This window comes from Lethenteron reissneri, chromosome 28, assembly GCF_015708825.2.
Source record: "Lethenteron reissneri isolate LAM-NWPU_2019-01 chromosome 28, ASM1570882v1, whole genome shotgun sequence".
NCBI classification, from domain to species: Eukaryota; Metazoa; Chordata; class Hyperoartia; order Petromyzontiformes; family Petromyzontidae; genus Lethenteron; species Lethenteron reissneri.
The window spans coordinates 3905502-4047077 of record NC_083806.1 but is presented as its reverse complement, the minus strand read 5'-3'; the positions used below and the strand labels follow the sequence as shown (position 1 = coordinate 4047077).

At 51.9% G+C, this 141576-nt stretch overlaps 7 protein-coding genes across 9 annotated transcripts in view; 1 reads left to right on the top strand and 6 right to left on the bottom strand.

Annotated features, from left to right (window-relative positions):
• The window catches only part of LOC133348851 (uncharacterized), a 17784-nt gene extending 12308 nt beyond the window's left edge, over window positions 1-5476 (bottom strand). The window contains exon 1 of one of the 2 annotated variants that reach the window (XM_061561914.1): window positions 5161-5476. In XM_061561914.1, the coding sequence (XP_061417898.1) occupies window positions 5161-5185 (25 nt within the window). In that variant the 5' untranslated portion in view covers window positions 5186-5476. The remainder of the gene's footprint in view (window positions 1-5160) is intronic. The other variant, XM_061561915.1, reaches the window with a different exon arrangement.
• Window positions 5477-14526: 9050 nt separating this feature from the next.
• C28H22orf39 (chromosome 28 C22orf39 homolog) lies at window positions 14527-26523 on the top strand. 2 transcript variants are annotated; one of them, XM_061561920.1, is made up of 5 exons: window positions 14527-14597; window positions 20351-20432; window positions 22170-22337; window positions 24028-24176; window positions 25519-26523. In XM_061561920.1, the coding sequence occupies exons 2-4, from the start codon at window positions 20382-20384 to the stop codon at window positions 24154-24156; spliced, it is 348 nt and encodes a 115-aa protein (XP_061417904.1). In that variant the 5' UTR covers window positions 14527-14597; window positions 20351-20381; the 3' UTR covers window positions 24157-24176; window positions 25519-26523. The 2 variants fall into 2 exon arrangements, with proteins under 2 accessions (XP_061417904.1, XP_061417903.1); XM_061561919.1 differs by lacking the exon at window positions 14527-14597 and adding an exon at window positions 14680-15040.
• On the bottom strand, window positions 26170-37562 carry LOC133348712 (voltage-gated hydrogen channel 1-like). Its single transcript, XM_061561650.1, has 5 exons — window positions 37180-37562; window positions 36527-36631; window positions 30862-31096; window positions 26978-27113; window positions 26170-26227 (listed from the first exon to the last, which is right to left on the bottom strand). The coding sequence occupies exons 1-5, from the start codon at window positions 37342-37344 to the stop codon at window positions 26170-26172; spliced, it is 699 nt and encodes a 232-aa protein (XP_061417634.1). The 5' UTR covers window positions 37345-37562.
• Window positions 37563-39838: 2276 nt separating this feature from the next.
• Window positions 39839-54928, bottom strand: LOC133348838 (protein spinster homolog 1-like). The gene is made up of 12 exons (XM_061561885.1): window positions 53485-54928; window positions 50728-50793; window positions 50313-50449; window positions 49477-49628; window positions 49214-49280; window positions 48396-48553; window positions 47081-47233; window positions 46135-46330; window positions 45377-45442; window positions 44704-44802; window positions 44244-44410; window positions 39839-42903 (listed from the first exon to the last, which is right to left on the bottom strand). The coding sequence occupies exons 1-12, from the start codon at window positions 53870-53872 to the stop codon at window positions 42894-42896; spliced, it is 1659 nt and encodes a 552-aa protein (XP_061417869.1). The 5' UTR covers window positions 53873-54928; the 3' UTR covers window positions 39839-42893.
• Window positions 54929-61919: 6991 nt separating this feature from the next.
• Window positions 61920-85430, bottom strand: CUX1 (cut like homeobox 1). The gene is made up of 23 exons (XM_061561878.1): window positions 85303-85430; window positions 83264-83374; window positions 82535-82582; window positions 77483-77561; window positions 76454-76591; window positions 75473-75596; window positions 74441-74517; window positions 72575-72641; window positions 72052-72100; window positions 71387-71482; window positions 71035-71223; window positions 69287-69345; window positions 68737-68788; window positions 68540-68633; window positions 67923-68059; window positions 67674-67746; window positions 67439-67569; window positions 67192-67308; window positions 66126-66209; window positions 65935-65991; window positions 65116-65196; window positions 64423-64487; window positions 61920-62762 (listed from the first exon to the last, which is right to left on the bottom strand). Exons 1-23 carry the CDS (start codon window positions 85363-85365, stop codon window positions 62711-62713), a joined length of 2043 nt encoding a protein of 680 aa, XP_061417862.1. The 5' UTR covers window positions 85366-85430; the 3' UTR covers window positions 61920-62710.
• Window positions 85431-89374: 3944 nt separating this feature from the next.
• On the bottom strand, window positions 89375-95468 carry LOC133348854 (myosin regulatory light chain 2, ventricular/cardiac muscle isoform-like). The gene is made up of 7 exons (XM_061561918.1): window positions 95317-95468; window positions 94142-94225; window positions 91763-91838; window positions 91180-91284; window positions 90790-90868; window positions 90353-90401; window positions 89375-89812 (listed from the first exon to the last, which is right to left on the bottom strand). Exons 1-7 carry the CDS (start codon window positions 95317-95319, stop codon window positions 89708-89710), a joined length of 501 nt encoding a protein of 166 aa, XP_061417902.1. The 5' UTR covers window positions 95320-95468; the 3' UTR covers window positions 89375-89707.
• Window positions 95469-99818: 4350 nt separating this feature from the next.
• LOC133348824 (sarcoplasmic/endoplasmic reticulum calcium ATPase 1-like) lies at window positions 99819-140630 on the bottom strand. Its single transcript, XM_061561854.1, is given in 23 exon segments — window positions 99819-100028; window positions 101045-101162; window positions 102607-102724; window positions 105535-105671; window positions 106403-106488; window positions 108510-108712; window positions 109317-109399; window positions 109401-109538; window positions 110363-110698; window positions 111665-111883; window positions 113072-113197; window positions 113891-114022; window positions 115164-115266; window positions 115696-115784; window positions 115966-116274; window positions 116630-116785; window positions 117152-117237; window positions 119731-119811; window positions 124735-124873; window positions 125360-125464; window positions 130665-130747; window positions 132191-132208; window positions 140266-140630. Coding segments are annotated over 23 exon segments (3015 nt in total). The 5' UTR covers window positions 140384-140630; the 3' UTR covers window positions 99819-99996.
• Window positions 140631-141576: the final 946 nt, after the last annotated feature.

The window sequence follows — 141576 nt, the reverse complement described above, 5'->3', positions numbered from 1 at the left end:
GTTGTCTTTCGCCCGCACCTTCGATTAGCACGGTTAGCCACGTACGGTGCGAAAGAAGTTCAACACACAGGTAAAGGAGATGGGGGGTAGAGTTCATTAATCCGCCAATAAAACTCCACAGCGGAGTCCGAAACCGCGTTGGTTTCGTTACCGTGAGACCGGAATGTGTCTGCGGTGGAGGTCTGTCTGGCCGCCGCTCGATTGCTTTCGAGCTGTTGTTGCAGGCGTGGAGTTCAGACGTTTCGCTCCCGTGAGCTACCCTCCACCCCCACCCCAGCCCATCACTTCTCCATCCCAGCCACCCAACAACTCCTGCACGCGGTTGGGAACGTCGCAAATCAACGCCGCAACCACATCGCACGGCTCGAAAGTGACTTGAACGCATTTCGGCAAAAATATACGTGAGAGTAAACACATTAATATTTTTATTTCAAGCTTTCGTGACTGCAGGAATCCGTGCTCTTTGGTTCTTTCGGTAAAGTCACGTCGGGTAGAAAATTAAATAATTCACGACCTTTCGATCGCGATTTATTTTATATTATACCTACGTGATTTTACCGAAAGAACCAAAGAGTAAACACATTTCTATTTCTTGACTTAAAGCTTTCGCGGCTGCAGGAATTCATATTCTTTGGGGGGTCTTTCGGTCAAGCGACGTAGATTGGTTCAAAGAAATTAAACAAAAAATCTACGAAGTTTCGATCGCAACACAAGCAATTGCGTACGGTTCACCCACGTATGACTTTGAACCTCTATGCCAGCGGTCGGGAACCTATGGCTCGCGAGCCATATATGGCTCTTCCGGTGACGGCATATGGCTCCCAGACAATTTTGAGTTGAAAAAAATAATAATCATAAAATAATAATAAAATCAGTTTGGAACTGATTTTAAAATACTTGTGATATTGCTTAATAATACTGTGCCATTTTAAAGTAAACAGAAATTAGTTTTGAAGATAAAATTTCTCGGGTCACGGGTCCCGTGACCAGAAGTCGCATTAAAAGTAAGACATTTAATTTACTATACGTTAAAATACTATATGGCTGTCAATGAAATATATTTAGAAATATTTGGCTTTTATGGCTCTCCCAGTCAAAAAGGTTCCCGACCCCTGTTCTATGCCTGACACATATAGTACGATGATACATACTACAGGATTACAATAGTATTTGACCATACTTCCCCACGCTGGTAAATGGGCGTGGGGTAGCGAGCAAGACGGTTCCTGTGAGGCGATGACGTAACATCAACCTCGGGTTGTCCCGGGACCATTGCGTTCGAGCGCTAACCACTGCGCCACCGCTCCCCCTCACCTATACACGAAACTACAAAGACAAAGACCCCCCCCCCATCTGTATAACCTCAACAGACTGTTGGGGCAAGTGCTGTTGGCGAGCAGCTACGAAGGCCGGCACGGCACACGCAGGGGTTGGGTGGTCAACGGCACGTCCCAGCCGCCTTTGTCTCCCTATTGGCGATGTGCACACATCGACGCCGGCACTCATACGAGGCTGAGTCGAATGTCCCCACAAACTTTCGCCCTCGGGTTGCTGCGCTCTTGACGCAGCGCGCTAACCACTGCGCCACCGCTCCTCGACCGACACAAACGACACGCCCTTGGACGCTTCATGTGAACCGTGCGATCATTGTGACCGTGCGCGTGGTCGTTAACACGCGCGCGCGTGCACACACGCCGCGTTAGATGACCGCTTATGCGCCAATGGGCACAACATTAAAGGTTCAATTTCGCTCGGCGGAGACGAGACTTCGAGAGCGGACCTCATCCAGCAGTGGAGTCGCCATGCGCACGATGCGCGGAATGGAGAGAGAGATCGTGACGAGGGGGACCGCGCGTCAAACGGGAAGAGACGAAGGCATCAATCACCCCTCTTCTTGGTTCTTTCGGTAAAGTCACGTAGAAGGGAAGCAGTCACGAAAGCTTTAAATCGAAATCAATCACCTCCTTAGGGGGCCGTCCATAAATGACGTCACGCGATTTTGGACGATTTTTTAGCCCCCCCCCCCCCTCGTCACACGGAGTTACGAAAAGTCAGACCCCCCCTCATATATGACGTCACAAAGCTCTGCCCCCCCCCCAAAAATAAAACATGCTTCAAATCGCTTTAAACTATTGTCATTGTAGTACGTATTTAATGTGGCGCTGCACTCTGATGTTGTAGGAGAAAACATTTTTTTAAAAGTCTATTTAATTAACTAGAACGTGTTGCCTATATTTATTTAAAGTTGCGCATTTTGATGTGACGTCACATTTCTCACCCCCCCCCCCCCTCGTCACACATCGTCACAAATGTCTAACCCCCCCCCAGGTGCGTGACGTCATTTATGGACGGCCCCTTGATCGAAAGTGCCCCCCCACCCATCCTCCTTCAGGTGGTGGGGGGAGGTGGTGGGGCGAGCCCAGGTGAGGTCAATTAGTCAATTAACGCATCGTGCCCCAAAAGAGTCAGCTAAGAAATCCCCCAAACCCCTCCCCTACCACCACCCCGTCAGTGGAAAGCACAGTTAGCGAGCACCTATTGAGGGTCAACAAGGTGCACGAGAGGGTGGTGTGATCGCTGATGTTGTACACACCTGCGCCAGGCAGTGTGCTCGTTCGAGGCTGGGTCAACCTAAGAAGGAAAGCCAGCAACAAGGACCGGCTGGAGACTGCAAGCACCACCGTTGATTTGGCCGTGAGCGGGAATCGAACTCGCATTTCCGGGGCTTTGCAAGTGTCCGCGAGTTGGGTTGAGCAGAGAAGCAGGCGAGAGTTCTCGAGTCCGCGAAATGTCGGAATTATGATTCTCAAAAGTGGCTCGGGTTTTCATTTAACTTCATTTATTAGGTGTAACCCTGTGAGCCGTGCGGCTCTTGACTCGGGTGCAACCGCAACAAAACAAAAGCGTGAACAAGAAACGTCTTAAAGTGACTAACACGCAACAGAAAAATCCTCGAAAGAACAGCAAAGCCTTCCAGAAAAAACACCGCATTTCAACGCTGTGTGCAAAAATCCCAGTGGGATGCAAGTCAAACAATAACAACGACCGCAACAACAAACGCAAATGCGATCGAATGCAATTACTGCACGGCATCAACGAATTAAATAGAAAGCAGAACGAAAAAAAACCGATTGCGTCACATGGCGAAATGGAAGAAATGTTGCGAAACCATAAATTAGTGTTCATTCATAAATGAACGTAAAGTAAAGACAAAGATGCCAAGTACGGCCTTGACAGACTGCAGGGACAAGTGCTGTTAGCGGGCACCTACGAAGGCCGAAACGGCACCCGAGGCTGCCCAACACCACGCCCGGCCGCCTTTGTCTTCCCAGTGGAATGTTTACAGAGCGCACCAAATACTCAGAACAGGTTCAGATGTAATCGTCGCTGGTGTTGGCCGTGAGCGAGAATCGAACTCGGGTCGCCGGGATCGGAGCGCAGCGTGCTAACCACGACACCCACACAAGACAAAGATCCCCCGTATAGCCTGAACAGACTGGAAGGGCAAGTCCTGTTAGCGAGCACCTATAAAGGCCGGCAAGGCACATGCGGGGGCGGGTGGCCAATACCACGCCCGCCCGCCTTTGTTTCCCCAGTGGCGATGTTTACACACCGCACCAAGTACTTAATTTGAGGCTGAGTCGACGTACACCCATACACTCCTACAAACACAGACCCACACAAACACGCTTCTACACATAAGCACACTTACATACACCTATACTTATTAACACGTATAGGCTTTCGCGACCAATATCCATAATCGAGGTTTTGTGTTAGATCGCGTAAATATAAATGTTTTGTTAAACCCGCCACTACCCGACACAGCCAACTAGTAAGGGTTGTCACGTAAACAGAACGTGGCAATTCGTTGCTAGTACAGCTCTAACCGGTGTGTTGGAGAGTAAAATACAGGCGGACAGCCAGGAGGATGTCTCAACAACTTTGGGCTGTCCGTCTGATGATGCTGGTTGTAATTACTGGCGAAACGTCGTACTCGAATTGTAAATGTTAGTTTTACTATCCAACACGCCGGTGTGCTGAGCTCGTAACGAATTGGCTTGGCTTACGTGTGACAACCTTCACTAATTGGCCGTGTCGGGTGGTGGCGGGTTTTACGACACATTTATATTTACGCGATATAACCCAACAACCTCTATTATGAACCTATACTATACTTATAAAGACACGTACTTTCACACCCGCCCAGAAAAACTTGTACGTACAAAAGGACCCCCCCCCCCCCACCATGTATAAAGACAAAGATCCCCCTCGTAGCGCTAGTAGACTGTTGGGGCAAGTGTTGTGAGAGAGCACCTACGAAGGACGGCACGGCACACGAGGGAGTGATGTGGCCAATACCACGCCCGGCCGCCTTTGTCTCCCCAGTGCTGATATTTACACACCACGCCAGGTACTCATTGAAAGCTGGAGAGGCACGGTGCCGGTTCAATAATAATGATCCGTCTCTGATGTTGACCGTGATCGGGTTGCCGGGTTCGTGGCGGAGTGAGCTGACCACTGCACCACCGCTCCCCACATGCAAACAAATACTGTCTGCACATACACACTGAAAGCACACGAGTACACTTCCACACACAAAAGACAGAGACATACACACAAAGACCCCCCGTATATCCTTGCCATACGTTTGGGGCAAGTGCTGTTAGCGAGTAGCGCCTTTGAAGGCACGGCACGTGCCAGCACACGACACGAGGGGTGGGTGGTCAACACCACGCCCGGCCGCCTTTGTCTCCCCAGTGGCGATGTTTATAACAGCACACATACACCTACACACACGTGTCGGCTTGTAGTCATACTTTCGCATACATAGGCGCAAAGACACATACACCTACACAGCCACTTTCCATACCCACACAAAGACACACGCATACACATATTTGCACTTACAAACAGCACGGCAAACAGCGACACACACACACTTTGTAGAAACACGTACCCCGCACCCACACACAACCTACAACTTTACACTTACGCACACTTGCGCGAACCACCACAACACTCGCAGCCACACACACACACGCCCACACGCGCACACACACGCACACACTTTACACATTTTGGCAAGTGTTGTCAGCGAGCACCTATCGAGTCCGGCAGGGCACACGAGGGGGTGGTACACACTTTGTAAACACTTACACTGTACAGCACGCCGCCGTGACATCTGTGACCCCGAGGCGCGCTTCCCGTACCTGTGCCGCCAGGTGCGTGCGTCTCGCCGGGGTGTCCCTGGGGAGTCGAGTGGATGAGCCGCCGGTGAGCCGTGTCTGGGCCTCCCCGAAGCAGCTGCAGCGGCAGCAGCAGCAGCAGCAACGACGCCACAGTCATCTCACGTCGAGATCTTCTCACGCCGAGACGACCAACATCTCACGGCGAGTTCATCATCGTCGTCGTCGCCGTCGCTTGACGCCGGGGCCGTGCACGCCGCGTCACCGCGGAGCGGAAACGCGGGAGGAACCGCGCCCCAGAAGAGTGAAAATGGTACCGGTTCGCACCTGAACAGGTGTCGCGTTCACGAGCCCACGGGCGTGAGACTGGGGACCCCGCCATGCTATCGTGGAGTTTACGTGATCCTTATCGCTATCGGCACCACCACCACCACGACCGTGGGGGGAGGGGGAGATGCGCTCGTGCCGGCGTGGGGAGCGGTGGCACAGTGGTTAGCGCGCTGCACTACGAGCCCTGCGACTCGAGTTTGATTCACCGCTCGCGTCTGCAAACAGTGACGAATATTCGAACACGTCCTGGGCGGCTCATAAGCCGACTCAGCCTCAAATGAGTCATTGGTGCAGTGCATAAACATCAGCAACGAGGGAGACAAAGGCGGCCGGGCGTGGTGCTGACCACCCACCCCCTCGTGTGCCGTGCCAGCCTTCATAGGTGCTACTCGCTAACAGCACTTGCCCCGGCAGCCTATTAAAGGCTACACGGGGTGTCTTTGTATTTGTGTACCCCTCCACGCGCTGAACTTCTCTCGGTCTCGTGGCACACAGTGACGTCTCGCAGACAGCAATGGACTACCGCGAGGTTGACATCAGAACCAACTCTTCGAGTCGCTTCAATTGGCGCCGCACGCTCCCACGTGGCCTGGTGCAGGGGAGGTGTCACCTCTAATATCGATCGAATCCGAGCTGGACTTCTGCCCACTTAGACGAGAGAACAAACTTAACGCAGACTCGCAAACCTGCCAACCCATACGGTTTACCGCGTATTCTTGTACAGGGAAATGTAGTTATCGGGCCCATACGCCGTACAGCCGTTTCAATACGGGCAATGTTTTGTGTCTATGTGTTTGTGTTTCTCCTTTGTGATGGGACTTTGAAGGATAAACGTTGAGATTTATAAGGGACACGGGGTGACCAATACGGTCTGAATTGGTCTGTAGTAAGGTCGTGCACGGTGTTAATAACAGACCTGGTGCTCACTGAGATATGTGTCCAAGGTTTGGTCGACAGTGGGGAAAAAAAGGTGGAACGCATACTTACAGATGAACCCTAACCCTAACCATGACCTGAACGGGCTAACCCGCCATCAGCACGTGGTCTGGGCGCACACGCAACCCCCACCCACCACGCGCCCTCAACCGCATTCCAACTTAGACTTGCGTCATCGGAGGCGGTATCATCAAAGCGAACCCGCGCCGCACAGGGGCGTTTATTTTGGGAGGGTACAGGGGGAGCCCCTTGAATTTCTTGCAGCAGCAGCCGCCGCAGCAGTCGTAGTAGCAACAGCACTCAGCATCGGTGCCAGTACTTGCATCAGAAAAGCGCAGTTGCATCGGCAGTAACGGCAGCAGAAGCATCAGCAACACAAGTTTATCAGAAGCAGCAATATCAGCAGCAGTACTTGCATCATAAACATCAGTTGCATCGGCAGCAACAGCAGCAACACGAGTTGAATCAAAAGCAGCAGCAGATAAAACAGAAGCAGCAAAAGCAACAACAGCACTAGTATCAGCACTTGCATCAGAAGCAGCAGTTCCGTCTGCACTGACAGCCGCTTCAGAGGTATCATCAGCAGCAATAGTTGAATCAGAAGCAGAAAGAGCATCGGCAGGAGAAGCAGTAGCATCAGCAACAGCAGTCGCATAGTAGTAAGAGCAGCCACATCAGCAGCATCAAAAGTAGTTTAATCAGAGGCAGCAATAGCGGCAGTAGCATCAGCAGTAGTATCATCAGCAGCAGCAGCAAGTGCCTGGCTGTTGTGCAAAGAATGCAGGAGTGATTTATGCAAATTATAGAGGAAGAAATGGCTTGATATGGGCGTGAGAAATATCTGCTGACACTGACCTGGCAAAGTCGAAATAATTTTGTGGGGGTTTTTTTCATATTTTATTTTGACCTTAGGTCCACCCGAGCATCCGAGGAATGAGCGCGTGGGAGGCGTGGGATGTTGGCTCGGCACCGTTCAGAGAGATTGAGTCGGTGCCACTGATATCGAACCAGGTTCTAAGTGGGGTTCGTCATTGCCATGTGAGAAACCACCTGCCGGATTGTTGGGGATCTTGGGTCTAAGCCCTGGGTATGGCAGACCATGATTCAGCATTGTTGAGATTCTGAGTCTCTCTCCCTGTCTCAGGGAGATTCATAATGGCCGTGTTGGAGACCTCGAGTCCAGAGTTAAAATCCGAATTCAACCGCCCATGGTTAGATCGGGTTCTCAAGCGTAGCGAGTTTGTGGTCTCAGTCGGGTTGCCAATGACTGCACTCAAAAACACATGACGTAATGTTTATATTTCCCCAATAATTCGGCAGCACAATAATTCGATGTTACGCGTTTCTGAGAATGAACATGATTGTTGGGGTTGACTGCGACCCATGGGACACGTGTCCGGCACGAGCTAATGAGAAGATTCGCTAATAAAAAAATAATAGAGATAGAAAAATGAGCAGATAATCTTTCTCCATATATATAAACTTTATTTTACACTTTCCCTCCACCCACACAGCCTTCGGGGAGTGCAACAACTCTGGACCGGTTATTTGGTGTCTTGCGGATATACCGGTCCGCTTGAACGGATCTCAGAATTTAGTTCTGGGAATTCTCCATCCGCGGGCCGTTGCCTAACAATGAATGATTCGCTGCTGACTACTGGGAAAGTCTCCAATGGAATCTCTCCAAGTGGGGCTCATGGCACGACTCCGGTAGCACAGTCAGAGCAGAACTTGCGAAGAGGAAAAACGGACACACAGCTGGGTTGTTGTGTTTAGTTTCAACCACCATACCAATTGTGGATGTGTTGTCATGGATTAACGGGTCCCAGCCGTAGAAATGTGGAATTTGCACAACTGGATTAGGACCCGCCTGCGGCGAATTGTGCCAAATAAGCAATTTTTTTTTTATCATGGCGACACATTGTCATAATCATCATTATCGACTATGCTCAATCCTCTGCTGGATGACTGCCTCCCTCCACTCCGTGTCGATAACGGCGGTTGTTTGACCATACCTCACCACGCTGGTCAGTGCGTGTTGGTGCAGTGACGACCTGTGCACCTATCACTGGCCACGGATTTTAGCCGTGGCCGGAATAGAACAAACACACACCGTGATCCATGTATAGATACCCCACCGCGTTAACAGGGAGAATTGTTGAAGACATCTACGCGTCTGGATCACCCTGTATATTTAAACAAATTATTTGGAGATACTGCTGCTGCCTTGGCAGAGGTGAACAACCACGATTAACACAACTGAATGGCCCATCCAATCAGTTTATGTGCCATAAAGAAGGCCCATTGCCCGAAACGTTATCGAAGGGTGTTTTTCTCTCTCTTTTTTTAAAGGCAGTGTTGTTGAGTGTGTTGAGTTTCCTGCATTTAATTCGTACACGGGGATAAGTGTACAGTTACAAGAACCTGCGTGTGTCCTTGGGTGACCTTTAATCCACCACCCCCCCCCCCCAATCGCCACCTCTCTACCCCCACCGCGATCCGAAATCTTCTGGTAACGCCCACGACTCGAGGCAGTGGAATTAACGATGTCAAAGTGTGAAAGGTGAACACAATTTACTCGAGATGTATTGCAACAGACCTTCCATCGTGTGTGTGTATACGTGGGGTTTTTCTTATAAACACACACACACACACATATATAAATAACGTGAAACGAAGTTTGACATCTTTTGCTTATTACCACGGTGGAAAGGGATTTTTTCTATAATTTTGGTGACAGAATGTTACCAATGTACAGTGGTTTGGTTTCATGAGCTCGTGTGGACCAGTTCAGTGTTTTGTGTATAAAAAAATAGCTAAATCTTTTCGTGATTTTTTTTTACAACTTGATTACAAAATATCGCTTTTATGTGTATACGATAACAAGTGTCATTAATATCCCTGGCATCTCAATCACAAGCTCCGATGCAGCTCAACCATGCCACTTCTGAGCAGTGGTTGAATCTATTGACATTGGGGGGGGGGGAGCTGATGGCAGCTGTCCTACAGGCACACGCAGCCTACTCTTTAGAATAGCATCACGGGCACTTGAACCTCCACTGTGATGCAGACCCTGCCAATGTATGGTAACCACTTAGCAACCCAAACTAAGGACCACATAGTAAACCCACTGTGGCCTGCGCTCTTTCAGCGGAGGAGGTACAGAAAACGACACCTCTCGTCGCAGCGATCAGCAAACCTCGACATTGGCATTACGTTCCTGAACATACTGCTGCCATTCGCAAGAATACAAGTGTCCCCACGGAGTGTATCTATGTGTACCCGTACCTACACCGCAGGCCCTGCAGCGCCAACAACCAACTCCATCGGAACCACGACCACAACTTTCGTCACTATCACCAGCAATACCACAACCCTCCATCACAACTACCACCACCACCACCGCACAACCCCCATCACAACTACCACCACACAACCCCCACCTCGCCAACCACTCTCGGAAACTTTGGGGCCGTCCATAAATGACGTCACGCACCTGGGGGGGGGGAGTAGTCAGACATTTGTGACGATGTGTGACGAGGGGGGGTGGGTGAGAAATGTGACGTCACATCAAAATGCGCAACTTTAAATAAATATAGACAACACGTTCTACTTAATTAAACAGACTTTGTAATAAATGTTTTCTCCTACAACATCATCAAAGCGAACCCACTACAATGACAATAGTTTAAAACGATGTGAAGCATGTTTTATTTTTGGGGGGAGGGGGCAGAGCTTTGTGACGTCATATTTGAGGGGGGGGGCTGACTTTTTGTGACGCCGTGTAACGAGGGGGGGGGGGTCAAAATCGTCCATTATCGCGTGACGTCATTTATGGACGGTCCCTTGTTTTCTATCAGTCCTCCCGTGTCCCCCATCTCTCGCGCCACGTGGCACCTGGGGGATAGGGGGGGGGCTGTTGCCGGTGCCCGCGGGGGTCTCGCGCCACGAGGAGTCCGCGGGACCCGGAGCCCATCGGGGGTCGCTCATTCGTGTGACAACAGCGCCACCTACAGCGCCACCAGGCGACAAGCAGCACACACAGCAAGCCGCACGCAGCCTCGCAGAGCTCTACAGCACACACAGCCCTGTGTCACACACAGTTCCGTGTCACACACAGCCCTGTGTCACACACAGCCCTTGTGTCACACACAGCCCTTGTGTCACACACAGCCTGTGTCACACACAGTTCCGTGTCACACACAACCCCTGTCACACAGCCTGTGTCACACACAGCCCTGCAGCACACAGCCCCGGGTCACACACAGCCTTGTGTCACACACAGCTCCGTGTCACACACCGCCTGTGTCACACACAGCCCTGTCACACACATAGCCTTGTGACACACACAGCCCGTGTCACACACAGCCCCTGTCACACACAGCCCCCGTGTCACACACAGCCCTGTGTCACCCACAGCCCTGTGTCACACACAGCCCTGCAGCACACAGCCCCGGGTCACACACAGCCTTGTGTCACACACAGCTCCGTGTCACACACCGCCTGTGTCACACACAGCCCTGTCACACACATAGCCCTGTGACACACACAGCCCGTGTCACACACAGCCCCTGTCACACACAGCCCCCGTGTCACACACAGCCCTGTGTCACACACAGCCCTGTGTCACACACAGCCCTGTGTCACACACAGCCCCGTGTCACACACAGCCCCGTGTCACACACAGCCCTGTGTCACACACAGCCCCGTGTCACACACAGCCCTGTGTCACACACAGCCCTGTGTCACACACAGCCCTGTGTCACACACAGCCCTGTGTCACACACAGCCTGTGTCACACACAGCCTGTGTCACACACAGCCCTGTGACACACACAGCCCCGTGTCACACACAGCCTGTGTCACACACAGCCCCGTGTCACACACAGCCCCGTGTCACACACAGCCCGTGTCACACACAGCCCCGTGTCACACACAGCCCCGTGTCACACACAGCCCTGTGTCACACACAGCCCTGTGACACACACAGCCCCGTGTCACACACAGCCCCGTGTCACACACAGCCCCGTGTCACACACAGCCCTGTGTCACACACAGCCCTGTGACACACACAGCCCCGTGTCACACACAGCCTGTGTCACACACAGCCTGTGTCACACACAGCCCTGTGACACACACAGCCCCGTGTCATACACAGCCTGTGTCACACACAGCCCCGTGTCACACACAGCCCCGTGTCACACACAGCCCGTGTCACACACAGCCCCGTGTCACACACAGCCCCGTGACACACACAGCCCCGTGTCACACACAGCCCTTGTGTCACACACAGCCCCGTGACACACACAGCCCTGTGTCACACACAGCCCCGTGTCACACACAGCCCCGTGTCACACACAGCCCCGTGTCACACACAGCCCCGTGTCACACACAGCCCTGTGTCACACACAGCCCCCGTGTCACACACAGCCCCGTGTCACACACAGCCCCGTGTCACACACAGCCCCGTGTCACACACAGCCCTGTGTCACACACAGCCCCGTGTCACACACAGCCCTTGTGTCACACACAGCCCCGTGTCACACACAGCCCTTGTGTCACACACAGCCCCGTGTCACACACAGCCCTGCGTCACACACAGCCTGTGTCACACACAGCCCCGTGTCACACACAGCCCCGTGTCACACACAGCCCTGTGTCACACACAGCCCCCGTGTCACATACAACCCTGTGTCACACACAGCCCCGTGTCACACACAGCCCCGTGTCACACACAGCCCTGTGTCACACACAGCCCCGTGTCACACACAGCCCCGTGTCACACACAGCCCCCGTGTCACACACAGCCCTGTGTCACACACAGCCCCGTGTCACACACAGCCTGTGTCATACACAGCCCCGTGTCACACACAGCCCCGTGTCACACACAGCCCTGTGTCACACACAGCCCTGTGTCACACACAGCCCTGTGTCACACACAGCCCCGTGTCACACACAGCCCCCGTGTCACACACAGCCCTGTGTCACACACAGCCCCTGCAGCACACAGCCCCGTGTCACACACAGCCTGTGTCACACACAGCCCCTGCAGCACACAGCCCCTGCAGCACACAACCCCGTGTCACACACAGCCCCGTGCAGGGAAACTCTCCGAGCCGGCAGGGAGAGAGCGAGTGGAGAGTTGATCCGGCGGAGCGGCTGGGATCGCTCACCGCAGGAGTGGCATGGGGGGCTCCCATCCACTGATAAACGCGCAACGTTGGGTCAACGTTGGAGAAAGTTGCGTCAACTTGGAGCAACGACAATCCGACGAGTTATGAGCCGAAGGTAAAAAAAAAAGATCTTTGTGAATTGTTAACTTTGATTTAACTCTGCCGTTCGTGTATCACGTAAAGTAAATTAACACAATTCGAACTGAATTACAAAGCAGGGTGTGACTATAACAATGGAGATGTTTGGCATCAGGTAATGAGGGACCCCCCCCCCCCCACCCCTAAAGAAAAAATAAACCATTAATAGCCCCCCGAGACGACTCCCAATGAACACATTCCTGCGGAGGGAGCTGGTAGGAACGTTGGGTTGCTCGGTCAATGGCCTGCAGGGTCAACGGCGGCGTGGTGTATTCCGCAAATATGCCCGACTGTGAGGGCGGGCACAAGCCGGCGTGAGTAGGTTAAACGTTGAGTCTTATAAGGGCACCACGGGGTGACCAGCCCCTCCCCACCCAGCCCCACCCCTCCCACCCCCCACCCAGCCCCTTCCCACCCAGCCCCTCCCCACCTAGCCCCTCCCCACCCTCCCCACCCTCCCCACCCTCCTCACCCAGCCCCACCCTTCCCACCCAGCCCCTCCCCACCCAGCCCCTCCCCACCCTCCCCACCCAGCCCCTCCCCACCCTCTCCACCCTCCTCACCCAGCCCCACCCCACCCTCTCCACCCAGCCTCTCCCCACCCTCCCAGCCCAGCCCCTCCCCACCCTCCTCTCTCCACCCAGCCCCACCCCTCCCATTTTTGGATTCACGACGGACGGACGGACACAATAATCCCCTGTGGGCTGGTGGAACCAGGTGGTTCCTACCAACAACATGCCAACGTCGTCCTAACGTTAGCGCAACGTTGGATCCCGACGTTAGAATTTTTTAGAAAGTTGATTCCCTGAGCTTGTGGCCAATTGGCGAATGAGACGGCTCTATTGATGATGATTTTGTTTTGACGGTGGTGCTGATATTTCTATTGATTATAATAGTTATTTTAAGAATAATCATTGCTTATATATTCTAATATTATAGAATTGTATATAAAAAGTGAAATATACAATTATGTAATAATATATTATTTTTGATCATGCATTATAATTAAATATTAATATATATGAATAATATGTTGTTATATTGTGATATTCTAATATAATAGTATTATATTATATTAATATCGTATCATATATTTTAATAACAATATATTAATTTAGTATAATTACATATAATTTCATCTTCTTGGTTCTTTCGGTAAAGTCACGTAGAAGGGAAGTAATAAAATAATAAAAATAAAACACAACAAAATAATTCTCACGACGTTTCGGCCACAACGCAAGCAGCCGTCCTCAAGTGAAAACCAGGTCCGTCGAGGCGACAGAGTCTGGTCGAAACGTCGTGAGAATTATTTTATTGTGTTTTATTTTTATTATTTTATTACTTCCCTTCTACGTGACTTTACCGAAAGAACCAAGAAGATGAATCCCTGCAGTCACGAAAGCTTTAAATCGAAAAATATAATTTCATGTTATTATAACATTATCTAACCTATATAATTCATTTTTTGTCTGTCTGTCTGTCTATCTGTCTGTCTGTCTGTTTGTCCGTCTGCGTACGCTCTCTTCCGGGGGATTTAGCTCTCGGACCGTGGGGTTCGCCGAGATTAAATTTTGCAGGTGGGCATGCCCCCGGCCCGCGGTAAACTTAGGCATTTCCGATTTTTCGTCTCTAAACTTTAAATCGGACCGATTATCGATTTAGTGCGATTGCTCTTTATTTAGTTATATAAATATTTATTTATTTAATATTGCCGGCCGGCGCGGACCACGGCGGTTGCCCCTGGCAACGGGTAGCAACAACTTCGCTGCGGGGTGGACGCCATTTTGAATTCCCGTTACAAATATGCGCACGCATTAACACGCGATTCTGAGGTAAATTCATCAAAGTTTCACGTCCTCTTCACTCCCCTTCCAACCCAATGTGTGCAATTACTATTATAGGGTCGGTAGATAATAAAATTATAGCGATTAGACAGTATTATTGTACATACACTCCACTCTCACACTCTCAGACTCACCCACATACACTCACTCTCACACACATACACTCACACTCACACACAAACTCACTCTCACACTCAGACTCACACACACAGACTCACTCTAACACTCAGACTCACACACACAGACTCACTCTAACACTCAGACTCACACATACACTCGCTCTCACACTTTCAGACTCGCACACACTCGCGGCGTTGCTCCGTGTTCGGTGGGGGGGGGATGTCACGAGTGGGCGTGTTTACCTTCCCCCCACCCTCCCCGATATCTTCAAACAATCGCGGAGATTCTTATTCCCGTCGAAAAGCTACGAGGTTAGTCACGCAACTTCAAAGCTCAGTTAAAACATTTAAACATTTATGTTTACTATTCTGTATCACTCTTATATATTAAAAGATGTTAGGGATTAAGTTATGTTTGATGATAGTAAATATACACTATGCACCACGATTTTTCCCTGGGTAAAAAGTGTTATTTTTATATTGCTTAAGCCTCCTAAGTATATAAGATGGCTATTATTCCCCATACATGTTGCTTTTGTGACCAGAACTTTATATAAAGGAAAGAATTACACAAATGCACAGGTTTTTCCTAGCAAAATAGCTCCATTTGTAAATATCACTGTCCGTGTCAAAAAAAATTAAGTTTGAGGGGAATTTTCTCCCATTTGTAACTTTTGAGATGTCAGCGTATAGAAAATAATACTTACTACCCAGAGACTAACACATGTGTAGTTTTTGGTAAAAAAAAATATATTTTTACAATTAAAATTTTGGTCACTGTCTGTATCTCAAAAACTAAGTTTGAGGGGAATTTTCTCCAACTTGTAACTTTTGAGATGTCAGCGTATAGAAAATAACACTTACTACCCAGGGACTAACACATGTGTCGTTTTTGGTAAAAAATGTTCTTTGAATCGCGCAAAGGAATCATCGAAGGTTGTAGATTCCTTTAGGATCGCCCTTAACATTTCCGACACACACATTCACACATTTAGCTTTTACATTTAACATACAAAACGTCAGCATGTACTGCTGTCATCATAGGCAAAAAATGTATACACCCTCAACCCTCTCCCTCACCACTCTCCCTCACTCATCATCACCACTCACCCTCTCCACTCACTATCACTCACTATCACTCACCACTCACTATCACTGACCACTCACCATTCACCCTCACCACTTACCCTCACAATTCACCCTCACCACTATTCCTCACTACTTACCCTCACCACTCTCCCTCACCAATCACCAATCACCCTCAAGCATACTTGGCGACACGTAAGTAAGTTTGTAAAACGGGAATAGGGTGAGTGGTGGTGGTGAGGGTGAGTGTTGAGGGTGAGTGGTTAGGGTGAGTAGTGAGGGTGAGTGGTGAGCGTGAGTGGTGAGGGATAGTGGTGAGGGAGAGTGGTGAGGGAGAGTGGTGAGGGAGAGTAGTGAGTGGTGAGGGTGAGTGGTAAGTGGTGAGGGTGAGTGGTAATTGGTGAGGGTGAGTGGTGAGGGTGAGTGTTGAGGGTGAGTGGCGGTTGTTAGTGGTGATTAGTGAGGGGTGAGTGGTGAGGGTGAGCGTGAGTGGTGAGGGTGAGGTTGAGTGGTGAGCAGTGAGGGTGAGTGGTGATTGGTGAGGGTGTGATTGGTGAGGATGAGTGGTGAGGGTGAGTAGTGAGGGTGAGTGGTTGTTGTGAGGGTGAGTGGTTGTTGTGAGGGTGAGTGGTGAGGGTGAGTGGTAAGAGTGAGTGGTGAGGGTGAGTGACGGTTGTGAGAGGTGATTAGTAAGTGGTGAGGGTGAGTGGTGAGGGTTAGTGGTGAGCATGAGTGGTGAGGGTGAGTGTTGAGCGTGAGTGGTGAGGGTGAGTGGTGATTGTTGAGGGTGTGATTGGTGAGGATGAGTGGTGAGTAGTGAGGGTGAGTGGTGAGGGTGAGTGGTGAGTGGTGAGGGTGAGTGGCGGTTGTGAGTGGTGATTAGTGAGGGGTGAGTGGTGAGGGTGAGCGTGAGTGGTGAGGGTGAGTGGTGAGGGTGAGCGGTGAGGGTGAGCAGTGAGGGTGAGTGGTGATTGGTGAGGGTGTGATTGGTGAGGATGAGTGGTGAGTGGTCAGGGTGAGTGGTGAGGGTGAGTGGTGAGTGGTTAGGGTGAGTAGTGAGGGTGAGTGGTGAGCGTGAGTGGTGAGTGGTGAGCGTGACTGGTGAGGGTGAGTGGTGAGGGAGAGTGGTGAGGGAGAGTGGTGAGGGAGAGTGGTGAGGGAGAGTGGTGAGGGTGAGTAGTGAGTGGTGAGGGTGAGTGGTAAGTGGTGAGGGTGAGTGGTGATTGGTGAGGGTGAGTGGTGAGGGTGAGTGGGGAGGGTGAGTGGCGGTTGTTAGTGGTGATAAGTGAGGGGTGAGTGGTGAGGGTGAGCGTGAGTGGTGAGCAGTGAGGGTGAGTGGTGATTGGTGAGGGTGTGATTGGTGAGGATGAGTGGTGAGTGGTCAGGGTGAGTGGTGAGGGTGAGTGGTGAGCGGTGAGGGTGAGCGGTGAGGGTGAGTGTTGAGGGTGAGTGGTGAGCGGTGAGGGTGAGCGTTGAGGGTGAGTAGTGAGGGTGAGTGGTGAGCGTGACTGGTGAGTGGTGAGGGTGAGTGGTGTGGGAGAGTGGTGAGGGAGAGTGGTGAGGGAAAGTGGTGATGGTGAATGGTGAGGGTGAGTGGTGAGGGTGAATGGTGAGGGTGAGTGGGGAGGGTGAGTGGTGAGGGTGAGTGGGGAGGGTGAGTGGCAGTTGTGAGTGGTGATTAGTGAGGGGTGAGTGGTGAGGATGAGCGTGAGTGGTGAGGGTGAGGTTGAGTGGTGATTGGTGAGGGTGCGATTGGTGAGGATGAGTAGTGAGGGTGAGTGGTTGTTGTGAGGGTGAGTGGTGAGGGTGAGTGATGAGGGTGAGAGGTAAGAGTGAGTGGTGAGGGTGAGTGACGGTTGTGAGAGGTGATTAGTGAGTGGTGAGGGTTAGTGGTGAGCATGAGTGGTGAGGGTGAGTGTTGAGCGTGAGTGGTGAGGGTGAGTGGTGATTGTTGAGGGTGTGATTGGTGAGGATGAGTGGTGAGTAGTGAGGGTGAGGGTGAGTGGCGGTTGTGAGTGGTGATTAGTGAGGGGTGAGTGGTGAGGGTGAGCGTGAGTGGTGAGTGGTGAGGGTGAGTGGTGAGGGTGAGCAATGAGGGTGAGCAGTGAGGGTGAGTGGTGATTGGTGAGGGTGTGATTGGTGAGGATGAGTGGTGAGTGGTCAGGGTGAGTGGTGAGGGTGAGTGGTGAGGGTGAGTGGTGAGAGGTGAGGGTGAGTGTTGAGGGTGAGTGGTGAGTAGTGAGGGTGAGTGGTGAGCGTGACTGGTGAGTGGTGAGGGAGAGTGGTGAGGGAGAGTGGGGAGGGTGAATGGTGAGGGTGAGTGGTTGAGTGGTGAGGGTGAGTGGCAAGTGGTGAGGGTGAGTGGTGATTGGTGAGGGTGTGATTGGTGAGGATGAGTGGTGAGTGGTGAGGGTGAGTAGTGAGGGTGAGTGCCGAGCGGTGAGGGTGAGTGGTTGTTGTGAGGGTGAGTGGTGAGAGTGAGTGGTGAGGGTGAGTGGTGAGGGTGAGTGATGATTGTTGAGGGTGTGATTGGTGAGGATGAGTGGTGAGTAGTGAGGGTGAGTGGTGAGGGTGAGTGGTGAGGGTGAGTGTTGAGGGTGAGTGGTGAGGGTGAGTGGCGGTTATGAGTGGTGATTAGTGAGGGGTGAGTGGTGAGGGTGAGCGTGAGTGGTGAGGGTGAGCAGTGCGGGTGAGTGGTGATTGGTGATTGGTGAGGGTGTGATTGGTGAGGATGAGTGGTGAGTGGTCAGGGTGAGTGGTGAGGGTGAGTGGTGAGCGGTGAGGGTGAGTGGTTGTTGTGAGGGTGATTGGTGAGGATGAGTGGTGAGGGTGAGTGGCGGATGTGAGTGGTGATGGGTGAGTGGTGAGCGGTGAGGGGTGAGTGGTGAGGGTGAGTGGTGAGGGTGAGTGGTGAGGGTGAGTGCTGAGTGGTGAGGGTGAGTGGTGAGAGAGTGGTTAGTTTTGAGGGTGAGTGGTGAGGTTGAGTGGTGAGGGTTAGTGGAGAGTGGTGAGTGATGATTGGTCAGTGGTGATTGGTGAGGATGAATGGTGAGTAGTGAGGGTGAAGTTGAGTGGTGCGGGTGAGTGGTGGTTGTGACGGTGAGTCGTGAGGGTGAGTGGTGAGGGTGAGTGGTGAGGCTGAATGGTGAGGGTGAATGGTGAGAGTGAGTGGTGAGTGGTGAGGGAGAGTGGTGAGTGAGAGTGGTGAGGGTTAGTGGTGAGGGTTAGTGGTGAGAGTGAGTGGTGAGGGTGAGTGGTGATTGGTGAGTGGTGAGGGTGAGTGGTGAGGGTGAGTGGTGAGGGAGATTGGTGAGGGAGGTTGGTGAGTGGTGAGTTGTGAGGGTGAATGGTGAATAGTGAGTGGGAGTGGTGAGTGGTGAGGATGAGTGGTAAGGGTGAGTTGTGAGTGGTGAATGGTGAGGGTGAATGATGAGTACAGTCAATATGCACTGCTGTTATCATACCAGGTACCACCACCACAATATGTACTCCTCTCATCATCGCAGATACCACCACAGCAGTATGCACTGCTGTAATCATAGCAGGTACCAACACAGCAGTATGCACTGCTGTAATCATAGCAGGTACCAACACAGCAGTACACTGCTGTAGTGATAGCAGGTACGACCTCAGTCGGTATACACTGCTGTAGTGATAGTAGATACTGCTATCGAGTTGGTAGATACCGCTATAGTAAATACTAAAACAGTCAGTATATACCACTACAGTCAGTCAATACTGCTACAGTCAGTATATACTACTATACAGTCAGTACATACTGCTACGGTGAGTTGCTACTAGAGTCAGTAGATACTATTATAGAGTGAGTAGATACTGCTATAGATTTTGTAGTCACTACTATAGTCAGTGGATACAACTATAGAGTCAGCAGATACTATACAGTTAGTCGTTACGAGTATATAGTCGGTAGATACTACTGTAGGCCCAGTAAATACTACTATGGTCAGTAGTTATTACAGTCACTAAATACTACTACACAGTCAGTAGCTACTACTGGCTCAGTAGATACTACGGTACAGTCAGTAGATACTACTACAGAGTCAATAGATACCACTTCCTCTGTTGTATGTAAGGTGTTGTTAGTATATATACCTACGAGGGGTAAAGATATTTTTTGAGGGGGGGGGGGGAGACCACAATTTTCAGAAACATTTTGACATCAACTATTTACCCCACACTTTCTACAACTTTTTGGACTTGTGAAAGCCTCTTATATATTTGTTGGTGGAGAAATGTACAAACAGCCCACCGGGCTTTGACAATACCTTAGTATCCTGTGTATATATATGTAAGGTTTTTAAGAAATATATTTTTCACCCGGGCAAAGCCGGGTACTTCCGCTAGTACTATATATTATAACATATTACACAACATATTAATTTAGCATAAACATTACAATAACACGAAAATACTATAATATGTTATTATACTATGTTATTATAACATTATAATCTGTAATAACAAATAATAATAATAATAATTTAAAAATTCGCGTCTCTTATTTCCCTGGGGGAGGGAGGGGCCACGTGACCGTGACGAGGCGGCAATGGCGGCGGGCAGCAGCAGCAGTGGAGACGTCGCGGCGTCGTCCTGGAGGGTGAGCTGCCCCCCTCGGCGCCTCTCGACCTCGACTCAAGGTCGCGGGGTCACCGCTAAGACGTCGTCATTAACCAGCAGAGCCACGAATGTCCCCCGGCACGACGCAGCGAGGTTTAAAACGCTCCCGAGTTGCGACGCCGGCGATCGGAGGGCGTCTCGGCCTAGCGGTTGCGGTGCCAGGGACGGTGCCCCTCGGGGTCGTGAAACACACGAAACACACAAACAGCAGCAGCGGTGGTGGCAGTGGCAGCAGCAGTGGTGGCAGTGGTGGTGGCAGTGGCAGCAGCAGTGGCAGCAGCGGTGGTGGCAGTGGCAGCAGCGGTGGTGGCAGTGGCAGCAGCGGTGGCAGCAGCGGTGGTGGCAGTGGCAACAGCAGTGGTGGCAGTGGCAGCAGCGGTGGTGGCAGTGGCAGCAGCGGTGGCAGCAGCGGTGGTGGCAGTGGCAGCAGCGGTGGTGGCAGTGGCAGCAGCGGTGGTGGCAGTGGCAGCAGCGGTGGTGGCAGTGGCAACAGCGGTGGTGGCAGTGGCAGCAGCGGTGGTGGCAGTGGCAGCAGCGGTGGTGGCAGTGGCAGCAGCGGTGGCAGCAGCGGTGGCGGCAGTGGCAGCAGCGGTGGTGGCAGTGGCAGCAGCGGTGGTGGCAGTGGCAGCAGCGGTGGTGGCAGTGGCAGCAGCGGTGGCAGCAGCGGTGGTGGCAGTGGCAGCAGCGGTGGTGGCAGTGGCAGCAGCGGTGGTGGCAGTGGCAGCAGCGGTGGCAGCAGCGGTGGTGGCAGTGGCAGCAGCGGTGGTGGCAGTGGCAGCAGCAGCAGTAGTGCGGGGTGTGAAGTTGTCTCGCTGTTTGGTGTGTGAATGTGGAGGCTTGAGGTGGTGAGCGGCTCCAACCCGAGACCCGGCCCGGGCTCAACGAACGCGGCTCTAACACGAGACGCGATTCTGGTCTAACACGACACCTAACTCAGCTTTAACTTGGGTCTAATACTATCACTAACCCAGCTCTAACGCGCGTCTAATACTACCCCTAAGCCAGCTCTAAGTCGGGTCTAATACTATCCCTAACTCGGGTCTAATACTATCCCTAACCCAGCTCTAACGCGGGTCTAATACTACCCCTAAGCCAGCTCTAAGTCGGGTCTAACACTATACTCTTAGGTTTTTTCGGTAAAGTCACGTAGGTAAAAAATAAAAAATAATAGAAATAAAATAAATCACGACGTTTCGGAGGCAACACAAACTTCCGTCTTCTAATACTATCCTGGTCTAATACTATCTAATACTACCCCTATCTCAGCTCTAACTTGGGTCTAATACGATCCCTAACCCAGCTCTAAGTCGGGTCTAATACAAGACCTACCCCAGCTCTAACTCGGGTCTAATACTATCCCTAACCCAGCTCTAAGTCGGGTCTAATACAAGACCTACCCCAGCTCTATCTCGGGTCTAACTCGAGACCTAACCCAGCTCTAACTGCACTTAACCAGGTCTGACTTTGGACGTAACCTGGTTTGTAACCAGGCCCCTAACACCGTGACCTGAACCCAGCCTTAACCGTCGTCTCTAACCCAGCCTTTAATTGAAACCTCAGACCGCGGACTTAACTCAGACCAAACCCCGTTTACTTATAAACGTAAAAACCAAAGCCAGACATATAATCCCTGCAACTTAACACTGCCCCCCTAACGACGTCTTAATCAAAGTCGCACTCGTGACCCCCCCTTCCCTTCCCACGTCTTCGTTCGCAGCCGCCGCGCAGCTGCGATGTGTACCGGGCCGAGCTGAGACTCTGCAGGAGCCTGAGCAACAGGTTCCACCACGTGTACACGTACGGGGAGAAGCCGGACTGCAGTCCCTGGGGACGAGACCTGGACCTGTGTCACGAGTGGGAGAGGACGGGCAACGAGCTGGCCAAGGCAGGGCCGCATTGTGTGTGTCCTGTGTTTGACCTTTGTGTGTGTGTGTGTGTGTCTCATTAGTTAGTGGTCAGTGTGCGTGTGACCCATGTGTGTGTCTCCTGTGTGTTCTTTTCCGTGGGTGTTTTGTTTGTTCCTATGGCCTGCATGTGTGTGCTATGTTTGTGTGGCCCGTTTGTGTCCTGTATGTGTGTGTCTCCTGTGTTTGCCCCGTGTGTCTCAATTCCAAGTGTATGTTCCGTGTGAATGTGTCCTATTCTAGATTTGAAGCTTTCGTGACTGCAAGGATTCATATTCTTGGGTTTTTTCGGTAAAGTCACCTACGTGACTTTACCGAAAAAACCCAAGAAAATGTGTCCTATGTTTGTGTGCGTCTTGTGTCTGTGTCCCGTGTGTGGGTTTGGAGCGTGTGTGACCATGGGAGACCTTCAGCTCGTAGTAAATAGATCCCGGCTGATGATAAAGAAATACAACAGACAGTAACATTTTTCACAATGCAGCAGGTACCCAGCGTTTACAAAATAATCAATGAATCATAATGTCTCGTCTCATTTAGAAAAAGTATAGTCAACCCTTCTCAGCCACATCTGAATCGTGGTCATGCTTGTTGGGGTTGTGTATGTGACGTTTGTTAAAACCAGCCTAAGCATGCGGTCAGCTTGCACTAGAACTGTAAATTGCGCGAGTTTAGTTAATAATTTCCAGAAGGTTTCTGCAAGGAATACACCCCCGGTTTTTTGTAAACCATCCGTGTAGTTGGGTTAGTTTTATTGTGAAAATAACACCTGTGCTGAAAATAAGCAGTATTGTTTTTATGGGAGTGGGTTTCGTAGGTAGTGGGGTCTCCTCAGATGGTTACTCATTCGTAATTTGTCATCTCGAAAGTTGCCAATCAGGTGACACGCACATCCGCCATCAGTTGTTCAGACTCCACAATCACAGCTTTCGTTCATTATGCGGCCGTAATGTAACAAACATGTCGGAGCACAGAAATCCAAAGGAGGAAAATGTGATGACTTGAATCGGTTACCTGAGCCAGAGAAGAAGAGATGGGAAGCAATGAAGGGGTTCTAAAGGCATTGGGTGGAAGAGGAATGTTTTGAGGAGTGACTTAAAAGCAAACAGAGAGAGGGGACAAGTAGGCAGATTTGCCTGGGTAGGGAGTTTCAGATGGTTGAGGGGCAGCGTAGTAACTAAACGAATGGCCACCACCAACATAATTCACCGCGACAGAGGGTGAGATGTTTGAATTGTGTGCCACCCTGCGAGAGTGAGGTACGTGTGGTGATGTCATCCCTCCTGGTGTCAACATCCCATCGTTAACTTTATTTGCAAGCAGACACAAAAGCCTTTTTGAAAGGGGGGGAGTGGCGTGCAAAGTTCGATACAAAATATCTCGCTGTGTAAAATTTAACTCTCCCACCATAAAATCGAAGGAAATGAAAAAAAAGCATGGTTTATTAGAAACGTAAAATGTATGAGGGAAAAAAGACACACTTCAAGATAAATAGCAAAATTGAGTGCTCTATAGGTATGTAATGATTAACTGCCCTTACCCCAGCGATTCGATGAATTGTAACAATTTGGAGGTGTGGATTGTCTCAAGAATCAATTTTGTGTTTTCGTGCCAGTGTGCTCTAACCGAGCTGTTTGCGGTTGTGTGGTGTCCCCTGTGCCGTCGCGTCATTAGGAGGCGTTGCGGGCAAATGAACGGAACCGCGTTGCCGAGCAGCACAAACACCCGCCTGTGTGGAAGCTGCGGAGCAGACCTCCCGAGGATTGGCATCTCCCGCTGGCCGATGAGGCTGCCGGCAAGTAGACCAGCAGTGGCAGACCACGGTAAGCTGTGGGACTCAAGTTCAAATGTATTTGGTTTAACCACCTAGGAATTCAAGAGACATGGATCGCCTAATGTGCAAGAGCTGCCTGGGTCACTAAATTTACAAACAGGGGCGGACTGGTCACAATTGCCCATTGTGGCATTTGGGTCTTGACTTGGTACAAATACCCAGCTTGCCATGGACTATAATGTCAAATCAACTTGAGTTGGAAATTAGATACAATTCAACTTGAGTTAACCGTCTCATGGAAACAAGGTAACGTGAAATATATTACGACAGGGCTTGAAATTTGACTTGAGTTGACTGTCCCATGAAAACCAGATTTGAATAAAATGGGTTCCGTATGAAGGTAGTCTCAAGCCAAGTTTAGTTTTTCAGTTGTTTATTCTCATTTTACATATTACTTGGTTTGAAATAACTTTTTACTGATAGTGTTGTTGCCCCATGGTCTGTGTGGGTTTTCTCCGGGTGCTCCGGCTCTTCCCACGTACAATAAACACACTCAGTAATTGCCTAAAAAACGTCTTCAAATAAAAATCCAATGCAGCGGCAGGACCCTTCTGAAAAAGAGTAAATGCAACTCAAGCGTGGCTCTCCCGGGTAAATAAATAACGTTTTATTTTTGCAGTAGGTGTTTCCAACGCACACTTTCGTTAACCACACAAAGACTGCCACCTGCAGGACCTGTCGAGGATTGGCAGAATCAGAATAAAAATCTCTATTTAGACTGGAGGAATCTGGTGAGCTATGCAGCTCTTTTTCACAGATGTCCAGTGAATACATTGCTCCAGCAGAACACTTTGCTCGCCTGCTGGGCGCGTAACAATTCATCCCCGCCACAACTCGATGACTGGTCATGATTTTGAGTTGCCGTTTTGATTTAAGAAGCCTTCGTTTCCATTATTTTTTCCGTCCTTATTTGTACCGCTCTAATCTTTAATAGTAATTTCAAAACATTACGCAAGCATATAATATTCATACAATTTGCATAAATCATATGAAATTCCTGCACGTGTGGTTCTATGCGTGATTTATAAATTGTGATTTGGTTCAAGAATCTTTTAAAAATATATTTGTGCTGCCGTTTGTATTATTCATTATTTGTATTTGGTCTCATTCATTCATACATCCCTCGTTCACTTCAGTAGCTTAATTTTAAGATAAACATATAGTTAGAATATAATTTGCATATCTCGTAAATAATCGATTCTTACACACACGATTCGATGTGGACATCGTACGCATAAAAAACAACGTTAATGATTCGTCGCATGCCTAGAACGTACGTTTCAGCGTTTTGGTCTTTGGTTTTGTAAATGTTGTGGGGTTTGGTTTTGTAGATGCTGCATGGCCGGGGTGTACGTGCCAAGGACTTGGGAGGTTGCGCGTCTCCACTGCTGGTCTCCCCGCTGCTGTGCATTGTACGTCCCTGTACATTGTAACAAAACTCCGGTTGTACAGCTGTGACAGTGGCACTTAAGTCTACAGAACATGCACTTTCGGCAGTGTTTCCCGTGATGGCTACCTCTCGCGCGTCATCAATGTTGCCGTCCGGTGTTGGGTGGTTGAAACGCCCGTTGTCCACTTTTCCATTTTGGTGTCACCAAATTTTCACAGTAAGGGAAATCTATTGCAGCATTGCCCAGAGTCTGTCTGCCTATGAACATGCAATCGCCTCCATAAAAGTTTTATACGGTGAAATATTCTACTGCCGGATGGGTGGCCTGGATCAACAGGGTGCTTACGTAGCTGAGGAGGAGGTCGAAGCCCCGTGTGTGGATAACCGGCTGGGTACTCGTGCATCTGTGTGATTAGTCGGCTGATTCATTGGTCTGGTCGGCTGGTTCATTGGTCTGGTCGGCTGTTGGAGTGAGTGGCTGGGTGACTTGGCTGATTTAGTGAGTGGCTCGTCCCTCTTTTGAGAGGGTGCTTCTCCGCGTGGGTGTGCACGGGCACTGGCGAGTCCACGCTCTCCACGCTCGCGTGATGGTTCACACTCTCCGCCGCCTGTTGATGCTGTTGCGTCTTGAGCCGGGCCAGCTCCTCCTCCTAAACACAGCGGGGGCAGAGCGAGAACCACATGGTGGCTAGAGGAGTGGCGTAGCTGTCGACCATCGAGTGTGTGGACAATGCAACTGCACAAAAGACCCACGGGGCGAAACAGCAGAGGCGCCGGGCTCGGAAGAAATGGGGGTGAAAATGGGCTGGGACACCACATTTCGTTTCTTGTACCAGGACCCTTGCCAATGACGCTACGCCAGTGCTGGCATGACGCACACAAATTGCGTCTGGGAGTTTGTCGGTAAAATGTTTCGAATGTGAGCTCAATAAATGATCAAAACTGATATGCTCTCTTGAGTAATGTTGTAGTTTGTTGCATTTAGACCTGTTACTGTATACACAGGGTGGAATGTAACCTACTTGTTCCACATGGTACCGATCTTAGTTTTAATGACAGAAGTTATTTTATGCTTGAATGGGCATTTAACTGATGCTCAATGCTCATTCAAGCAGGTAGACTGTGGCCGTGGAGATTCACACATTTCCTAATTGGGAAATGCACAGCAATCTTCGATCCCCAACTGGGAAAACTTCGGAATAAAGAGTGTTGCCACTCAGTGAGGCTTTTCTGGGTCAAACAGCCCAAATAAAATAATATTTACCAGAGAGGAAGGAGTTTAAGACGTTTATCCATCCTCGTCGTAAGCCGCCAAGTGACGACTGATAGAAAAGAAAACCACCGAGTTTATTATAGTCTTGATTATTGATAGGTCCCTGTAATCTGTGGTAATAATGAACTGCCAGTGTGATCCGCGACTTGCCTGCTTGGCGCACTGCTCCTTGAGCTGCGTCACCTTGTCCTCCAGCGCCGCGTTCTCCTTCTTGAGCTTGCGCACTTTCCGTTGCGCCTGGATCTTCACCGACATCACGATGCCTGTCACCCCGGCACGTCGCGCACAAACACACACGCACGCGCGCGTGTTTTAGGGAATTTAGGTCCCGCTCGCACCCTGCTCGATTTGGCCAGCGGTTGGCAGGCATTAGCAGTAGACGTGGACGTGTTTGTGCGCAAGTCCCTGTTGGTGCGCACCTCCTGCACCTCGTGCTCTCTATTAGCCCCCCCCCCCTCCCGATACGTTCCATTCATTAGGCTACCACATTCTGATAAGCTCCCCCCCCGCTCTCCTCCCCCTTAACTTGTATTTAAGAACGTGCATCTTGGAATCCCTGCCTCACTTGATACAGCAAATCTGGCTGTGACGGTCCCACCTGATGACGGAGACTTGTGTTGCCTCCGAAACGTCGTGATTTTTAATTATTTTATTAATTTTATTTGATTTTTTACCTACGTGACTTTACCGAAAAAACTAAGGTGTATGAATCCTTGCAGTCACGAAAGCTTCAAATCTAGAATTAGGCGTTAGCAGTGTAACGGTGCGATTCAAGAAGTGTTTTTTCTCTCTCTCATATTGTTCCGTGAGTTTGGTTTTGTACTTAATTGACAAATGGATTTGTTGGTGGCGGTGACACTGTGGAATTTAATTTGGTCTCTGCTAAAGCATGCGAGTCGACAGGGCTTCATAATACAGACATGCCAATTGAATTCCTCTAATTGGAAATAAATGGAACAGCTGGACCTTTGCCAGCTACTTTGGAGAACAATCAGCAGGGTGAATGCACAGTGGTCGAAATGAGAATGTAGATGTTCTGGTATGAAACCTATTCGTCCTGCAGTTCATGTTTACTCCCATTTCCGGCTCTGCAGAAATATCGTAGCATGGTGGGGGCATTGAAACCGTTCTGAACAGAGCCGGTACTGGTACGCGTGTTTGGTGTTCCCTGAGAAGTGCCTGGATGGCGTATCATCGTACACCGGCCGATTTCTACTGCGCGTGCATGTAATGTTCGATTCAAACGACATGGATCAGATACCAGATGTATATTTACTATACAATGTGTATGGATGAGCGGTGGTGCAGCAGTTAGCATGCTGTGTTATGAACTCTTCGTCCTGAGTTCAATTCCAGGCTGCAGCTAACATCGGTGGTGGTCCTGAACCCCCGACCCACCTTCACCATACCAACACGGTGGTAAAAACTAGGCAACTAATGATACACCGATTCCTTAATTCGATATATGCATAGGGTCATGCTTGTCAGAATCCATTACTTTTGATTGGCATCTGTTGTATGTAATGGGTTCTGATGACCCCTGTGGGCACTGCACGCTCGCCACTCCGCCGCAAATAGGAATCGATCCTCGAATCGTGAACCTCGAAACGTGACCCCAAATCGGACAATTAATAAAAATAATCATGCTCGCATTTAGAAAGCACTCATAGAATAATTAAATGTCTCGGAGCGCAGTTTTTTTAGCCTAGAGGACCCTCTATTGGCAGCTTGCCTCTGGGTGGGGAGGGGGTTTTGATGGAGGGTGACTTCTAAACACACATCAGTGTTCCATGTTGCGTGCACGTGGTGTCTGTGTGAATGGCGTAGTGGTTGACGCACCATGCTTGTATTTTATATATCTCATCGGTCGCACAGCTTTCTCGGTGTGCATATTCTCAGCAGTGCAGGCAGTCCCCGGGCTACGGAAGGGTTAGATTCCCGAGAACGATCCGTAACCCGAATTTTCCGTATGTCAGAAACTGAACAAATTTCCCCCAAAATGAAGATAAAATCCCATAGGAAATAATTGTCCCTCCCTATCCTTTTCTCTCAGTACTATATCGCTTTGTCGTCTGTTTTCAACCACGACCTGTACCGTATCGCTGTACATACGCTCTGCACTTCCTATGCTTCTTTCATTTCATCGAATATCTACCCTAACACTACCCATATTTACTACCCAGAACATATACTGTATCTGATTGTTTATGAATACCAATAAACATTTTAACAATAATTGTTAACAGAAAGTCGTCACTTCCGAATGTTCGTTTACCGTGCATTCGGCTAGGCCAGGGGTCGGCAACCTACGGCTCCGGAGCCGCATGCGGCTCTTTACGGGCTGCTTCTTGACGATATGTACGTATGTACAGTATGTACTCAGATGCATTGCGGCTCTTGAAATACTGAATTTTGTACCGAATTGGAAAGAAATGGCTCTTCTTGTTATTTTGGTTGCCGACCCCTGGGCTAGGCCTAGACTTCTCCGATCGCTGTTGGTTGAGACCATACGCAATCGAAGCGTAATTGTGTTAAATAAAGTACATATGTAGTGACGTAAATGGTGTCACCAGGGTGTTCGCGCCAGCTACTGTTACAGGAGTGCGTCTGGAGCCTCTCTCTAGCACCAGAGTAAGTACGGCATGTCGGCCAGCCCTCGGGGGCATAGTCCTGGTGATGGCCTGAGAGAGAGAGGGCAAGTGAGCACGTGGTAGCCTGAGTGGGGCACGTGATGCTCGGTCGGGATCGTTCGGGAAAGGTCTTGAAGGGGGCGTGGCCAAAGGCGGGGCAAGGCCACGCCCAGGAGCATCAAGGGGCGGTCCCGAGAGTGTTCTTGGCTCGTCTGTGGAATCAAGCCTGGGTCCCACGTCTCGCTTTAACTCGCTACTCACATAGCCACATCGCCTAGCTATAGAACCCGAGTTACCTTCAGTGTTACCCGCTCGGGAAGTTGTTAAATAAAAGTGTTGCCTCCCAGTCCAGAGTCTTGAACACTAAACATACAGTAACTCGTGGAATAAACTTAAAGTTAAGAAAACTAGCAATAGAAACATGGGATAAAAGATAGTTCTAAGCGTAGAAGACAAACAATTATGTAATGCTACAAAAGGAAAAGAATTAACTTAACGCTTCGTGAAGCTCCGGTTCGGTCAAAGTGGCGCTTTGTTGGAGTGAGGCGTGAGGTGTGACGCTTACGCCTCGCTCCGCGGTATTCATCCACAACCTCAGTGCGCTGCACTATTTGCGCTTATGTAACGAACGCGAACATTTACGCATATTTAAAATGATATATATATTTATGGGAGCATTTCCATTAGTCAGGTCTTCCTGCAACCCGGGGACTGTAATGGTTTAATACAAGAACGCTCTGGACTGTTTCGACATTCAGTATCTCATCAGAGTTAGGCTTACTTAAGAGCTTTTACAGGTAGGAACAACAGTTCCACACTACCCACCAGGGATTATTTGTCTGTCGTGCATAGCCCTTCCCAAACATGTAGTACGCTCCCGCATTGGTTGAAGTGCGTCACGTGACCGCGAGCTTTCTGTCGTGCACGAATGCGCTGTCCAACCAAGTTCCTACCTGCCCACTCCGAAGGAACGTGCTTTATAGATTCACTGAAGCAGAAACTTTATACACAGTCATATTTGTAGTTACATGTGTTTTTATGGAGCAGAGGTGTGGAGAGTCGTGGTTTGTGCACTTAACTATGAACCTGTCTACCGGAGTTCAATTCCCAGCCACTACTAACATCAGGGGGCGAATGATATCTGAACTTGCTGTGGGCCTCCTCTATGTCACCTGGGCCTTAAACAAGCACCTGGCGTGGTGCGTAAACAGCACTTGGGGACACAAAAGTCGGCCGGGTGCATCTTGCGCCGTGCCACAGCCTTGATATCTGCTCGCCAACAGCACTCGCCACAGACAGCCTGCTAAGGCTATGGGTGGTGTCTGCTCTTGCAGTTATCTCCGGCGACCACGACGGGCCCGCGACGCAACTCGGCGCTCACCGTTGAGCACTCGGGCGAGGCGCCACAGCCGCAGCAGCACCAGTAGGCCCGCAGCGTCGAAGGCGTCCCGGCGCGACGCGTAGGCGATGTCGAGCACGAAGGAGAGGCACACGACGAAGGTGTCGAACACCTCGAGGCGCGAGCGCGTGAACGCCACGATGCCGAACGCAAAGACGTGTGCCAGCCGCTCCAGCACGAAGAACGTCAGCACGGCCAGCGACAGGAAGTTGAAGACCTGGTGTGAGGCGGGTTGCGCACGGAGGGACAGGAATTGAATATGGATCGGAGGAGAGGGGTCTCACCCGAGGCGATTTGGGGCGACTGCAGAAGATCACAATCAGAATCTTATTTAGACTGGAGGAATCCAATGAGGTGTAAAGCTCTTTTTTTCTCAGATGTCCAGTATGGGTGCGTCAGATACTTCGGTGAAGGTGGTGTTAACCATCTCGCGTTCGCTTGAGATGTCGTTATAACGACCGTTTGCAAATTAACCACAGGAATTGATTACAAACCTGAATGGAGGCTGCAAAATTGGGCTGAAAATAAATATTCAAGACAACACGTGATGCTCATTGATTTTTCTAAATATTTCTTTCCCCCTCTGGAATTAAACAACACATGCGTTACTGTTTTCCCAAACATCTTGATTTCCCCTGATCACATTGACACTGGTACTTCTTGGTTATTAACAAGCGATTCTCGTCCTTTTTGCACACACATGAAATCATAACGGGTGGAAAGATAATTGCAAGACTCATTTTCAGCTTTAATTGAATTCTCATTGAAAAACCTAATTACAGTCGCTGTTGTTTTTCCGATAAAAGCTGGAGCAGGAATGTTTCCCTGAAGTCGGTGACCTGCAGGCCGTTGCACCCATCATCGCCGCGCGAATTAGCGGGCGCCAATCACGAGTCCCGCGATCGTAACGAGCCCAGGGGACGACAGACGGCGGCGCGTTTCCGAGAGGTCGAATGGAGAAGGTCACGGGCGCGAGCGAACACCGGCCCTGTGTTCTCTTGTCGCAAACTCCTCATTCACTGGGCCACCGTTCAAGACTGATGTTGGTGTGAACAGTGCCTTGTAAAATGTTCCTTCCCTGAATAATTCAATTGTCTTCCCAAAAACACAATTGCAATGGGCAAATTTCGCACTAAAAAAAAACCCAATAACCATGACCACCACTGTTCAGGTGTGGCAGAGAAGTGTTGACTATAAGTGTGCTGAATTTGGCGAGACAACCTTATGATTGTCATTGTTGCGAACGCTGGGTAACTGCTGCAGAGTGAGAAACTTCACCGCGATCTTCGCTTGGCCATCACCCACCGTGATCTATCCACCGCTGCACGAGGGCCTCCCCAATTCGTCGCCATCCTTCACGGTCACGCGATGCAACAGTCGATCTCGTGTGAGATGATTTTGCAATGCCGTCACCCTCCACGGACGTCCTCTCGGGCGCGTCCCCTCCCCTTTGGTTGACCCTGGTCATCATCTCTTCTGTCAATGAGCCCTAATACAACTAGTATAGTAACTGTTGCACATATCTATTAATAATAAGAATGCATCCCTCTTATTGTGAGCCTACTCCACCGTCCACAGATATTTCTAGACTCTTGTTCTCTTCCCCCAGTCTGACAGTCGTAGAGTGGATTGATACCCCCCCCCTCTGCTCCCAGGAGGACCACAGAGCCACCAGCAAGGGGGCCCGAGGGGACAGGGGGCCCGGGTAGGCCGGGTTTGGGTGCGTGCGTGGCCGCACGATACCGGGTCACCTATTGATCGACCTCCACACTGAATGGAGTGAGCGAGCCCAGCGTCGATTCAATCGACCTCTCCCCGCCCCCCCCCCCCCCCCACTTTACCGCATATGCATGGCACTGTTCAGAGAAAAATCAGTACAATGTAAGTGTCAATCCACTGCTGGATGAGACCTTGCCACGTGGGTTGTTTGACTACTTGAGCATGTGGACCATTGTGAGTTGGTGAAGGCGTGGAGCATAGATAATATCGATGGAGCGTAGTAGAACACAACAATTGATTTTCAACATTGTCCTGCTTGCAACCTAGGCCCGTGTTATGCGTGGTGATGCCATGCATGTGCAGGTAAAGTGGGTGAGTGAGTGAGTGTGTGAGTGTTGTTTTGACCTGCAGTATGGTGAGTGAGTGGTTGAGTGAGTGTTGTTTTGACCTGCAGTGTGGTGAGTGAATGAGTTGTGTTGTTTTGACCTACAGTGTCGTGAGTGGTTGTGTTGTTTTGACCTACAATGTGGCGAGTGAGTGGTTGAGTGAGTGTTGTTTTGACCTGCAGTGTGGTGAGTGAGTGAGTGTGTCAATGAGTGTTGTTTTGACCTGCAGTGTGGCGAGTGAGTGGTTGAGTGAGTGTTGTTTTGACCTGCAGTGTGGCGAGTTAGTGAGTGGTTGAGTGAGTGTTGTTTCGACCTGCAGCGTGGTGAATGAGTGAGTGTGTCAGTGAGTGTTGTTTTGACCTGCAGTGTGGCGAGTGAGTGAGTGGTTGAGTGAGTGTTTTGACCTACAGTGTGGTGAGTGAGTGGTTGAGTGAGTGTTGTTATGACCTGCAGTGTGGCGAGTGAGTGAGTGGTTGAGTGAGTGTTGTTTTGACCTGCAGCGTGGTGAATGAGTGAGTGTGTCAGTGAGTGTTGTTTTGACCTGCAGTGTGGCGAGTGAGTGAGTGGTTGAGTGAGTGTTTTGACCTGCAGTGTGGTGAGTGAGTGGTTGAGTGAGTGTTGTTTTAACCTGGAGTGTGGCGAGTGAGTGAGTGGTTGAGTGAGTGTTGTTTTGACCTACAGTGTGGTGAGTGAGTGAGTGGTTGAGTGAGTGTTGTTTCGACCTGCAGTGTAGTGAGTGAGTGGTTGAGTTGTTTTGACTTACAGTGTCGTGAGTGAGCGAGTGGTTGAGTGAGTGTTGTTTTGACCTGCAGTGTAGTGAGTGAGTGTGTGAGTATTGTTTTGACCTGCAGTGTAGTGAGTGAGTGGTTGAGTGTTGTTTAGACCTGCAGTGTGGTGAGTGAGTGGTTGAGTGAGTGTTGTTTTGACCTGCAGTGTGGTGGTGGTGAACACAGTATGGTTGAGACTAAACAGTCCAAGTCCTCAACATGGATGGAGTAATCATTGAGTGAATGATAATTGTTTTTTTACCCTTCTATCTGGCAACAAAACTGACACCTTTTTTACAAGGAGTCATGTTTGCATAGACCGCAATACCTGCAGTCATAATACAAACAAAAGAACATAACTCTGATAATGTGCACTGTCCTTGAAGTTGATTGGTCCACACCCGAAACAGCTTTCCTTAGAGCCTAGTCTCACATGGTGTTGGACCAGATGACGCCAAAAGGCGCACAACTCAAAGACAATGGCACCATCAGAGTATGAGAGCTCGGGGTAAGCATCTACACTATGGGAACCTCATTTGCCAGTAAAAATATGATAATTGTTTTTTTTACCCTTCTATCTTCTTTTTTACCCTTCTGTCAGTTTTGTTGCCAGATAGAAGGGTAAAAAACCAATTATCATATTTTTACTGGCAAATGAGGTTCCCATAGAATCATTGAGTGAAGTTCACGGGCAAAGTAACCGTGGTCGTAGCGACAGGATGAAGGTTAGTTCAAACGTCGAGGTCTGAGTGGTTAAAAAACATAATACTACAGTATTGCTAATTGATATTTTAAGTCACTATCGTGTCGGCATGTATTGTGATTGGTGTGCAGTACATTACATGCAGATATTAATGTAATAATGCCAATGAATTACCCAGAAAAGCATCGCTGAGGAGGGACTTCCTACACTGGGATGTTTGAACAATTCCATTAATGAGCGTTTGGCTCTCAAACACAAATATTCCTCTTATAGCCTTTAACAGACTGTTGGGGCAAGTGCTGTGAGCGAGCATCTGATACGTACTGACTGACACAAAGACAAAGATCACCTATAGCCTTTACAGACTGTAGGGTCAAGTGCTGTTAGCGAGCACCTGTAAAGGCCGGAACGGTACACGAGGGGGTGGGTGGCCAGCACCACGCCCGACCCCCTTTGTCTCCCCAGTGGCGATGTTTACATATTGCACCAGGTACTCATTTGAGGCTGAGTCGACCTAGGGGAGGCCCAAGACCGCTTCAGATAATCATCACTGGTGGTGCCCATGAGCTGGAATCGAACCCGGGTTGCTGGGTTCGTGGCGCAGCGTAGCGCTCACTGCTACACCACCGCTCACCCTCTCACACACGTACACAACAACCGCCATTCGCCACTAGGTGGCAGTGACGTCACCACGACGCTTGTGCCAGGCTATGTGCACGTTGAGGCCACGTGAAGTTTCGAACGCCCGCTGGCAGGAGGTCACGGGGCAAACCCAGGTGCCACGGGTCGACTGAGATGACCGAGATTACTGTGTCCCCTAGTGTGACAACTTGCTGTGCTTTAGCCACCCGTCGCTCCGCTCATTGTTGTGAGCATCGCTCCTCCGCCCTCTGTTGTTGGAGGGCGACTGCCTCCAACTGCCCAGTAGCATCTTTCACGAGCCTCCTCCACAGAGGCCGATCTTGACACCGCTGGTACCAGTCATCGGCAAGTCCACTCAGCTCCATATCCTCCTGTACCACATCACTCAATCTCTTCTCTAGCCTGTGCCGTGCCCGTTTAACCCCCTCGATTCGGCCGAACAAAAGCTGTTTGGGCATGCGGTGAATGGGCATGCAGTGAATGGGCATGCGGGCTACATGGCCCAGGCAACGCAGCCTTGCCTGTCGAAGGTGCTCACCGATGGGACTTTGTCCAGATCTTTCGAGGATTTGTGAGCTCACACAATCCAGCCTGGTTAAACCCAGGATTGATCGTAGGCAGGCCAGCCTAAATGTTTCTAACCGGCGAAGATGTTCCATTAGGGGGGTCCACGTTTCGCAAGTGTAGAGAAGGGAGGAGGAAATGACTGTGGTCGAGAAGACCCGAAGCTTCGTGCATAGCGACAGACCAGGTAGCTTCCACACAGCGTTACGCAACCGATGAAAAGATGACACACAGACGCACACACTACTATAAACTAACACCCTCCTCGCACGCAGCGACACGCATCGACGCACACTGCCACAAATGGCACATACCCACCGACACAACGACACACGCACACGAGGACACGCAAGGGTGCCCCAATCGTGGGCGAACGGAAAAATCGAACCCTGTACTCTGCATAGACATTGACGCAGAGCTCCATGGGGAACGGGGGGGGGGGGGGGATGTGATGGGTGCAGCATAGGTGATGAGTGGAGTGGAGGTGATGGAGATCACACGTGCACACTGACACTCGAACGCAAACGGTCCACATTGACACACCGACACATCACACAACTGTCACACGCGCATCGCATACACTGACACGTCACACTGACACACCGATAGTGCCTTATTTTGTCAGGGAGCAGCAGAGGTGATGGTGGGCTATGATGTGTGATGGCGTGGAGGTGATGCAAGGTTGATGGAGAGTGGGGTGTAAGTAATGAGGCTGAAGGGAGTGATGTGGCTATTGGTTGAGGGGGTAGATAGAGAAAAGAGTATGGATGTAATCGGCTGCAGTGTGGATGGTGGGTGATAATCATGAGTGGTGATGGTGGTGACGTGGCTGATGATGATGATGAAGGATGTTCGCGTGTGCTGACCTCGTGCACGACGTCGGCCTGCGGGAAGGTGATGATGGAGAGGTCGAGGAGCAACTCTGCCAGCACGAAGAGCGCTTCCAGCAACACCAGGATGACCACCAGCACCTACATGGGGACACGGGGACAGAGGGGGGGGGGGGGCACGCGGATTAGGGCATCAGGACACGGGACATTGGAGAGCGGGAAGCATCTATGGAGGGGCACGGAAGTGGGGAAGGTTTGTATAGGGGTGCAGAATTAGGGTTTAGGTGGTAGTGGCAAGGTTAGAGATCGTGTTCGAGTTATAGGTAGGGGTATGGCGAGGTTTTTAGCTTCATAGGGATAGGGTTGGTGTTACGGGGTTAGAGGTTCGGGTGAGGGTTTCAGAGTGAAGGTTACATGATTTGGGGTTAACATGAGGATTATAGGTATGGTTATCGATGGGATTTGGGCTCGGGGCTCTAAGTTTGGTGAGGGTTATAGAGTTATGGGTGAGGGTTTTAGGTGGGATTAGGGTTATGTTTACAGGGGTTAGGGTGAACGTTACAGAGGAATTGTTGCAGCAAAGCGGAGTCATGCAGCCAGGTGAGAGCCCTCGTGTCAACCAGCATCCACATCGCCTTGGGCCTCCATCGATATGGTCATCAACATTCATTATCATCACCTGAGCTCACCTGAAAAGTGCTGGTGCTGAGCAGGGACTTGAGGGAGTCTCGGTATCCCGGGGGCCCCTGAAGTTCATCCCCTTTGGCGGGGCTCAGCACCTGGATCACATCTTCGTCCTCATCCTCCGTCTTCATCTCCAACTCTTCCACCGAGGCGATCTGGAAAATATGCATCTCCCACTCCTCCCTCTCTCCTCTTTCTCTCTCTCTCGCCTCTTCCTCTCCCTTGCGTTCCGTCTCTCTCTCTCTCTCTCCGTGTCTCTTGCTCTGCCGTCTCTCTCTTGTCCGTCTCTGGATGATCTCCCGACTCCTCGTGTGCCCCCTCTCTCTCTCTGGAGTCAGCGATGCTGTCTCAGTGCGCCACACGCAGCGAAGTGGATTGAATCCGAATAGAGACGCGGGCAGTTTTGTATTTTGACGCCACCCACACCCTCCCACCCCCCTCTCTCCCCTTGCTACCACTCTTACCTCTCCCTCGCTTTCACGCTGCCTGATCTCTCTTTCTCTACCCTCTCCCTTTCTCCACTCTCCCTGCTCCCACCCTTCCTGCTCCCACCCTTCCTCTCTCTGCTCCCACCCTCCCTGCTCCCACCCTTCCTCTCTCCCACTCTTCCTGCTCCCACTCTCCCTCTCTCTGCTCCCACTCTCCCTCTCTCTGCTCCCACCCTCCCTGCCTGCTCCCACTCTCCCTGCCTGCTCCCACCCTCCCTGCTCCCACCCTTCCTCTCTCCCACTCTTCCTGCTCCCACTCTCCCTCTCTCTGCTCCCACTCTCCCTCTCTCTGCTCCCACCCTCCCTGCCTGCTCCCACCCTTCTTATCTCCCACTCCCTGCCTGCTTCCACCCTCCCTGCTCCCCACCCTCCCTCTCTTCCAATTTCCCTGCTCCCACCCTTCCTCTCTACCACTCTCCCTCCCTGCTCCCACCCTTCCTCTCTCCCACTCTCCCTCTCTGCTCCCACCCTCCCTCTCTTCCACTTTCCCTGCTCCCACCCTTCCTCTCTCCCACTCTCCCTGCTCCCACCCTTCCTCTCTGCCACCACTCTACCATGGGGGTCTGCGTGTCAGGGCGAGAGGGACGGGGTGAGTGGGAGCGACGAAGAGGGGAAGGAGCTGCAGTGAGGGGAATGGCCGATTGGCCGCTGATTAATGATGGCAAATCGACGGCTGTGAACGAAACAAATTGACACCACCGCTGTCCACAACCAAAACCGCCGTAATCACCACCAAGCAAAGACAACGTTCCCCCGTATAGCCTTAGACTGTTGGGGCAATCGCCACCACTAAAACTCACAAACATGACCTACATCGTCACCATCTCCACAACCACCTCCGCCAACACCGTAACCACCATCACCGTAATCTCTACTACCACCACCACAACTTCTATCAAATCACCACCACAACCACCCCATTTCCAACATCACTTCACGCGGCCACGGGACTCACCAGAGAACCCCCCGAGCGAGGAGGAGAGTGTTTCTGTGGGAGAGTGTTTCTGTGGGAGAGTGTTTCAAGGGATAAGAGGTGAGGGAGGGGGGAGCGTGGGGAGCGGTTGTACCGCTGACCTCAAGTGACCCAGGTTCGCCCCCGGGTCTCTTGCCACGTGGCGACCACCCGAGTCTCCATGGCGACACGAGGTCAACAACTTCTCTGTGGTCGAGTGGGGAGTGCGCGGGGCTGCGAGTCGCGAGCTCGCGGGTTCAAATCCCCCCCACGGCTCGATCGTTTAATATTTTTTAACGTAATTTTATTTACAACGATCAAACGCAAAACATTCATGGACAAGGAGTAGTTTGTGTTATTTCTTCATCTCTCCAAGCTTTTATTGTATACAACAAATACAAACAAAGAATTGTCATTCGCGTCGATGATTTTAATAAGGGGCTGTCCATAAATGACGTCACGCGATTTTTGACCCCCCCCCCCCACCCCGTTGTCACACGGCGTCACAAAAAGTCAGACCCCCCCCCTCAAATATGACGTCACAAAGCTCTGCCCCCACCCCCCCAAAAACATGATTTAAATCGCTTTAAACTATTGTCATTGTAGTGCGTATTTAATGTGGCGCTGCACTCTGATGTTGTAGGAGAAAACATTTATTAAAACGTATATTTAATTAAGTGGAACGTTTGCCTATATTTAAAGTTGTGCATTTTGATGTGACGTCACATTTCTCACCCCCCCCCCCCCCCCATCGTCACACATAGTCACAAATGTCTGACCCCCCCCCCCCTAGGTGCGTGACGTCATTTATGGAACGGCCCCTAAAGCAGAGCCATCACCAACTTTCACAGCGCTTCCATAGCGCAGCGGGCAGCGTCGGCCTCCCTTCTGGCGGCGTGAGGAGGGACGGCCCCGGAGTTTGTAGGTGGGGTGGGGTGGGTGGGATGGGTGAGGTGGGTGGGGTGGGGTAGGTGGGGTGGGTGGGGTGGGGTAGGTGAGGTGGTGGGTGGGGTGAGGTGGGTGGGGTGGGTGGAGGTGGGGTGGGTGGGGTGGGGTAGGGGTGGGTGGGGTGGGGTAGGTGGGGTGGGGTAGGTGGGGTGGGGTGGGTGGGGTGGGTGGGGTGAGGTGGGTGGGGTGGGGTGGGTGGGGTGAGGTAGGTGGGGTGGTTGGGGTGGGGTGGGTGGGGTGGGGTAGGTGGGGGTGGGCTGGGGTGGGGTGGGAAGAGTTCGAATTCCCGGTCAGCGACGGCAAATGAACGGATAAACTCTGAATATGCGATATGATGGAGCGAAGGTGGAGAACGGGACAAGGGGGCCACGGCGCCTACCGAAGACAGAGGAAAGACCTGCAAAGTTGAGAAGAAACCCGAGATAGATGGAGAGACGGTGCCATGATATGAAGAGAATTGACCCTGCAACACAGAGACACGGGGCAAGAAAAGACCGGGAAGGATGATAAGTGGGGGAGGTCGGGAGGAAGTCACGTGGGTAGAATTAGAGACTCGACCACGTGAGCCTTCTTGTCTCGTAGTCTATTGCTTTTTATTTATTTATTTGGTATAGCCCTGTGAGCCATTCGGCTCTTGAATTGGGTGCAACCGCAATAAACAGAAAACAAATCCTAGATTTGAAGCTTTCGTGACTGCAAGGATTCATACTCTTAGGTTTTTTCGGTAAATTCACGTAAGTAATTTTTAATTCATAGAAGTAATTAATAGAAGTAATTATGTTTTACCTACGTGACTTTACCGAAAAAACCTAAGAACAGAAAACAAAAACATGAACACGAAAACATCTCTAAGTGAGTATGCGCCAACAGAAAAATCCAGGAAAAAACTGCAGAACAAGTTAACCCGTAAAACAAAGTTTTTTACTATAAATCCTTTATATGCGTGGCATCGGGGCGGCTAGAGTCCTCTCGTCCTCTGGCTTGAGATGGCTGCCACCTATGGGTCAGATGATTGTCTGGCAGCATTAAACAATTGGTAATTAAATATTTAACATTTTTCCCCTAAACAGTGTAAAATTTTTGAGTTTTTTTTTCAAAAATGTATTGTCACGCACAACGAGTCTGTGTGCAAAATATCAGCTCGATTGGATCACGGGAAGTGGGTTAAAAAACGACCGAAAGATTTGCACGGTTCAAAGCAAGCAAGCGAACTTAATATATAGGATTTATAAAGGATTTTAAAAAGCACCGTACACCAACGCTGTGCAAAAATCCCAGTGGGATGCAAGTCAAACAACAACAACAACCACAAGACAACTTAGATTAAAGCCATCATTCTAACTCCGTACTACAACAAACAAACATGGCCTAAACCAAAACAACTTTTCGAAATCACAAATCTCTAACAGATGTGTGGGAACCCTCACCGTCGACGTGGTTCAATCTTGATTTGAAGCTTTCGTGACTGCAGGAATAGACAAGAAGGCTCACATGATCCAGTCTCTATTTTCTACCTACGTCACTTTACCGAAAGAGTCACGTAGGTAAAAATAATAAAATATAAATAAAATAATAAAATAAATATCAATAAATCGTCAGCTAAATTTACAGTAAATTTAGCTGTGACGGTCCCACATGAAGACGGAGACTTGTGTTGCCTCCGAAACGTCGTGATTCATTATTTTATTTATTACCTACGTGACTTTACTGAAAAAACCTAAGAGTATGAATCCCTGCAGTCACGAAAGCTTCAAATCTAGAATTTACCAAAAGAACCAAAGAGTATCGGGAGGAAAGTTTAAAATATGTTTTTCAAATTCTTGGTTCTTTCGGTAAAGTCACGTAGAAGGAAAATAATAAAATAATGAAAATAAAACAATAAAGATAGTTGTATTGTTAATAAAAATAAAACAAGGAAGATAATTTTATTGTTTTATTTTTATTTATTTTCATTTTATTTTATTATTTCCCTTCTACGTGACTTAACCGAAAGAACCAAGAATATGAATCCCTGCAGTCACGAAAGCTTTAAATCGAAATGTATTTTTTTCAAGTTTCAAATCTTCGCCACCAGTGGGCGCTGTGGTACAATAAAATCGGACTGCGATGGAATCACCGAACTTGCTGACGGTATTATGGGGCCGCCCATAAATGACGTCGCGCGATTTTGGACGATTTTTGACCCCCCCCTCGTCACGGCGTCACAAAAAAGTCAGACCGCCCCCTCAAATACGACGTCACAAAGCTCTGCCCCCCCCCCCAAATAAAACATGCTTCAAATCGCTTTAGACTATTGTCATTGTAGTGCGTATTTAATGTGGCGCTGCACGCTGATGTTGTAGGAGAATACATTTATTAAAACGTATATTTAATTAAGTGGAACGTTTGCCTATATTTATTTAAAGTTGTGCATTTTGATGTGACGTCACGCATCGTCACAAATGTCTAACACCCCACCCCCCCAGGTGCGTGACGTCATTTATGGACAGCCCCTTAGGTCTTCTCTTCCCCTCGATCGCCAGACCCCAAGCCTGCACACACGTCCCACTCAGCTCCACGACACGTGCCAGCCGTGTTCTCGATTCCAAGACTCTCCTGAAAAGGAGTCACGAGACTCGGTGACGCTTTCCTGCTGAAAAGAACTTGACGTCAGCGTTGGTTGCAGTGTTAAGAACACTTTTCAACTTTAATTTAAAACATTCTTAAGTATTTCAACAGCGTCTGCTACAATTAATTAGTATATATATGGGCAGTGTTTTGCCTCTGGTGCCATGCAAGGGGACAACAATAAACGACACATCCTTACGAAGCGGTCTTAAATCTCGGCCGCGGTGCCAGCTTACCCATCCCCGCGTGCGCGGTGACCTCACGGAGTGCAGCGGGTGGCGCCGTGCAAGGCAGACGACTCCACAAACTAGCCACAAAATTCGCTTTTATTCCCAAATTCAAGGAGGCACAAACCACAAGTTGGGCATTGGCTGCCGTGTAAAATACATTCACCATCGACGACACGGAGTGACCCTCCCAACCTCTAAATACTAACGGCGTGGATGATGGTGACGTTGACATTGTGGTGGTGATGATGATTTATTTATATACAGTGTGACAATACTGAGAATAAGTGATGCTATTGCAGTTAATTCTGCTACTGCCGACGATGATGATAACGACAATGAGATGGTGGTGATGATCATGATGAATACGGTGATGCTGCTGCTGCTGATGATGATAAAGACGACGATGTATGCTTCTCTAGGAGAGCACGTCTTCAATGCGCACGGTGGCAGCGCGACCACCGGGCATCGGCACGAGGAGGTCGTGACCGGGATCTTCAGCAGCAGCTGCACGCAGCATGCCACACACGGCACACCACACCAGACCACACCACATCAAACACCATACCACCACACCACACACCACACCACACACCACACCACACCACACCACACACCAAACAACACCACACCACACACCAAACCAAACCACACCACACACCACACCAAACACCACATCAAACCACACACCACACACCACACCACACCACACACCACACCACAACACACCACACAACACACCACAACACAACACACAACACACCACACACCACACCACACCAAACCAGCGATCCACTCAGATCACCCGCACCCCCAACAACACCACCAACACTCACCCCCTACTCCACCACCACCACTCACCCCAAACTCCACCACCACTCACCCCCCTACTCCACCACTCACCCTCAACTCCATCACTCACTCCCAACACCACCACCACTCACCCCCTACTCCACCACTCACCCCCAAAGCAACCACCACCACTACTCACCCTCAACTCCACCCATGCCAAGTGAGTGGTGAGTGTATAAAGTGAACAGGATGGCTGAGTGAGTGGTCTTGTGAGTGCGAGTGAGGAGATTGCTTGTTGGCCGAGTGAGTGCGAGGGTTCGGAAAGTGAGTGCGAGTGAGATTGAGTGTGAGTGAGTGACTAAGTGAACAGCTGAGTAAGTGTGCACGAGTGATCGGCTCACGTTCCCAATGTACGAGTGATCTGGATTGTTGAGTGACTAAGTGAACAGCTGAGTGAGTGTGCACGAGTGATTGGCTCACGTTCCCAATGTACGAGTGATCTGGATTATTGAGTGACTAAGTGAACAGATTGAGTGAGTGTGCACGAGTGATCCGCTCACGTTCCCAATGTACGAGTGATCTGGATTGTTGAGTGACTAAGTGAACAGCTGAGTGAGTGTGCACGAGTGATCCGCTCACGTTCCCAATGTACGAGTGATCTGGATTGTTGAGTGATTAAGTGAACAGCTGAGTGAGTGTGCATGAGTGATCGGCTCACGTTCCCAATGTACGAGTGATCTGGATTGTTGAGTGAAGCGAGTCAGCTATTTAGTGGGCGAATGAAACGTGTCTCTGAATGAGTTGAGCGAGTGACTTTGCTTAAACTAGATTCGCGAGTAAGTGACAACTTAAGTGACATGGCTTTGCGAGTCCGCGTGATCTGGCAAGGTTGAGCGAGTGAACGTGCGTGCGTGTGACCTAGGTGAGTAAGTGAACATCGTATAAGCGAGCTAGCTTGGTGAGCGAGTGAGCGATCGATCGAGCGAGTGAGCCAACGATCCGTCTGTCTGACTAATGGCACAGGTGGTGCCGCGTGCAGGACCCGCGCTCGTTACCGCTCATCTCGGCGCGGTAGCGCACTGCAGTCGCGCGGGAGGACCAGCGCCGTGGCCAGGAAGCAGGCGGCACCCAGCACGCACACTAAGGGGCAGCACAGCTGCGCCGTGAGCAACGCCTCGAGCCGGCCCAGCCACGAGTCCGAGCGCTGCACCAAGTCCGCGATCTGCCGGCGACAAACGCGAACGCAGGGCGCACGCCGCCCCCCCCCCCCCCCGACCAGGGATCAGTTGGGATAATCGTCACCGACGTCGGCTGGAGCCGCGAATGGAGGTCGGGTCGTCGGATACATAGCACGGTGCACTGTCTGCTGACAGAACGTCCGCCCTTCCCCCCTGCCCCACCACCTTCGCCGTGCCGACAGTAATGGGTGCTCGCTAACGCCGCTTCCCCCGCAGTCTGGTCAAGGCCGCGAGGGGAATGTGTGTGGGTGTGTGTACGCGCGTGTTGGTGACGCACCTTTCCAATGAGGAACGGGCTGCCCGCATCACCCAGCAGGTGGCACAGCAGCATCTGTAGTGAGTTGGCGGTGGAGCGGCGAGTGGGAACAACCACGAACTACAAAGGGAAGGCAACAGCAGTCATGAGCTGCAACAAATTCATAACGATAATAACCATCAGCAGCACTAGCAACATTAACCAGCAGCAGCAACATTAATAATCATCAGCAACAATATTAATAAGCAGCAGCAGCAGCACAATAATCAACCTCTGCAGCATCTTTGTCATCAACCTCAACGTCATCATCACCACCAGCACCAAGCTTCACAACCGACGTCATCATCATTGCAGCAGCAGCGAGTGTAATCTACATCGTCTTTATCGTCATCATTGTCATCATCGTCGTGGTTATTCTCGTGGTCATCATCGTCCATATCGCAGTGGTCATCGCCGTAGTAATCGTCGTCATGGTTATAGTCGTAGTCATCGTCGTGGTCATCGCCGTGGTCATCGTCGTTGTCATCATCGTCGTTATCGCCGTGGTCATCGCCGTGGTGGTTATCGTCGTCATGGTTATCGTCGTCGTGGTTATCATCATCGTCATCACCGTGGTCATCCTCGGACGCGGCGTGTATCGCGGACATGCGCTGTGAAACGGCGGAGGTGCCGCCGTCATCATCGTCGTGCTCACCAGCATAATGTCGGCGATGAGGGCCCAGTTCAAGAAGAGGAGCACCTCTCCGATAAAGATGAACACCTGAAACGACGACGAGGTGGATGAGGTGGATGAGGGAGGGGGAGCAGAGGGCAGAGACAGGCCACCTCTCCCTGTGGCCCATCGCCAGCCTTGGCACCTGATTAATAACAATTAGTGTGAGGGCAGCCTCATTGCCATTTAGCTCCTGAACATATTGCCATACGCAATTTGAATATTATAGAATATTTGATAAGAATTGATTTTAGGTTTTTTTTCTTGTTCCAATAGCTAGTTACCTCATGGCTGTACTTTATTCAGTTTGTTTAGATTTCGTCAATGTGGTGGCCCAAGTCACTCTAGTAAATCAGACTCCTCGATATCTGCCCTCTTGAGTTCTCAGCTGATTAAACAAATCAACTTCAAACCACGAGGTGCGAAATGGCAGTACAGCAAATGTATTCTCGAATAAACCTGCCTGCTCACACCCTGCCCCCCCCAAATTCACAAAAGTGGTCATGGGGGAGCTCTTCCTCGGTCCCTCGCGGCGACATTGTCTTTGATGGATTCCTGTTTGGTGGCATTCTCCTGTCACGGGCATCTGGCCACTTTACTGCAGGCTGCATTCCTCCACTCCTTCTCATCTTACGAAAGATGACCTCCCTCTACAAATCGTCGCCGCGCCCACCAGACCTCCTGCTCTCCCTGTCACCCACCTGACCCCCACCACCACACGCTCCCCCCCCCACGCTCACGTAGGTGGTGACGGGGGAGCTCTTGGCCAGCAGCAGGGCAGCGTAGAGGAAGGGCCCGGAGGCGAGGAGGCCCAGGCCGCACACCAGGGGCTCGGCGCTCGGCTCGTGCCGCCGCCAGCGCCGCGCGGCCTCGCTGCCCAGCGCCACGCCGGCCAGCCCGGCGCAGCACGTGAGCGCCCCAAACACCACGCTCACGCTGCCGGCGGCGGGGGGCGAGAGGGGCGAGAGGGGCGAGAGAGGCGAGAGAGGCGAGAGAGGCGAGAGAGGCGAGAGAGGCGAGAGAGGCGAGAGAGGCGAGAGAGGCGAGAGAGGCGAGAGAGGCGAGAGAGGCGAGAGAGGCGAGAAGAGGGGTATGAGGGGTGAGAGCAAATGTTAGGTGCCCAGTATCATCGCCACCAGGGCTTCATTTTGTACGAACAAATATTTTTTCACAGGTCGCTGGAAATTTATTTCACAGGGGTGAGAGGGGGTGAGTGGGTGGTGAGTGAAGTTATAGGGGGTGAGAGGATCGAGAGAGATGGTGAGAGGGCGGTGGCAGGGTGGTGAGAGGGATGAGGCAGGTGAGCATATGTGAGTAGAGCTTACTTTCTCACTGAATATTTCCCGGGTCACTGGTCGGCAAGAATAGGTGTCGCATGACTAGCAGCCATAGCGAGAGGTTAGCGAGAGGTGCGCTGGATGTGGTGGGGCAAGTGAAACGAAGACCTGCATGCTGAATCCAGTATCACCGCCGCATGTGGATGCTTCGTCTTGAGTGGCTGATGATCATCATCGTGATGATGATGGTGGTGGTGGCGATGATGATGGTAACAAAACCCAGGGCTTTTGTCATCCCATGGGAGACTGACTTATGGGACAGCTACCTAACACAGAGGACGATCCCGGGGAAAACCAGGACAGGGGACAACCCGAGGCCGGAGCAGAGCCGTGAGTCGGCGAGCGTCACCTGCTGAAGCCGGGGCAGGGCTGGTGCTCGCACGGCTGCAGGGAGCCGCGCACGACGCCCGCCAGCTCCAGGTAGAGCGGCGACCACAGCGCGAGCGCTCCCGACACGAACGACACGCACGTGAAGCCCAGGCTGGACAACACGAGGCTGCGGCTGAGGGCACAGAGTCGTCGACATCGATGTCGTCATCATCGTTGTCGTGGTGGGGTCATCATAATTATCATTGTAGTCTTCATTTCTAGCAGTCATTATCGTCGTCATGATCGTAATCTTCATAGCCATCGTCATCATAATTGTCATCCTCATCGTTATTTATACCGCGCACCCCATGCATTACACCTCAAGGCGCCAGACAAAGGGAGAATTTGAGATGTCAATAACAACAGAGACAGCAGAGGAGGACGGGGTGAGACAGGGCGCATGAGGCACAGGTGTGCTCTTGACACACAGGGTGGTGTTCTGACGCAGGTGTGTGGTGGGGGTGCAGGTGTGTGGTGGGGGTGCAGGTGTGTGATGGGGGTGCAGGTGTGTGGTGGGGGTGCAGGTGTGTGATGGGGGTGCACGTGTGTGATGGGGGTGCAGGTGTGTGGTGGGGGTGCAGGTGTGTGGTGGGGGTGCAGGTGTGTGGTGGGGGTGCAGGTGTGTGATGGGGGTGCAGGTGTGTGGTGGGGTGCAGGTGTGTGGTGGGGGTGCGGGTGTGTGAATGGGGGTGCAGGTGTGTGAGTGGGGGTGCAGGTGTGGTGGGGGTGCAGGTGTGTGTGGGGGTGCAGGTGTGTGGTGGGGGTGCAGGTGTGTGGATGGGGGTGCAGGTGTGTGATGGGGGTGCAGGTGTGTGGTGGGGTGCAGGTGGTGTGGTGGGGGTGCAGGTGTGTGGTGGGGGTGCATGGTGTGTGGTGGGGGTGCAGGTGTGTGGTGGGGGTGCAGGTGTGTGATGGGGGTGCAGGTGTGTGGATGGGGGTGCAGGTGTGTGGTGGGGGTGCAGGTGTGTGGTGGGGTGCAGGTGTGTGGTGGGGGTGCAGGTGTGTGGTGGGGGTGCAGGTGTGTGGTGGGGGTGCAGGTGTGTGATGGGGGTGCAGGTGTGTGATGGGGGTGCAGGTGTGTGATGGGGGTGCAGGTGTGTGATGGGGGTGCAGGTGTGTGATGGGGGTGCAGGTGTGTGATGGGGGTGCAGGTGTGTGATGGGGGTGCAGGTGTGTGGTGGGGGTGCATGGTTGTGATGGGGGTGCAGGTGTGTGGTGGGGGTGCATGGTTGTGATGGGGGTGCATGGTTGTGGATGGGGGTGCAGGTGCGGCACAGCTGCTGCAAGCGTCGCACTTGGAGCACAGCGTGCGCACGTCCGTGAACCATGTGGTGCGGGGCCTGGCTGCCGGGCCGCCTCCCGCTGAGCTGTGCCGCTCCACCGCCCCCCGCTCCGGCTCCACCACCACGAGCACCACGAGCACGCAGGCCAGGAGCCCCAGCCCAGGGGTCACCTACCGGGGGTCACGGTCACCATCCAAACCACAGTCAGGGGTCAGGGGCGTCACGGTCAAGGTACACCCTGGATTCATACTCTTAGTTCTTTCGGTAAAGTCACGTAGGTAAAAAATGAAATTAAAATTAATAAAAAATAAAACAATAAAATCACGACGTTTCGGAAACGTCGTGATTTTATTGTTTTTATTTTTGTATTAATTTTATTTCATTTTTTACCTACGTGACTTTACCGAAAGAACTAAGAGTATGAATCCTTGCAGTCACGAAAGCTTCAAATCTATAAGTACACCCTGGGGTCATGGATAAAATTGGAGGGTCATGGCCAAGGTAGAACCCGGGTCATGGTTAAGATACGGGGGTCATGGCCAACGGTCATGGATCACAGGGTCACGAGGGCCGTGAAAGTCAGTGGTACATGACAAATACGGTTAACGAACAAATATATTCAGTGTTATCAATACCGCTGGATGAAGGCCTTCCCATGCCATGTCAGTACTGGGGGTTGTTTGACCATACTTCACCACGCTGGTCACAAGCACGGTTAAACAGCAATATGGATAAACAGCAGTTAACTGTATTCCTAGCCCTTAACCTGGTTGTTTTGTAGCCCTAATCCTAACCAAGACTGTGCTGTGTGTGTGCACGAGCCTCCTCACCCTGAGAGCATTTCTCCAGTCTCCCGTCACCTCGGCGATCTTTGACCCCACGATGTAGCCGAGGCCACTGGTAAGCGGCAGGATGGTGGTGGTGGTGGGGGGGGGAGGTGCAAGGGGGGGGGCAAGAGGCAAGAGTAAATATATATCGCGAGCGCTGTAATTACCATTAATTAGCCGCAGTTAACGATTTGCCTGTCACCCAACCACACGCACGCGCTCGCACTCGCACGGCCACCCACCAACTCGCCCACCCGCTCGCTCACCTGCCGATGGGGATGGCGCTGTAGTAGAGCGCGAGGACGCGCGTGCGAGTCGAGCCCACGAAGAGGTCTCCCAGGATCGTTGCTGCCACGGTCGAGTAGCCGGCCTCACCCACCCCAACCAGGGCGCGCGACACCAGGAACCCCGCAAACTCCTGACAACCCCACGGGGGGCGGGGGGGGGGCAGGGGGGTGCAGGGCAGGGCAGGCCAAGGGAACCAGGGGAGGAGGCAGTGAGACCTGGAGCGAGGTGATAGGTCCATCATTTTTAAATCCACAACCGTGCAGGTCACGCGGCTAGTTTGACAAAACGTCACCACCTGGTCAGTGCGCATTGATGAGGAGCAAGGAGCCTAGACGTGGGAGTTTTATACGGTACAACAATACCGTATGGCGTTGGGAAACCCTCAGCCAGCAGTGGATTGATACATGCACACTGCTTACTCAATGCTGGGGACTCTTTAACGGTTGACTGCCGGATGATGGTGGCGGGGCGGGGGGGGTGGAATTTTCACGATGGCTTCCCAAGGGGAGCCAAATTCTCCATTATATAATTTTTTGTCCTTTCCAAGAATTGTATCCTGATGATGCTGCCAGCGTCTTGTGCCACGGCATGAGAGCAGTGCAACCCTTCCTGTCAAGAGAACGACCCACGGAAGCGGACACCACAGAGCTACCCCTGAGATCGCTTACAGTGACGTTTGGTTCCGGACAGGAGGGGGCCTGGCTTTCTCAGGGGATTCAGAGTGAATTAGGGAAGGGACCCGCAGAAACACACGTTATGTGATGAGAAGTAGGGGCAGCTGGAGTTTGTTTGGTGGGGGGGAGGGGATGCTCACCGTTTCCTGGACGAAGGAGCCCCCCAGAGTGGTGCCGCTCCACACGAGGATGCTGGCGGCCATTATGAACTTGCGTGGGTAGCGGTCGCCCAGGAATCCGAAGAGCGGAGCAAGAATCATGTAGCTGCACAGGAACACTGCACACGCACGAACACACACACGCACACGGCGCACACCAGGAGCAGGTGAGAACACGTGGAAGGCAGCGGTTAGCGCCACACGTCAGCATCACCGTCGTCACATCATCATCGTTACCATCATCACGGGGCACCTGCCATCAAGTTACGAGGTTCGTTTATTGAACCTCATTTGCGTGAGACAAAAGCACCACGTCCACCCCCTCACCACCACCGCACTCACACCCACCCCCTCACCACCTTCACAAATCCGGAAAATCATGCGGTGAGTGGCTCACCAGCCGGTATAAGCCCGGAGAGGCTGTTGTCGATGTTGAAGAAGGTCTGGATTTCAGCGAGCACTCCTGTGATGGCATGAGAGAGACGGGGGAGGAGACACCACGGACATTATCACCACCATCACCGGCATCATTTTCGCCATCATCACCGCCATCATCAACTTTACATGTATCAACATCATCAACATCATCAACATTATCAACACCATCACAGCCATCACTATAATTACCACCATCATAATCACCACCAGCATCACCATTATCAACATCATGACCATGACCACAACTACCATCATCATCGCCACCACCATCATCACATGGGGCTCGCATTCATTAGTCAAAAGATGCAGGGTCTCATTGACATGTACAATGGACATATCGATTAGGCCCTGCCATTTAATGTGGCCAATTTGTCAAGATAAGGCCATGGCTCCCCGTGATCGCTACTGCTCGAGTATCCGCAGTTGTGCCGCGTTACTCTGCAATGCCCTTTCGGGTTGTGCCACGCGTCATTCCGTGCGATGCGGACATCACTCTTCTTCATGAAGTGGAGGGTGAAGGCAGAGTGAGACGCTTCTCTTCTTCAGGAACTAAAACTCCCAGCACGACGTCAGGACAATCCCCTATTGGTCCATGAGTCCGAAGACTCTTTTTTTTCCCAGGAGGGTTCAGCTTTGGGATGATTAACCAACGCCAGCTATGAGAGGGAATTCCATGCAGAGAGGGAACCCATCCACACACAAAGGCGCCCGAGTCTGGAATCGAACCCAGGTCATTGTTGTTGTGAGGAACACGTGTTACCACTGCGCCACCCTGCCACCCAACTGGGGCGCGAGACGTCGGACATCGTGCCGAACAACACGCGGTATCACCCGAGAACATCTCGGCGATGATGGCAGGTGATGTAAAGGAACATTCTGCACGAGTAACATCAACCGGGCCCAGTGCCGGAAGAGTCCAAACGACAAGGCCATGGGTCAAGCGTCGCGTTGCCATGCAACTTTCAACCCCACGCCTCCAATTAAAAAGACACTTCTGGTCTCTATGGACTAACTTAGGAACTCATATCTCACAGTAAGGGAGGGTCTTTGCCTACAAACCTATAAACATCGAGCAATATAGGTTTAAGTGCACCTTACTCTGCCGACGAGCCGATGAATGTCCAAACCCTGTGCAGAATTTTGCTTGCATTGAGCCAATACTACCCAAAAGGAGGGTGTGTGACCGATGGGTCGTGGCAAAATACTGGTATCTCGCATGTGGAGACGCACAAATACGGGAAGGAGGCGTATAGTAGTCGGCTTACACGTTTTTAAGGCCACCGTGTATGAACACTAATTAATGGAGGCGGCCAAACATCCCAATATAGGATCGCAGAGCTTGGGAAATTGTCGAGAGCGCCGATTGTAGCCGCCTTCCCAGCTCGCCACTTGTTACCCTCCGCACTCCCACGCGCGAAAACTGCGTGTTACAGATTCTAATGAAATATACGATACAAATACACAACATTAGTATCCATGAACACGATACAAAGACAAATATCCCCCATATAGCCTAAACAGACTGTTAGTGCAAGTGCTGTTTTTGAATGGCAGCACGGCACACGAGGGTGCGTGGTCAGCACCACGCCCGGCCGCCTTTGTCTTCCTAGTGGCGATGTTTACACACCGCACCAGGTACTCATTTGAGGCTGAGTCGACCCAGGACCAGTTCAGATAGTCGTCACTGGCGTTGGCCGTGAGCGGGAATCGAACTCGAGTCAGCCGGGTTCGTAGGGCAATGCCCTAACCGCTGCACCACCGCTCCCCACAAAATACGCACACAGAGACAAACAGGGACAAGCACCCCTATCTAAGTAAATCCTGGTATCTTGCACAAAGCACTACCGGTCTCAACCTGTTCACCTTACCTGCGTGCAGTCTAAATGTCACATATACTGTACCTCCCCATATATAGACCAGCGCGGTGAAGTATGGTCAAATAACCGCTCCACGACCCGCAACACGGCTTCGGGATGCCGTCATCCAGCAGTGGATTTGGCAAATCGGTCGTAAGGCTGCAGACACAGCCGCTAAATGTGTGGTAACAGTGCGGAAAGCTGCTGTTGGTCTTTGTTTTGGCCACGCCACAACCCATCTCAACCCTTGTTGTCACCCACGTGGTGCTGTGGTGGCGGCGGTGTGTGACGATGTACAATGGGATCACTGTGTAACACACAGCCTGGCACAATGATAAGAGGACCATGAGAAACGTGAGTAGTTTTGTGAGTGTCTCACGCCGATGGGTCTCTACTTACGACCACCACAAGCCGGCCGCCTTGCTGGGATTCTGAAAAAAATTAACCCGTAAAAACAACGTTTTTCACTATAAATCCTTTATATGCGTGGCGGCTAGAGTCCTCTCGTCCTCTGGCTTGAGATGGCTGCCACCTATGGGTCAGATGATTGTCTGCCAGTATTAAGCAATTGGTAATTAAATATTTAATTTGTTTTCCCTTTACAGTGTAAAATTTTGGAAAAACATTTTCACGAACATTAATTGTTTCGCACAACCAGTCTGTGTGCAAAATGTCAGCTCGATTGGATCACGGGAAGTGGGTTAAAAAACGACCGAAAGATTTGCACGGTCGTAAGCGCGCAAGCAAGCAAGCAAGTGAACTTAATATAAAGGATTTAAAAACATCGGAGCGAGACGTTAAATCGTGCGTGTCCGAGTGACTAGCAGCGGTGTCCACGAGCTTCGGGTGCCACGTCTCACCGGACACGGTGAACCTGTCCATGTAGTTGAGGAGGTTGATGAAGAAGACGACCCCCACGGTGGCCCAGGCGCGGGTCCCGGGCGAATCCCCCCGGGGTTCGGTGAAGTCCACGGGGTCTTCCGTGTACCCCAGGGACCCCGTGTCCTCTGGGTCCACGTCGGTGGCGCTTTGCAAGCGGCAGAGCGCACGGCCAAACCCACCATCACCATCACCTCCTCCATCTCCCCCCGCGCCTCCTCCATGGTCACCTCCCGGGGCCCCGCGGTCGTCGGGGTCGAGTAGAGCCGCCTCGTCGTCACACTCGGGGTCCCAATCGTCGCCCTCGTTGGCGAGGAGCGGTGCGGGAGAGGCGGGCGACGTTGGTGAAGCGATGCCACGTGCTGACATCGTGTCCTCAGCACCTGCACCACCAGCTCCACCACCAGCTCCACCACCAGCTCCACCACCAGCTCCACCACCAGCTCCACCACCAGCTCCACCACCAGCTCCACCACCACCACCTCCACCACCAGCTCTACCACCAGCTCCACCTCCACCAGCTCCACCACCAGCTCCACCACCAGCAGCTCCACCACCAGCTCCACCTCTCACTGAGAGGGCACGCGGGGAGTGAGGCGAGGGGTGAGGTGGCGAGCACGAAGCATCTCTTCTCGGGCGGGAGACAAGAGCCGAGACGCGGAGGAGGAAGTGGTGGTGGTGGTGGCGGTGTCGCACGTGGGTGAGAGAGAGGGTAAGCGTGTGAATGTGAGGGTGAGCGTTTGGGTGTGAGTGAGTGTTTGCGTGAGCGGAGAGAGAGTGTGAGTGTTTGGGTGAGTGTGAGTGAGTGTTTGCGTGAGCTAGAGAGAGGGTGAGTGTGAGTGTTTGGGTGAGTGTGAGTGTTTTGGTGAGTGTGAGTGAGTGTTTGCGTGAGCTAGAGAGAAGGGTGAGTGTCTGGGTGAGTGTGAGTGTTTGCGTGAGCTAGAGAGAAGGGTGAGTGTCTGGGTGAGTGTGAGTGAGTGTTTGCGTGAGCTAGAGAGAAGGGTGAGTGTGAGTGAGTGTTTGCGTGAGCTAGAGAGAAGGGTGAGTGTTTGTGTGAGTGTTTGCGTGAGCAAGAGAGAAGGGTGAGTGGGTGAGTGTGAGTGTTTGCGTGAGCTAGAGAGAGGGTGAGTGTTTGGGTGAGTGTGAGTGTTTGGGTGAGTGAGTGTTTGCATGAGCTAGAGAGAGGGTGAGTGTGAGTGTTTGGGTGAGTGTGAGTGTTTGCGTGAGATAGAGAGAAGGGTGAGTGTGAAACGGTGAATGGTAAAGTGAGTGAGTTGTCTTAGTCAGTAACGGTGCAGTGGGTGACGGGTGTGTGGGTGAAATAATCCGTGTTTTGAGTGTGAGGAGTTCGTCATGGGCGAGATAAGAAGAAGTCGAAATAAAAGTGCGCCAGGTGGAGCGGAGTGAGCGGGGCGGGAACGAGGCTCGGGGCAGGTGCGGGAGTGGGCGGGGCCTGTGGGAAGTGGGCGGGGCCTGTGGGGGAGTGGGTGGGGCCTGTGTAGGGTGGGCGGGGCCTGTGGGGGAGTGGGCGGGGCCTGTGGGGGAGTGGGCGGGTCCATGTGCGGGAGTGGGCGGGGCCTGTAGGGGAGTGGGCGGGGCCTGTGGGGGAGTGGGCGGGTCCATGTGCGGGAGTGGGCGGGGCCTGTGGGGGAGTGGGCGGGTCCATGTGCGGGAGTGGGCGGGGCCAGTGCTGGAGTGGGCGGGGCCATGCGGGGAAGTGGGCGGGGCCTGTGGGGGGTGGGCGGGCCATGTGCGGGAGTGGGCGGGGCCTGTGGGGGAGTGGGCGGGGCCTGTGGGGGAGTGGGCGGGCCCGTGTGCGGGAGTGGGCGGGGCCATGCGGGGAAGTGGGCGGGGCCTGTGGGGGAGTGGGCGGGCCATGTGCCGGAGTGGGCGGGGCCTGTGGCGGGAGCCAAGTGCAGGAGTGGTTGGGGTCATATCTGTGAATGGGCGGGGTCAAATACAGGAGTGGGCAGGGCCACGTGTGGAAGTGGGCGGGGCCATGTGCAGGGGTGGGCGGGGTCTGTGCGGGAGTGGGCGGGGCCTGTGGGAGAGTGGGCGGGGCCACGTGCAGGAGTGGGCGGGGCCTGTGGGGGAGTGGGCGGAGCCTTGTGTAGGGGGGCGGAGCTTTGTGTAGAAGTGGGCGGGATATAAGCTAATCTTGATTTGAAGCTTTCGTGACTGCAGGAATCCCTACTCTTTAGTTATTTTGGTAAAGTGACGTGGGTAGAAAATAAAATAAATCACGACGTTTCGATCGCAACACAAGCGGTCGTCCTCAAGTCACCTACGTGACTTTACCGAAAGAACCAAAGAGTAGGGATATATTCTTATATATTATTATGAATATGGATATATTCTGTTTGGGGGGGGGGGCACAGGCGCCATGGTGACGTCACCGTCACTTTGTGGCGAACAGCGGAGTTATTGGTATTGGTGGAGGTGAGGAGTAGATGGGGTGGTGGGAGGTGTAGTCTGTGTGGCAGGTGGTGAGGCTGCACAAGCAGGTGAAGGTTGTGAGGTCCGTGTGGGAGGTGCAGGTGGCGAGGTTGACAAGGCAGGTGAAGAATGTGAGGTCCATGTGGGAGGTGCAGGTGGCGAGGTTGACGAGGCAGGTGAAGGAGGCGAGCTCTGTGTGGGAGGTGCAGGTAGTGAGGTGTGCGTGGCAGGTGAAGGATGTGAGGTCCGTGTGGGAGGTGCAGGTGGTGATGTTGACAAGGCAGGTGAAGGAAGTGAGGTCCGTGTGGGAGGTGCAGGTGGAGGTGTGCGTGGCAGGTGCAGGAGGCGAGCTCTGCGTGGGATGTGCAGGTGGTGAGGTGTGCGTGGCAGGTTCAGTGGTGAGGTCCGTGTGGGAGGTGCAGGTGGCGAGGTGTGCGTGGCAGGTGAAGGAGGTGAGCTCTGCGTAGGGAGGTACAGGTGGTGAGGTGTGCGTGGCAGGTGCAGGAGGCGAGCTCTGTGTGGGAGGTTCAGGTGGTGAGGTTGACAAGGCAGGTTCAGGTGGTGAGGTCCGTGTGGGAGGTGCAGGTGGTGAGGTGTGCGTGGCAGGTGAAGGAGGCGAGCTCTGCGTGGGAGGTGCAGATGGTTAGGTGTGCGTGGCAGGTGCAGGAGGCGAGCTCTGCGTGGGAGGTGCAGGTGGTGAGGTGTGCGTGGCAGGTGAAGGAGGCGAGCTCTGCGTGGGAGGTGCAGATGGTTAGGTGTGCGTGGCAGGTGCAGGAGGCGAGCTCTACGTGGGAGGTGCAGGTGGTGAGGTTGACAAGGCAGGTTCAGGTGGTGAGGTCCGTGTGGGAGGTGCAGGTGGTGAGGTGTGCGTGGCAGGTGAAGGAGGCGAGCTCTGCGTGGGAGGTGCAGATGGTTAGGTGTGCGTGGCAGGTGCAGGAGGCGAGCTCTACGTGGGAGGTGCAGGTGGTGAGGTTGACAAGGTATGTGAAGGAGGCGAGCTCTGCGTAGGGAGGTGCAGGAGGTGAGCTCTGCGTAGGGAGGTACAGGTGGTGAGGTGTGCGTGGCAGGTGCAGGAGGCGAGCTCTGCGTGGGAGGGCGTCCGTGCCGAGTAGAGACCTCGCGAGTCGCCTCCCTTAAACCGCGACCCTCGCCCTCCCAAGCCACTCACCTGTGCACCTGCTGAAAGCCGAGTCAACATGCGGGGGGTCGCGTCGAACACATCCTCGTTAACCATTAATCTCCTCGACGTTTGAGTTAAAAGAGTCAAATATCTGCATGGACCCAAACGCATTGGTCAACGCTGCACAACTTATAATTGCAGAACTTCGCGGATTTATCCCAGGACCTCCCACGGCCTACTGCCTAGGCGTCACAAAACGTCAGACCCCCCTCAAATATGACGTCACAAAGCTCTGCCCCCCCCCCCCAAAACTATATTTCCATTTTGAAAAAAAAACATGCTTCAAATCGCTTTAAACTATTGGCATTGTAGTGCGTATTTAATGTGGCGCTGCACTCTGTTGTAGGAGAAAACATTTATTAAAAAGTATATTTCATTAAGTAGAACGTATTGTCTATATTTATTTAAAGTTGCGCATTTTGATGTGACGTCACATTTCTCAAACCCCCCCCCCCCCTCGTCACACATCGTCACAAATGTCTGACCCCCCCCCCCCCCCCAGGTGCTTGACGTCATTTATGGACGGCCCCCTATTAGACAAAGGCCCCGTGCCTTTCACACCTCGTAACACAGACCACTGGCTTTGACGGGGCCTATCTCTGCTCTTGAAACCCAGTAGATCGAAACCGGCCCATAGTTTTGACTCGGGACAATGGGGATGACGATGTTTCGCAGCCCATTGCCAATCCACTGCTGGATGAAGTCCCCCCACGCCGCGTGGGTCGTTGATTGACCATACTTCACCACGTTGGTCAAGTAGCGTGAGTTCGTGGACAGAGTGAATGTTGGTGGTAATCACCTTCACTGCGCGTCCAGGAGATTTTATCCATGACCCGGTCTGCTCTGACGAATAGGTCTCCATCGCTTGACATTGTTAAAACAATGAAGGCACATCTACCGTGTTCCTTTACCAACCCGGGCTGACCAGCGTGGTGAAGTATGGTCTAAGAATCCTCACGATCGACGCCGCACCATGGGTGGGAAAAAAACGATTTTTCCAGCGGCAGGCATCGGGTTTTTTCTTTAATACAATTAAACCCGATTTCGGGGAATTAAAACCTGGTTTAATCAATACAAAACTCTGATCCAAGGCTTAGGCTGCTTCCTCGTCGGTGCTGCTATCATCGTACTCGGGGGGCCGTCGGGCACGGGGTAGTCGTAGAATGCGGCGGGCAGGTTGGTCTTGATGACAACGAGCTTCTCCACAATCGTGGGCGCCAGTGAGTTCCTTAGCTTGAAATGAATGAAGCCCATCGTTGAGAAGTTCCGCTCGGATGCCGCAATTAGAACCAATTAAACCGGATTTCTCCCAATCTCAGATGATCGGGTTTAATATAAAAAGGCAATTAAACCCGATTGTAAAAAACCCGACTGTGCCACCCTTGCGCCGCACCCGGTGGGGAAGCCCCAGAACCGGCCCTAGACCTTTGGGGGCCCTAAGCAAAATTTGGTTGGAGGCCCCTTTGATGTATGATTTTTTTCACCCACTAGCTAGCAGTGACTCTAGGGAGCCCTCTGCTGGCCACGGGGCCTTTTGCAATTGCAAGGGTCGCTTAGTGGCTGGGCCGGCTCTGGAAAGCTCTCATCCAGCAGTGGATCGACACGTCTGCAAATTAATGGGACGGTCCTTTAAATGGCATCAGTCGAGAGGATGTAACGAATCGTGATTGGGTGATGCGAGTCCATTTCAAGAATCGAATATTTGTGTTTTAAAAATCATTGCTGAATACTGCACAGCGAAATCTCGTGGCTGCAGAGGGGATCACGCGAACCCACGACGCATCCTGTAGTGTATTGCGTATATACAAATCGACGAACAAAAACCACGTGCATATTTAACCAAACGATGCCATTCACGCGTGTTGTTGTCTTAAAGGGATCTATATTATTCGAATCGATGGTTACTGAATCCCAACTAGGCCTCGGCAAGGGAAGGTAAAAGTGTAAAAACAACGAGCCTACCTTTACCCTACCGTTTACCTTACCACAATACAATCACTCTACCCTACCTTTTACCCTTTAGCAGCTAAAGTCAAATGTAAAAAAATTAACCCGTAAAAACAAAGTTTTTCACTATAAATCCTTTATATGCGTGGCGGCTAGAGTCCTCTCGTCCTCTGGCTTGAGATGGCTGCCACCTATGGGTCAGATGATTGTCTGCCACCATTAAGCAATTGGTAATTAAATATAATTATTTTTTTCCTAAAAAGTGTAACATTTTTGAAAAAAAATTTCACGAAAATAAATTGTCACGCACAACGAGTCTGTGTGCAAAATGTCAGCTCGATTGGATCACGGGAAGTGGGTTAAAAAACGACCGAAATATTTGCACGGTCGTAAGCGCGCAAGCAAGCGAGTGAACTTAATATAAAGGATTTAAAAAGCAACGAGCCTACCTTTTACCCTACCTTTTACCCTACCCTTTACCCTTACCCCTTGGCATGTCGACACCTTTATCCTTTACCTTTACCATTTTACCCGGTAAAAAGGGTACAATTACCCTACCTTGCCGAGGCCTAATCCAACCCCCGCCGTGACTACCGAGTTATCCGGATTATAAGACGCTCCGGCAAGCATGACGCACCCCCCCAAACGCGTGCCCGGTGTCAATAAACTTAAACCTGTTCAACACGTAGGCTTTGGAAACCAAAATCATCCATAAGAAGTTGTTTTTTGGTTAGATCGCGTAAATTCTAGATTTGAAGCTTTCGTGACTGCAATAATTCATACTCTTAGGTTTTTTCGGTAAAGTCACGTAGGTAAAACATATTAATAATAAAATAAAATAAATGAAAATATACAAATTTACTGTATCATACAGTAAATTTGGCTGTGACGGTCCCACCTGAAGACGGAGACTTGTGTTGCCTCCGAAACGTCGTGATTTAAGATAGTTATTTTCATTTATTATTTTTTTTACCTACGTGACTTTACCGAAAAACCTTAGAACATCTATTAAACAAACCTCTTGCCGTACTACACGCACACCCACCATCCCGAGTTGTACATTAATCCGGAGTACACGCCCGAGTTGCCTGTAGTCTCCTTATCAGCGCCGCCGCGTGCTTCCTGCGCGGTCAGCATTCGGCCGGATTGCAACTTCGGTTCTGGGTTCTGTAGACGCGCGCGTTCCCCAACCGCGGTTGCGTTATCGGCCGAGATCGTTCCACTGCTGGATGAAGGCTTCCCTCCCCCAAGCAAGTCTCCGTCCTCCCCAGTCAGTGTCCGCAATTAAAGCGGCGCAGACCCAATAATCACACGGAGAACGTTTGCCCAACGTTAGTTGTCACGTTCCCACTGGGTATACCGGTCACGTGGGTTCGTGGTGGAATGAGCTATGGAGGATTGCGAGTGAAAATTCTAGTTTGGGTTCTAATCGGTCCTTCATCCACCAGTAGCACTTTGTAGGGAAACCAACAGAGGTTGGTCTCTGGCAAAACCATTCCCACTATAAGAACGTGGGATTATCACCACTGGCTCTGCAGAGGTGTAAACAGGAGATGAACACCCCCACCTCAATGCTCGTTGAAGCAGGAACTCACTTTGACATGAGCACCTCCACACCAGCTGATCGCTTTACCAAGCCACATTACAGTACATCTATCGTCTATTCAGATACAAGTTGGGTGTCAAGACGCATCCATTAGTTTGGCCACGGTGCAAGAATGGCAGACACTCCTCTGAACCCCGTGCTCTACTTTGATCGATAGAGGCCCATCGCGGCACCATCAAGTTGGCCGTCCAAGGGGACTTGTGGGTGTCGTCAGATCTGGCGCGAGCACGGTCGAGCTCCAGGTGAAACATGGACATTGGTTGTTGAAACGGGTAATTCGTCGCGATTCTGATGTTGGGGTTGTTACGCGCTCACTCCACGCGCCTGATAATTGCTGTGTCCCAAGTTACCAACGTACCATATGATGTAGAGCTAATCTTGAATACAGAAGAGGTCCTCAAAACAGGACTGGTTTATTTTTTTTTATTTCACAAGGGATCCCCACACCATGGCATTCTACCCCGGTCTCAAGGAACCTCTGGGCAGCCCTGCCACCATGCACACACTTGACCCACAAGAGTTAATACATTTAATGTAAGTGCACCAAATCTGCAATATACAATTTGTATGGCAAAGACCATATCGTATGATGCAAACAGGAGTGGTCAACATAACCAGCTAAAATTACACCGCCCACTAAACGATGCATGATGGAACAGCGCAATGGGAGTCGCCCTCGGAACCGACCACAAATCTCCAAACACAATCACCTCGGCCAACACTTCTGGTGAAGCGCTCAGAAGCAGCAAAGAAGCATCGCAGTCAGCAAAACTTGGGAGTGACTCGCTAACAGCCTGGAGTCTGACATTTGGTTCACTTCTACGATCGGAGCCAAATAACCGTGATCCACTATACAACTGAGCTGCACCCGGAGCCGTGCTGAGTAAGTCTCGCACAGCTCAGGATGCGGAAGGTTGTTCTTCCGCCCCAGAAGCCGAACCAGGCCCGGCCGCACCACGAACATCGCATGCAATGGTAAGTCGAATCACAACGTATGCCGAAAATTATTCACCCCGCCCCTAGCCCTGCTTTGCCCCGAGCCAGATTCAGATTTTGTTTTGCTTAATTCCGCTGTTGATATGTAAACTCCTTTGTCTAGGTGCTCTCCTCCCCCCGACCCAGCTTAAATATACGCTGCCAAGCTTGGCGGTGTTCATTGGGACGCTGTCTTTCCGACAGCTCTGTTTTTTCACCTGAGGACGGCTGCTTGTGTTGTGGCCGAAACGTCATGATAATTTTAATTTAATTGGTTTATCTTTATTATTTTATTATTTCCCTTCTACGTGACTTTACCGAAAGAACCAAGAAGACCAGATTCAGATGTTCAGATATTCAGCGAGGCCAGAGTTTCATGATTCGGTTCTGGCTCAGCGTGGCAAATAGTCAAGCTGAGGTCCTCGTGTTGGCGTGGCTCGGACGTGCCAGTGGACATGGTGTGTAACTGGGGAGTGGTTCATGCTCGCTTACTGGCGCTACACCAGATAATTTTCATGATTAAAAACTTGCGAATTGTAATGACTTGATATTTTGTACCTAATGTTCGTGTCCATTTCTCCAAAATTATCCCAAATGTGCTGTCGGTGGCATATCACGAGATGAAGAACCCATTCGTATCTCTGGCAGAGCAGAAATGACTTGATCTTAACTATGTAATGGTAGAAAACACTGGATGAAAAGTAGTAGGAGATGCTTATTTAAGTGCGAGGATTGAAGTTCAAGAAACCCTGAACTCTCACGTGATTGGTACGATTAAGGGAGATTTTAAGTCGATGTGAACTGACTCTACCCCGACTGAAGGACCAGCTGTCCTCTTCAACAATTTCACAGAATGTGTTCTGAAACAAGAAGACAAGTGATGTGAGGAGTAATTAATGAGTGGGAGAGTGAGACGAGTGGTGAAACATATCAAGTGCGGCGGACAGGAGCCAAAAACCACAGTCAGGAGCAACCACAGCTCCGTGTAGCCCCAGACGAAATGCTGAACAGCCGTGCCTCTCCCTTGACTTTGGACCTCTGGGCTCCAACTCCCAGGCACACACTAAATTCCTTCAGCATCTTTCTCGTGGAACTTGTGGAGGTGGTCGGAGTACCTGCAATAAATACAACACAAGCACAGTGAAGGGTGTTTTTTTCCAGGCCTGCGTGTGCATGTGACGTCAATGGCTGCATGAAGCCGCCTCATGGTTGATGGTTGCAAGTCTGTGGGGACTCAATACTTCACGAGGACGTTGTGAACACCAAAAATTAAAAGTGGCCATATCATTATACAAAGGCTGCTAAATGGAATGGGAAATCGAGGCAAGCAGTTTAAGGGCACGAGCCAACCAACACTAACCCTACTTCTAAACAACTAGACCAATAAGCCACAAGTAGCAATCCTACCCGTAACCAAGGCCGTAGCCATGGAGTCAACATTGGGGGGGACCAAATCTTCCAGGGGGTCCCAACCCAGAAAAATATCTAAATTTGAAAACTCATTTCCTGCCTAAAAATATTGATAAAATCACTAGCACATGGGATGGACTTTTTTTTTAATTTTTTACAATAATGTCTAATAGTGTATTGTATTACATTGCTCTGTTTTTACTTTTTTACCATTTCTTGTTTCATTGTATGTAATTTTTGAGATTGGGGATTAATAAAGTACAACCATAATCATATAAACAGAAATCTATGCATTGATTGATATGAAGACAAGTCCAGATATTGTGGCCAAGGTTTAGCACATTGTTTTTATTTACATAGCATAGCAATTTTTATTACTTTTTTATATTTTTAATAGCAATATATTGCAGGGGGGACATTTTGAGCATATATGAATATTGGGGTGGATGTGCCCTCCCCAATATATATTATAATTACGGCCTTGCCCCGAACCAACCAGCCACTAAAACTACCACCACTACACACAACCCTAAACCCACCTCTAGCATTTCTCCAAGGTCCCTTTTGACTTGTTGGGATAGCTTACAATTTTGGTGTTCACAATGGTGGTAGTACCATGGTTGGCATGGGCCCTGGGTGCAAGAAGAAGGAAATGGGCCAGCCGCTGTCTAATTCACCACCTCCCACCCACCTCCCACGTAGGCCAGAGCATGGGCCCCCTCCTCCAGCCCATGGGCCCCCAGTCCGGCTAGCTGCAGTGTCTGTGTCTATGTAACGGGTTCCGGAGACACTTGTAGAGGTAACTTCTTTATTACAATACAACACTCCAACAGTCCTGATACTCTGTTACAGCCTAGGTACACAGCCTAGATACTCTACTCTGGCTACGCTCTGGACTCGCCCTCACAAGGTCGTAGAGTCGGGAGTTCCAGAGTCCCACCACTGGCTCTCACAGCATCCCAGGGTCTTCAGATGGCTGGTCGTGGGTCTTGGGTCTTGAGTTACAACTGGGCCCTGATCGTCCAGGGAGCTCTCCTTTTATGCCTGGTCCAACGAGGGGTGGGGCCGTGTGCGCCACCAGACATCCCACAGAGCACACACAGCCCCCCCCCGTTGGCGGCGCCAAAAAGGCTTAAGCGCCTGGGAACCCTTCGCCTGGCGCCCAGAGGCTTAAGCGTCTGGACCCCCTGGGAACCCAGCGCCTGGTGCCCAGAGGCTTAAGCGTCTGGACTCGCCTGGGATCCCCGAGCCCCCAGCAGCCCCTCCCTTCTTATGTCACTACATCTGCACACTCGATAGCTATGCCCCAGGTTCACAGCGCCAGGCACAACTGTGCCACGTGTCTCGTGCCGTCTGGACGCTCACCTCTTGGCGCAGTATGCGGCGCAGTCCCTGCCCACGCTCTCGCTCCATGCCGTCTTGTACAGCACCTGACGACACACGGGGACGGGGATGTGGGGAGGGGGTCAACCGCGATGAGCTTTACTACCGAGGATGGTTGTGCATTTCCGGCCTGTGCCGGTTGTTTGGCAGATGTGGACGTACACTCTTTCAGTGACTCAACCTTGAAAACAATGCACCACATTACTACTCTGCAGGGCGATCGCTGTTGTGCTGTACGGCTCGCAGATGTGTTTTTCGGTTGTACCAAGTGTTGTTCGGCATCAGGTCTGACATTTCCCTCCACGTGCTGCGAGATTCTTCAGAATAGGAGTGAAATGTTAGATGTGATACCAAACAACGTATGGTACAACCCGAAAACACATCAGACAGCTGATGGTCCACATTCATTCGAAACTGCATGTTTCACGGCAGAACCGTTCACACCGAATTTCACAAGCGGAACCTCACAGTCCACCTTGCAAGTGCAAAAACACCGACCAGTCCATTGACCACATAACAGTATAGCACAGTGAACTCTGGAAATTCAACTGAGGCATTGACGCAATGCAATCCGCCACTCATCAACTGAAGCAATTTCCTGCCAAACTAATCTGCGCATAGACATACGAGTCGCTAGTCACGCGGCTATAAGCAAGAAGACCCCCGAAGCCTCACCAGAAACACGAGGCAGTGCAAGAGCACCGTGTAGAAGAAGGCAAAGGTTCGTGCCACCTTGTTGGACAAAATGAACCGGCCCTGCAGGGGAGAGAGAAACAAAATACAACCGTGGGGTGCCCCTTTAAAAGCATTGCACAAACACAAGACCTCAGCCTGTGTAAACAACGCAGTGATGCAACTTTATTGTGGCCCACAGCACATGCACACATAGCATGGCCATAACACACAGCACACCACTAATTAAAACGGCACACCGCCCCATGATGACACAGCACATGACACACAGCACATCCTAATAATACGCAGCATAATAAGAATAGGCTTTACTCCTTCTGGCAATTAAACAGATGTTAAAATGTTCAAACACCAAATAGATATATTTTGCAATGAATGAAGTCTGCATTAACCATAAGTACTTGTGGTGAACATGCAAACAAAACATGCTCTGATAATATATGGCATTGTCTTTGCAACTGATTGGCCTACACCAGAGACAGCCTTCTTTATGGCGTAGTCTCACAAGTGTCAGGCCAGAGAACGCCAGAAGGCGAACAATACAAAGACAATGCACGTGCGAGAGCATTCATAGCTCGGGGTGAGCAGCTATATCATTGGACCTTTTTTGCCAGTACTGACAGTACTGGCAAAAAGGTCCCATGATAATACGCAGCATATCACCAATACATGCAGCATAGCACTGATTATACACACGGCATTGCAAGGTGACTCACAGCACGCCCCCGATGAACACATGAAAACCCGGACCCCACGTGAAACTGTTCCGAAGCTCCACCCTGCCGGCCTGCTGATGCTTACCATGCTGAGTGTTGCTTTGTCCCAGGGGCTCAGGCTCATGTACTTCCTCTGGCGCTCCTGTAGACGAGAGAGGTTAGCGGTGAGCCACTTACCTCTTAATTCATCTCTACAGTGGGGATACCCCAAAAACATTCCACATGGTTTATTTTTTTTGAGCCACTCAAGGCAGAGAGAGAATCCTGCGGACGCACCCTGCGGCCAAAGGAGGCGAAGGGGTCGAGCCGCTCCTCGTACTGCGTCGAGTAGCGCTGCTCCGTGTCGTCCTCCCGCGCGCCCTGCAACAGCGCGACACGACCCCGCGTCACACAGCAGCGCTACGCCACACGCTTTGCGATCGTTACAAAAATCCCGTCGTGCTCGCCATGTCCGGCTAGCCCCTTTGCTGGCGACTGTAATTACACAACACTCCCGGCAACATCCGTCAGACACGGGATCAATCGCAATGACAAACCAATAGCAATGCCACCTGAAATGAAATTAACAAATGCACTGTGATTGCACATTCATTAGGAATTGCAAAATAACATTTGTAATTGAGCTCGGGTTTGCCAATCTTAATCGTTTTGGGATTTACAGGGTGTGGTATTGGGTAGGTTCGTGGCCGTGACATAACCGTGTATGGGGAAAAAAGGGATAAATATGGTTTGCGTAGGACAGGGGTGGGGAACCTTTTTTCTGCCAAGGGCCATTTGGATATTTATAACATCATTCGCGGGCCATACAAAATTATCAACTTAAAAATTTGCCTGTTATATTTGGTCAAACATTTAATTAACTCACACCCCTAATGTGATGCTGAAACTGCTTCTCTTTGGTGAGGCGTGTGAGGTTAGCTGGTATTGATGATGTTGCTACTCGCAACTGCTTTTCCAGGTTTGCTACTAGATTGATTTAATTTCGAGTCCCGCCTGCGGTTGCCTTGGCAAGGCCACATTAAATGATTTTGCAGGCCTTATACGGCCCGCGGGCCGGACGTTCTCCACCCCTGGCGTAGGGGCTAGAGGTACCCAGAGCATAATTTATCACCGAATATTTTCTGGGTCGATGGTCGATTGGAGATGGCAGGTGACTAGTAGTCGGTCATACCAACAGGTATACAGGATGTGGAGTGATGGGTGAAGAAATATTTTTTCCGAGTCAACAAACAAGACAGATCTGGCTGAAATTATGCCCAAGAAAAAACTTACTGGGATGTACTAATTTGTGCTACAGTGGCTGGGAAGAGGAATGAGATGGGGGGGGGGGGGGCAAACTCACACGCCCGGGGTAGCTCTGGAGGAACTTGATCTTCTCGTAAAGCTTCACGTTGTCGGCGCGGAGATTATCCAGCTCTGCGTGCAACGCCTGTACCGTCTGCTGGTGCATCCGCGCCTCCTGCACAAGCATGCGCACAAGTAGATGCACGGGCACGCACATGTGGGTGCCGGCGATTGCCTGCGCGCGGCAGGTGCTGGGGTGGTCGCTCTCTCATTGCTACGGCCATCGGTACCGTAGGCGATCGTACCGACTCGAGCTCCTGGTTCCTCAGGCGGAAGCGCTCGCGCTGACTGGAGATGATTGAGAGCAGTGAGTCCACCTGCCCCGGGGGCAGCTCCACGGACGGCGACGACGGCGCCTCCCCCCTTGCGGCCGGCGCTGCCGGAGTAACACAGGGCCCAGCAAGGTCAGCAAGGGTCAGCCGCGGGCTATGCTTACTCAGTGCGCTGCACCGGACGACAACGCATACTATCACTTCTCACCAAAAAACCTAGAGCTGGCTTCGCGGACTGGATCTGACACGTTCTCCTGGGGTGGACTGGTGTACTCGGTGCCCTGCAAGAGACGATGCACACATGGAGGACAAGAACGGTGAGTGGAGGCATCGCCAGCCACGGACACAATGCACGTGTATCTGGGTGACCACAGCTGACCAGAGAGAGGTGATGGCAAACATCTGCACCGTTCGAATCGTTGTGAGAGACGCGACGAGCTCGTCTGTTGAAGGTCACCTCAGCGTCAGGCCGGGTGATGGACCCCATGCTGTGCAGGGTTGAAAGGTCGTGCTCCAGTTGGATAATCAGCTGCTTCTGTTCCGCCCCCACTTTAACCGCCTCGCTGTGTTGCTCCTGTAGCTCCGAGAAGCGCACTGACAAGGACAAGAATCTCCGTGACCACCTAGCAGGCCACGAGGGGGCGCTTGACCCCAAAGGCCCTGGCCCGTCATGAAGTCGGGATGCTGAATCAAACAGGATCCAGCGCAATTTGTGTTCGTGATTTAGGGCATCTGTTTACGGACTTGGTAGCCGGTGGTCAGGAATCATACTCAAGTCGCCGGGTTCATAGCGCATTGCGCTAACTACCACGCCACCACTCTACTCCACCGCCGTTCACTGCGAGGAGGCAAACATCCTCCCACGTCTCCCCAGAGAATCGCCACCATGCTCACTGTTCAGCTCGTTATTAGCGAGGCAAACGGTGGATCGATTAACGTATCACCTGCCACTGATGTTACTGTGACCAAGGAGTTATTCAGGTCGCCGGGTTCTTAGCGCAGTGCGCTAACTACTGCACCACCACATCACCCCTCTGCTCTGCTGTCGCTGCTGCAGGTATCCACCATGCTCACCGTTGAGCTCGGTGTTCCCGATGCGCAGGGTGGTGTTTTCCGACTGAAGGGCGCGGTTCTTCTCCAGCAGCAACACCTCCAGAGGTTTGGATTCCTGCGGGAAACGATCGTGCACCAGTCTGTCACGGCCGCAGCCTCACTGAGCAGAGCTTCCGCAGGTTGAGAATGATCACGGGGAGCAAAGCTTAGGATCTCACCTGGGCTTCAGATTTATCCAGCGAAGAAGAGAATTCCATCGACTTGAGGATGCTTCAAAAAAGAAAGACAGAACCCAATGGACAATGACATTAAAAAGAACATGATAAAAAATAATAACAAATCGCTCTCATACAAAGGTGGCCAGGTTTGACATGTGTCAAGGTATTTTTAAAAGCTTCGTGGGTGCAAGTGAAGTTATTTGCTGACAGGCTGTGACTCAAGACTATGGGACTAACTGTTGACGAACCATGCAGATTTGTGAAACTCTTAAAAGTTGGCCGGGCTGAAAGGAAACCAATACAGCAACTGGGTGTGTGAACCAATGTGCGTCACCCCCTGTATGCATGAGGTTGGTCCGCGTACTGCAGTTTCATCATTACCGCTCCCACACTCATACACACAAGCACGAGTGTTCGGCGACATAAGTGATCATACAATGTGACGCTGATGTCCTTCATGATCGTTTTAAATATACGATCTGGACGCCAATATAAAAGTTGTGTGGTCACTTTATGTCGTGCAACACTAGAGGACCGAGCGGGGCCTCACTTGAGCTCAGACTTGATCACGCTGTAGTCAGCCTGGGCCTTGAGCTGCTCCTCCAGTTTCTGCAAAAGAACCACATGGAGCATCGTTCGCTGGTGCCTCGTCGTCGAGAGCCAGACGAGGGCGCCTCGCCCACCCACACGCCCATCACCCACACGCCCGCCACCCAGACGCCCGCCACCCACACGCTCACCACCCACTCGCCCATCACCCACACGCCCGCCACCCACACGCCCATCACCCACACGCCCGCCACCCAGACGCCCGCCACTCGCACGCCCGCCACCCACTCGCCCACCACCCACACGCCCGCCACCCACTCGCCCGCCACCACTCGCCCGCCACCTACCGCCCGCACCCACACGCCCGCCACCCACACGCCCGCCACCCACACGCCCGCCACCCACTCGCCCACCACCCACACGCCCGCCACCCACACGCCCGCCACCCACTCGCCCACCACCCACACGCCCGCCACCCACACGCCCATCACCCACACGCCCGCCACCCACACGCCCGCCACCCACACGCCCATCACCCACACGCCCGCCACCCACTCGCCCACCACCCACACGCCCGCCACCCACACGCCCGCCACCCACTCGCCCACCACCCACACGCCCGCCACCCACACGCCCGCCACCCACTCGCCCACCACCCACACGCCCGCCACCCACACGCCCGCCACCCACACGCCCGCCACCCACACGCCCGGCACCCACACGCCCGCCATGTGTAGCTTTACAAGTGACTTCATAGTGTCTGGAGGTGCGGTTGTATTGACACGCTGTGTTGTATTTTATGTTGTATACATTGTATTGTATATAGTATTTTATCCCACATATTCTCACCGTGGTAAATTGACGCATGCCAATGCGTAGTTACATTGCTCAGTCAAGAATGTATGTTTCACCGTACTCGTTATATGCAGCTCATGGGAAGGAGATAACATGTTACATTATCAACTGATAGGCCTTCTGGACCAATGCACATGTACAGCCCTTTGTCAGTCCACTATTGGATGAGGGTCTGCCCACACTTTGTGGGTTGTGGGGGTAATTTATCCATCCTTCACCAGACTGGTCACAGGCTAGGTATACTTGAAGAGATCTCACCTGTGAGTGGTGAAGCTCTACCGATGCGTATTGAGAGTGTGCGTGAAGTGTTATACTTGTAGTGCACTGCACTACGAACCAGGTGACCTGGGTTCATAGCCCAGTACGCTGTGTTCAGTTCCAGAAGTAAACTTAGTAAACAAGAACCTAGTCCGGTCTGTAAATCGTAATCACTGGGGAGACAAATGGGGGCAGACATAATTTGGCCACACCATCCCCTCATGTGCCGGGCCAACCTTCCAAAGTGCTCGCGAACAGCACTGACCCCAACAGCCTGTTGCTTCTTCTTGGTTCTTTCGGTAAAGTCACGTATAAGGGAAATAATAAAATAGTAAAAATAAAACATAATAAAATCATTCTCACGACGTTTCGGCCATAACGCAAGCAGCCGTCCTCAGGTGAAGAACAGGTCTGTCGAGAAGACAGAGTCTGAATGTTTTCTCGACAGACCTGTTCTTCACCTGAGGACGGCTGCTTGCGTTATGGCCGAAACGTCGTGAGAATTGTTTTATTATGTTTTATTTTTATTATTTTATTACTTCCCTTCTACGTGACTTTACCGAAAGAACCAAGAAGATGAATCCCTGCAGTCACGAAAGCTTTAAATTGAAGCCTGTTGCTTGTGCGTGAACCCACCTTGGCCGTGTGGTCACGTGCTGCCAGCTGCTGCTCTAGACGCGCCACGTGGCTGGCGCCGCTCTCTCGCTGCTGCCCGAGTGCCGCCTGCAGGCGCTGCACGTCATCCACCAGCTGCGCCACCTCCCGCTCCTTGGCTGCCAGCTCGTGGTCGAGGGCCAAGCGGGCCTGCGAATCCCCCAGCGGCGCCTGCACAGCGCGGGGGAAAACGCGTCAACGAATATCCGTTTCCCCGGAGAATATTTCGTTTCCGAATATCAGTTCTGAATGTTTACTTGACAATTATTTGTTACCCCGCGAACAAATATTATTCCGGCGCGACCCCAGGGCGAGAAACATTTGAGACGCTTACCGTCGAACCGCCCGCATCCGCCTGTGGGCGGACGCCGCCGCCTGCTGACAGCTGCTCCTTCAGGCTCTCCACCTGCCTCTGAGCCGCCTCTGCCCTCTGTGCGCAGTGAGTGAGAGGAACAAGTCAAGCAACCCGAGCTAGCCTTAGCGATTGGAGCTAACCAGCCTGGGCCAACCAGCCTGGGCCTTCTAACAGCCGAAGCTTAGCCTAAGCTGGACTACATCAGCCAAGGCCAGCTTAAGCTAGCCTACATCAGCTTAAGCCAACCTAAGCTCACCTATATTAGTCTAAACCAAAACCTATAACAACCTAAACCAGCCTAGTGCAGGCGTTTACAGCGAATTCCACCATGAAACAGCCTAAGCAAGCCTAAGCCAACCTACGCAAGCCAATACCCACATAAGCTTGTCTTCAGTCTTTGGCCTACAACAGCCAATGTTGGCAAGATAATCTCAGCAACCCTATGCCTACCTAAGCAACTCTATGCCTACCTAAGACAACATATGCCAGCCTAAGCTGCGTGGGCCAAACTACCAACAAGCATCCCATAATGCACCCACTCCGATAATTGTGCAAGTGGGCACCGCAGCACGCATGCTGTCACAGCCGTACACAGTAAATACAATCCAAACAAGTCGAGAATAATGTCTTGTTAAACCCCTCACCTGATTGGCTCTCTCCAAATCCATCATGATGATCTCTGCCTCGTCTGCCCTGTACACGACGAGACGTTGGGAGATTAAACACGGGTTTTAGAATGTTCATGAAGATAGATTCATGTGAGTGGAGTGGTGGTGCTGTCGTTAAGTGTGCCGGGCTACGATTCCCGACCATGGCTATCATCAGTGGGGAGCGATGCCCATTACCTTAAACAACCCACACTGACGAGCAGATGAAGTATGGTTAAACAACTCTCACAACCAACTTGGGATTGAGTCAATAGACTGACAGCACTTGGTGTAAGTGGTTTGACAAAGATCTGTAAATTACTTATTTTTATGGATATTTATTTACGTGTCGGACTCAGCAGTGTTCACTGCCCATGACGATCAGGCACCCTCTGGGAGGTTGCTGATCTGTTCAAAAATGAAATCGGCAAAAGTGGGACGGTGCAGAAAAAACAACACCAACATAATCATCTTCTCAACAATGTCAATAAAGTGGTTTTTTGACAGAAACGATTCTTACTTAGCGGCAATTTCTTCGTCATATTTGGCTTTCAGGTCGAAGAGTTCCGCCTGCGTCGATTCCATTGCTGCAAGATTCACATTGTTAGGAACACGGTGCAGACCCCTGTGATGACCAATCATGAGGTGCATGCAGTGCATTGGCTTAACCTGCATATGAATGTAAAAAAATGGGTAATCGCAATAATGTGGACTGTGGGGGAGATCGCGATGACTGGAGTTGACAAACATTGCGTTTGATGACACGGAGGCGTCGTCACACAACGAAAACTGCCAGGGACAGCACAGGGGGTCATCAAGCAGGGGCAACATGCTCCCAGCATGAGGAGGGGCGTGGGGAACACGGGAGGCCTTACGACCACATCACCTCATCTCGTGAGATCTCGAAACCTAAGCAGCGTCGAGTCTGGTGGTTTAGTAGACTATCTGGGAATACAAGCTGTTGTAGGCATGGTACTGCGAGGTGGCCAGAAGATGGCAGTACAGCACTATATTCTTGAATCTATATGCGTAGAGACTTGAACTTTAGCACCCTTGAATGTGGGATAATCTTAACTTTGGAGCTTTCGTGACTGCAGGAATTATTCTTTGGTTCTTTCGGTAAAGTCACGTATAAAGATATCTGTCTGCTTATATGTCTGTCTATAATTTTTTCTGGTTAGATTTTATGTCGCTATTTCATTATACCTGATGATGATTGCTTGTGTTGCAATCGAAACGTCGTATGTTATTATTTAATTTATTATTTTTTCTTTATACGTGACTTTACCGAAAGAACCAAAGAATAATTCCTGCAGTCACGAAAGCTCCAAAGTTAAGATTGAACCACTTCTAAGGGGAAGTTCCAAGTTTACCTTTTTTCTCTCTCTCTGGGTTTTTATTCTCTCTCTCTGCCTGTTTATTTAGTGTAATTTTTTCTGTCTACACTCGTTTTTTGTCGTTCTTAGGTTCTGCTTTGTCTCCGTTCCTCTTGTTTTTATGTTTTGTCTTTCTTTGAAATTTTCACACTTAAATTCTAACTTAGCAATGTTTGAAATACGTAATCGACCAGGCTATGCGTTAATTGTGTGTTGACCGACTTTCTGTGTCGTTTTACATAACATTTCGATACTTTGCTAGGTTATTTAATTTTAGTGTGTCTCTTTCTCCCCCTAAGCCTGCCCACTCCTTTTTGTTGCACTCATTGACATGTAAATTTTGTCTCTAACCCCTCCCTCTCGCTGCCTCCACCCCCCTCTGTCTATTTAAGGCCACCCCACAGAAACGATCACCCCTTCCTGTACCTGTGTTGCCCGCTGTGTGTATCTTGGTGATATCTGTCTGCTTATATGTCTGTCTATAATTTTTTCTGGTTAGATTTTATGTCGCTATTTCATTATACCTGATGATGATTGCTTGTGTTGCAATAGAAACGTCGTATGTTATTATTTAATTTATTATTTTTTCTTTATACGTGACTTTACCGAAAGAACCAAAGAATACTTGAATGTGGGGTTTCAATGGGTATAATGCCAAGCACTCTTAGCCTTGCTGGGCAAGAGAACGCCAGGAGATGGCAGTACAGCAAACGTATTCCTGACCCGTGTGAGTGTAGGTACCCCGGTTTCCTCCTGCACGAAGCAAAACGATCGTTTCAAAAAGCATTGCGCAAACATCCCAATATAACAGGACCCTTCTGAGAAAAAAACGCTTGAGATTCAGTGAGGCCTTCGTGGATAAATAGCAAGGACATTTTGTATTTTGCTCCATTCATGTAGCACAAGGGCTATCACGAAGTTACGGTGATTCTTCCTTGTACAGCTTTGCAGAACATTAAGGCCAAAAATTAAGCTGAACCATGATGGCGACCGTTATTGGTGTGACCCACCGCTCTGCAGGATGCTCACGCGCACCTCGGCCTCCCCCAGCTTCTTGCGCAGCGTCTGCTGGTCCTCCTGGAGCAACCTGACACCACGGGAGACAACACGAGAGCCAAATTTCGATTTAAAGCTTTCGTGACTGCAGGGATTCATCTTCTTGGTTCTTTCGGTAAAGTCACGTAGAATGGAAATAATAAAATAATAAAAATAAAACATAATAAAATAATTCTCACGACGTTTCGGCCACAACGCACGCAGCCGTCCTCAGGTGGAGAACAGGTCTGTCGTGAGAATTATTTTATTATGTTAAAATTTTTATTATTTTATTATTTCCATTCTACGTGACTTTACCGAAAGAACCAAGAAGAAAAAACACGAGAGCCAATCGCTGCTCCTGCCCCGTCTGCGCACCACTACTATTGCTGGTGCTTGTACATCTACAGCCCCTTTGTCAATCCACTGCTGGATGAGGGCCTCCCAACACCGTGCGGATTGTTTGACAATACTTCTCCACGCTGGTCAGCGCAGGTTGGTGAAGGCGGGCAGCACGGACGTGGAAGCATAGAACAGTACGACAATGTATATTTCTAAATTTGATGTTTTCGTGACTGCAAGGATTCATACTCTTTGGTTTTTTTCGGTAAAGTCACGTAGGTAAAAAATAAAATAAATGAAAAACAACTAAATTAAATCACGACGTTTCGGGCGCAACACAAGCGTCCTTCTTCAGGTGGGGACAATGTAGCGAAAGGACAACCGCTTAAGTGTGTCTCAGAGATGGCTGTGACGAAGAATTATAATGTACATACTGCTGCACCGTCCATTGCTGACCACCACCTCGCCACGCGGACCCTACGACAACCAGTCTGTGCACAGCAGGTTTCCCGTCTCAGCGATACCTAGTCACAAACCTGTGAGATCTGACGTGATCGCATTCGTTTCCGGGTGATTTTGTGACAGGCAACGCTCATGCAGGTCGTGCAAAATTGTCAACCCGAGTTAAACCTCCATCCCCGGGTGCTCCCTGGTTCGTCACGCACCTCTCCCTCTCATCGTACTCTCCGCGTATCTTCTGCTCGCGCTCCAGGGCGAGGGTCTCGACACGAGCCCCGGCCGTCTGCTCGTACTCACGGATCCGATCCTTTAGCGCCTTAATCGTCACCTCTAGGGGCGCGAGGAGAGTGGGGGGAGAGGACGGGGGAGAAGAGGACAGCGAGGTTTGAGCGCCACGCGCCCAGCGTACACACACGCATCCGGGGTGGGGGGACGCCGAAGCATTGCGCGTGTCTCACAGCGGTGGGAAACACTGACAGTGAATAAGCGGTCAATCGCTGCAAAGGTTCGTACTATGGAATGGGGAAGGAAGGCAGGAAAATTTGCTGCACACAAGCCAACCAATTGGCTAATCCATCAGCCAACCAGCCACTAATGCTAAAATGATAACCCTCTAGCCAACCAAATATGACTACCAGCCCTGCATCTAACCATAACCAACCAGATAACCAAGTACGAGAACCAGCCCTTGTCTCGAACCCAATCTGTCATTGCAAGGGCCTGTTTATACTCAGTCGACAAGCACGTTACTTTTTCGCTTATTATTGAATAGCACCAAGATGGACGTTCATGTGTGGCCCGCTAAAGGTATCTGGAAATTCCAAGTTGGCCACCGGAGTGTGCAGCCAAAGGGAGCAATGGTGTCCAAGAGGACAATCACCATGGAGATGGAGTGATGAGATGAGTTCTTGTCAGAGGTCGCAAACGGGTTTTGATTCCTTACCCGTACATGTACCCAGCTGCACCAGGGTCGCAAACGGCTACCCGTACCCGTACCCGGCCGAGTACGGGTAGCCGGGTATCGGGTAGGGTACGGGTATCGGGTACCCGATTGCGACCTCTGGTTCTTGTGTGGCTAGACAATGGCTGACGTTAATGATGAAGGATATGGTTCTCCACCACTGGTGCGCCTTCTTGGAGAAGAGAGGACGGTGAGCTATGTGGCACGGGTCAACACGCAGGCTCACCCTGGTTCTTGACGTGTGCAAACTCCTTGTTGTACTCCTCCAAAGTCTCACGCAACTTCTGGTTTTCCATCTCAACATCGTTCAGCCGCTGCACCTTCTGCTGCAGCTGCATCGCCACCTCCAGGACCCCCACAGGGTCTCGAATGAAGGGGGTAATTAGGATAGCAGGCAGGGTAGGGAACAGAGACAAGTCAATTTCTTTTCTTAGCTCTGGCAACTTAGGAGCAAATTTAATTGGAAACCCAATACATTGGACAGTGGCATCATGTTTCCTAATTTAAATAGCTCTCACAACGTGAACAGTGACTTTCACATGTCAAAGAGCCACAAAGAAGGTGGCAGCCCAGTGCACAGATCATGTGATGCATGGCAAATGGGAGTTGGTGGAGTGATTTGTCTGGTTCATTCTGAAACTTAACAAGACTCAACAAACTGGTTCCACAATCCCTGTGCATTAGGCCTTTAACAAACAACTTTCAAATTGGGAACCAGAGTTCTATCAGCCGTCTTACACGGGCATATTTGATTCATATTATATGTAATCATATATTTGGTATTTTTAAAATACTGTAAACTGATTACTTGAACATCTTTTAGATTAAAGTCTTCAAATTATCATACATCGGCTTAGTTTAAGGTGGACGGGAAGTGGCAGTGAAGAAATGTATTCTTGACTGTATGTGAGTGTAGCATTGAGTGTGATGGGTTTTCTCCAGATTCTCCAATTTCCTCCCACACAAAGCCAAAGACTCATGAACAGAATTGGCTCAACATTGCAATGTAGCGAGATCCCTCAAGTGAGGGATTTCTTGTTAAGGACACTATTCCAAGATAGGGAAAATCTTGGGACATCGTGTCTCTACGGTGCAGCATCTGCGGAATCTGGCAGAGAGTAGAAATTGCCGGTGTGGTGTTGTGGCATCAACGGCTTTGGCCATGAAGACATCTTGATGTCGATTACTATAATTACTCCAAATAAATGACAACAGAGAGTCAATCAAGCAAGCGTCAATCTTGCTGTCACCTTACCGGGCACATCGATAAACCGCTTGTAGACATTCAAGAAGGCCGTCTCGGCCTCCTTGCTCCTCTTGCTGAGCGCATCGATCTGAGTTCACACACGCACATGCACGACGTTCGCGCACCGACTGGAACTCCCACACGCGCACAGAGCTCACTGCACGGGTAGCGCCTTAATGAAAAGATGGCCAACTGTGACCGAAATACGCAACTTGTGAGTTTTACATGAATGTTATTCTCAATCTGGCCAGGTAGCTCAGCAGTTAGCTGCAGATTGGCTCAACACACCATCCTGCCGGGGTGGATACAAATGAGCACTAATTTGTGGGAAATGTCACCAGTAGTTGTCAATATGACCCCCCCCCCCCCTCCCCCATCATTTCTACCACAGGACCAGGGCTGTAAACAGAAGATGACCATCTCAATGCTCAATTGAGAAAATCACTATTCTGAACCAGCATGGACCACACGCACATTTGCAGTCCGTTTGGCAAACCCGATCTGAATGAAGGCCTCCCCAAGCTGTTCAGGTTGTGGGGGTTACTCGAACATATCCGCTACACTGTCAGTGTGGGTTGGTAAGGGCGGGCAGCTTAGATGTCGTAGCATAGAAGCAAAGGGCAACAGCCGCCTATGACCACCTGGCATGGTGGTTGTCCATCCAAGCATTGCCCATGTGTAAAATTCTGCTTAGTTTCTGACATCTGACTCCATCTGGTAAATTGTAGGTCATAGGCATATGAAACACTCCAATAAAACAGTACAAGCCACCCAATCTGTGAACGGTAGAGGTAAGCAGATGATGGCGTGTGAGCAATATAATTCCATATGCTTCACAGCTCTTATCAATCCACTGCTAGATGGCCTCCCCATGCCATTTCAGTCATGTGGCTTGTTTGACCATACTTTACGCAACTGTTCAATTTAGTTGTCACCAATGACACGCTTTGCCAGTTAGTCACAAGGAATAAAGGAACACCGAGAGGCCCAAGGGAGAGGACAATTCACATTGCCGTGATGAACAACTTCACACCTGCAAAGCCCGTTAAATGCTTTCACGTAAGCTGTTGCTGTGCGGCTTAGCGTGTGCATGAAATTCCCCGTCACCGGCGCCCGGCGACGTGAAAACTGCCATTCCAGCGCCCATGGTGCCAATACCACTTTGCGCCCCCCATGGAGCAAACATCCCAGCGACACTTTACGCTGGCGCAATGCAAAGGGTGACAGGCAACCGCGGTAAGCAGGCGCGACCAAACTTGTGCTGCGCTGCCAGCACCAGCAATTGCCAAGTTCTGCAGGCATTCGCTTGCTCGGACATACCCGAGAATTTATTGGCTGCTCAGTAATGCGGTGATGGCTAAATTATCGAGGCCATGCACATGGCAATGATCAAGGCCATCCAAGGAATTGTGAACGTGTTGCTGTAGATTTAGCTGTACTTTATCTTAAGTGTCCAGTTGGTTTGAAATCCCACTAGTTTGTAAATTTAGAATTTGGGGACGGCCAAATGTGTTCACCTGTTACATCATAAATAAAGCAAAGCATTGAAGGTAGAGTGTTCTAAGTCTCCACGGTGACTGTAAGACACATTTCGCACTCATCTTGCCCACATGATAGTTGTTCTCAAAAAGATTGATGCTCACCATAGTAATGTGGAATTTACACCACTGGCTCAGGACCATCAAGGCAGACACAGATCGTCCTCGAATCGTTTTGAGTGATGAAATTCTGACGTGGTTCTTACCGTTTGTGTTTTTATCGAGGCCACCCCACCGTCTTACACTCCAGTGACCACTATGGTCACTGGTGTCCGTGTTGCTGTGACAGACGGGCACAGGCGCTAAGCCCCCATAGAATGTGCACTCTCCTCACATGTGCCAAAGCAGTATGCTCACTCTCACTTGCCCGGGACTCCCATTTGCCAAGGCAGGGTTCTTTTTTGTCAGTGTCATGTTTGAGTGTCAAGGTTTGTACGCGCAAGTGGAAAAATAACATGCCTCGTGTTTTTTATTCGGGTATCTTTTCATCTCAGGTGCGGCCGTTTATTAATATTCTGAGGGCAATTAAAGTGACGCACTTCAGCATCAAGGGTTTTGTAAATGCTATACGTAATGGCGAATACATTTTTTATACAGCACATCATACTCGCTGTTGATAAAAGTAAGTGGGCTTGGGCAGAACACGTCGCTAGAAGGGACGACGACCCTCGATCGAGACTCATGAGAGTGGCAGCCAAAGGAGGGAGCACGTCAGAGAGTGCGTCCACCGCGGAGATAAAGCGCTCACATCACCGTGTGTGCAGAACCTGGATGGGCAGCCTTCGTCCAGCAGCAGATAGACCATGGTTGATTATATTTTACATATTCTTAGGTTTTTTCGGTAAAGCCACGTACGTAAAACATCAAAATTAATAAAAATAAATAAAATAAAACAAAAATCACGACGTTTCGGAGGCAACACATCGTGATTTTTGTTTTATTTTATTTATTTTTATTAATTTTGATGTTTTACCTACGTGGCTTTACCGAAAAAACCTAAGAATATGAATTCCTTGCAGTCACGAAAGCTTCAAATCTAGATATTTTATATACCTCTGGCTTCCCCAAGATGCACAAGTCCCACTGTTTTTTGCTATTTAAGTCCAAACTGTATTGTAAATGTGATACATATTAAAGCCATTCGTTTATTTCGGTACACTCCAGATTAAAGCCAGAGCATTTTTACTGCTCTGGCTTTACTCACTATAGCTGCGAGTAAAACCTTGTTCTTTTATATATTTTCCTTTCAGTTTCAGAGTACATGATTTGTAAACAACTAAAGCAGCAAAATGGTACGAGGATGTATTGACAGTGTGTAATGATTTAAAATCAACAGCTGGGGTCAGCTGGGCCAAACACACACCCCTTGGACACGGGTGTCTAACCCTCATCCATGTTACTTGGCCGCCCTGATGTCCAACAATGGAAAATGTCTCTGGATCCTTATTAGAGCTAATAACACGCAATGCTAAGCAAAAGATACTTGATTTACACTCGGGTTTTATATAACCACAGTTGGCAGGGGTCAGTGACATCTAGTATCGATTTCATCTCGACTCCTTCAAAGTTTATGAGTGACTACGTGAGTGTGTGTGTATATATATATGTGACTCGGGATAAAAATAAAGGATTCTGTTTTCGCTGAGTAAGCCAGCTGTCCCTACTTGGGCTATACCGAGTACCATCATCTACGGTGTCAAAACACTGACACTGCTTGCATTATTTTTATTCCAATTAAAGAACAATACTTAAAAATTGCCCTTGATATAATCGAGACAGCTGCATAAGTACATTACCAAATACGCCGTGTGGTGTGTGACATCTATAAGCCAGGTGAACGCATTGCTTAGGCAGCTAATACCGCGTCAGAGACACCGAGACGGTACCAGGTTCCTGGGTTTCAATCCACGTTTCAGCCGCCCATAGTTTTTCAAGTGCCATGCTAAAGTTGACATTCCGACAGCCCCGTCTCCACAGTGGAAGTCATCTCGTGCACCTTCCCTCCTTTGGGTGGCACTCGGTAGTTATTTTCGGGAACTGGCCACCATCGCTTTACGTGTTGTGCCCAAGACCACTTCACTTAACGGTATTTTAATCTTTAACCTCAAATCCATGTATTCTTTTTCCTGTTCTTGCTTAATTAGACTTATTTCAGCTCTCTAAATTCAATGTGTTGGTTTAACTGATATGCAACAAACACTTTTTATTCAGGGTAACACAAGGTACTGTGTCAACAAGGACACTTAATTGATTTTGATAACGTTGAAGTGTTGTGTAAAACTAATTATTACTGGCCAAGACTAATAAGAGAATCCATTGAAATTGAGAGAAATACAAATAACTTGTATCGCTTAGTGCGGCCTGGAAGCGTATTATATAAAAAAATATATTACAATTCCTTATAGGGGAAACAAATACTAATTAATAACAATGAATGATTACCAATCTATTATATAATTACAATACCCTCCCCATCTCCGCTTAAAATCACTGCACCAGATTGGGTTAAATGATGACGTCACTGTGCCGCTCTATTTAAGATCGGGAGCAATGTGGAGGGCTTCACCATTCTAGAAAATTGGCCGATGATGCTGGATGTAATTACCAGCGAAACGTCGTACTAAAAATTGTAAATGTTGATTCACTCTTCAACACACCGGTGGGCTAAAGTAGTTAACTATTTGTCTTTTGTAAACGTGACACATTTTTTACTGTTTGGCCGTGTAGGGTGGTAGAGGGTTACAACACATTTATAAATAATGCGATCTAACCCAAAAACCTTTATTATTAATATTATTGGTCGCGACAGCCTACGTGTTAAACTGATAAAGTACTGCAAATCCCAAAGCAAATCTTTCGTAGGACGAGATACAGATAAAACAATTGGAAAATAAAAGCAAAACTTTTAAGGCAACTCATATAAAGTAGAAAGGATTGAATCGGTGGCACAGTGCTCTATAAACCAAGTGAGTTTCATTCCCAACAATGGCTAAAATTAGTGGAGACATCTGAACCATTCCTGGCCTCCCCTCTTCCCAACAACCCACACTGACCAGCAACATGGCATGAGGAGGCTTTCATCCAGTAGTGGACTGACAAAAGGTTTGTATATTAAAAATATAAAGCAGAAAAACGCCTGCTGCATTGGTCCAGGCTTTTCCACAAACACGTTCCTTCGGAGTGGGCAGTTAGGAACTTGGTTGGACAGCGCATTCGTGCGATCCGTGTCACGCGGCGCAAGCTGCGTGGGGCGGCGCGTCATGTGGTGCTGAGCCCGCCCGAAGCGCTCTATGAAATACAAATCGAGGGCGTGGCTATGCACGACAGACAGACAAATAATCCCTGGTGGGCAGTGTGGAACTGTTGTTCCTACCTGTATAATGCATCAATGAATAAATAGGTGTGCCCGGCCACCAGAGTTGACCGTGACATGACTGACTGGAAAACATTCGTATTTGAACTGCTACTGACTAATCAGCAGCAGTTCAGTGTGTGAGGTTCTCGCTCCGTAGGCAACGCGTACCTCGCCCTGAAAGCTCTTCAGCAGCGGAGCAACCTGCTTCCTCAGCTCCTGCAAAACAACGGAGGCACGCTCGACCGACCGAATACGAGGGGGAGTCTCAACATTGAATGACATTTTCTGTTTGGGCGCATGAAAATAAATGGAGTCATCAACACTTTTTACTTTTACAAAACCCAACAGTCAGTAAGCAAAGATTACCGACAAGGATACTACAGGTATGTGCCTCAGACATACCTCTTTTCCACCGTACAACTGAGCCAGGGATATGCTGAGCTAGCCTGCAGAGCCGTTTTTCCAATGCAGAGGCTGAGCTGTGCCGCTGACATCACATGCAACAAACGCATCATTACCCCCTCCCCTGGCCCTGCTTGACCCCGAACCAGACTTATATTTCATGTGAAGCCAGCGTGTCAAGATTTGGTTCCAGCTACAAGTCAAATGACCAATGTAAACTACCTGTGTGTCCTGAGTGGCCTGCACTGGTGTGGCTCAGATGTGCCAGTAGAAAAGGGGTAAGAGAGAGAGTCAATGGCTCGAATGGACAGACCCACATTATTCAGGGAGACTCGATGGCTCAGGAAGAGACTCCTGTTCTTGTGTTATCATTGTCAGGAAGCGACTCCCTCACAGGGGGAGAGAACCATGCGGCTCAGACAGAGATCCCGTTGAATCGAGAAGAGACTCCTGGTTTCAACGGAGAGAGAGGCCCTGTTGGGTCCCTGCTCGCACCTCGGGCGTGTTCTTCTTGAAATCGCGGCTCTGGTCGATGAGGCGGCGGCGCGACTGCTCACTGTCGTCTTGGCGGATCGCGAGATCTGCCGCCGTCTGGTCCAACTCGCGCTGCATGCGGTCATCGTCCAGCATTAAAGAGGTTCAGCGTCACTCAGTTGTTACAACCAAAACCACGAAGAAGAAAACAATAATAATGATGTGCATGTGCAGCTTGTTTGCCAGTCCAGTACTGGATGAGGGCCGTTCCCACCCCATGAGGGTTGTGGGGTTTATTTGACCATACTTCACCACACTGGTCAGCGTGGGTTGGTGAAGGTGGGGAGCCCAGACAGTTGGAGCATAGAGCAATAAATATACTCTGCTGCTAATGCAGCCTTGCAGCAGTCTAGACACGTTTTATGCATGATGGGCACACACCCAGGGTCCCGCTACACTGGGATGTTTAACCAAGCCCATATTGTTTGAACACGTGTGAGAACTCCAGAGTGCCTGGAGAACAACTACGCTTATTGAGAAGGCAACACCCAGCTCCCAACACGGATAGGGAAACATAAATCCATTCCTGTATTACTTTACCCTGGTCAGCTCACATGATGCTCGTATATATTGCAGATGGTTCTATTATTATTTCATTATTCATGAATTCAATCACTTTACTTAAGGAGAATGTAAGAGACAATTAAGAGCAGAAGTCTCATCTTCAAGGGAGGTTTGGGCTAAGTAAATACAACCGAACTAGCTACGGTTAATCTTTGTAGGAGAATAAACACCAAGTAGTCAATGGGCCTGAGACCTCACATTTAACAAGTCGGCACATTAGTTGATACATATCTCAACCAGTACGGTGTTGACTGTTATGTTAGCCGGCTCTCTGTGTTGTATTGCATTATATTTCTAAGTTTACTATGTTTGTTTTCTCTTTCATTTGTACCTGATGATTGCTTGTGTTGCAATCGAAACGTCGTATGCTAATATTAATTCATTTTCTTTCTACGTGACTTTACCGAAAGAACCAAAGAGTATAAATATTTTTACCTAATTTAAAAAAGCTAATTGACACAATGCAGCTCTGTTGACCATATGAAGAAATCTTTGGCACCAGTGTCTGCTCACTCACTGACTGACCATGGCCTCAATGTCCACTGTCCCCTAAATACATATATGTTAAATACACCTATGTTTCCACACCTCTGTCTGTGCCAACCGCGCCACCACGATGGAGGTGGTGTCTTTCTTAAGTGGACCGGGCAGGTATAATGGTTGGAATTTGGCTTTCTTGGGAGTTGGGATAGGGTTTTGGGGTTAAGGTCAAAATTGGACAAGGAATTAGGCGTTCGTGTGAAGATAAGGTTAAAGTTAGGAGATCGAGTTTTGGGTATGGCTGATATTGGAGTTATAGGTCAGATTAATGGTATGGGTGAAATTCAAACTCGGGGTATTTTGGGGTGAGAGTAAGGTTGCAATAAGAGATGTAACCGGTGGAGAGTAAAGTTTGAGTACATTTAAATTTATGGAAATGTTGAAATAGGATAAACGTAATGTAAAGGTTAGAGTTTGGGTTTGGGGTTAAGCTTTGGAGGTAAGGATAGGGTTATGGTTGGACTTGGGTATAGAGTTCAAGTTGGAGGTGCAGGTTGAGTCTGAATAGAGTTTTGTACACGGTTAAAGTTAAGGCTGGAGCTCGGGGTTGTGTTAATATTGGAATATAAATCAAGATTCTGTAAGGTTGGAATAATTGATAAGAGTTATGGGGCAAGGTTATGTAAACTTAGGACGTGGGTCGAGGGACAGACACCGGGTTCACTAAAAGGGCTGGCGACAACAGCTGGCGGCGAGGACAGAACCTGCGACATCGTCATGGCAACCCCAGGAAACCGATGCTGCGCATTCCACGTTCCCATGACGGGGGACCAGTGAGTATCTCTCCACTGACCAACCCACGGGCGGCTTCCCACGAAGTAATTACTCGTTCTATCAGCAACGTGCCCCCCCTCGCCCCGGGGGTGGCGGCTGGCTGCCGACTGACTGTCTCGCACCTGCAGCTGCTGGAGATCGAAGCTCCGCCAACAGCGGAGAGCCGAGGCGAGCGGGGCCGCCATGTCGCCTACGTGGTCACCGCGGCCCGGAACCAAAACACCGTGACGTCATGTGCCCCCCTCACGCGGTGGACTGGCGTGACGTCATCGCGCGGTGGTCTCGCGTGACGTCTTCGCGCGGTGGTCTCGCGCGATGGACTCGCGTGACGTCATCGCGCGGTGGTCTCACGTGACGTCATCGCGCGGTGGTCTCGCGTGACGTCATCGCGCGGTGGACTCGCGTGACGTCATCACGCGGTGGTCTCGCGCTACGTCATCGCACGGTGGTCTCGCGTGACGTCATCGCGCGGTGGTCTCGCGTGACGTCATCACGCGGTGGTCTCGCGCGACGTCATCGCGCGGTGGACTTGCGTGACGTCATCACGCGGTGGTCTCGCGTGACGTCATCACGCACGGTATCTTATTTTCAGACTCAATTTATTTATGCTGCAGGAGGAATCCGATGAGCTATGAAGCTCATTTTTTTCACAGATGTCCAGTCGGGGCGGGTAAGAACGTTACAACAACAATCAGTACAAAAAACACGACAGGAGTGAGGGGATGTCGTCACGCTCCTTGCTCGTGCCACCCTCTTTGTGACGTCATCACGCCAGCTCGTCGCCTTCACCTTTGCGTGTGACGTCATCGCGTGCTGACCCATGCCTGACGTCATCGCGCACAGCACGCAATCCTTTTGTGACGTCATCCCGCCATTACCACGGCTTGTAATGTGCCGGTGTAATGTGTATTGCCAAATTACACATTGTACGGTGAAATATAGATATAGCAGTATAGCAAATAAGATAGTTTAACACTAATCTTACACCGCCGCCCCACCTACCCTATAACCAACCCAGACTGACCAGCTTGGTGAAGTATGGTTGAACAAAAGCCATGGCTGACAACGCACCTTGGTTGATGATGATAATTCACATTTTTGGTTATCCAAGCAACGGCAGCTGACGTTGCAGTGTTAACAACAACAGAACAACTCAAAGTATAGTCCAATCATAGTCTTGGTTCTTTCGGTAACGTCACGTAGAAGGGAAATAATAAAGAATAAAGAAAAATGTATTGCTGTGGTTTTCACACCTGATGATGATTGCTTGTGTTGCAATCGAAACGTCGTGAACATTTTCTTGTTTTATTTAAATAATTATTTTATTATTTTTCTTCTTCTACGTGACTTTACCGAAAGAACCACGAATATGAATCCCTGCAGTCACGAAAGCTTTAAATCGAAATGTATAGTCCAATCATCAAACTAACGAGTGAATTTTACCCTTTTAGATTTGAAGCTTTCGTGACTGCAAGGATTCATACTCTTGGGTTTTTTCGGTAAAGTCACGTAGGCTAAATAATAATAATAAAATAATAATAAATGCAAATAACTCAATTAAATCACGACGTTTCGGAGGCAACACAAGTCTCCGTCTTCAGGTGGGACCGTCACAGCCAAATGTACTCACTTGATACAGTAAATTTGGCTGTGACGGTCCCACCTGAAGACGGAGACTTGTGTAGCCTCCGAAATATCGTGATTTAATTAAGTTATTTTCATTTATTTTTATTTTCTTTTACGTGAATTTACCGAAAAAACCCAAGAGTATGAATTTCACCCGTTTTGTCCGTGAGCCTAATGGCCTTCTGTACCCATATTTTCCAGCGGCATTCGTTTATACAACAAATGACCTGGCAGTGGTTTCAATTCACCCTGACTCGTAGGGTTTTCTTCAGCGTGGTATGCAAGACCTCTCCACGGTGGCGTCCGCTCAGGGCAGTACAGCAACATGGTTCTCAATTAATGTAGGGCAATCACTGAACATAGAAAAACACGATTTTAAATTCACAAGCACTCAACGATGCCAATCCAATTACTTAAACAAAATATCACGGCAGTAATTTTATTAGAGTGGGCAAGAATAAGATGTGTTTTTAATCTGGCCTAACAGTTCCAATAAGGGGCCGTCCATAAATGACGTCACGCGATTTTGGACGATTTGTGACCCCCCCCCCCTCGTCACACGGCGTCACAAAAATTCAGAGCCCCCCCTCAACTATGACGTCACAAAGATCTGTCCCCCCCCCCCCCCCCAAATTAAAACATGCTTCAAATGGCTTTAAACTATTGTCATTGTCGTGCGTATTTAATGTGGCGCTGCACTCTGATGCTGTAGGAGAAAACGTTTATTAAGAAGTCTATTTAATTAAGTAGAACGTGTTGTCTATATTTATTTAAAGTTGCGCATTTTGATGTGACGTCACATTTCTCACCCCCCCCCCCCTCGTCACACATCGTCACAAATGTCTGAACCCCCCCCCCCCCAGGTGCGTGACGTCATTTATGGACGGCCCATAATACAAATCATAATGGCGTTCCTTTTACCCAGAAATGCCTCTTTATTTAGAGTCTCAAGACGTATTCAGAAGGGTGCTTGCTACATTGGGGCCGTTTGGTCGAAACCATTCACGAAAGTGTCGCTCCATGTGCGACGAAACCCCAGAATCTGGAGAATACCAACCCTGCATACAAGAGGATGACCAGTGGAGACCACGCAGATAGGTTCAAGAATCCATGGCACTGCCAACTATTCTCGTGTTTAAGTTGTATCTTTAACCACTAGCATCTCGCCGCACTGCCAAAGACCACGAAGTTAATTCCAGGATTATAGGTTAAAGCCCAAGCTAAAGTTGTCCCAGACCCTGTTTCGTTTCATCTTGACATAGCGTACGTGTAATGAGACACTGACAGCCCTCGGCATAGCATGGTAAGTAGGTAGATCGGCAGCTAGGAAGGTTGGCTGACAGGCAATTATGTAAGCAGGTGGGTATGCGGCAGATAGACAGGTCGGTGGTGCTATTACAATACTATACTGTAGAGTACGCGTGTGATAGTGATCCCAAATAAGTGTTTATGATAACATTAGGAAGGTAGGTGCATCACAGGACAATGAGAGCTGGTGACAGTTTTGGAAGTCTTCGTTTAGCAGTCGATATATCATGGCGGATGATAATGAGCTTGGTGGGCAGGTAGGTAGGTAAACCTACCGTGTAGATGTTTCATAATAAAAGTTTTTGGGTTAGATCGCGTTATTATAAATGTATAGCAACCTTCCACCAACCGACACGGTCAAGTGTCACGTTAACAAAACGCCAATTATTTACTTCTTCAGCCCATCGGTGTGTTTGAAGAGTGAATCCACAACATTTAGAATTTGAGTACGACGTTTCGCTGGCAATTACATCCAGCATCTTCGGGCGATTTGCCAGAATCGTGAAGCCATCCACCTGCTTCCGGTCTTAAAGAGTGCAGGATTACGTCATTATTGTTGAACCCCATCAGGTTTCGAGATCACAGGCGATCTAACCCAAACAACTTATAATGAATAATGCTGGTCGCGAAAGCCTACGTGTTAAATTGTGCAGATGTTCACGGTTGTGTTGCATATCTCTCTCGGGAACTGAATACGCTGCCAGCATGTGCGAGCAAAATGTCCGACATGTCAAACACACGGTGCAGCCCAACAACCCGTCGGGAGAGCTGTAGGTATGTATAGAGCAAGGCCGTAGCCATGGAATAAAACATTGGGGAGGACCAAATCTAAATTTGAATACTAATTTCCTGCCATTTACTACCTAAAATATTAAAAATTTCACTAACACATGGGATACACTTTTCATCTTTTTTGTACAATAATGTCTAATAGTGTATTGTATTATATTTCTCAGTTTTTTTCTTTTTTACCTTTTCTTGTTTCATTGTATGTAATGGCAGAGATTAGGGATTAATAAAGTACAACCATAACCACAATAATATAAACAGAAATCTATTTTATAGCAATATATTGGGGGGGACATTTTGAGCATATTTAAATATAGGGGGGGGGGGATGTGTCCCCCCTAAAAATATTATAATTACGGCCTTGGTATAGAGGTAAGGTATCCAGGTATACACGAAGGTACGGTGTCACCCAGGTGTGCTGTCTGAGTGTACCTGCAGTGTACATGCAAAACAAGCAGCCAGTCACTCCGCTTTTGTAAATTATTTCACTTTATTATCCTACAGCTTCACACGATGACCAGTGCAATACCGTCGGGTGGACTCGTTTTATTTCAGTAACATCTGATAATTATTACCATCGTTACTTTAGACCTCTCTTTAAATCTTAAGTGCCAAATCGCTTGCACGCGGACACATGCATGCGGGCCACGCGCCGGGACAATCGCAGGGTGCCAGGCTAGGTGACTCTGGCTGCCATGCTGCGTCGTGCCAGGCGTGCTCCACACGCCCGCCAGGTGTGTGCCTCGCAGACAGGTGTTCCACGTGCCACCCAGGTGTGTTCCACGTGACTCTCGCGTGTCCAGTTTATTCGCTGTCCTTGTCCTCGCCGTGGGTGATGACGTAGCAGAGGTTCTTGTAGTCCAGGTTGCCGGCCACGTCGGGAGGGAAGGCGCTGAACATATGGTCAACCTGGCATTGTGAGAGGAGCGACAATTTGAGAGGAACCTCGGTCAATCAGCGGTAAGGGTTCGCATTCGGCTTGACCCCGCCGGGCACAATGTGGACTTCGTGATCGATTTCTTGGATCAGGCCTCGTAATGATCTGGACAAATTTGTGTCGAAAAACACTCCACCAACCCGGCATAGCAAAATTAATTAGAGCGTTTAACCTGCCAATTACTATTGTTTGTGTGTCTTTCGACACAAACTTCCCCAGATTATTACGCGGCATTACCCATATTTCAGGGATGAAACATATTGGTTGCGAAAAACTAAGTGTGATGTGAAAGTCCTGTTGAGTAATTGTCTATTATTATCAGGAGGCCAGAGACAGGTAGACAATTGATGGCAGCGTTCCTCCAATGGATTAGCCTGGTTGGCATGGGCCCTGCTGCAGGGAATTACATGTGGCCTCCTGTCCAATTTCCCCCCTCTTTGTAATCTGGTGACTAGGCCCCTTCGACCTGTGGGGCCTGGTGCAGCTGTGTGAATTGCGTGTTTAGACATCACCTCCTCCTTGGAGAACTTGTCGGCCTGTGTCGTCAACATCTCGGTGATGCTGGAACACAAACACAATCGGCAATGAGACGCAAACACCACAAACACAACGAATGTACCGATATAGAAATAGAAGCCACAGAAATACTATTATTACCATCGCTATAACCACAGACACCATCAACAACTAAAACAAAGACAGGCACAAATCAACAATAAGACGGAAACACAGGCGTCGACAAAAAACAACTTGTTCCATAGAGACCCTCAAACTCGCATAGACACCCATATACTCACACAGAAACTAATAGATTTCAACGGTCGAACTGGCAGTAGTGACCGCATGTGGATCGTGGGATTTTCTTAATTGCCAAGTGGTGTGAATGGAGATAGACGCGTCTGCCACGCGACGCTCTGGCACGGCTCTGCAGGAGACGAGAGGGACTCACTAGGCCTTCTTCACGACGCCTGTGGCCTGGGGATCGAAGACCTTGAAGGCAGCAAGAATAACCTCCTCAGGGTCGGAGCCTGGAGAAGTGAGGGGAGGGAGACAAGACAGTGGAAAGGTCGATTACTTCTCACATTGGAGACTCACAGTTAGAAATTATCCAAATAAATTGAGAAGCCAAATTTTAGATAATGTTTCTTGAGCAGTCATTAATAATTAGGCTGAGACCATCGACCAGTGCAACCGCAGACATCCGACACCCAGATCTGAACCTCGGATCTCAGCGGTGCTGGTTGAGTCGTCTGACCCCTGACCCGCATCACCAGGGGGCAGCAGTTAAACCCCCGGGGGGGGGGGGGGGGGGGGAACCTCGCTACCTCCGCGCTCTCACCTTTCAGCTTCTCGCCGAACATGTTGAGGAAGACGGTGAAGTTGATGGCACCCGGGGCCTCCTTGACCATTTCTTCCAGTTCCTCATTCTTCACGTTCAGACGGCCTGAGTGGACAACGATAGCCAGTGAATGTCAAGCCTGGTCGCTGGTAGAATCGTGGAGGTGGCACGTGAGCGAGCAGCCACGGCCTACATCTCGAGGCATACTGGATGTGGTGTGCCATGTGTGGAAATATTTTACGGGTCCAATATAAACCCTACTCAGAACAAGATGTCCAGGCGCACGAGGTTATGATGAAACTCACCTTAAAATTAAAATTCCATTTATTTACCCGGGAAAGCCTTACGGAGTCTCAAGACTCTTTATCAGGAGGTTTTCACGTTAGGGGCAATTGAGAAATCCGTAGATAAAAAATTTAAGTTGGCAATTGTGGTGGTTGTGTGTCACTAATATGGGATAATTAATAGCATTTGTGGTGACCGTGTTTCATTCATCATGGCATGATGATGATGATATTTGTGGTAATGGTCGTGCTTAGGGAAGTGGTGTTAGTGGTTGCTGTTGTTGTTGCCTATGTCATACCCAGAGCACCGAAGGTGTCCCGGAGGTCGTTCTTGTCAATGAAGCCGTCCCGGTTCTGATCGATCAGGGTGAAGGCCTGAGTGTGAGAAGATGCACACACGCCTATAATACAGCCATCTCAACAAATACACACACGCTGTAAGAGTCTATGTATCTCCGTGTAAATCTAGAATTCTCTCTACATATATCCGTGGGTATCCATGTAACTAGCTGCACTTGAGAACCCAGTTTAATCACCTGTCACTCATCTATCGCTAACATCGTGGATAATGTTTCTGTGAACTTCACTCATTGACTCCCCCCCCACCCATGTTGAGGACTCTGTCCAGCAAACATTTTTGTCGTCTCATCCATACCTGTGTTCAGCTACAACAACACGCCAACTCACTCATCCACCCACTCATCCACCCACTCACCGACCCACTCACTCATCCACCCACTCATCCAGCCACCCACTCACCACACTACAGGCCACGACGCTTCTCTGTCTGCTTCTTCCCTCGCACTGCTCCACGTTGGAATTCCCTCCTCCCGTCGAAGTCTCCTTTCCCAAGCTCTTACACCCTCGCACATTTCAAGCAACGCGCTACACTCCTATCGATTGCAACTTTGGCAGCGCTCGTTGTTGCTGGCCACAACGATTAGTCTCTTGGTGCCTGTTCTCAGCGACTCGCCTTAATGTTTTATTATAAATTGCGTACAAGTGAAAACCCCAAGATTTGGCCTCGTGATCTCAGCGGGGTCAGCTGAGTGCCTCTGACCCCAGATGAGCCTCACGGCCACCTCCTCAAACTCTTCCTCTAAAACCAAGCTCGGTAGAGAGGGGCGTGATCGGGGGTTGAGCGAATTCCAGACCGCAGCGCACGGAGGGGGTGGCTCTCAGTGTTAGGGGTCTCTCAGGGGCGCCAGTATCCCCTTACAGACGCGAGGGAGCAAGGCACAGGGTGTGTCTCCTAAGACAACCCCCCCCCCTCCCCACGGTGCCCGTGACCACCGAGGGGCCCTTTTTTGGCACAGAGCCCACGAGACCCCGGGGCCCACAGCGGGTTAGGTGGGTGGGGGTTGACGTCCCAGTGTCCTCCAAACCCCCACCCTCGATGGCTGCCTCTGTCCTCACGTACCCCCCCCCACCCACCCAGTTCCAAATGTCCCTCGCTCCCGGGTGTCTCATGCCACCCATGTTCTTTCGGCTGCTCCCTCTCAGAACAACATTGCTCTTTCTCAAACGCAATGTTTGGCGACACTGCGTTAGGCAGTGGTGCACAAATAACAACAAAACAACTCAAAACATTAATCAATACCACTGCCTTTTCAAAATGAAAAGGCGACATTGATCGATTGGTTAAGAAGAAAGGCCGGACACATCGCCTATCGTACAGATATTGCTCGGGTCTTCTGTGTCGTGCACGGTTCACCTGTTCCCTCCCCCAGGTCTCCGAATTTCTCTCAGGGTTGCAGCTCCCCTCGTATCTTCCGCTCCTTCCCCTCCTCTCTCCCAGGTCCTCCATCTCACTCCCTCTCGTCTCTCCCATTTTCCCCCCCCTCTTGTTTCCTACTCCCAGATTATTTTCCTCCCTTCTCGTCTCTCCTATTCTCTTTCCACCGTCCCTGTTCCACCCCCCTGCTCCCTCCTCTGTCCCCTATCCAGTTACAGGTCCCCAGCTCCTTCTGTTCCCTCTCGCCCCCCCCACCAACTCCTCCAGCCTCCCCGCCGCACATCGCCCATTCAGAGAGGCACCAAGCCACTCCCAAATATCAGGCAGGCAGCCCGGCCACGAGATTCCTGAACAGTGGCACGGATCTCTTCGCCGAAAGGTTTGTTCCGTTACTCAACAGCTACTAATAGGTCATTGTTTTCACATGACATTTAAAAAATCTGTTCATCAGGAAATTTGATTGGAGTCTCCACAGCGTATCCACGCTACACTATTTAAGCTGTTTATGTACGTGCTGGTGAATAAGGATCGTTGCCCGAAACGTCGCCTATTTTTAGACTGTTTCTTGTCTAAGGCCACGGTGTTATCGACGAATGTTCTGAGTTGTTGTTGTTTGTGCGTGTGCACCACTACTAAAGCAGCAGTATAAAATACTATATTCATACGTGAACATGTATTTTACGACCACACGCACACAGAAGACAGATCTTCCGTGTAGCCTTCAACAGACTGTTGGGGACAAATGCTGCAAGCAAGCAAGCACCTTTGACACAACGGCCGCCAAGCATGTTGCTAACCACCCACCTCCTCGTTTTCCGGTTCCTTAATAGGCGCTCGCTAACAGCACTTGCCCCAAAAGCCTGTGAAGGCTATGGGGGTGGGGGTGGGATCTTGGTGTTTGTGTGCGTGTTGTGAGTGCGTGTTGTGGGTATGCGTCACTCACCTCCTTGAACTCCTGGATCTGCGTCTGGTCAAACATGGAGAACACGTTGGAGCTGTCCATCTTCTTCTTTGCGCGCTTGGGTGCCTGGGAGGTCACGGGGTCGGCTTAGCGAGGCGCAACCGTGTCCCCATGTCCCCTTGTCCATGTCCCAGTGTCTCTCGGTCTCATGCCCAGTGTTCCCCATTTCCATGCCCCTCTGTCCATGTCTCTGTGTCTCGTGTCCCGGTGTCTCATGTCTCATGTTCAATGTCCTTGTGTCTCATGTGCCATGTCGCTGTCTCCCATGCCATCTTGTCTCAAGTTCCATGTTACTGTGTCCCATATCGTATGTCCCCATGCCTCGTCCCGTGTTCTCCTCTCCAATGTCTCGTATTCCCGCGTCCTTGTGTCTTCCTGTGTCATGTTTCATGTCCCTGTGGCTCATGCCCCGAAGTCTCATCATCTCCGACAGTGGATTTGGTGACAAGTGGACAGGTGGAAACGATTATGTGTAGATGACTGATGGAGTTTGTGTGTGCGTGGGTGGTTGGTTGGGTAGAAGTCAAGATGAATTCATGAATGCGAGTGGGAGGGGCGGGGGCGTGTGGGTTTGGGTGAGCGTGTGTGTGCGTTTTTAGAAAAATTGCAAGAGGATCGTGTGTGTTTGAAGTGTGTGTGTTTGGGAAGTTCAAGTCATGCGTGAATTTTAAGTGTGTGAGTTGAGTGTATGTAATTAGGTGTATGATTCGGAGTGTGTGCATGTGATTGCGTGTGCGTGTGCGTGGAGTGTGGTGTGTATGAGATTGGTTAGTGCGGGTAGATGTGAACATAGGTGTGTGCCGGTGAACATAACTCAGATTGAACGAATGAACACGTCTGGAGAAAGTGTGCAGGTCACGCAGTGCAGCCGTGACGATGGCAGAGCACGGGTAGAAGTTAACCCGTGCAGAGTGCACGTGCTTTGTGAGGCTAAGATGTACGAGCGCGGATTGTGAGTTTCGTATGGGCAGCTTCAGACGGAGTGCTTCAGATGACAACATTAAAATGAGATTCAGGCGGAGGGGTTCAAAAGGGAAGCTTCGAAGGTTGAGCTTTCGGATGATGATATTCGCTTGGTGAGAATCGGACGGTGAACTTGGGTCGGTGAGACTCGGATGGAGGTGTGCGCGTGCAGGGTGCAGGCGCCGTCCACTCACCATCTCTGCTGCGGTTGAGGCCGGGAGAGTCCGGGAGCTGACAGGAGCAACTTGGGGACAGAGAGGACAGGGCGGGTCGAAGGATCTGGCCCGGGCAGCGCGGTTATAAAGCCCTGGGCACCGTGTCTTCCCCGCCTATGTTTAGCAACGGGCGCCTTTTTATCCCCATAAGGCCCGAAGGGCACAGCGCGACCCGAAGGAGTGAGAGGAGGGGGTGGGGGTCTGCAGGGTGCTCCCTCGCGGCTCGACTGATCGAGACAACATCTGGTGCCCCCCGATTTCCACCCCCCCCCCAGCCCCGTAGCGTCGTGGGAAGGCCGAGCCCCCCCACCCCCCTAACTCCCACACTGGGTTGATATTTGCCCCCCCACGGTAAGCAAAGTCACACTCCAGGGCCCCCCTTCCACCCCTGTGTGGTGAGGCCAGGCTCTAAGATACCCCCCCCCCCTCACACCATTATTCAACGTGGAAGTGTTTGCTCGTGATAGCCGTGTTCTTCATTAATCCATAAGAGCTCAGGTCTCAAGACTAATTGCCAAGAGGGCCCAACACCGAGTACTAGCCATTCAATGTGTTTTCGGGGCGTACCGCGTGTCGTTGGGCACGATGTCCGACGTTCCGCTCCACGTGCTGGGAGCTTCGTCGAGAACTAAACTGTATAGAATCACCCAGCAGCTCCCAGCAGACGGAGTGTAGCCAGGCCTGGCTACACGTGATGATAGTTCGTCGAAGTGGCTTATATAATTCATTAAAGTAGCAGCCAAATAATCTAAACGTGTTTCCAAATGTGGAGTACAAACACGCAGGAACCGGGAGAAAAATCCACGCGACCACGGGGAAAACATCCAATCTTCAAATATTCACGCGTGGCCAGAGTCGGGATTGAACCCACGTCCTCCGCATACCAGACGAGAGAGATATTCCATCGCGCCACCGCGAAATCCCAGCTGATACTCGGAGGCAATCTCCGATCCAACGGCTGATCAGGATCAACCGCTGCTTAGCTTCAGTGCTACGAAGAGGCCTTTTGGCGCATTCGTGGTGCTTTTGTCAGCGACTTAAGAAGCTGCGCCACACTTCCTGGCGTGAACACCACACACCTCCTGCTCCTATCGCCGTCGTGCCGGCGATAGGAGCCGCTCATTAAGTTAGGCGTCAAGAGGTATTCATTCTAGATTTCTAAGTTTCACTTGATGCAGTCATTTTAGCTGTGACGGTCCCACCTGATGACGGAGACTTGTGTTGCCTCCGAAACGTCGTGATTTATTATTTTATTTTATTTCCATTATTACTTTTATTAACTTTTAATTTTATTTTTTACCTACGTGACTTTACTATAAATCCTTTATATGCGGGTTCAATGGGCCACAACCCAGCCCACATTGGTCTTTGAAACGGGCGGCTAGAGTCCTCTGGCTTGAGATGGCTGCCACCTATGGGTCAGATGATTGCCTGCCACCATTAAGCAATTGGTAATTAAATATAACAAAAAATTCCTAAAAAGTGTACAATTTTGGAAATAAATTTTCACGAAAATAAATTGTCACGCACAACGAGTCTGTGTGCAAAATGTCAGCTCGATTTGATCACGGGAAGTGGGTTAAAAAACGACCGAAAGATTTGCACGGTCGTAAGCACGCAAGCAAGCAAGCAAGTGAACTTAATATAAAGGATTTAAAAAGAACCTAAGAGTTTGCGTCAAGAGGTGTCCGCGTGGCTTAGGGGCAGGGCCGGATGAAGGCACGGGGCTTTAGGGGCTACAGCCCAGTGGCCTCCTCCAGCTGGAGGTCCTCCAGAGATGAAGTGAAAAGTTGCTTCATTTGTGAATGCTGAATTTGATTTGTTAGCCTGGTAAAAGTAATTGTTATTTTTCTTAAAACTTTTTTTCCTTTTGAAAATTTTACTGGGGGGCCTCACCGTACCCTGTAGCCCAGGCGCCTACAACATCTTAATCCGGCCCTGCTTACGGGGTTTGGCAATCGCCGTGTAGGGGAGGGAGAGGATTGGGGGGGGGGGGGCGTGATCTGCCACCATTCCACCCTAAATAGTTGTGTGTCGCACCCACGATCGCACCCATCACCGCGCCCCTTGAGTCTCGAAACCCAGTTGTGATTGACAGCGGCAGTTCTCTCCCGAGACGCTATTTTCACCACCGCCGCGGCGACCACGGAGTGCCGAGGGGGGTGGGGGGGGCGGGGAAGACACCAAGACAAGCAGCGTGCGAGACTCCGGGTAGGACACATTTTTTTTATTATATTTTTTATCCCAGGATTAAATTAACAAACGAACAAAAGAAAGTCTAAAACGAAACATTAAAAAAACGAAAAACGCGCCGCTCGCCCCGCGGTTCCCTTCTCGCACCAAGAGGAGCCCCTCCCCCCGCCCCCCCCCCCCGCGCGAGCGGAACGGACTAACGGCACAGAACCATCACCACGCGTGGCAGGACGGGGGGCACAGGCGGTGGCACAGGCGGTGGCACGGCGTGTGGGTGGCGTGGGCCCTGCTGCAAGCGATGAATTGGGGGGGGGGGGGGGGGGCTCCTCTTTCCCCCACCCACCCCCGGGGTAGAATTTCTCCGCCTCGTTGTAACTCGGCGTCTTGGTCACTGCGAGCAATGGGGCCCCGGGGGTGGGGGCGGCATGCGAGCGGGGGCAATGTTGGTGTTTGGTTTTATCCCATTAAGAACATCGCAGGTAAAAACAACCAAACGTACCCCAAATAGCTTCACTGCATGGGCACAGTGCCACAGGGCGGGTGTGGGGGGGGGGTGTATTTGCCCCTTCTTGACATTGGCACAGGTACAGCAGTGCCACTGCTGCCACCGTTGCCCTGATACAATGTGGTAGAACTGGGCCTCAACGTTTGGCCAATTGTTGTAGTGGTGCAGCCCCCCACCCCACCCCCCCGACCTTTGCGTAATAACTACTGGCGACACCGCCGGCTGCCACTCCCGTGGTGCCATCTCCATGTCCCTTGAGCACCTCCTGTCACCTGTTTCTGTTATCACCGAATCAACGCCGCAAACACGTTTATAAAGCGCTGTATAAAGAGTTCCATTCTTTAAAAAAAACACACGTTTTACCAATGACGAAAAAACACAAACCAAAATATTCACGCTGCTAAGTGTTTTTCTCGCTACGCACGCTCCCGTGCTAATAGACGTCAACCACTGTAATCTATCATCCATTGGTCCATAAAGGTCAACAACCATTATCACCAACTACAGATGCGCAAAGGTCAACAAGTGTTATCAGTCATCACCCCTGGGTCCCTAGGGGTCAATTACTATCATCACCAAGGTTAACCACTTTGTATCAATTGTAAGCCACGGGTCCCCAAAGGTCAACCACCATTTCAATCAAAACCCACGGCCCTTCGGGATCTGGCTGCTTGTACTCAGCTCTCCATTGCTGAAGGCACAAACAAGCACGTCAATTGGGCTCTCACCCGGTTATGACCAAGGGCATTCACTGGCTGTGTGAGCTCTGAGGTCCTGCCACAGGGAGTCGAACCTCGACTACCACGGCTCTGCTGGAAGGGCCTCAACGCGAACCCCCACCGCTTACTCAAATAAATAAACGATAGCATCTTCATTCGCGTAATGAAGTAGCACTGCCAAATAGGAATTTCGTTATCGCATGCAAGCATACACATGTGAATGTAAATATGCACCGATGCAATTTGGGCCCGATATGGATTTCGAAAACAAAACCGGAGGAGTGGCCTGCGTTTTGCGTCACTGTTAAGGGCGAAATGGGAATGCGGTCTTCATTTGCTTTGGCACATCCGGCGGACGTTTCGTAAACGCCGTGGTCGTTACACATCTTATACGCGCAACGTACACGCGGGCGACCAACGGTACGCGCGAGTTGACGAGGCGCGACGTTAAAAGCCGCGTTCTCGCTGGAGGAATGCACAAACAAATCTCAGCACTGCCGAGACGCAGCGCGATGATCTGGGTGAGAGGTGGCGAAGCCATGTGAACTCGAGTCACTTTCCTTTTCACGGTGGTCCCAACGCTGCTCCTCGCACGACCCACGCAAAGCAAAACCGTACACACGTGCGGTTGAACTTCTTTTGCACCGTACGCAGCCAACCGTGCGAATCGGAGATGCGGGGGAAATACAAACTAAACCTCGCTCTGCTTCCCCATTGTCGGCTCCCTATCTCGTCGTGTCACTCCATGCTCCTCCGCCTCCACCGCGTCGACTCGCCCACGGTTTCGCGCTGGGGACAAATTTTCGTTTGGTGGCGAGAAAGACTTTCCGTGCTGACTGGGAAACGAATTTTATGCAAACTCCAATCATAGCTGTGTATCCACCCAAGCAGCTGGCGCTGGTGGGGGAGAGGGCGGTCAAACTTAGAGAAAAACATATTTTGTTCTCAGCTTGAGGTGAGTCATTTAAAACTTTGAAACCTAAAATTAACCGGAGACATTTGCAAAGATCACAAAAACCCCGAGGAATGTTTCCTTGTCACGTGACCCACGCCCCGGGGTCGGCCCACAATCCCGTGCGGCGGCACGGCGACACTGCCGCGGCGTCGCCAAACCCAACCGAAAGCATTTTCCACCCGAGAGCAAAAAAACAAGAATAACACAAAAAGCAACGCCACTCTCGCTCGGGCGGCGTCCGCCCGCGCCGCCAGCCTCGCTCCTCGCTCCTCCTCCTCCTCCGCCGTCTACTTGCTTGCGTCTTTCATGGGCGATGGAGCTGAAACGGGATTTTTGGAAACAAAAACAGGGTTTTTTTAGGAACAGAAAATAACGCTCACTTCATGGCTCCGCAGACGCGGACACGCAGCCTTTATGCGGTGCGTAACAATCCGATGCGAATCGATCAAACAATGCATTGTTACGCCATCGTTACACCGCTAATTATTCGGTGAGTTCTCCATTACCTGTGGAAATGAGGGAAGGAGTGATCAGGATAAAACAAAAACCATGGATAAATGCAAAATAAGTAAACGAGTGCGTTTAACTACAAATTGTTTGTGTAAAACTGGGGTTACCGAGTTGCTGACCCTCGGCGTGTGAGGAGCAGCCAACAACGAAACCAGCGCGCAAGAACGGCTCATCAACGACCCAGATAAATCTGCCCACGGATCATCTACCATCAACCGCACATACAACAACAGAACGTCGTTGCCATATTGGCACTACGACTGAACAGTTGTCGGCGACCTGACATTTTAAAATCCTTTATATTAAGTTCGCTTGCTTGCTTAGGACCGTGCAAATCTTTCGGTCGTTTTTTAACCCACTTCCCGTGATCCAATCGAGCTGACATTTTGCACAGACTCGTTGTGCGTGACAATTTATTTTCGTGAAAATTTTTTTCCAAAATTTTACACTGTTTAGGGATTTTTAAAAATACTTAATTACCAATTGTTTAATGCTGCCAGACAATCATCTGACCCATAGGTGGCAGCCATCTCAAGCCAGAGGACTAGAGAACTCTAGCCGCCCCGATGCCACGCATATAAAGGATTTATAGTGAAATACTTTGTTTTTACGGGTTTACTTGTTATTTTAATGCTCATCAACGGCGCTTCAATTGCGCGCCAGGCGGCGTGGCAGCGCACGGCCTGGGCGCTCGACGAGAAAAGCACCCCACCTATTTGTCTTTTGCGTTTTTAACCTTCAAACGGAAGAAAAACAAACGGGTGCCGTCATAGGTCAGGGGGGGTCAGAGCGAGGGGGGCGCGCGGGGCGGCCGAGCGAACTCACGGTCCAGGAAGTTCCTCGCGACGAACTTCATCGATTCGTCGAGAAGCAGCACGGGCAGCGAGATCTTGAGCACCATGGCCCACTGGGTCAGGGTCAGGGGTCGCACCTGGAACACCAGCTGCAGGGACGGTGGGGGGTGGACAGCCACGGTGAGCATGACGAGGGCTTCATCCAGCAGTGGATAGACAATGGCTGATGATGATGATGGTGGTGGTGCCGAACAGGCGTTTTTTCTTAATTTGGAGCTTTCGTGACTGCAGGAATTACTCTTCTTGGTTCTTTCGGTAAAGTCACGTAGAAGGGAAGTAATAAAATAATAAAAATAAAACATAATAAATATATTATATTATTATATTATAATGTTTTATTTTTATATTTTTATTACTTCCCTTCTACGTGACTTTACCGAAAGAACCAAGAAGATGAATCCCTGCAGTCACGAAAGCTTTAAATCGAAAATTGCAGGAATTACTCTTTGGTTCTTTCGGTAAAGTCACGTATAAAGATAAAAAAAATTAAATACTAGCATACGACGTTTCGATTACAACACAAGCATTCTCAGGAAGAATGTAATCAACCAGGTAGGGTGTTGACTGTTATGTTATCCGACTCTCTGTTGTATTACATTCCATTTCTAAGTCTACTAGATTTGTGTTTCTATTTCATTTATGCCTGATGATGATTGCTTGTGTTGCAATCGAAACGTCGTATGCTAGTATTTAATTTATTATTTTATCTTTATACGTCACTTTACCGAAAGAACCAAAGAATGAGGCGTTTTATGTTTGTTGTTGAGAGCATGGAGGGATGGGCAGAATTCCTGATCGTGCTACTGCTGGCTGAAGGGCCCGTGTGTGTGTACAATGTACTCACACTGGGACTCGCTCTGGCACTAGTGCTGTGGTGACGTCACGACCACTTAGTGGCTAATAGCTTCTGTTATGATTATTCTTATCAAAGTTATTGTTGTTCTTGTTGTTCGGGGTGCATGTCGTTGTATGTGTTTTTGTGTGTGTGTGTGTATCGCTGGATGTAGATCTCTGCGTGTGTGTGCATGCGTGTGTGTGCATGCGTGTGTGTACATCAGATTATGTAGGTAGTCGCTGTGTGCGTGTGTATGTCGCTGTGTCTGTAGATTAAGGCACGTTAAGGCCTTAACGTGCACATAGCCTGGCACAAGCGCCGTGGTGACATCACCGCTACTTAGTGGCGAATGGCGGTTGTTGCTGTATGTCGATTGCTATGTGTCGCTCTGTGTGTTGCTATGTGTGTCGCTGGCTGTGTGTGCGTGTGTGTGTGCGCGTGTGTGTGTGCGCATGTGTGTGTGTGCGTGTGTGTGTGTGCGTGTGCGCGTGTGTGTGTGCGCGTGTGTGTGTGTGTGTGCGCGTGTGTGTGTGTGTGTGCGCGTGTGTGTGTGTGTGTGCGCGTGTGTGTGTGTGTGCGCGTGTGTGTGTGTGTGCGCATGTGTGTGTGTGCGTGTGCGCGTGTGTGTGTGTGCGCGTGTGTGTGTGTGCGCGTGTGTGCGTGTGTGTGCGCGTGTGTGTGTGTGTGCATGCTCGTACCGGCAGCGGCCCCACATACATGATGAGGAAATGCAGCGACATGGAGAGGCAGATGGCCCCCAGCAGCCACGGGTTCACCCAGGGGGGCATGCGCAGCAGGGACTGGTTCTCGGACAGGCTGCACGTGGTGGGTGGGGGGGGGGCGACAGTGAGTGGTGAGCGGTGTGTGTAGCGAGTAGCGGTGTGTGTGGCGAGTAGCGGTGTGTGTAGTGAGTAGCGGTGTGTGTAGCGGTGTGTGTAGCGAGTAGCGGTGTGTGGAGCGAGTAGCGGTGTGTGTAGCGAGTAGCGGTGTGTGGAGCGAGTAGCGGTGTGTGTAGTGAGTAGCGGTGTGTGTAGCGTGTAGCGGTGTGTGTAGCGAGTAGCGGTGTGTGGAGCGAGTAGCGGTGTGTGTAGTGAGTAGCGGTGTGTGTGGCGAGTAGCGGTGTGTGTAGCGAGTAGCGGTGTGTGTAGCGGTGTGTGTAGCGAGTAGCGGTGTGTGTAGCGAATAGCGGTGTGTGTAGCGAGTAGCGGTGTGTGTAGCGGTGTGTGTAGCGAGTAGCGGTGTGTGGAGCGAGTAGCGGTGTGTGTAGTGAGTAGCGGTGTGTGTAGCGTGTAGCGGTGTGTGTAGCGAGTAGCGGTGTGTGGAGCGAGTAGCGGTGTGTGTAGTGAGTAGAGGTGTGTGCGGCGAGTAGCGGTGTGTGGGGCGAGTAGCGGTGTGTGTAGTGAGTAGCGGTGTGTGTAGCGAGTAGCGGTGTGTAGTGAGTAGCGGGGTGTGTAGTGAGTAGCGGGGTGTGTAGTGAGTAGCGGTGTGTGTAGTGAGTAGTGGTGTGTGTAGTGAGTAGCGGTGTGTGTAGTGAGTAGCGGGGTGTGTGGCGAGTAGCGGTGTGTGTAGCGAGTAGCGGGGTGTGTAGTGAGTAGCGGTGTGTGTAGTGAGTAGTGGTGTGTGTAGTGAGTAGCGGTGTGTGTAGTGAGTAGCGGTGTGTGTAGCGAATAGCGGTGTGTGTAGCGAGTAGCGGTGTGTGTAGTGAGTAGCGGTGTGTGTAGTGAGTAGGGGTGTGTGTAGTGAGTAGTGGTGTGCGTAGCGTGTAGCGGTGTGTGTAGCGAGTAGCGGTGTGTGTAGCGAGTAGCGGTGTGTGTAGCGAGTAGCGGTGTGTGTAGCGAGTAGCGGTGTGTGTAGCGAGTAGCGGTGTGTGTAGCGAGTAGCGGTGTGTGTAGCGAGTAGCGGTGTGTGGAGCGAGTAGCGATGTGTGGTGAGTACCGGTGTGTGTAGCGAGTAGCGGTGTGTGGAGCGAGTAGCGGTGTGTGTAGCGAGTAGCGGTGTGTGTAGCGAGTAGCGGTGTGTGTAGCGAGTAGCGGTGTGTGTAGCGAGTAGCGGTGTGTGTAGCGAGTAGCGGTGTGTGTAGCGAGTAGCGGTGTGTGTAGCGAGTAGCGGTGTGTGTGGCGAGTAGCGGTGTGTGTGGCGAGTAGCGGTGTGTGGGGCGAGTAGCGGTGTGTGTAGTGAGTAGCGGTGTGTGTAGCGAGTAGCGGTGTGTGTAGTGAGTAGCGGGGTGTGTAGTGAGTAGCGGGGTGTGTAGCGAGTAGCGGTGTGTGTAGTGAGTAGCGGTGTGTGTAGCGAGTAGCGGTGTGTGGCGAGTAGCGGGGTGTGTGGCGAGTAGCGGTGTGTGTAGCAAGTAGCGGTGTGTGTAGTGAGTAGCGGTGTGTGTAGTGAGTAGCGGTGTGTGTAGTGAGTAGCGGTGTGTGTAGCGAGTAGCGGTGTGTGTGGCGAGTAGCGGTGTGTGGGGCGAGTAGCGGTGTGTGTAGTGAGTAGCGGTGTGTGTAGCGAGTAGCGGTGTGTGTAGTGAGTAGCGGGGTGTGTAGTGAGTAGCGGGGTGTGTAGCGAGTAGCGGTGTGTGTAGTGAGTAGCGGGGTGTGTAGCGAGTAGCGGTGTGTGGCGAGTAGCGGGGTGTGTGGCGAGTAGCGGTGTGTGTAGCGAGTAGCGGTGTGTGTAGTGAGTAGCGGTGTGTGGAGCGAGTAGCGGTGTGTGTAGCGAGTAGCGGTGTGTGGAGTGAGTAGCGGTGTGTGTAGCGAGTAGCGGTGTGTGTAGCGAGTAGCGGTGTGTGTAGTGAGTAGCGGTGTGTGGAGTGAGTAGCGGTGTGTGTGGCGAGTAGCGGGGTGTGTAGCGAGTAGCGGTGTGTGTAGCGAGTAGCGGTGTGTGTAGTGAGTAGCGGTGTGTGTAGCGAGTAGCGGTGTGTGTAGCGAGTAGTGGTGTGTGTAGCGAGTAGCGGTGTGTGTAGCGAGTAGCGGTGTGTGTAGCGAGTAGCGGTGTGTGTAGCGAGTAGCGGTGTGTGGAGCGAGTAGCGATGTGTGGTGAGTACCGGTGTGTGTAGCGAGTAGCGGTGTGTGTAGTGAGTAGCGGTGTGTGTAGTGAGTAGCGGTGTGTGTAGCGAGTAGCGGTGTGTGTAGTGAGTAGCGGTGTGTGTAGTGAGTAGCGGTGTGTGTAGCGAGTAGCGGTGTGTGGAGCGAGTAGCGGTGTGTGTAGTGAGTAGCGGTGTGTGTGGCGAGTAGCGGTGTGTGTGGTGAGTAGCGGTGTGTGTAGTGAGTAGCGGTGTGTGTGGCGCATGTGGTATACACCAACATTTTAGGGGAGCGGTGGCACAGCGGTTAGCGCGCTACGCTAATGAACCCGGCGACCCGAGTTCCATTCCCGTTCACGGCCAACACCGGTGACGATTATTTGAACCGGTCCTGGTTTCCCCGAGGTCGACTAAACCTCAAATGAGTACCTGGTGCGGTGTGTAAACATCGCCACTGGGGAGACAAAGGCAGCCAGGCGTGGTGCTGGCCACCCACCCCCTCGTGTGCCGTGCCGGCCTTCATAGGTTGCTACTCGCTCAGAGCACTTGCCCCAACAGTCTGTGAAGGCTACACGGGGCGATCTTTGTTCACTGGGCAGTGGGATGCACGTGGCACCTGTTGAGGGCATTGCACATCTCGATGGTGACGAGCACGGACAGCGCCATCGTCATGGGGATGGGAGAGTCGAAGATCTCGCAGCTCCCGACGCTCTCGAACAGCGGGTCCTCCACGCGGCACTGGGTGAAGTGGCTCTGCACGCGCCGCACGGACGCGAGTACGCACGCACACACAGACACACACACGCACAGACGCAAGCACGCATGCACACACAGACACACACACGCACAGACAGACACACGCAAGCACGCAAGCACGCACAGACGCACACACGCACACACAGACACACGCAAGCACGTACGCAAGCACGCACGCACAAAAACAAAGATCCCCCCATATAGCCTTAACAGACTGTTGGGGCAAGTGTTGTGAGCGAGCACCTAGAAAGGCACGACTCACTAGGGGTTGGTGGGGGGGTTGGTGGGGGGGAGATTAATAGGGGGGGGCGGTTGGTGGGGGGGGTTGGTAGGGATTGGTGGGGTGGGTTGGTGGGGGGTTGGTGGGGGGAAGGTTGGTAGGGGGAGGTTGGTGGGGTGGTGGGGGGGGTTGGTGGGGATTGGTGGGGTGGAGATTGATAGGGGGGGGTTGGTAGAGATTGGTGGGGTGGGTTGGTGGGAGGGTTGGTGGGGGGGAGATTGGTAGGGGGAGGTTGGTGGGGTGGGTTGGTGGGGTGGGTTGGTGGGGGAGGTTGGTGGGGATTGGAGGGGGGGGGTTGGTGGGGGGCGTTGGTGGGGGGCATTGGTGGGGGGGTTGGTGGGGATTGGTGGGGTGGGTTGGTGGGGGGGTGGGTTGGTGGGGGGGTGGGTTGGTGGGGGGCGTTGGTGGGGGGCATTGGTGGGGGGGCGTTGGTGGGGAGGGGACTCGCCAGCTGGTAGAAGGTGAGGTGCGGCCCGTCGTCGGCAATCAGGAACCACCAGGCGGCCGCGCTCACCGTCGCGAACCCCACGTACACTGCAAGTACCATCGCCACGGCGGTTACCATCATCACATCATCGCGGCCAGTCACATCGTCGTCATGGACAGTCTCACCACCACCACCACCATCAGTTACACCCCATCACAGTCACCGTCATCAGTGATGCGGTACGTGGCGGGATACCCTCATCTCGGTTCGTTTATCCTGCCATGGGCTGACTGCATGCTGATTTGATCGTGCACGCGTGATTCCTCATCTGAAATTCCTCGCTTCACGCGGTGTTCGGCCGACGCGGCCCTTTTGAGGAACGCGTCTGCAACCGCGGTAATCGAGAGATCGCTGCAGGGCAGGGGTCGGGAACCTTTTTTCTGCCGAGGGCCATTTGGATATTTATAACATCATTCGCGGGCCATACAAAATGATCAACTTAAAAATTAGCCCGTTATATTTTGTCAAACATTTAATTAACTCACACCCCTAATGCGATGGCTTGAACTGCTTCTCTTTGGCGAGGCGTGTGATGTTAACTGGTATTGATGATGTTGCTACTCGCAACTGCTTTTCCAGGTTTGCTCCTAAATTTATTGAATTTAGAGTCCCGCCTGCGATTGCCTTGGCAAGGCCACACCAAATGATTTTGCGGGGCCTTAAACGGCCCGCGGGCCGGACGTAGTGTAGAACCTGAACCGATTGTCAAACGGTGTCGGACAACCGCCTCGCGCGAAGCCACGCTGAGGAAACGACGCCCCTTGCTGGATGTTTTGCGCACGGAGCCGGAGCGCACAGGAAAGGCCGGGGCGAGGCCGTCTCTCCACCAGAGGTCGCAACCGGGTACCCGATACCCGTACCCTACCCGATATCCGGCTACCTGTACCCGGCCGGGTACGGGTACGGGTACCCATTTGCGACCCTGGTGTGGCCGGGTACGGGTACGGTTACGGAGGGTAAGGAATCAAAACCCGTTTGCGACCTCTGCTCTCCACCCCGACCAGCACGCCGCGGGAGGCACTCGTCAGCTCCAAGGCAGTTGCTGGTAATTCCACATTCGCATGGCAAGGGTTTGTCCCGTCGTGGTAAACCCACTACCGTCTTCCCACAAAGCGCTACTCAATTTGTGAACCACAGAGGGATGATGATCGTGATGCTGATGACGTGTCAAGTCAAATACTCTCAACAGTAATTCTAGATTTGAAGCTTTCGTGACTGCAAGGATTCATATTCTTAGGTTTTACCGAAAAAACCTCAGAATATACTCTCAGCAGCTGACGTGGTGGCGATCTCACCAAAGTGCCACTGGGACACAACCAGAGTGAGAGAAGGAGCAGAGATGTATTTTTCTATCCGGCACACAACATCCAGTTTGCCTCTCGCTGTGCCTGCACATTGGTCACGTGCCGCCCACACTGGTCTGCCCACACTGGTCTGCCAGGGACCCAGACAATATTCAGTGAGAAATCAAGCAAGGAGGAAGAGGATAAGGAGGAGCACGAGGCATCGTTTTTGTTTTCTGCCACAACATTTGCTCGCGAGCAAATTTGCCAGCGGCGCCGGAGGTTCCTCGGATTTTATCGATTTCTAAGCGTTGGGAATTCACACACAATTTATGGAAATCACCCAGAGATACCTTTATCCGGTTTTAAGTGGATAACATGTTGCATGTGGAGGGACAAAAATGGGAAGGAGGCTTGTTGTCGGCTCATGTTTTGTTATCCTACGGTCAAAAGTTGATTCCCTGCTCAAATTTACAGCCCCGAGCGAGTACAGAAAATTCCACATTCGCCTGACAGGGGCGAGTCTATTCAGAGCAAAACTGCCGTTGACCAATGGTACTATTGTTATCGACCCTGGAGGAATGATGAGCCGAGTCAACCCTCCCAATCAGGATTTTAATTCGCAACCTTACAATTGCGAGTCGCTCGCCATGACGCTCGGCCACCTTTGGCAGGACGGTAGATAAATAAATAAACATGCTGTCTATCGACTCCGGTGGTCTCAGGTGGTGCCGGTGGTGCGAGTAGTTGCCGGTTAGTGGTGACACGCGCATGCGACCTCTGACCTCCGATGGCCATGTATCTGAAGAAGAGCCAGCCGCTGATGAGGCCCTCCTTGGGGCTGCGAGGAGGCCTGTTCATGATGTCCAGGTCGGGAGGGTTGAAGCCGAGGGCGGTGGCCGGGAGGCCGTCCGTCACCAGGTTCACCCACAGCAGCTGCACGGGGATCAGCGCCTCGGGGAAGCCCAGGGCTGCCGTCAGGAAGATGCTGGGGTCGGGGGTTCAAGAGTTCAAAGAGGCACGCACAGAGGGAGAGAGCGTGGTCAGGGTGGGTCGAGCACTGGAGGTCGAGGGTCAGAAGAGGAGACAGTGTCAGGCAGCCAGGGAGAGGGTGAGAACTGGGATTCATTAGCAAAAGGTCACGAAGTTGGAGAGTCGTGGAGAGTAAAGGTTGTGGGGACAGAGAGAGGATGGAGCGGGTGTGTTGCGAGTGTGGTATCTGGTGAGTAACGAATCGCATCCCCAGCGACTCCATGAGTGAACAAAATTCACGGTCGCCGTTTTCACTGTCTTGCGGGGAGTCGTTTCTTTGCATGAATCGCGAATAATTTACTCCCACACACGAACGCACGCAATTGGATGCATGTGCCGCGAGCCTAACAAATCCCTCTCAATTGTTGAATCGACGCATCTTCACCGCGCCTCATGTCCATTCATTATGACTTTGCGACTATCTGTTATGGTATCCAAGTACGTGCGAGCGCGTAGCCGGTGCTCATGTGGCAGCCGCGAGGTGCAAGCGGCAGGCAGGCGAGTGCAGCGAGCGAGTGCCCGGTGGGGCGAGTGGGCGTGCGTGCGTGCGTGCCGCTCACCACACCACCTCGCCCACGTTGGAGGAGATGAGGTAGCGGATGAACTGCTTCATGTTGTTGTAGATGGCGCGCCCCTCCTCCACAGGCCGCCACGATCGACGCAAAGTTGTCGTCGGCGAGCACCATCTCGGACGCCGACTTGGCCACGGCCGTGCCGGAGCCCATGGCGATGCCGATCTCGGCTTTCTTGAGCGCCGGGGCGTCGTTCACGCCGTCGCCCGTCTGCATGTGCGCACGTGCGCGTGGGTGAGTGGGGAACGGTAACATAGTTGGTTAGCGCACCGCGTTATGATGCCGGCGACCTAAGTTTGATTTTCACCCTTTGCCAACATGGGTGATAGATAGCTGAACCGGTCCCATGCTCCCACCCTGCACCAACCCGCACTGACCAGCATGGTGAAGTATGGTCATACAACCGCCACGACCGACGTGGTGAGTCTAGCATTCTAACCATTACAACGCCACCACCGCAGCTGCCTCCATTTCTCGGTTTAACAGCGAGACGCGTCACGTCAGTTGCGAGAGACGTTTCTGTACGTGCTGTAAAGCGGTGGCCATTATTTTACCGATTTATTTCACGCGGTTAACAGTAAAGCAAAAACAATCAAAACATTAGCCCTATATCTAGATAATGAAAAAATAATATGCTTTAGCTTTTCCGGCAAGAATACAGGAGGGGTTAAGATGTTCAAACACCACAGAGGAGGCCGAACTGGTGTTGGCCAATCATTGTCAATGACCATTCATATAATATCAAAACGTGTTTGTTTGCATTATTTACCACAAGTATGTGTGGTCAATGCAGACTTGACGCCTTGCAATAGGTGTCTATTTGGTGTTTTAATATTTTAACCGGGGTAAAGTTTATTCGTTTTTTTTAACAGCCCCAGCGAGAATTTCTCAAGTAGTGGCGGCGGCGATGGTGATGGTGATGGCAGTGGTGATGGCGGTGGTGAAGGCGGTGGTGATGGTGGTGGTGGTGACGGCGGTGGTGACGGCGGCGGCGGTGACAACGGTAGCATCGACATTCGTCGGGCGCCTCGCACCATGGCTGTGATCTCGTTGAAGGACTGCAGGTACTGCACGATCTTGGACTTGTGCGCGGGCTCGACGCGCGCGAAGCAGCACGCGCGCTGCACGGCCTGGCGCTGCTGCTCCACCGGCAGGTCGTCGAACTCGCGGCCCGTGTAGGCGCGCCCCTCCACGTTCTCGTCCTCGCCGAAGATGCCGATGCGGCGGCAGATTGCCACGGCGGTGCCCTTGTTGTCGCCGGTGATCATCATGACGCGGATGCCCGCCTCGCGGCACAGCGCGATCGAGTGCGACACCTCGCTCCGCGGGGGGTCCAGCATCGCCACCACGCCCACGAACGTCAGGTCCACCTGTCCGGGGGTGGGGCCGGCGGGGGGGGGGGGGGTCAGGGGTTAGGGGTCGTGGGTCGGCGCCCGCGATTTGTCACTCACGTGACGTGCGAGAGAAAGTGAGGAGGGTGGAAATTTGAGTGGCGGAAAGGCTTGGTGGCAGGGTGGTATGGTGGGAGAGTGGTAAAGAGGCAGGGTGGTATGGTGGCTGGATGGCTGGGTGTCTGAATGACAGATTGGCTTAGTGGTAAGTGGGCAAAGAGGCAGGGGGTGGCAGGGTGGGTAGGTGGCTGGGGGACTGATTGGCAGGGGTGCTGGTTGTGAATGTTTTACATAGTGGGATGGCAAGACATTTGTAAATGCTTTACATGGTGGGGTATCAGGGTGGTGCATTGGATCTGGGCCTAGATCACTGCAAGCGAATGTGGCTGGATTCCCAGATCCAAAGAGGGATGTTTGCACAGCTGACGAAGTGACTGGGTACAAAAATGTGATGTGTTTTTAGATACCGAGGTGAGTAGAGTTTATTTGTATTATTATATTATTTCCCTTTTACGTGACTTTACCGAAAGAACCAAGAAAATGAATACCTGCAGCCACGAAAGCTTTAAATGGCCAGGTCTGTCTGTGTTGAGATGCCCAGGTGCAGGTGTCCTTGTGTTGGGGCGCAGTGGTGGTGAGATGTTAACTTCCTCGCCTGGTATACAGGAGGTCGTATACCAGGCGAGGGAGTTAACCCTGACTGTATATTTGGAGTTTGCATTTTCTCCCCGTGGTCACGTGGATTTTTCTCCGGGTCCTCCAATTTTTCCCTCCAAATTTAAAATCTTGTGTTCAGAGTGTTTGGCTGCGATACATTTCCACACGATGATAAACCACTTAGTCGCTTCTGAAAAGAAGAGCTCTATAGCTCAGTGGGAACTTACCTGGTAAAAAATAAAACAAAATAGTGTCATGTCCCCCCCCCCCCCCCCGTGTGCCACCTGCCTCATACTTGGCGAAGTACGTCGAGTCCTCCAGCTTCATGTCCTCGGGTCTGGGGGGGGAGTCGCGCGTAGCGAGCGCCAGGCAGCGCAGCGTGTCGCGCCCCGTGCCGTACTCGCGGATCGTCGCCAGGATCTTGCTCCGCACGCCCGCCGTGAGCGGCACCTTGGTGGAGCCGACGCGCACGTGGGTGCAGCGCTCCACCACGCCCTCGGGAGCACCCTGCTCACGCACGCACGGACGCACGGAGGGGGGGGGGTGGCAAGGGGTCACGTGGGCACGAAGCGGAGTGGCGCGATCGCAGGCGGCGGGGGGGGTCACGCGGCACGAGAGTGGAATCGCGCGACTACAAGTGGAGTCGCGCGGGGATCAGAGTTGAGTCACGTGATCGTGGAGTGGAGTCACGTGGGCTGACAGCGGAATCACGATTCAACCCCAGTGATCCGATCAATGTACAAGATTGAAGGCCCTGATGCAAACCAGGAATCAATTATTGTTCGCATCGTTTACAGTCTCATATTTACTGTGTGCCTCATTTTTACTTTTTAACTCCTCGTTGGTATTGTTTGCCTCTCATTCACCCGCTCCTCGTCTCGTGTTCGCGCATTTCCTCTCCTACGCAGCGTCCGTCTCTCGCGCTCCATCGGCCTCAACGTCAAATATTGCCACGCATAGCTGCGTAAATCCCAAGTCATCGATTCCTACACGCGCGATCCCACGCACGTGACCGCGGCGATCGATTTCACCCGGGAGAGGTCGACGCATCGGCGCGCGGCTCAACGTGCGCGCTCGAGCGCAGGTGGGTGGCGACGAAGCCACACGGCGTTGCTCCCGGAACGAGCATCGTCTAACCGGTTCACCTCGCCGTGCGCGATATAAAAATGTTTTTAAATAATAGGATCCGCCTCCTGAGACGTTGACGGAAAGCTAATCCCCCTCGAGGAGCCGAGGGTGTTTATTTAATTGATTTCCTGGAGGAGGAATGAGCCGAGTGTCGCTCGACCGGTCGGGGCGAATGTCGTGGCATCAGCCAAGCGTGAACGATCTGACACGAATTCGGTCGGTGGCGCAGCTCTCGGTGGCCGCCTGTGGGGAGACGGTGCAGGGAACACCGTCAGGAGTGGGCGGCGAGGCGCGCCAACAAAGGCAACGTGGCACGTGCCGCGTGCACGCGCTGGCTGTTAGAATATCGGACACCTCCGAGTGAAATAGACAGAACGAGACAGCGGGAGCCATCGCAGAGATTGTAAGTGAGAGACAGGGACAGGCAGTCCAGCATCGCACGTGGAGTTAAAGGGAGCTGAATCGATGCATTAATTGGCTCAAAATGAGATTTGATTAAAAGCGTTGTCTTGTCATCCCGTGTTAACCGTCTCCTTTGTGTCGTCGCCGCCGGGCAACGGCTCTCACCTTGACGAACATGCGGGGGCCCTGAAACTTGCCGCTGCTGCCGCTCGGCACGCAGTAAACCGACATGGACTTGCGGTCGCGGGAAAACTCAAGCGTGAACTCCTTCTTCATGAGCTGCTTGATGACCTGGAGGCGGCGCCGCGCACACACGCACACGCGTAACGAGGTTCAGAACCGACGACAGCAGGAAACCACCAACCCGCACAGACCAGCGTGGTGAAGTATGGTCAGGCAACACGCATGACCGACACGGCGTGGCAAGGCCTTAATCCACAGTAGTGATGGCGGAAATGGTGGCGTTGGGAGTAACAATGGTTATGATGATGGCGATGATTGCGATAATGTGGGTTGGCATTATGATATTGGTGGCGGTTGTGATGGTGGCAGTGATGGTGGCGGTGATAGCGGTCGCAGTGATGATGGCAGAGTGGTGATGTGTGCGATGGGTGTGGTGATGTGTGCGGTAGTGATGTGTGTGATGGCAGTGCTCCCGTGTGCAGTGGTGATGTGTGTGACATGCATGATGGTGGTGGTAATGGCGTGTGTGCGGTGGTGTCGTGTGCGCTGGCGGTGGTGCCCTGTGCGATGGTGGTTGAGATGTGCGCAGTGGTGGTGATGCATGTGCGCTGGCGGTGGCGGTGGTGCCGTGTGCAGTGGCGGTGGTGCCGTGTACGGTGGTGGTGGTGATGCATGTGCGCTGGCGGTGGTGGTGGTGCCGTGTGCGATGGTGGTTGCGATGTGCGCAGTGGTGGTGATGCATGTGCGCTGGCGGTGGCGGTGGTGCCGTGTGCGCTGGCGGTGGCACGAGCGAGCCCTCACGTTGTTGCACGTGTTCGCTCGCTCCACCTTGTTCAGCCCCTTCAGCTCGGTGCCGAACACGTTCATCTTCTCTACGAGGCAAACGAGCGCCGTCTCCGTCGCCTCGCCCACCTTCTCGTAGATGCCCTTAGCCTGGAGCGTCACACGCACGCACGCACGCACGCAACGCGTTCCCACAACCACCGGTTCAACAGGTGGCGCCGGCCCGGTTCATGAAACCGAGCCAGTGAGCTCGGGCCCAGATTCCCACGGCAGCGCCAAGCCAGGACGAAACCGAGCCTCGGCAAGGTCTTTTGGATATTTAGTTCGATTCCTTTTGGTCGCTCTTGCGACCCAGGTCGCTCGCGCGAACGAGGCTACTCGTGGTCTCGTGAATTCTCACCTGGTGAAACTAAATAACATAAAGCCGCGGCCCTGCAATCGCTCGCTCACGCTACTGCTGGCGGAAGGGCCTCTACTAAAGGGGAGCTCTGGAGAGCCACTGGTCTTCCACGCTGGCCAACGAGTCTCGAAAGAGGTGGGAGCAACCCACACTTTACCCCACCACAAGCGAGTTAATATGAGACTAACTGTGGCGCACATGCACTTATACTGCTGGGTGGACAGAGGGAAACAGGGAGTGCACCACGTGGTCCGGGTTCATCAGGTAGCTGCACGGACCATCGTGAGAGAGGTCGCGAGGTCACCGGGTATGAGAGACATGCCTTCAATAGCGTCGCTCACTCGGCTCAACTTCAGGGCCCGTCGTGTTTTTGTTACGAAAATAAAAACTCGGACGGAAAGTTACAGAAATAACAGATTTAATCTCGAGATAATCCAACCGAAAGTAAACCATCTCGTAAAAATATTAAACAAATTTTATGATTGCTCCCATCCGTCGCTGGGGGACAAGCGCGGAGGAGGGAGTGGGAGGCAGCGGCGACCACACGGAGCGGCATCGCGATCGTCGCCGCAATGCCGATCGCTCTCGCTCGTCGCCACGGCGCCACGGCTCAGCCCGCGTTCACGGCCACCGGGAACCCGCGAGCGAATCGGGGCGACGACGCCGCGCCGGCTTCTCCGTTTGTTGTTTTTTGCCAACGGAAATTAGAGCGGCCGGTCAACGCCAAAATTGGCAAACGCCGTCCGAGCCGGGGCACGGACAACAGACGGAGACAACGAAACGCGCGGGGTCAACGGACGTTGCAATGTGAGATGGGGGGCGGGCGCAGGGGGGGACCGTGTTACCGTCGGGGCAGACGGTACACCTCGTTAACGACGAGGGATGGGGCACCTCGTTATAGTCGAGCGAAGAGTCGTTGCAGAGCGTGCAGATGGTGGCGAGCTCCACAAGGCCATCGTACTTCCCCGTCTGCACAAGAATTTTCTCCCTCGATCTGCGCGCGAGCACGGGAACAACAGGCCGCTGAATCGGCGAGCAAGCGAGCGAGTGTGTGGATGAATGAGTGAGCGAGTGTGTGGATGAATGAGTGAGCAAGTGAGCGAGTGTGTGGATGAATGAATGAGCAAGTGAGAGAGTGTGTGGATGAATGAGTGAGCAAGTGAGAGAGCGTCTGCAAGTAGATGGGTGACTTGGGTGAGCGTGAGAGTGTGTGGGTTAAGCGAGTGATCGGGTATGTAAATGGTTGAGGAAGTGAGTGAGTTAGTGAGTGAGCGGGTGAATGAGACAACCTTTGAGTGAGCAAGTTAGTGCTTGAGTTTGTAAGCAATAAAAACAGTGGATGAGTGGACGGGCGAGTGAGAAAGAGGCGGTGGGTGAGGGAGAGCGGGTGGGCGAGCGAGCGAGCGGGCGGGTCGGCACTCACACTTCTCCCTCGGGCGTGTAGGTGCAGCCGCTGATGGTGAACTCGTGCAGTGAGCACGACTCCCCCTCCACGCTGTCGAGGATAAACATCTGCAAGAGACGCGCAACGCTCACCGAGTCCGCTTATTCAGTAGCTATAGATGCAGGCATTTGTTACTCTAATACTACCCCACCCATCCGAGCTTATTGTTATTTATCTATTTATTCATTTATTTACAAACTAATGCGAGGCCCCCCCCCCCAGCTCCGCCCCCCCACCCCCCACACTCACCCGGCACACGCTCATCTGGTTGGTGGTGAGCGTGCCCGTCTTGTCTGAGCAGATGACCGAGGTGCAGCCGAGCGTCTCGACGGAGGGCAGGCTGCGCACGATGGCGTTCTTCTTGGCCATGCGCATTGTGCCCAGCGCCAGGCACGTGGTGATGACGGCGGGGAGGCCCTCGGGGATGGCGGCCACGGCCAGCGCCACGGCGATCTTGAAGTAGTAGACGGCGCCGCGCAGCCAGGAGCCGCCGTGCACCGGGTCGCTGAAGTGGCCGATGTTGATGAGCCACACGGCGACGCACACGAACGAGATGACCTGCGGGGAGAGGGGGACGCGGTTACCGCGGTGACGAAAAACCTCTCCCCCGAGCCGGGGAACCGCAAGTCCTCAATGTTTTGCTGCCGCGGGAACGGATGTTTGGCGGCGACCAACATAGGCTTACGCCGTCGCTACCATCTTACCGCATCACCGCTCATCGCATCCCCCGCGGTGCTGTGAGCTGATTTGGCCCATGAGCGTGGTTGTGCCTTGGTGGTGGTGGTGGTGGTGGCGGTTGTGCTGTGGTGGTGGTAGCGGTCGTGTCATGAAGGTGGGACTGGTGGCAGTTGTGTCACGTGGTGGTTGTGCCGTGGTGGTGCTGGTGGCGGTTGTGCCGCGTGCCAGTCAGCACCTTGGACAGCTGCTTGCCGAACTCGTCCAGCTTCTGCTGCAGCGGCGTCTTGTCCTGATGCGTGGAGACCATGGCGTCGCGGATCTTGCCGATCTCCGTGTGGACGCCCGTGGCCACCACCACGCCCACCGCACGTCCCGCCGCGATGTTAGTGCCCTGGGGTGGCACGGGTATCATCATCATCATCAGCAGCAGCAGCAGCATCGGGTTTGATTTCAGCAGGAACCATACAGAGCTGGGCTCCAGAAAAAAATATATTTCTCCTGCTGTTGCTTGGGAAGGGAGTTTATTTGTGGTTGGCATGGTTAGGGGAAGAGAGAGATTTCTCGGTGGTTCGGGTGAGAATGGGTGTTGTCACTTTCGTGCTCCTGATTAATTGTGAAGTAATTTTTTTGTATCGTAAACAAAGTGTCAGACTCGTATCAGGCAGCTCAGCAGTGAAAATAGAGGGCAGCACGTGCTGCCCCAAAGGGCAGCTGGAGGGCTGTGTGGTGCGTGAGCGATGGGAGGAGCGAGACGCACGGAGAACAGCATGTTCTTCTTGTCCTGGTTGACGGCACGGGGGTCAGGGATCGCGTCCGTGTGCTTGATCACAGATATGGACTCTCCTGCACACGGGACACGGACACGGACAGAGCACAATGGGACATGCGTGCGCGACACGCGTGGGGCACGTGCGGGACACAGGTATCATGTGTGAGACACGTATGGGATAAAAGAGAGAGAGAGACACACACAGGACACAGTAACACCAAGCAGAGCACACACAGGACAAACATGAGACATTGGCAACACGTGTGGGCCACGTACAGTCCACACATGGGTACGGGCCTTACACATGGGACTTCATGTAATTACAATCGTAACCATCGACCGTAATCTGACCGGCAAGTCGCGTGTGGTGGGCTAGAATGTGGGCATTCCAACCTCTTACGAGACTTCAGGGCAGCGTGGGATCGGAGGTCAAATACCCCTGGAGAGGCTCGCGAGAGAGCCTGACGAAGCGCAGGACCTTCCGCCAACAGAGGAGCGAGCGAGCAATTCCAGACCTGCCCCTTGACCACTTTGCCTGTGTGCTCATGCCAATTGTTAGCGTCGCACTGCCAGTCGCTTTGCATGCAGGAACGCACAGACAATGGGACTGAGCTTGCGTCGATTTCGTGGCGGTAACCTCGTCGATCTGGCCAATGGCCATATCCCCAGGGCTGAACCTCGTAGCTCCGTGCTTTAGGGGTTGTGCCGCGCATCGTACGGGGCACCGCGTCCGACGTTTCGCTCCGCGTGCCAGGGAGCTTCCTCAGGAACGGGATCGGGAGTGAAAGGTTCGGACAAGGTGCCGAGCGACGCGCCGTGCAACCGGAACAACGCAGCGGGGGAGATGCGCAGCCCCAGCGCCGGACACCCACGCGCAGTTGTACGGAACTTCAGTGTTTGTTTAGTTCGAGTTTGTCTCCTCTTCCAGCGTTGACTTTTTGGCTTTGCGGATGGCAGCGAGCCGCGTCGCACGTGACCAACTTGGGTCCTCACGGGTTCACGACACGTTGGGCCGGGAACTAGATAAGGACCAGGAGATTTGTTATTTTGTACTTTGGCACCGGCAAAAAGTAAAACATTGATCGCTGGAACTCGAGAGCCCCGCGCTGGAGCTCCTTTAGAGTCCGCGCCGAGGAGCTCAGAATCACAGATGGAGCCAGGGGCAGGGGTGACCCGATAGCAGGTGGCGCGTCTAACGCGAGCGGATTAGTCAAATGCCGCGATCAAGATGGCGATACGTCCAAGTTCCATCATCAAACACCCATTTGCCGAAATGCCCTCGCAAGACCGGCTCTCCCTGAAAGGTGCGTGGATTTCACGCTTCTTTCCGTTGCAGCAAATATCAGATTAAGTCACTGATGCTGCACGTTCTAATAACTCAAATAACGTCTCCACCCACCCCCGTGCGTGCGTGTGTGCGCGTGTGTGCGTGTGTGCGTGTGTGCACGTGCATGTGTGCGTGTGTGCGTGTGTGCACGTGCGTGTGTGCGTGTGTGCGCGCGCGCGTGCGTGTGTGCACGTGTGCACGTGTGTGCGCATCGCTGGAAGCCGGAAAACCCGGGGTGGAGTCTGCCGCCCCCGCCGACCCGGCAGCCACGAGCGCTCCCCATTGGACGATTCGAAAATATTGGACGTTGGCGGCGGGCAACCGCGCGGGAATAATTGTGGTGGCGACCGTGAAACAGAAACCCCGGGGTCTGATAGGGAATCAAACAAACAAGCGGCCACGTAGCACGCGCACGCACGTGCAGACACGCACGCGGCGCTGGGGCAGGGAAAGAGACCCCGACGGTCGCCTGCATCGCCCCTCGGCTGTCACGCGACTCCCAGTTAATGTGCACTCGATTACCTCTGCTCTTAATGAATCAATTCTTTAAAAAAAAATTAAGTTATTCAATCAGCTGACGGACATTGGATCGTTCCATATCCCAATATCACCCTCCCTCCTCCCACCTCATCATCATCATCCCCCCCCCCCCCGTGCTCTATCTACTGCTGGATGAAGACCTCCCCGGGTCGTCGCCATCCCTCACTGTTCTGCGGAGCAACGATCCGTCGGGCTCCTGCACGCGAGCTCATTTTATCACTTCCATCTCTGCGGGGGACGTGCCCGCCTTTGTGCGCGCTCCCTCCTCGTCCTGCCACTGCTTTGTTAGTCTCGAGCACCGATCGCCGTCCCCTCAAGCCGCGACGTGTCCGGCACGAGCCCACTTGCTTTCCTCATCAGTCGGCACGACGCCTCTGGATTTGCACACGTTTTATGAGAATGGAGAGAACACGCTCAAGAGGGGACGTCCACAACGGAGACGGAGCGACGAAAGCGGATCGCGTGCTGCAGCCACGTTTATTGTGGGATCACGGCACCCCGCATGGGGAGTGACGACAATGTGGAGGAGGGGGATTCGTCCAGCAGTGGATAGAACATGACTGACGACGACGACGATGCCCATAATTGTCATCGTGAACGTGACCCAAAATAATCCGTAAAGCAAAGGCCACACGTTGCTGTGAGTCACTGTGACGGTGAGCACAGCTGTGCCCCCCCCCCTCCCCCGCCGCCGCCGTACCTGTCAGAATGGACTGGTCCACCCTGAGCGTGGTCGACTTGATGGAGGTGAGCCTCACGTCGGCCGGAACCTTGTCACCCACTGGGAGGGGAGCGGGGGGGGGCAGAGCAAGTGAGGACAGAGGCAGCATAATGAAGGGCAGTAGTCTTCAACTATCATTTCTAGTTGACCACAATAAAATTGGCGTGTGCATGATGCCCGTGCATGTGGCCACGAATGTGTATCTCTTGCCTCTCAAGTCTAACAGCTCTCTCTCGTTTATCTCGCTCATCTCTCGTCTGCAGCTTTCTCGTGTCTACAGCTCCCTCGCCCGTCTCTCGCTTATCTTTCATTCTAATCACTCGTCTTCATCGCTTCATGAGAAAGCTTTGCATGTTGGTCAAATAACAATTCTTAACACTTATTCGTAGCATATTATGCAAACAATGTGCTGAGGCCGAAACGTCACCATATATATTTTAAATATTTTTGTTTGTCCACCAGGAGGTTTTTTTTTTGGGTGAGATCGCGTAAATATTCATGTGTCGTTAACCCACCACCGCCCGATACAGTCAATCAGTAAGGGTGTGTCACGTAAACTAAACATGCCAATTCGTTACTAGTTCAGCACACCGGTGTGTTGGAGAGTAAACCCACAACATTTACAGTCCGAGTACGACGACGTTTCGCTGTAAATTACAACGAGCATCATCAGGCGACAGCCAGAGGACCGCGGCGTTGTCATTGATGAATGTTTTAAGTTTTTTGTTGCTTGTGCTTGTGCACTGCTGCCAACACAACAGCAGCAGCAGCATCACAACAACGCCAGTTTATCTCTCCAAATCTCCACGAGCCGCAACTCCCAGCGGGTGCGGACGACGTGAGACGCGGACAGGCTTCGGTTTCGTGTCACTTTGTTGTCTTTTTTTTCAGGAATGAAACCCTCGCCTGTTAATCCAGCAATCAGGAGGCGGTGATGCTTGCGAACCGCACCGAGATAACCGTGGAGCTGTGAGAATCTCAGCCATGGGAGCGCGGTGAACAGGCACTTGCTTCGAGCAGTACAGAAAGTAGGTGGCTGACAACAAGTAGCTGAGGTCGAGTGTTCTGCCATTGGATGAGCTGTGCGGTTTCTCTGGCCCACGCTAGTTTCCTCCTCACAATCTAAACAAAACCACTCTCACTAACGAAATTAGCCAAACACCCCAAAGTAGTAGCAGGATCCTCGTGAGAACGAGTCTTGAGCCTCCTGGGTAAACTAGCCAAGGACTTTGTTAAAATCATCAGCCACTGTGGTAAAACTTCAGCATGATTTAAAAAAAATACATACAGTATATATAAAGTCTTTTTTTTCAGAGCAGTATGAGCCTTCTTCATGCGAGCAACCTGCCCACGGAAATGGATATCACTGAACTACCTCTGAGGTCTCTTAAAGCGATCTGTGGCCCCCACATGGTAAGGGGCAGAATTTTACCACCCGCTCTGCCACCAAGAGAAATGAAATTTCCCGAAAATTTGTCGCAAAAACCCAATGAAATGCTACGTGTGCTGTTGCGCGTCGTTGGCGATTGGCCTGGAACCACCGACCCGCTACACCTGAGGACCCAGTTTAATCACAGGTCGCCCTCACGATCTCAGCCCTCTGACCTCTGACCTCTGACCCATACGGAGTCGAGGTGTTCTGCCCAAAATGTTACTTGACCAATCGGATGATACGCCGACGGGCGTGCGAGCCGCGGGTTCTTGTTCGTTTATCCGTTCGTTCGAAATTCGCGTCTGGCCCTCCGGGTTCGGGGCCGGCAGGGGGACTGAGGGCGGTTGAGCCGATTTCCACGAACCGCCGACGGTGGTGGCGGCGGCGGCACGAGGGTCCGTTATCTCCGTGGCTCAGCTCCAGGCGACTTCCGTGGCGGCACCTCTCTCTGCCCGTTGACGTCGAAAATGCGGCGCAGAGCTTGTGATATCCCCATGCCACGAGCTGACTTCTCTTCGCCGCGTTCGTTTTCGCGGTTGCGCTGCACGGTCGGCTGCCGTGTTTTCGGGGTGCGCCGCGTGTGGTTCAGCGCCACGCGCGTACGTGCGACTTCTTTCGCACCGTACGTAGCCAACCGTGCTAATCGGAGGTGCGAAGCCCCCGTGGGCTGTGAAACTTAACACCCGATAATTGCTGTTATTGTAATTATTGATAATAGTACTGTTGCCGCTCTTTCCTCCCCCGGCATCGAGAGACAACAACGGGAACAGCAGGTGGGGCTACCACCTGTCTTGGTTTTCCCGGGATTCTACTCCTGTTCGGGAGGGAGCTGCTGCTGCTGCTGCACAGGGAAAATCTCCCCAGGGACACTGAAAGTCTCGGTAAATGCACCACTCAAGACGATGCCTTCACTTGCGGCCTCTCCCCTCTTCCGGTCTTGTGAGATTTTCGTCTTCAATCCCATGATGGGTCATGGGTTTTTCGTAGCTCAGGGGTGGCAACTTGAGCAGCAACATCCGACAGCAAACAATGATGGCAGCAGAAGCAGCAGAAACTCAGTCGTATCCACCCGCAGCCGTCGCGTCCTTTTCGACAAAAGAATTCTTCCGTTTACGCTCCGCCGTCCCTTCGGCCATCAGATAAATAAGTCGAAAATATACGCCAACTCCCACATCGCGATATGCGCGATAAATATAGAATTCATGCGCATTCGAGTCCCTACATTTCCCCCCAGTGTAATATTTATATAACCAGCGCTGACACCCTGTGGTTTTGGCAGAATGCGGTTGAGCAACACGTGGCCGGGTTGCCCTGGCTCCCCCCTCCCCCCTCCCCTCCCCCTCCCTCCGACCCTTCCCGGCCCTGTCGGATCGCCAAGCGATAAGCAGTGGCAGCCGACAGCAGCGGTGGTGAAGGTGAAGGGTGGCACGGAGGGCGCCAGCCCACACAGAATGTGAGCCGGGCACCCTCACTGATCCCTCACCACCGTCTCAGCCCCCCCCCCCCCCGCCTCCTCACCTTCCATTCCTTTTCACCGCTTCTGCCTACCCTCCTTATCTCCTCAGCATCTCCTCCCTCTCCTCCTCACCCAATCCTCCCCCCTCCCCACTTATCCCCTTTCCCATCTCCTCCTCATTACTCTCTCTTCCTCATCATCCTACCCGTCTCCTCGTCCTCACCTTACCTCCCTCCCTCCTCGCCCTCACCCTCCATTGCTCATCTTCCCCACATCTTCCTCCTCCAGCTCCCTTCTTCCTTTCCCAGAGTTCTCCTGATAGTTGTGACTGTCTCAACCACCAACTTTGGTGACTCTGCCATGCCCGGCCTCGCAATCGTCCGTTCCCTGCCAGGTTGTTGGTTTGGGTCTCCCACTGCCGTTATTGAAGCTCACGTCCCGGATGAGCAGCACCAATGTGCAGCAGCACCAATGTGCAGCAGCAGCAGCATCAGCAGCAGCAACAGGATCAGCAGCAACAGGACGCTCCGCGTGCACAGTGGTTGGGCATCGCAGCAGCTGCCCCAACAGGATCTCACCATCGCTCGCCCTCCTCCACCCCTACCCCCTTCCCCCCTCCCCCACAGCCCCTTCCCGACTACACGCACCGCCCGCCTTGGCCATACCCCACTCCAGGTCTAAGCGACGTCCCTCGGAGGAGATGGAACCGACCCGGCTCGGGAAAGCCGAGCCGGCGATTAGCAACGGCGACGCGGGGCGGCCGCCGGAACCCGGGAGTTTCCGGCGGCGTCGGGAAAGCCCCCGGTGCGGAATCGAGCGTTTCCACACCGCGCTGGGAAGGGGGAGACCTCAGGGTGTGCCCCAAGTTTCCTGCACCGGCACGACCTCCGGGATTCACTGGTGGGAACCGCGGGGTCACGACCCCCAGCGGGAAGCCGCGACGCAGCGACAAGGAGGTCTGCGCCCACGGCCCACGGACACCGTGGGGCGCGCGAGGCTGCAGGCACTCAACTCCCACCCCCCTCCCCTCTTCCCCCCCTCTCCTCTCCTCCTGCCCACCCTCCCTTCCTCCCTCCCTCATTTAAAGTCCTCGCCTGCACAGACACGAGATGCCCAAAATTCAAAGCAGACGTTCTGGCAGGGAAGCGAGCGGCTCGGTGCCACGTTCGCAAGGTTCTGGTGGCACGAGCCGGGCGCTGGCGAGGCACGGCACACGGTGGTGGTGATTGTGGTGGTGAGAGTCTCCACTGCTCGCCGAATCGTCACGGTAATATCTATGCAGCACGCTCGTGCCACATTCGCGCCACATCAGTGCCCACCCACACCCCCTCGCCGTCCTTGTCCCCCTCTGCCTGATCAGTGCTAGGGGTGATGGTTAGAATTAAAGATAGGGGTCATGGTTAGAATTAAAGATAGGGGTCATGGTTAGAATTAAAGATAGGGGTCATGGTTAGAATTAAAGATAGGGGTGATGGTTAGAATTAAAGATAGGGGTCATGGTTAGAATTAAAGATAGGGGTCATGGTTAGAATTAAAGATAGGGGTCATGGTTAGAATTAATCATGATTAAGATTCAGGTCATGGGTTAAGGTTAGAGGTGAGGCAAAAATAAGTTCAGGTCACGGTTGGAATTAGGGTTCAAACTGAGGTTAGTGTTAGTGTTAGCGTTAGGACTGGAGACAGCTATTATTGTTAAACTAAAGGTCATGGTTCGGGCTGGATTGGATCAAGATGATGGTTAGGGTCATGGTTATGGATAGAGCTAGGGTTAGGGTCAATGCTATGGTCAGGTTTAGGGTCATGGCTATGGTTAGAACAAAGGTTAGTACTAATGAAATGAGAGCTCTAAACCACAAGAGCTAACAATGACCATGTAGATTGGAGTTTCGGTCATGGTCACAGTTAGGGGTCACGGCTAGGGGTCACGGCTAGGGGTCACGGCTAGGGGTCACGATTGGGGGTCACAGCTGAGGGTTATGGCTAGGGGGCATGGTTGGGGGTCACAGCTGGGGGTTGCAGCTAGGGGTCACGGCTAGGGGTCACGGCTAGGGGTCACGGCTAGGGGTCACGGCTACTCTGCATCGCCGCCTCTCACCGGCGATCTCCACGATGTCGCCGGGCACGAGGTCTCGGGCCTTCACGAGCTGCAGGATGCGCCGGTCCTGGCGGTACACCTTGCCCATCTCGGGCTCGTACTCCTTCAGCGCCTCGATGGCACCCTCAGCATTACGCTCCTATGTGGTGGGGAAGGGGGGAGGCGCGGGGAGGTGGATACGGGATTTAGGATTTGGGGGTCACGACGCCCAGAATCCATGAGTCGACATGGTCAGGTGACGTTCACACGCTGAGGCCGTGGCCCCACGAATGTGTGGCGTGGGCCCGGGAAAGTGCTGCCCCCTGCTGTGTGGACCAGGGGTCACTTGTAAGGGATCTCAGAGGTAGCTCTGTGGTGTCCGCTTCAGCAGGCCATTCTCTGCTGTGTGAGAATTGCGAACGGAGTCTTCGTCTCGTGAGCAATGTGACACCGATAGAACGGTACGGAAAATGACTCGGGCAATGTTAAACAAACTTTAAAACAACCGCTAAACACCACACGGAATGAGTCACGGTGGGAGCTGCCTGCGTCTGGCGTGCCCTCTGCCCTGGCTCTGTTGCAACTCCCCCTCTTGATGATTAGTGGATGGATAGTGGGGGGGGGGGGGGCGGGGGGGGGGACCCACCTGCCAGACCCCAACGATGGCGTTGGCGATGAGGATGAGGAGGATGACGAACGGCTCCACGAACGCCGTGATGGTCTCCTCGCCCTCCTCGAACCACGCCAGCACCTGGAACCCACGACACACGCGCAGAGCGGTGAACACATGCACACAGATGCAAATGTATACACAGATACACAAAGACAAAGATCGCCCATATAGGCTTAATAGACTGCTGGGGCAAGTGCTGTTAGCGAGCACCTATGGAGGCCGGCACGGTACACGAGGGGGTGGGTGGCCAGCACCACGCCCGGACGCCTTTGTCTCCCCAGTGACGATGTTTACACACCGCACCAGGTACTAATTTCAGGCTGAGTCGACCTAGGGGAGGCCCAGGACCGGTTCAAAAAAATCTTCACTGGTGTTGGCCATAGGCGAGAATCGAACTCGGGTCGACGGGTTTCGCAGCGCGCTAACCGCTACACCACCGCTCCCCACCCACACAAACAAAGATAAAGATCCCCCATATAGCCTTACAGGACACACACACAGTCACATACACACAGTCACACACACACACAGACACACACAGACACAGTCACACACACACAGACACACGTGCACGTGGAAACTTCTACTCTGAGCTCTGTTTGCAGAGGCAATTGTCGCCCGGCTCTTAATTAACCACCTCGTGAGGTGACAGCACTGCCAAGGGCTATGGGGGCAGGCGGGGAGCGGGAGGTTATTGCTCCGGAGGCTCCACCCTGAGCAACGGATGAGTGCCTGGAACAAACAGCCGCTATCGCCCTGCGCTGGAAAGACAAACACGGCGAGGGCTGGCGTCTTATTAGCGGCGAGGGGGCAAGGGTGGGAGGGGAGAGTTGGGCTGGGGACGCCACGCTCAGATAACAACCTGCCAGGGCGTTCGCTCTGCGGGGTAGAGCGTTAGGTCGAGGAGAAGCGGACACCGGCCAATCGAGTGCGAGCTCGCTCCCTCACCCTAACCCCAAACCCACGAGCCACACACTTTTTTATTGCACGCTTTTTATATTAACTCACTCTGTCTGTTGTTGTATCATCAAATCTTGTAACTCAATTTTTACCCACTTCCCAATGCGGTATCGACTGCAAACTTGGTATACTTATGTCCTACTGATGACAATACTATATTCTATCATTAAATGAAAAATAAAGATTTTAAACGATCTTTGTTACGTGTTATGTTTCGGCTTGGGTCTAATTGTCCACGGTCAACTCACGTTGACTGTAATTGCCCACAGTCCGTTACGTTGTGGCAAGCTTCGGGGCCACTTCCTGGACTCGTGGAGTTCTGCCATTACTAGTACGGTACATTTCATTAAAGCGTGTTTAAAAAAAGTTTTTTTTTTATATTCTATCGGTAAACATTTTGCCCAACGGCCTCTAGTGGTGGTCGCCTTGCCCCAACCAGTCAGCCACGAGCTCGACCTCGACACTCCAACCCACGGCACTGAGAACCCACACAAGTTACGAATGAGTGAAGGTCGACTCAGAAGGCCGACTCAGCCCATCATCTCTCAGTGAAGGTCGACTCAGCCCCATCATCCCTCAGTGAAGGTCAACTCAGAAAGCCGACTCAGCCCATCATCCCTGAGTAAAGGTCGACTCAGCCCATCATCCCTCAGTGAAGGTTGACTCAGCCCCATCATCCCTCAGTGAAGGTCAACTCAGAAGGCCGACTCAGCCCATCATCCCTCAGTGAAGGTCAACTCAGAAGGCCGACTCAGCCCATCATCCCTCAGTAAAGGTCGAATCAGCCCATCATCCCTCAGTGAAGGTTGACTCAGCCCCATCATCCCTCAGTGAAGGTCAACTCAGAAGGCCGACTCAGCCCATCATCCCTCAGTGAAGGCCGACTCAGCCCATCATCCCTCAGTGAAGGTCGACTCAGCCCATCATCCCTCAGTGAAGGTCGACTCAACCCCATCATCCCTCAGTGAAGGTCGACTCAGAAGGTCAACTCAGCCCATCATCCCTCAGTGAAGGTCGACTCAGCCCATCATCCCTCAATGAAGGTTGACTCAGCCCATCATCCCTCAGTGAAGGTTGACTCAGCCCATCATCCCTCAGTGAAGGTTGACTCAGCCCCATCATCCCTCAGTGAAGGTCAACTCAGCCCCATCATCCCTCAGTGAAGGTCAACTCAGAAGGTCGACTCAGCCCATCATCCCTCAGTGACGGTCAAGGGCCCCGCCACTTGCGGTGAGTCACCTCAGGGCGTCCTATGAATAGACGCACCACCCTCCATAGGAATGTGGAATTTACACCACTGGCCCGGGGCTGTGGAGAGCAGATGAGCGACTTTCAATCATTTTCCATTTCATTTCCCACGAAGCCGCTCCCCTCGCACACTCAGAGCCCCACCGCCCCTGCGCTGGAGCTCGGCGTTTACAACATGGACTTGGCTGCCACCTTCTCCACCCTGCCCCCCATTCTCTGACTTCATTCCCACAAACGCCACCCCTCCCCACCCTCTTCCTTCAGCTCCTGCAGCAGCCTCGCGATCCTCAATCCTCCGCCTTCCTCTCGCATCCCATCCGTCCTTCCTCGCCTCTCGGCCCTCCGCGTTGATCACATTCGGAAGGAGCTCTCGCTTCGTGGCTTCGACTGAAATCCCTCCTTCGCCCCTTCCCTGGCCCTTTTTAAAATTCCTTCACTTCATTTAACATCTCCCAGCTGTTGCCCACGTGGCGGGCGAACCGCGCTCGCGCTCCGTGGCCGCGCGCCCTTGCGGTGCGCTCCGTGGCCGCGTGCCCTTGCGGTGCGCACCGCGGCCAGCACGCGTGGCCCACGGCTTCGGTGCGACGGCGATGACGACGCGCATCGCCTTGCGCCGGTGTTGCGTGAACGGCGCATCATTTGCATGTCGTTTTCCTGCGATGTGTTTGCTCCTCGGTGTGCCGCAACGTTGCGATTTGTTCGCTGCTGTAATTTCCTCTGTTTCACCGAGGTCCTCCCCGCGGCTCATTCCTGTAACACGGATCACCACTTTGACAAAACCGAGCGAAGTCGGTTTTGCCAAGAGAGGCGATGACGAACAGCGCCGGCAATGTTCCCCTCTCGCCTCGCCATTGCTTCCTTCCTTCTGCCAGATCCCTCAGCTGCCACACAGGCGACACACGGCCGCCAGTGTCCGCGCACATGTGTACGTACATCACAAGACAAAGATCCCCCGTATAGCCTGTAATTAATTGACTATCGGGGCAAGTGCTGTTAGCGAGCGCACACGAGGGGGTGGTTGGCCAGCTACTACGCCTGACCGCCTTTGTATCCCCAATGGCGATGTTTACACACCGCACCAGAGTAGACCGAGGGGAGGTCCAAGACCGGTTCGCATAATCGTCGTTGGTGTTGGTGGCCGCGAGCGGTAATCGAACTCGGGTCGTCGGATTTATAGCGCAGCGCGCTAACCACGACACTACCGTGAGTGTGTGTGTAACTTTAATTACACACACACACACTCACTCGCGGCACCGCTGGTGGTGTTTTCCACTCAATTATTAACGCGGCTCGGGGGCGTGGAACTGCTCGGCCCAGGTGTGGCGAGTTCAGGCGAGGTGAATTGAGACGCGTTGAGGAGAGATGAGGCGATGGGTGCGGTAACTGGAGAGATGCTATAGCCTGGGGGTGAGGGGGGGAGTGCGATACGCGCAGGGTCGTAGCCCCCTCGGCCCAGCGCTCCGTGAATAATTCATCATCGTACGGGCGTCGCCTTCCCGTGCCGCCGCCGTCAGCTGAAACGACGACTCGTCGATAGCAACGAGCGCAGCGTCGTCGCGGCGCGTCGCTGCGGTGAGCGCATGGGTGCGAGGGGCAAAGGCGCAGCCCTGCAATTCCATGCTCGCGCCACCGCTGGCGGAAGGGGCCTTCGGCTAAGAGGGAACTCGTAAGAGAGCCCCTCCTCTGGTCTACACGGTATGCTCGGCCTACTCTTCCGCGCTGGACAGACGCCTGCCAAGATGTGGGCACGCCCGCACGTCACCCCACCACACGCGGCCTACCGATTGACCTGACTGCGGTGTGTCTATCCACACCGCTGGGTGGAGAGGTGGCGGTGTAGGAGGGGGCACGGGGGGGGGGGGAGTTAGGAAACTTGCCCCCCGTAATTTCAACTGTCACGCCGGAAGATGGAATCGAACCAGTGACCTCCGGCTCACGGGTCCAGTGGCACCGCTGCCAACCTTTGCACCGCGCGGTGCAACGCTGAAGCCATGCGACGTCCGTTTCATTTCCTCGGCGCTTCACGGCTCGGCGCTCACGCCGAGCGCACTGGAGTGGAAGGGGTTGGCAATCATTCGTTTAGCGGCGTCCCACGCGGCCGTCCCCACTTGGCGGGGTCGCCCTCGCAGCAGGAGAGGCACCGGGATTGTTGTCCCGAGTCCGTGAGCACGACGTTTAAAATGTACGTCTGCTCAACTTCTTTCGCGCCGTACATGGCCAATCGTGCTAATTGGACGCGTGCGGGAAGGACCAACAAACTAAACACGAAAAACTGCTTTAAAGAAATTAATTTTCAAAAGAAATTAGTTTTCAAATATGTACTCGGCGCGACTGGGGCAAGGCTCACGGGGGTCACCCTGTGATGCACAGACCTGACCAGGGCTTGCTTCACCTCTCACGGAACATGCTGCGGGTCTGCATGGAGAGTGGAGGAGGAGGTGGCGCCTTCCTGGTAAACCACAGCCGGTGCGAGAGCGATGATTCATGCGGTGGGCCGGGGCGCGGGCAGAGTAGCACGACTCACAATCGGAAGTCGTGAGTTCAACTTCCTGTCGGGTTCAGGATAGCCGAGTGGTTCAGGGGTCACGGACACTGAGCCAGCACTGCCGATAAACCCGAGTTCGAATCCGGGTTTCAGCCGTCTGTTACTCAAGTAGAGTGGGCTGATGGTTTGTGGTTTGTATTTGACTCTCATGTGAGAAGTGCAAACGCAGTGATCCCACTCGAAAAATGACAGCCACTGCCATAATAATGTGGAATTTCCACCACCGCCAGAAGAGACGAGTACCACCGCCACCACGACGCTCGTTGGAGCAGGGAGACCCTGCGAGCGTTTCTGACCGCAGCTTCAAATCGGACTGCTCCCAACACTCTCCAATGACACCCATGTCTGTAGAAGCTTCTAGCAACGTGGTGCGAAACGTCGGGCACGGGACCCGAAAACGTGTCGGAGAGCTGTACAGCGCACATCCACGAGAACGCACGCAGTCGGACCACTCCCACGTCAGGTGACCGCCTCGGAGAATGCGTCGCTGTGCACAGCGAGATGAAAAAATCAACGGGGACTTACGAAGGAGACCGTGGCAGCGAGGAGAAGAATTCGCACCAGGAGGTTCTGGAACTGCTCGGCCACCAGCTCCCATAGCGTCTTGCCTGTGCACACACGCGCACAACAAGACACAAAGATCCCCCGTATAGCCTTAACATTCTGTTGGGGCAAGTGCTGTTAGCGAGCACCTTTAAAGGCCGGCACGGCAGACGAGGGGATTGGTGGCCAGCACCACAACCGGCCGCCTTTGTCTCCCTAGTGGTGATGTTTTACACACCGCACCAGGTACTCATTTGAGGCCCAGTCGATCTAGGGGAGGCCCAGGACCGGTTCAGATAAACGTTACCGGTGTTGGCCGTGAACGGGAATCGAACTCTGGTCGCCGGGTTCGTAGCGCAGCACGCTAACCGCTACCCGCTACACTACCGCTCCCACCACACGCCCATAGACACGCGCGCGCACACACAGAGGATAGAGGTACACGCAATGGGGCACGCGCATCATGCACGCACACAGCCTCGGAATCTGGTGAATGCACAAAGCATTAAAAAGGGATCACGGGCCAGCGGTGCATTTGAATCCTCGGGATACTGATCCGGGTTTATCCCTTGGCTGAACTTGACTCGTGTCCCCAGGGAAACGGCATAACCACAATTGCCCCGAGCGCACGCTCAGTGATCCCTGCACCGCACTATTCCAGCCTCCCAGGAAGAATTCCCAAAGGTGAACAACAACAGATCAAAATTTCGATTTGAAGCTTTCGTGACTGGAGGGATTCATCTTCTTGGTTCTTTCGGTAAAGTCACGTAGAATGGAAATAATAAATAATAAAACTATTATGTTTTATTTGTATTATTTTATTATTTCCATTCTACGTGACTTTACCGAAAGAACCGAGAAGAAGAACAACAGATCAGTTGCAGGTGAGCCTTGCCACCCTCGAGGTTGTGCGAATATCACCGCTGGGGAGGCAGCAGAGGCTCGAGCGTGATATCCGGCCAAGTCCACCCCCTCGTGCACTCTGCATGTGTCAGCACGTGTGCCGACGGGCATAGTTGTCGTGTCGTGTGTTCGTGTGCAAGTGCGTGAATGCGTAAGTGCGTTAGTGCATGTGTGCGTTAGTGCGTACTTTCGTGTGTGCATGCGTACACGTGTGAGTGTGTACGTGCGTGTGTGTACGTGCGTGTGTGCATGCGTGTTCGTACGTGCGCGTGTTGGTGTATGTACGTGCGCGTGTGTACGTGCTTGTGAGTGTGTACGTAAGCGTGTTAGTGTACGTGCATGTGCACGCGTGTGAGTGTGTACGTGCGTGTGTGCATGCGTGTTCGTACGTGCGCGTGTTGGTGTATGTACGTGCGCGTGTGTACGTGCTTGTGAGTGTGTACGTAAGCGTGTTAGTGTACGTGCATGTGCACGCGTGTGAGTGTGTACGTGCGTGTGTGCATGCGTGCGCGTGTTAGTGTACATGCGTGCGAGTGTGTACGTGCGTGTGTACGTGCGCGTGCGTGTGTACGTGCACGTGCGTATGTACACTGCAGCTCGCTCACCTTCTTCCGCTGGGAGCTCTGTTCCCGGCAAGGCGCGCGTGGTGCGGGTCAGGCAGCAGCAGGAGGAGGGGGAGGAGGAAGAGGGGAGAGACACCGGGTGAGTGACTGACCGAGTGCGTGCCACCAGTGAGCTCACGCCTCATTAGGCGTAATGGGGCAAACGCGCGCGAATTAGCGGCGCAGTGCAAACAGCATCGCCTTGTTTCACAAATAGCAACGTGGGGGGGGGGGGGGCGCGGGACCCCCCTCACCCCCCCCCCCGGCTGGCGACAGCAATTACATTCACCACGCTTTATAAGACACAAAGACAAAGATCCCCCAGATAGCCGGCAAAAAAAACACCGCATTGAGAAAAGTGCAGTTAGCGAGCGCCTATTGAGAACCAGCGCGGAATGCGAGCGGGTGGGTGACAAGCACAACGCGCAGACCGCCTTTGTCTTCCCAGTACAAATGTTTACACACCACACCGGGTGCTAATTTAAGGCTGAGTCGACCTAGGTGAAGCCCCGGGCCGGTTCAGACGTCCGTCACCTGTGTTAGACGTGAGCGGAAATCGAACTCGGGTCACCGGATTCGGAACGCAGTGTCCTAACCACTGCGCCACCGCTCCCCATACAGTAGACACACACCTACACACGAGTTTTCGTGCAAAGCGGAGCTGTAGTAACTCGTAATGCTCGACTCAGGGTCCATGCATATTCGTACCATTCTGTGTCAAGTTTGCCAATGGGGCCGTCCATAAATGACGTCACGCGATTTTGGACGATTTTTGACTCCCCCCCCCCCCTCGTCACACGGCGTCACAAAAAGTCAGACCCCCCCCCTTAAAATATGACGTCACAAAGCTCTGTCCCCCGCCCCTCAAATCGCTTTAAACTATTGTCATTGTAGTGCGTATTTAATGTGGCGATGCACTCTGATGTTGTAGGAGAAAACATTTATTACAAAGTCTATTTAATTAAGTAGAACGTGTTGTCTATATTTATTTAAAGTTGCGCATTTCGATGTGATGTCACATTTCTCAAACCCCCCCCCCCTCGTCACACATCGTCACAAATGTCTGACCCCCCCCCCCCCAGGTGCGTGACGTCATTTATGGACGGCCCCAATGCAGTCGTTAGCGTTCGTTTATTTGCCCAGACTGGCACCCTCCATGTCAAGCGCCATCCCCACACTTGTCCGAGCAGAAAGTGGCTTTCGTTTAAATAAAAAATACCGCCTTCATTGTAATCTACGCTGTTCATGTATTACTCATTCCAATTAAATATGTGCCAATCGTTTCACGAGCATCCCATTTGGGTGAGGTGTGCTGTTGCTCCATAGGCTCAGGACGAAGAGACAATTTAGATGTTGTGTGTGTGTGTATATATAGTGTTGAACAAGGGTAAGAGACACCCACATTTGGCTACGAGACGCACGCATTTAATCGTAATGGCAACGAGAAACTCCAGGGACAGCGACAATTTGGATGAATGCTCTCAAACTGTTTTCGATCTGAGAGACACCCACAAGCCACAACATCGTGTGCCCGTGGGTCAACACAAGACAAAGATCCCCCTTGTAGCCTTCAACATACTTTTGGGGCAAGTGCAGTTAGCGAGTTTCGCCTACGAAGGCCGGAATGGCACACAAGGGGGTGGGGGTGGCCAGGACTACGCCCGGCCGCCTTTGTCTCCCCACTGGCGATGTTTACACACACACACCCCTACTCACGTTCAGCGAAAACCCACAGTAAAACACACGGCCACTGCACACACATTCACATACGGTCTATTTAAACAGAGCACACACAGCCAGACCACACACACACAGCATCAGTCATACACGGAATCAGAAGATTTATTTAGACTGGAGAAGGAATCCGATATGCTATGAAGCTTTTTTTCATAGATGTGCGGTATGGGCGGGCCTGCAGGTGAGTGTGAACACACTCTATGCAGTCAACACGCGCCTCTGACATGTATTCTTTGTTTACATAGTAATACTGTCGTCACATATATCAGTTTAATAATTGAAGTTCATTCAACTTAATTTAGTATATTGCACCGTGGTCAGTTCTAAAAATAATCTGCCCGAGCCGTCGTGCGCTGCAGGGAGTTTGATAATTAACTTTCATTTAACACCGATTTCATGTTTGTCCAATACGGGTTTCGATTCCTCGTGCGTGTTGCAAGTTTGTTTCTGTGCGGATTTCTCTTCAACTCCAATGCTGTGCTTCATTATTTTTAAATTTGCGTTTTTTTTTTGTAATGTTGGTGATCTCGGGTGACTCTCTATCCCAGTCTCCGGAGTTCTCAGCTGGTTCACCAAAAAAAATCAACTCGAACGCTCACAGAATACAGCACGCAGGCAGGCTGCTACTGCTGATGCTGGTGGTGATGGGAGTTCAGAGAAAGCTTCCAATCAACGAGCCACGCCAGAATTTAGCACCGCGCGGGTAGCGGCAAACATTTAGCGATAACGGAGCGGTTTCCGTATTTAGCAAATCAAAGTGGATTGTGCGATAAGTTCCTTATCAAAAAGGTTATTGCCGATTGTAATAAAAAAACATTTTTATTGGCGATGTAAAAATGCTGATACGATGCAACGTTTTGCCGACCCTGATGGCGCCAATAAATACATGCGCGTGTGGTATTGGTCCATGGACTCGTCACGACCGTCGGTCGGTCACATTAGCTCAGATGTTTTGTTGATGGTCACCTCATATAAGAGACCCATAATGCACTTCATCAGAACTGCTGCCGATGGGTTTATATTTGCATACTTTCACAAAGACTCGGTGCTTTTTTTGTGTAGACGTTTGTGTGTTGTTGTAAAGTGATGGTGTTCCCACGTGCATGATTATTATTATTACTAGGATTGTATTATTCAGTTACGATGTGGGTTTTCTGATTCGCAGAGTATTCAACTGAGAGCTCTCATTTGGCACCACGCCCAAAAGTCCGCGTGCCGATCAGGGCGGGTCCCGGACCTTCGAGTTCCTAAAATAGCCACCGCACGATAATTTGACGTGAGTTGGGGGTCGCGTCTTCATACGAGGTGGGTTCCTGGTTCTCTCCCCTACCAACCAACCATCCAGGCAGTACCGGATTATCCCAGTAGCACAAGTAGCTACATATGCTACTGTGCCTGGCACTTTCAAGGGCCCCACGCTAAACGCTTTCAAGCTATTAATTCCGGTTCAGTGATTATGCACTTGCTCTATTACTATAGTACTATACTGCCTTCAACTTTTGAACGTCTGGGTGTTTAAGGTATTATCTGGCTATGTAGGAAATGAGAAAATCAAATACTTTACTATGCAAGTTAAACATTTGTTTTATTATTTTTATTTAGGGCCCCTTTATAACATATGCTACAGGCCCCGCATGAGCTTAATCTGTCACTGCATCCAAGTCCACGTGCAGCCTATTTGCCAATCCACTGCTGGTCGAGGGCCTCCCCAACGCCGCGTTGGCCGCGGGGCGTCGTGCTTATTTCCAGCCCTTAATTTCAGCCGGAACAGCTCAGAAATTATTTTGGCATTCCTGCCGTATCCATCTCGCCCTCCTTCGTCCTCGTGATAGCTGCGTACACGCGGTGGAGTGCATCACGCATGCGCGAATAATGCTTTAGGGTTACCAGATGTTCTCAAGGACAGTACTGTACTGGAGAATATAGGACTATTATGGAAAGGCATGCACTGTCGTGGCAGGAGTAGTAGTACCTTACGCTGACAACCTTCACTCCGTGTCAGCCAGGCAGTATTCTCTCCAAATCAATGATAACGCCCTTTCGCTGCCCATGAAATCCTGAGTGTGAAGACTTGTTTTTTTAGGAAGGGTCCTGCTATGTTTGGCCAGCTTTAGAAAGGTACGCGTTTGACTTTCGCGTGGAAGGAGGCCAGAGTTGCCCTGAGAAAACCCACCACGCGTACGAAGGGAGTGTCGCAACGCAACACTCCGCACAGATAAAGTCAAGAATCCAGTGCAGCCACTCGCCATCATCTCGTGTACGAACTGCCACGTCGCAGGCCAAACCTGTGACACCCGGTACCACATCCGGTACCGGCAGGCGGTCTGCCATTCAAGCGCACGTGGGGGGGAGACGGCCGGGGTGGTGTCAATTGTTGGGTCGTTCTTTCAAAAGCCAGGAAATGTGGGACTGAGATTCTGGCGAGCTGCGTGTACACACCACGTGCCCACAACACGCCACGTGTATACACCACGCAACGTCTACACACCACAGCATCTGTACACACCGCCACGCGTACACGCGACAGCACGTGCGCACATCACGTTTACACACTACGTGTAACTCCACGAATATACACATTACATTTGCCCATCAGTGACATCACAAGTGTTGAGAGGGCAGGTTATGAAATGCTGCCGATGATGAGGATGCGTGATTATGATTATGTAACGCGCGGATTTTTTTTTCTCAGAGGAGAAAAAAACACAAACACAAAAACTCGTTTGTGGAATTGCGCCACATAAATAGGGAGTGGCAGCAAGCCTTGAGCCCCCCCTCCCCCCCCGGGGCCAGCACTGAGACACGGGGTTGATGGATCACTGTGGGATGGGTACCGTGATGTGATTATCATGGGCTTGGGCAGGCCACGTCACGGCTATGCATGTACGTTTAACTTATTTCGCACCGTACGTAGCCAACCGTGCCAATCGGAGGTACGGGCTAGAAGGGTGATTGCTGGTCGAAGGACGGAATGGAACGTGACCCGAGGAGACGGAGCGATGAAATCGGCTCCCATGCAGGTGCTGGGTTGCAGGATCGAGAGGTGGCACGTGTGTACACGCACCACAAAGACACACATATCCTCCATAAAGCCTTTAACAGACTCTTAGCAACCACCTCGAAGGTCAAGGGGGTAGGTGACCGCCTTTGTTTCCACCAGGTATTCGTTTAAGGCCGAGTTGACTTAGAGGAGGCCGGTTCAGAGAAATGTCACCAATATTGGCCGGAAGCAGAAATTGAACTTTTCCCCAAAGACAAAGCTCCCCGTGTAGCCTTAACAGACTGTTGGGGCAAGTGCTGTTAGCGAGTAACACCTATGAAGGCCGGCACTGCACACGAGGGGGTGGTGGGTGGCCAGCACCGCGCCAGGCCGCCTTTGTCTCCCCAGTGGCGATCTTTACACGCTGCACGAAAGTCGACCTCGGGGAGGCCCAAGACCGGCTCATATCATCTGTGTGCCTATGTACGTCTCTCTCTCTCTATGTATCTCTGTGATATCTGTCGCTACTTATATGTCTGTCTATATGTCTCTGGTTCTGTGTTTTATCTCTCTCTCAAATTTAGCATTCTCAGGAAGAACGTAATCAACCAGGTAAGGTGATGACTGTTATGTTATCCGACTCTCTGTTGTATTACATTACATTTCTAAGTATACTAGATTTGTGTTTCTATTTCATTTATACCTAAAGATGATTGCTTGTGTTGCAATCGAAACGTCGTATGCTAGTATTTAATTTATTATTTTCTCTTTATACGCGACTTTACCGAAAGAACCAAATAGCATATCATCGTCTCATTGGTGTTGGTCGGCGTAAGCGGTAATCAAACTCGGGTGACCGGGTTCGTAGGGCGGCGCGCTAACCGCTGCACCACCACTCCCACGCAAAACACACAGGCACGCGACCACACACAGTACTCACGCACAGACGCGCTGGCACAATCACATACACACACACATGTACACGCGCGTTCACACGCACACGAGCCACAACGTACACATCGTGATGTGCGTATACGTGGAGAGTGTGGGTGTATACGCGGTGTCGACACGTTCTTCTAGATTTGAAGCTTTCGTGACTGCAAGGATTCATATTCTTAGGTTTTTTCGGTAAAGTCACGTAGGTAAAAAAAATTAATAAAAGTAAAATAGAATATCGACACGTTCTCATTGTGTACATCCACCCGCGCCACTGCGATTGTGCCAGGCTAGGTGCGCTTCTAAATGCCATCCTGAAGTGAAGTCAAATTCAAAGGCTCTCTCACGTTCACACTCACGCGCACCCTCCCACTTACACACTTTCTCTCGACTCTGTTTGGGGATTGTGTGTGTGGACCCAAATACAGAGACGAAGAAGATCCCCCCAACACAGGCTGCTGCTGCTGTTGTTGTTGTTGGTGGTGGCAAGTTGCTGTTAGCGAGCACACATGGAGAGCAACACGGCACACGAGGGCGGGACTATAGTCCATCCCACGGCCGCCTTTGTCTCTCTAGTGACTGACACATCGCACCAAGGTACTCGTGTTATTTTTTTTTGACCGGTGCAGAAATTCGTCACAGATGTTCGCCATGAGCCATTCGGGTCGCCGGGTTCACAGCGCAACCACTGCGCCACCGCTCCACACACAAAGACAAAAGATCCCCCTTCATACCCCGAGCAGACTGTTGGGGCAAGTGATGTTAGTGAGCACCTATTAAGGCCGGAACGGCACACGAGATGGTTGGCCAGCACTACGCCCGGCCGCCTTTATCTCTCCAGTGGCGATGTTTACACCCCACGACTCATTCGAGGCTGAGTCGACCTACGGGAGGCCCAGTTCCGCTTCATATAATCGTCACTTGTGGTGCTCGTGGAGCGGGAATCGAACTCGGGCCGCCGGGTTCGTAGCGCAGCGCTTAACCCCCCCCCTTCCCACACAGACAACACGCACGCCGCGTGTACACACATCCACACACATTCACACACATCCACACGTACACGCCAAACATTCCAGGCACGCCCGAGCGAAGCCTGCGCCACCGGGAGCCCCCCGCGTGTCCCCCCCTGCTCTTCAGACGCAGGGCGTGGTGCTGGTGGCTGGGGGGGGGGGGCAGGAATGTGCCCAGGTGTGGCCGCACTGCCCCCCCCCGCCCTGAGGCGGAGTGACGCGAAGCCCCACGGAGTTCAGGTTCGACTCCCCCGCCCAGGTTGACATGGCAGAGCCAAACACACACACACGCAGCGACACACACGCAGCGACACACACACACACACGTACACACACCTCGCCAAGCACAAAGACAGAGCCTCCCACCACCTCCCCCTGCCCCCGTATTGCCTTAACACGCCGTTTGGGGCAAGTGCTGAGGCTGCCAAGGCGTAAGAGGAGGTGGGTGGGTGGCCAGCAACGCAGCAACACGTACACACACACACGTGTACACACACACACGTACACACACACGTGTACACACACACACGTACACACACACACGCAGCGACACACACACGTGTACACACACACACGCAGCGACACACACACACACACGCAGCGATACACACACGTACACACACACACGCACATACAAGACACACACACACGGACAAAGATATACGCAGCTACAACAAACGCAGCACACACACACACACACAGCCACACGTACATACACAAAGACTCCCCGTATAGCTTCATCAGACTGTTGGGGCAAGTGCTGTTAGCGAGCACCTATGAAGGCCGGGAAGACACACGCGGGGGTGGGTGGCCAGCCCCATGCCCGGCCGCCTTTGTCTCCCCAATGCTGATGTTCACACGCCGCGCCAGGCACTCGTTTTAAGGCCGAGTAGACCGAGGAGAGGCCCAGTTCGGGTTCAGACATCACTCGCCACCGATGCTGGCCCGTGGCCTGGAATTGACCTCAGGTCGACGGGTTCGTCGAGCGCAGTGCGCTAACCGCCGCGCCACCGCTCCCCACACGCGTCTCATGGGCACGCAGAGCGCCACCGCACGCGCTCGCACTTGGACTCGTAAACAACTCGAGAGAGAGAGAGACGAAGAGAGCCCCCCCCCCCAGACTCAGACGGAGCTTTCCGGCCTCGACGCGAACTCGACGGCGGTAATTCCACATTCACATGACGGGAGCCCGTCAAGCGCTTTGACATTCCCTGCCGGGATTTTCTCTCGCGTAAACGCAAAGCACACGCGCACACACCCGTGCAGGACACGCGCAGTCATGACGAAGAGTAACACACACACACACACTTGCACACACCGTGTAGAAAGTGACACACCACCAATCGTATGCGCGCACACCCGTGCAAGAAACCCACGCACACACCCACCCACGCACGCACGGACACCTCACCCACCGTTGGGACCGTGCTTTTTTCGCAGAATCACCACCTCGTCTTGCGACAGCCCCTTGCTTTCGTCCACCCCGAAATAGGCCAGGACCTCCTTCGCCTCTTTAACGTAAGAGTTATCCATCGCCTCCGCCACTCCGCCCCTCCTCTTGCGTCGCCTTTCGCAGGAATCCCCTGCGCTTACGATTGCTGCGCCGTGCGTGCTCTGCACAGCTGCAACTTTCTGCTTCCTCCGTGCCTCTTTCTCCCCTACTGACTCACGCGATCGGAGTGCAGTAACTCTCTTCTATAGGACGACGTCGCCTGGCTCAGCCCCAGATGGAGCTGCGTGCTCCTCCCGTCTTGGCGGAGTCGAGGGAGGAGGAGGAAGAGGCAGTCTCAACCCCCCCACAGTCCCCGAATCCACGCCTCGCCTCCACCCAACGTCGTTCAATTAATTTCCTCCTCCCCCCTCCCCCGTCCTGCGCCTCCTCTTCCCCTGCCCTTCCGTGTTTTGATCGGAGTTGGTCCGTTTGGGGAGGTATGAGCTCGGCTAGGGTGGAGCCATCTAGAGAAAGTTCAGCCGCGTTTTACTTTTACAATACAAGCGTGGCTCTCCCCCTGCCTCCTGTCTTTATGCCCGACAGTCTCCATCTTCGCCTTACTCCTGCTCTCCCTCGCTCACGTCTCCCTGCAGGGACAGCAGCCCTTGCCAGGACTTTTTTCATCGTCCTTCATGTAAACCAGGACAACTGCAATGCGTGTCACAAATCTATTCCCTGCCATAGGAATGTGGAATTTCCACCACTGGCTCAGGGCCACCAGCAGAAACAAGCTGCATCCCGTTGCTCGTTTGAGCAGGGAGACGGACTTTAAAAGGTAAAATAATCTGCAATGGGATTGAGTCTCTCGTCGCTTTTTTTTAAGAGCCCTACAGTGGGAAGTTTGGCAAAAGTCCCTGTTTAAATCATGACTCGATTGCACGTGGGAAGAAGCCGAGTCCCGGGAGAAAACTTCACGCACACCGTGGGATAACTCAATTCCACTTATACGTACTGTGCTATAAATGATACCTACTTGCTGTACTGCTATTATCTGGCCACCTGATGGGAGGCTCACAGTTTCGGGCCATCTCTGTGCGATTCACCAACCACGGTTCAAAATTGTAGGTGGGTGGACAGGTCTGCTCCGATTAAGTTGGACTGCCAATGAATGTCATTCCCAGCACGCACTCCTTCACTCACTCACACGCACCCCACGTTACTTGGTCCAATTAAAGCGATTCACCTGCAGGGAATGTATGGGGGGTGTTTGTGCGTGGTTGTTCACAGGGCCCCC

Excerpts from the sequence above, each read along its gene's own strand:
- C28H22orf39 (XM_061561919.1), top strand. The coding sequence starts at position 14,949 with ATGTCACGAGTGGGCGTGTTTACCTTCCCCCCACCCTCCCCGATATCT. Across the intron at positions 20,433-22,169 it reads TCGCGGCGTCGTCCTGGAGG|CCGCCGCGCAGCTGCGATGT; the intron begins GTGAGCTGCCCC and ends CTTCGTTCGCAG. Across the intron at positions 22,338-24,027 it reads CGGGCAACGAGCTGGCCAAG|GAGGCGTTGCGGGCAAATGA; the intron begins GCAGGGCCGCAT and ends TCGCGTCATTAG.
- LOC133348712 (XM_061561650.1), bottom strand. The coding sequence starts at position 37,344 with ATGCATATTTTCCAGATCGCCTCGGTGGAAGAGTTGGAGATGAAGACG. Across the intron at positions 31,097-36,526 it reads AGGCCGACGTCGTGCACGAG|GTCTTCAACTTCCTGTCGCT; the intron begins GTCAGCACACGC and ends GCCTCACACCAG. Across the intron at positions 27,114-30,861 it reads CCTCGCCCGAGTGCTCAACG|GCATCGTGATGTCGGTGAAG; the intron begins GTGAGCGCCGAG and ends CCGGGGTGACAG.
- LOC133348838 (XM_061561885.1), bottom strand. The coding sequence starts at position 53,872 with ATGTCAGCACGTGGCATCGCTTCACCAACGTCGCCCGCCTCTCCCGCA. Across the intron at positions 48,554-49,213 it reads ACTGGAGAAATGCTCTCAGG|GTGACCCCTGGGCTGGGGCT; the intron begins GTGAGGAGGCTC and ends GACCCCCGGTAG. Across the intron at positions 47,234-48,395 it reads GTGCGCACGCTGTGCTCCAA|CCGCAGCCTCGTGTTGTCCA; the intron begins GTGCGACGCTTG and ends CTGTGCCCTCAG.
- CUX1 (XM_061561878.1), bottom strand. The coding sequence starts at position 85,365 with ATGGCGGCCCCGCTCGCCTCGGCTCTCCGCTGTTGGCGGAGCTTCGAT. Across the intron at positions 83,375-85,302 it reads TCGATCTCCAGCAGCTGCAG|CGCGAGTTGGACCAGACGGC; the intron begins GTGCGAGACAGT and ends GACCGCATGCAG. Across the intron at positions 68,060-68,539 it reads CGGGAACACCGAGCTCAACG|TGCGCTTCTCGGAGCTACAG; the intron begins GTGAGCATGGTG and ends TGTCCTTGTCAG.
- LOC133348854 (XM_061561918.1), bottom strand. Across the intron at positions 90,402-90,789 it reads GGCGTCGTGAAGAAGGCCTA|CATCACCGAGATGTTGACGA; the intron begins GTGAGTCCCTCT and ends TTTGTGTTCCAG. Across the intron at positions 89,813-90,352 it reads ACAAGTTCTCCAAGGAGGAG|GTTGACCATATGTTCAGCGC; the intron begins GTGATGTCTAAA and ends TCACAATGCCAG.